The sequence below is a fragment of the Pleurodeles waltl genome, chromosome 6 (genome assembly GCF_031143425.1).
Source record: "Pleurodeles waltl isolate 20211129_DDA chromosome 6, aPleWal1.hap1.20221129, whole genome shotgun sequence".
NCBI classification, from domain to species: domain Eukaryota; kingdom Metazoa; phylum Chordata; class Amphibia; order Caudata; family Salamandridae; genus Pleurodeles; species Pleurodeles waltl.
This window is the reverse complement of record NC_090445.1, coordinates 138,293,149-138,437,327: the sequence shown is the minus strand read 5'-3', so window position 1 is coordinate 138,437,327 and position 144,179 is coordinate 138,293,149. Positions and strand designations below refer to the sequence as shown.

At 46.8% G+C, this 144,179-nt stretch overlaps 1 long non-coding RNA gene across 1 annotated transcript; it reads right to left on the bottom strand.

The window, feature by feature from the left end:
- Positions 1 to 68,238: 68,238 nt before the first annotated feature.
- LOC138301879 (uncharacterized) lies at positions 68,239 to 132,686 on the bottom strand. Its single transcript, XR_011205136.1, has 4 exons — positions 132,474 to 132,686; positions 75,160 to 75,291; positions 74,404 to 74,498; positions 68,239 to 68,495 (listed from the first exon to the last, which is right to left on the bottom strand). It is a non-coding gene; the product is annotated as an uncharacterized lncRNA (long non-coding RNA).
- Positions 132,687 to 144,179: the final 11,493 nt, after the last annotated feature.

Here is a 144,179-nt window from a genome sequence, read left to right as displayed (position 1 = left end):
AGTTCAATCCTGCCTGCCAGGGTCCCAGTAGGGGGTGTGACAGTCCTTTGTGTGAGAGCAGGCCCTCCACCCTCCCAGCCCAGGAAGACCCATTCAAAATGCAGATGTATGCAAGTGAGGCTGAGTATCCTCTGTTTGGGGTGTGATGAGTGAATGCACAAGGACCTGTCAACTAAACCCAGCCAGACATGGATTGTAAGGCACAGAAATATTTAAGTGCAGAGAAATGCTCACTTTCTAAAAGTGGCATTTCTAAAATAGTAACATTAAATCAAACTTCCCCAGTCAGCACGATTAAATGTCACCATTCTGGCCATACTAAATATGACCTTCCTACTCCTTTCAGATCAGCACCTACCACTCAAACAATGTATGAGGGCAGCCCCAATGTTAGCCTATGAAGAGAACAGGCCTCACAGCAGTGTAAAACAAATTTAGGGGTTTTACACTACCAGGACATGTAAACTACATAGGTACATGTCCTGCCTTTTGCCTACACAGCACCCTGCCCTGTGGGTTACCTAAGGCATACCTTAGGGGTGTCTTAAATGTAGAAAAAGGGGAGTTTTAGGCTTGGCAAGTACTTTTAAATGCCAAATCGAATTGGCAGTGAAACTGTACACACAGGCCTTGCAATGGCAAGCCTGAGACAAGGTTAAGGGGCTACTTAAGTGGGTGGCACAGCCAGTGCTGCAGGCCTACTAGTAGCATTTAATCTACAGGCCCTGGGCACACATAGTGCACTCTACTAGGGACTTATAAGTAAATTAAATAGTCCAACTGGGTATGATCCAAAGTTACCATGTTTAAATGAAGAGAGCATATGCACTTTAGCACTGGTTATCAGTGGTAAAGTGTGCAGAGTCTAAAAACCAGCAAAAACAGTATCTAGAAAGTGGAGGGAGGCAGGCACAAAGTTAGGGGTGACCACCCTAAGGCTGTCAGGTCTAACACCAGGTTATACTCTGGGGGAGGTAACACTCTTGCCCTGCGTCTAGTTGGTGCAATAATGAAGGACTCACTGGTTTTTGAGCTGAACTGTGGTTGTGTTTCGCTATCCCAAATATTTCCACCTTCTGCTGCGGCAGGGCCCGGGACATCTACACCGACAATGTGCAGCATGTCATTTTTTAATATTTCACAAAATGTTGCATAATAGTAAAAAGTGTACACTAACATTGTATCACTATGAGTCATTTGTGTTGTTTCTCTATGTAGCTGAACACTAACTTGTTATATATGTGATAGTTGCACTTTGGGGGTGTGGACTACCACTCCCATAAGGCATTGTTGCGTTGTATGTAAGATGTGGCATGGACTACTTATCACACTGCATCGAGCTAATAGCTACTTTCTAGGGGGCATTTCTACATGCACATATGGTGATACACATCATTACTGCCCTTACCTTTGCTGGTGCTGGGTGTCCCTGAGGTGTCAATGTCAGTGACACCACTGACAGCTTCAGGAAGCAGGGTGGACTTCACCATGTCTTCCATCAGTGTGGATGGTGTCTGGGTGGGTGGTCCTCCTCCGGTGCTCCTTGCCTCCTTTAGCCTGCTGGCTACCCTCTCTTTGCCATGGGAACGCAGGTCATACCATTGCTTGCATATCTCCTCAACAGAGTGCTGCGCAACACCCAGTGCACATTGGTCTGGATGTCTGACCACAGTTTTCTCTTCTCACTTGCAGGTACCTGGAGTGAGTTCTTCCCGAAAAGTTTGTCATGGTTCCTGACCACCCCCTCAGTGAGCACCTCCAATTCCTTCTCACTGAATTTGAGCTTGCACTTCCTGTCTCCTTTCTCCTTCGCATTCCCATCATTGGCCATGTTGCTATTTGGTCCTGGCTAGGTCACAAGGCTGCCTCTCTGGTGCTGGACTGTGTCTCTCTGCCTGCTCCTGTGGGTGTGGCTCCTGGAAACAGCATGGGATGACTCACTTCCTGGTTGTGATGTCATCAGGCTGTTCCAGTTTACCGTTTTTGCAATTTGCGATTTTCAAATACCGAATCGCATTTTTTTTGCGATTTGGTATTGCAACTCACTAATTGCGTTGGCGAATTTTAAGAAATCGCTATTACCGACTCGCTATTTTGATACATCCCATTTTGCATTTCTTAAATAGCGATTTCTTAAAATTTGCTATTTAAGAAATGCAAACCGGGAGCTTGATACATCTGGCCCAAAGTGTGAAGAACAATTCCATTTTCTACTGTGAGACAGGTACAAACTAACAGGTTTTACACCAGGCAGTCTCGGGTGACAAACACATAAAAGGAACAGAGCCCTGACAGCAATAGAAACCTTATTCTTACCGGCCTGGACATAAAGATGCCTCTCCCATTTATACACACCATTGAGTGGGTCTCTCTCCGTCATTAGACAGAACTATCTGAAAAGTGGAAAGAGAAGCTAGGTCAGTCGCTCTCCAAAGACGATTACTGCACAATTTGTCTAAGGGTAGGAAAAATATCTAAATCCACACAACTAAAGGAGAATGTCTACAATCACCTTGCCCACTGTTACTTGACCTCAGTTCAATCAAGCAATCAATCAGTCATTTGTAAAGCGCAACACTATCACCCCTAGAGTATCTAGGCACTGAGGGTGCTGCATCTGTGTTGAAAAGCCACGTCTTCAGTTGCTTTCTAAAAAATGGCAGATAGGGTGCCATTCAGATGTGGAGGGGGAGGTCATTCCAGGCTTTGGCAGAGATGAAGGAGAAAGCACGGCCCCGTTGTGGGTGCGATGGATGCGGGGGACTTGTAAGAGGGCCAGTGAAGAAGAGCACAAATGTCTCGAGAGAAGATGGAAGTTCAGCCGGTGGTTGACGTAGGATGGTCCCAGTTTATGGAGGGCTTTGTAGGCATGTGTGAGTGTCTTAAACTGGCATATTTTCTAGACAGGAAGCTAGTGGAGTTTCCTGAGGTGAGGAGTGATGTGCGTATGCTTGGGGAGGTCCAGGATGAATCTGGCTGCTGCTTTTTGTTTTGTCTGGAGTCTTCTGAGGAGCTGGGAGGTGATACCGGTGTAAAGTGCATTGCCGTAGTCCAGGCAGCTGGTGACGAGGACTTATGCGATGCTCTTTCTGGTGTTTACCTGGATCCATCGATTGATCTTGCAGAGCATGTAGAGGGTGTGGAAACAGGAGGAGGCAACTGCATTGACTTGTTGTTTCATGGTCAGTTAACTGTCCAAGATTATGCTGAGGTTGCGGTGTGGGAGTGGGTCCAGGTTCTTCCGCCCACCAGCTTGGTCTGAAGTGGCGGTGTTCTTTCTAAAGATCAGTATCTCGGTTTTGTCAGAGTTCAATTTGAGTCTCTTATCCTGTCGACAGGTGAAGGGTCCTTCAGTGGAGCACAGGGAGGCAGTGCAGCAGCGGGAGTCTTGGCGTCCGGTGTTGAGGACCAGGAGCTCATCTGCGGCATAGCGTTGGGTGGTGGGAGGACCAGGGATCCTGGCACTGGGTGTGGTCCAGGAGCATACGGGCACAGACAGGCTTGCCTTTTGTGCGCCTTCGGCACGCTAGCAGCACAGTAGCAAAGATACCACCATTTAGTAAGTCCTGGACTGGGAGGGTCATAGGAGGGGAGCAGAGTGGGAAAAGAATGGCAGGACGCGGGCGAAAGTGGAGGAAAAAGTGGGAAGAGGGAAGGGGAGGCAGCGGGGGCTGGAACCAAGGAAAGGCAGGAGGCAGCAAGGCAGCAGCAGGCAGGAGGCAACAGAAGGCAGGGGCAGCAGGCACTATGCTGTAAGTGCTATATAGCGCTTAGAAGAATAGTGCAGGGGGAGCTAGGGTGGCCTGCTCAATGGGGGTCACCCAGCAACCACCATTAAGTATGACCTAGTGGGGGAGAGGTGTGGGGGCAGGAGAGGAAGCCGAGTGGAAAAAATGGCATGGCGTGAGGGGCCTGAAGTGGGGGAAAAAAGCGGGAAGAGCAAAGGGGAGGTGGCGCGGGCCTGAACCAGGGAAAGGCAGGAAGCAGCAAGGCAGCAGCAGGCAGCAAAAGACAGGGGCCGCAGGTGCTATGCTGCAAGCACTATGTAGCGCTTAGCAGTATAGTGCGAGGGGAGATGGAGGGTCCTGCTAGGCTTTGGGGCATGACATTATGACTCATGTTGGAGACAGTGCCAAATGCAAGGCAAAATGTTCCATTTTTGGTGGTTGTTGGACTTTTGCTTATGCAGGGTCATCCCCAGTCTTTTTGCCTCCTGCCTCCTATTTTTTTCTGACCTGTCGCTGTTGGCTTTTGAACTCTGAGCACTTTCCCACTGCTAACCAGTGCTAAAGTGCATATGCTCTCTGTGTGAAATTGTATGTGATTGGTTTATCCATGATTGGCATATTTGATTTACTAGTAAGTCCCTAGTAAGGTGCACTAGAGGTGCCAGGGCCTGTAAATCAAATGCTACTAGTGGGCCTGCAGCACTGGTTGTGCCACCCACATAAGTAGCTCTGTAATCATGTCTCAGACCTGCCACTGCAGTGTCTGTGTGTGTATTTTTACACTGTAAATTCGACTTGGCAAGTGTACCCACTTGCCAGGCCTAAACCTTCCCTTTTCTTACATGTAAGGCACCCCTAAGGTAGGCCCTAGGTAGCCCCAAGGGCAGGGTGCAGTGTATGGATAAGGTAGGACATATAGTAATGTGGTTTATATGTCCTGACAGTGAAATACTGCCAATTTCGTTTTCACTGTTGCAAGGTCTGTCTCTCTCTCATAGGATAATATGGGGGCTACCTTTAAATATGATTAAAGTGTAGATTCCCCTAGAGAGTAGATGGACATGTGGAGTTTGGGATCCCTGAACTCACAATTTAAAAATACATCTTTTAGTAAAGTTGATTTTAAGATTGTGCGTTTGGAAATGCCACTTTTAGAAAGTGAGCATTTTCTTGCTTAAACCATTCTGTGACTCTGCCTGGTTTGTGGATTCCCTGTCTGGGTCAGTTTGACAGTTGGGTTGTTTTTCACCTCACACCAGACAGTGACACAAAGGGAGCTGGGGTGTGATCTGCATTTCCTGATTAGCCATCTCTGCTAGGAGGGAGGGGTGGAGTGGTCACTCTCATCTGAAAGGACTGTGCCTGCCTCTGACAATGCTGTCTCCAGCCCCCTGGTGTGTGTCTGAGGCCTTGCCTGGGCAAGGCAGGATTTCACAAGAAGGTGTGAGTCCCCTTTGAAGAAAGGTGACTTCAAAGACTAAAATGGGTATAAGAAGGGCACCCAAACTTACAAACTTTAGAAACACTTCTGGAATCAAGAGGAACCTCTGCCTGGAGAAGAGCTGATCGCTGAGGAACAAGTGCTGCCCTGCCTGTGACTGTGCTTTGTGGAGCTTTCCTGCAGTGCTGCTTCTGCCTGAGTAAGAGGGCAAAGACTGGACTTTGTGTGCCTTCCATCTTGAAGAAGAAATCTCCAAGGGCTTGATGTAGAGCTTGCCTCCTGTTGTTGAAGTCTCAGGGATAGCAAAGACTTCTTCCTGCCAGCACCTGGAGTCTCTGGAGAGACCCCTACTCTGCTCTGTGGTGCCCTTCCAGTTCCTGGGACCCTGAAAGGAGAGGCTGGCAGCCTAAGGACAAAAATACACGCACCGAGCGCCGTGCGGAGAAAAGATCGACGCGAATCCGATCGCGGCTGAGAAAACGACGCGACGCCGGCTCCGCAGCTGAGAAACGACGCCGCAGGAAACGCGACCGGAGAATCGACGCCCGGAGCAGGAGAAACGACGCGCAGCATCGCTGACGAAGGCTGAGAGATCGCAACCAGCGCCGCGGGACTTTCGGACCGTCGCGTGGCTGGCTTTTTCGACGCGCCTCGCCGTGCCGAGCTGTTTTCGACGCATATACCCGTGCAGGGTTATTTTCGACGCACACCGCCCGTGCGGGGTTATTTTTGCCGCAAACCAGGTACATTTTCACGCTAGCAGCGCTAGTGTGGTGTTACAACTACCTAAAGACTCTTTTTATTTTAAACCTTTAAAAAATCATAACTTGACTTGTGTATGTTGGATTTTTGTCTTTTTGGTCTTGTTTTGTCTAGATAAATATTTCCTATTTTTCTAAACTGGTGTTGTGTCATTTTGTAGTGTTTTCATTAAGTTACTGTGTGTGTTGGTACAAATACTTTACGCCCAGCACTCTGAGGTTAAGCCTACTGCTCTGCCAAGCTACCAAGGGGGTAAGCAGGGGTTAGCTGAGGGTGATTCTCTTTTATCCTAACTGGAGTGAGGGTCCTTGCTTGAACAGGGGGTAACCTGACTGTCAACCAAAAACCCCATTTCTAACAGTGGTCATGCCCAAAATTCAGGCAGTATCGAGCCTCATGAAAGACATTACAGGAGTGACACTTCGAATGGATCCCACAGTAATGCTCCTGGGCTTTCCAGAAGAAGAGAGCATATACCCTCATCATAGTCCCTTAGGCAAATTTACTATCACATTTTCTTCGAAGCGGAAGACTAACCTTGTCTATGTTTTGGAACCGGAGCCAACCCTCCCTCACTAGGAATTTGGCGGTCCCAAATCTGGCATGACTATGATGTGGAAAAGTTATCAGCTATCATTTTAGATAAAATGCTATTCTAAAAAATAGTCGGAAGCCATTCAAAATATTCATAAGAAGGAAAATGGGAAGAAGACTGTCCCAAGATTTTCCGGATTTAATACAAAGGAACAGATGCATGGAATGTTAAACTCCTCAAGGGATGATAAGAGAGAAACAGGTATCAAGGGAACATGACTAACCAATGATGTCCAACGGTAGCTATAAGCAGGCGTGGCACTGCGAAAGACTCTTTTTTGTTCCACATCAAAATCTACATTCTTGGGACTGAAGAGGACTGTGCAAAGCAAATGAGAAATGTCTGGATGTCAAATGGAGGAAACAAACCAGTTGTTTGCTAAACTTCAGCATTGTAATATGAACGCAGCAATGCATGAACTCATAAAAAACATCCTATGAACCTTATAAATCCCAGGCCCACCATCTCAGATCAGCCATACTGAGTATAATTGATTTTTTTTTTTTCATTTTGCCTGCTCATCATGTTCCCCTTTTTCTCTCTCCCTTTCCCTTCTTTCCATGTACCTAATTGTTCTTCCTTTTCCTACTGTTCCTCCAAGCCATAATGTTTTTGTACCACACATTCATTCTTTCTTGTTTATTATCTGAATATTTCTGGAGTTCTCTGACTGTGACGATTTTCCAGAAGTACTCATGTAAGCCTGGGGAATTGTGGAAAACTGCATCAATGCGAGGAAATAACCGATGGGTATTAATTTTAGCAACCAGGTTCTTGGTTAATAAAATTGCTGTTTTCAGCAATTCAGCTAAAATCCTTTTGTGAATAGGGCTCTTTTTCTCAATATGTGTCAAATTTTAATATATGTAGAACATGTGTACGTACAAACGGCTGCCTGGCGCTGTCTCTAACACAAGGTCGCGACCAACCTACTCCTCATTTAATCTTAGTTTGTGTAACTGATCCTATTAATTTCTGTTTACAGAACCGCATGTTGCTAGAATCAAAATGGTCTCTTTAAAGCACTTTGTACTGTTTGAGAAACATAAATAAAGTAAATACGAATTACCTTTCTGTAAGTGAGTATAATTTTAACTCTGGTGTTCTTGACTAGAACACATTTTTTTCTAGGTTGGGCCAGGCTGGAGCTTAAAAAACAACAGAGCCCCGGCACTTTACAACTGCTGCTCCCTGAGAGGATTGCAGACCCCATGAACCGCCTGGGGCAGGACACGGCACAAGGGGTGCCTCCAGCATTTCAAGCTGTTCGCGTTCCTCAGTCCCCTCTGTGTAAAAAACCATCCTTGGATTCTTAGAATCCAATTTCTGGTTTATAGCCAAAGGCTGCAGAAAATTGCACTTGAAAAAATAGATATAAATTGCTGTCGTGTTTGGGCACTGTTCAAAAACAACGAGGAAAAAAATGTCAAAAACAGCCTTCAAGAAGAATGTGCAAGCAATGTTCCCGTTTTAGAGGATGTCTAGGCGGGTAATGACTACTAGTACGGGGGGAACTGGCCCGGTCTTAAATGGCCTTCTTCTGCTTCCAATTGAGACATTTTTTAACAGATGCACGCAAATTAGCGCCCTGCGCATCTGTCAGGTGCTATCAATATTAATGCTTGCGTCGCTATACACGAACAGGAGCCATTTGTTAAACTTCGCAGGGCTCGTGCTTCTATAGAGACCTGTTTGCATCAGTGGGGTTGGCCTACGCAATCAAAATCTTTTGCCAGATATTTAGCAGATGCCCATAGTCATAGAGGGCCAGATTTACTAACAATTCACGCAAGGCAGTGCAGCAAGGCAATTTGTTGCTCTGCGTTGCGAGAAAGAAAGACATAAAAAATGTGCCATATTTACAAAGATATGGCACATTTCTGTTGCCTTCTTGCGCTGGTGCACTGATTGCAGCCTAGAGCCAATGCAGGCACCATTCCACCCACGGAACGCCTCCCTGCAGTAAAGTAACACATGGCAAGAAAATGCGCTGCCTTGCGTTACCTTGGATTTACTAAACCACTCAGAACCATGCAAGGTGGCTTTGTGTGGCATAGTAAATCCCACTAAACAGCCTGCGTCGCCTTGTGTGATGGACTGGCAATGCAATCCATTAGTTATGCCCAAGGGACATTCCTTGGTGCAGTTTTAAAGAGGGTGAGGGAAATTTAAGTAGATCCACAAGTGGCTTAATGGCCTTTGTTGGCTAAAAGTCTACATTAAGGTTAGGTAGACCTGCAATACTGGTGGTGTGGGGTACAAATCACCTTCACACCAGCTGTGGTCAGACTGCCTAATTTCAAGATGTCAATTTTTTATTGCAGATACTTTACGCAATACTTTTCTCCAGGACTGTTAGGATGGAACATTGCATGGTAAATCAGTGTGTAATCCCACCCTTAGTTATCCAACTGCATGTGCAATTGGATTACTGATTTTTCGATCAGGCTAATCTCATGTGGGTGCTAAGGGCTAAGCCTGGCAGTGATGACTCTGAGGTCCAGAACTTATTCTGTTACTTGGAGGGGCATACCAAGTGTGTACTCTGTCTTGATTTAGGACTACTCTTCAGTCAATGTCCCGGTGAAGCGTTGAGGGCAGCATACCATTATTTTTAAATTATAGTACTGAAACAAACTTTTTTGCAGTTCAGATGGAATGTGGTACCTACTGTCCTCACTCATGTGATCTTTTGCCTATATGTGACACCTAGACTCTTGCACGGACATCCCAACTGTGTGTTGAATGCATGTGTGTAAGGTTTGGATGGTAGCAATGCTCAGGGGGTTATTACGAGTCTGGCGGTCTAAGGACCGCCATGATGGCGGCGGCGGTCGTACCGCCAATGGTGAGGCAGTGAAGACCGCCATATTATGACCCTGGTGGTCTTCCAACAGAACACAGTCAAACAACCGCCAGTGTGGACATGCCGCGATGGCGGCGGTAGCCACCTTCAGGCCGGCGGGGACCATGTTCCCGCCGGACATATTATGAGGCTGCACACCGCTAAGGTTTCCACTGCGGCCGCACCACCACGAAAACCCTGGCAGAAACCAGCTCTATAAAAGGAGACACTCACCTTCAGGAACACATACCTGACTGGAGCCGCTATGTAACCTGAACTGGAAGTCCTCCCACTGCTCCTGCTTGCACAACGACTCCAAAACCAGCAACAGCGATGAAGACAAGAGCCGTGAGTATACACACCTACCTCACACTTAAGGAAAAAACCCACACTACACACACAACATACACATCCGGGACGGCTGGCGACAGCGGAACACACGCGTAACCACACACCCATACGCACATAAACACACCGACATACACACATGCACATCCATACAACGCACTCACCCATACTACACACACCACGGTCAACACACACGTGCCATACATACACCAGTCCGCAGGCTAGGCATCGCCACTGTCTCACACAACCATCCACAATAGCACAGACACACACAAAGACAACACAAACGCAACTACACAGATGCTACACCAAGCAATGTTACTGCACACCACCACATGACAACACATACTGACATCAACATGTAACAACACCAGACAACCAATAAACACATTCATACTGCCATACAGTGAGGCAGACGTCACAATACGCTAACACCACACACAACATATATGACATAGCCATAACCACACACCTGTACGCACACACTACAACCACACATGGGCACACACCACCCACACAATACCACCATTACACATCTCTACACAAACAATACACACATTTGCTATATACATGCAAGTAACAACACAATCATATCTTACACTCATTACACAGCAATGACAGCAGGACAAATGACAGGGCCACACTCACACTTGCAGCCCAGGCACAACAGCTGGCACAACCAACACACACGTCACACACACACAAACCAAAGTTTACAAACACCAAAATGCCATGTAGAAAGAAAGGCAGGACAAGTATGTAAACATCAAATCCAAGAACATGTTGGTCCTGATGTATTAATAAATAATAATATAATAAAAAACAACTATGTACAAATAAAAGGCCAATGGCCAGTCCGAAGTGCCAAAGGCACAAATGGCACCTTGTACAGCCCCAACTCGACTCCTGAGTGCAAAATGACCTCCACATGGTAGAGGCATCAAGGGGGCAGGTAGGCACCTCAGGGATTAGGAGGGAGGAGTTTGGAGGAGGGGTTGGGCTGGGTTTGGAAGTGGGGTCCTTGGGCTTGGGTTTGGGGGGCGGTCCTTGGGCTTGGGTTTGGGAGGGGGTCCTTGGGCATGGGCACTACTCCTATGTCAGTACCTAAGTAGGACAGCACAAACAGGAGTCATCCACATGATGACTAACCAAGCCATTTCTGCTAGCACAGCATGCTCTGGATGCAATATATTATGTATGCCTAAATACACATCATACCTCACCATGCCCCTATCAGCTATTTGATGCCCAGCTGAATGAACAAAACACTACTGGCCACTACTGCAACAACACATGATCAGACCATGCCCTCTGAAACAGATCCATAACACTGAAGACAACTCCACACACAGTCCACAATCAGTACAGTGATGCCAATGTGGAAATCAACACTGATGTGGCCATTACAAGTCACACATCCAAATTGTTGACATCTGATGTGTAAAATGGGAGTCTGTGGTATAGCCGTTAGAATAGTCTGACACAATCATAGAACTAGATTAGCAGACTCAAAACACATATATATTACAACTGACCATACTGCTGAGTGCATCTAAAAATCCCATATAGCACCCAAGAAACATCCATACACAATCAATGCAGTGTCACACCAGATGTACTACAGGAACAAACATATTACATCATGGTCCACTTACAATGCAATCCCACATGCAGTCACACCTGTCAGACTGCGCAACAGGACAACTCCACCCTCAAACACCAATCCACTAATGACAATACCTGTCACATAGGTCAGACAACACACATTTCAGACGGTAAATGTCAGGATGTATTAGGCACAAATGGACCCACACCACTGCTTGTACATCATTTACATATCCCACCACTACATGAGCCAGCCAGGGGGACTAAAAACAATATTAGAATCACATCAACGTGCCATATGACATGCAATGGGCCAGTCTGTCCTAATCTGCCACTTCAGCTTGGCCAAGGCAAGCAGAAAAGTCCCAGCCCATCAGATGTGCCCCCAACTTATCATTAGGAGATGATGTTGCCGTTAACTCCGCAATGTAGCACATCAATTGCTAGGCCATTGTCATACACCCCATATACGTACCATGCTGACATATACAAGACCTTTCAAGTCACCTACCACCTCTAGTAACATTCCATAGGTTTAAGGGTAAAATCTCTGCAAGTATTGCACATAAGAATGCATAATATCTGCTACCAGACCACATCTATTGTACATGTAACAGTTTCCCAGTTAGTCTACCTTCACATACCCCACAGTCAGCAGATCACCTATACCTGACAATACAGCTATCAAATCAATGATACAATCCCATGTAGGCCATATCTGTCGTGTAACTTTGATGGCAACGACACATTCAGTAAAAAACATTACCAGTACATGATGTATTCAGTCCCAATGATTAAACTAGAGTTGCACAGTAGCATATACAGGTATGCTACACAAATGAGAGTGGACTGACACCTCAGAGCCCATCATGCAGATGGATGGTGCTAGTCATGCTCAATGCTTAAGGTGATACTAATACAGACATCCTTTGTATAGGCAGGATGGTCTCACACATGTGGCAATGTCATATAAGCATCTCCACATTCCAGACATGAAGAGGTATTTCAATGGGAGATGTACGTCCACTTACAGTAAAGCATGCCAACACATCTACTATCTATACTCAGCCAGGGTACATAATACCCCTTCCCAATAGACGATACACAGGTTGTCAATACAAATAATGTCAATTAGCCTGCATTGAGGCACAATATCCCTTGTGGTTGCTGTGCTGCCCTCAAACGCCCATCCACCTCAGGGTAGGCCACCGCCAAAATGTGGGCCATTAGGGGGGGTCAGGGTTAGACAGGCACACCTGCCCCATTGGGAGGACATCCCCAGCTGGGCCTCCCCGGTCTTCCGGGCCCAGCGTCTCAGGTCCTCTCACCACTTTCTGCAGTGGGTGCTCCGCCGGCTGTGGACCCCCAGGGTCTGCACATGTTCGGCAATGGAATGCCAGATCCCTTTCTTCTGATGGGCGTTCACCTGCGTGGATGACACAGACAGAAGGAGAAAGTCAGGTACACATGCCCCATACCAACAGCCGTGGACAATACTCATCTGACTCTCCAAGTGCAAACACATACTCTTCCTCTCAGTCCACATGCCTCTACAGCATGCCCCCTGCATGCATGTACTCCCTCCCAGTAAACTTACCCTTTCCACTATCACACACACCCCTCTCACGCATGACTATGTTCCGCTGGTGCCCCATACAGCTGTTCATACAGGAGTAGGACACCGTCTACGAGCTTGAACAGCTCTTCTGGGGTGAAGGCTGGGGCCCTATCACCTGAAAGATGTGGCATAATGGCTTCCAGAGACAGGGCACAGCAGCTGACCTCATGGACATCTTGCTTGCAGGAGTTTCAGGAGTCAAGTGAGCAAGGCTACAGAAAAAGGCAGTCACGGCCACCATGTACAGGACCGTCACTGTCGGCAGTGATCGCCATTGGCCCCAATACCCCATAGGCAGTAATGTTATTCAATGAGAAGCTGCACGGAGGTTGCAACAGCCTACCGCATTGATGACATACGCCGGCTTACTTAGGTCACTTCCAACTGTCCTGTGCAACAGGTCAGGTGGATGCCATTTTGTGCACGTCATGCCTTGCAGTCCCTAAATAAGTGTGTCATACACATTTATGTGCAAAGTGCGGAGTAGGCTTGTGTTGTGCCATCATAGTTTAATCAATACATGTGACATGTATGTCACTGTGAGGCTTCAGCTTGCCCATAAAAGTATGTGTCAGCAGTGCAACGCATGTCTACTGTGTTCTGTGTGTGCGATGATGAAATGTACTGCTTACATTTGTGAAGTATTCATCACTCCGTACATTTTCTACTCTCTATCCTAGATATCCTGCATGAGGATATTAAGACATGGACCAGTGTAAGGACCTCTGGTTGACCTTGCTACCATGGAGGACAGGCATATCATCCTGACCTTTCGTCTGAATCGTCAGACCATCATGGATCTATGTGGACAGTTGGAGCCTGATCTCTTACCTGCCATACGAAATCCGTATGCCATTACTCCCACAGTAAGGTCCTGTCAGTGGTACACTTTCTTGCCACTGGATCCTTTCAGAATACAGTGGATTTGGCAGTAGGTATGTCACAACCCATGCTCAGTCTTCTGTTGAAGGATGTACTGTGTGCTTTATTGAAACACCTGGCCAGCTACATCAGGTTCCCCCAAAGTGCAGATTTGGCCTATGTGAAAGCAGACTTCTATGATGTGGGATGTGTCATGTGATTTGGGCCATAGATGGCACCCATATAGACTTGGTCCCTCGCAGTGCCAATGAACAGGTGTACAGGAACAGGAAGAGCTACCACTTGATCAATGTCCAGGTGGTGTGTCTGGCAGAACAGTACATCGCACAGGTGACAGCCAAGTTTCCAGGATCTGTGCATGACTCCTACATTCTGAGGAACAGCAATGTCCCACACATGATGGCATTTCTGCATAGAGAGATGGCTTGGCTCATTGGTATGTATGCATTTGGATGTGTGTCTCTGTTATGGCACCTATCATCACATTATTCCCTTTGGCTGTACCTCCATTGTAACGGGTCCTACCTTTATGCACACAGGTGACTCTGGCTATCTTAACCTTCACTGGCTGTTGCCACCAGTGAGGTACCCTGCCATGGAAGGAGAACTCCGTTTCAATGAGGCCCACGGGAGGATGAGACGTAATTGAAAGGACATTTGGACTTTCAAAAGCCAGGTTCAGGTTCCTGGACGTGTCTGTAGGTGCTCTCCTCTACACTCCCAAAAGGTGTGCCAGATCATAGTTGCCTGCTGCATGCTCCGCAATCTTGCCCTGAGACGTCAGAAACCATTGCTAGCTGATGATGAGAAGGCACATAGCTGGTGATGCAGAGGCAAATGAGGATGGTGTAGCTGACTCTAGGGCTGAGCTCATCAATCAGTACTTCTAGTGACATACAGGTATGCTGACTGTGTATTTGCAAGTGATGTGTATCCACATTGTTTGGTGACAAACGTCATCCTGATTAGTTTCATCAGTGGTGTTGTCAAATGTGCCTTTCCCTATGTGTGTGTTGGTGGAGGAGAGTGCTTGAATATAAGGTGCTGAATTAACATGTATTTCTTATCTAACGTGTACTCAATGCAGTTTGCTAGATTCACATCTCCTATGGTCAGACCCGTGTTGAGCTATGTGTCCTGCATTCTCCTGTCCTCATGTTATTCCACCCACTGACTTTGTTCTGCAAATCAATGCCTCTGCTACCTATGGCTTGAGGCATACATGCTCATTAGCCGTTGGTAACTGTATACGGATGAAGTTTTGCACATAACAGATGGCAGTTACAGGGTATTGTCATGTATTTCCAGTGACTGGGGATGTAGAAGTAATATCTGTTGTGCCATGAGTCGGTGGCAATCAACACTGGGCTAGACAACTGTGTATACTGCATACTGCATACTATCCTGATGTAACTCTGTGTCATGGTTTCTTCTGCAGGTTGGATGAGTGAATTCATTGCAGTGTCTGACTGGACTGGTAACATCCTTACATCTGCCCTAGGACATATCTGTTGTACTGTGTCTCCCGCAGAGGATGCCTCCTTCTGCTGTCCATTACACTGTCTATTGGGTTAAGGGGGGCATACCCACATCACATTTTGCTGACAAAATATTTGTACATGTTCAAATAAAGATGTGCAGCTGTTGTGATCAATAGTGTTTATTGGGCATACAAGGGGTGTGTGAACAAACAATCTATGGTGCATATAGTACTAACAGGTGATGAGTGGGGTCATGGTAGATGTAATCATCAGAGTAGGTGGCACATCTGTAAGTAGTGCAGGTCCAGTGTACAAGGGCCCTGGGAAAATGGAGTAATGTCACTGAAAAGTCAACAGGGTCTCTCAGTGGTACACAAGGAAGAGAAATCAGGAGAGTTCACTTCCTGGCAGTGGGTTTTGTCATGGCATCTGCTCCAGCCAGATGTCTAGGGTTGCGGGGGTTCATCAGCTACAGAGAGAGGGGGTGCCAGAGGCCTGTGGTTCCCCTGGCAGGGCCTCCATTCCACTAGCTGCAGCAGATGTGGATGGCTCAGTGTAATGTGGCTACTGGAAGGGGCCTGCTGGTTAGTGGAGGAAGCCCACAGGATGGTGGTGAGGTCTCTGGGCACCACTGCAATGGAGGTCATGGTGGTACTGTGGGCCTGCCACTGCTGCATGACCTCCTGGTGGTATTCCCTCTGCAGCCTTTAGTTTTCCCCCAAAATGGTAAAGATCTGGCCCATCCTATCCTGGGATTGTTGGCACCATCCCAGTACTTGGTAGATGGTTTCCTGAGTCCCTTGGATGGCCCATCCTCTGGCCCACAGGTTCCCTTCCATGCACCCTGCCCCCCTGTACCTGTGCCCCTGGCACAGTGTGCCCACTCCCAGTGTCACCAGGACCTTCATTGTCTTGGGTGTGAGGGGTCGACTCACATACCTGTACTGTGGGGCACACTATTGATTGAACTGTCCTCAGGACACAGGTTTGGGGACAAAGGGTTGGCTGTGCTGTTGATGCCACAGGGTGATGAGAGGTGGTTTGATGTGGGCAGGGTGAGGCGGGGAGTTGTGCACTGGCCTGGTGTCCCAGGTGGGCCATGTAAGTCGTCAATGTCCAGACATCCAGAGGCATTGTCCTCACTGGAGCCTTCATCCTGAGGAGGGCTGGCTGTCTCTGGCATCCTCTCCATGTTGGCTGTGGCAGGGGTGCCTGTGTATGGAGCGAGAGAGTTACATGGTGGCGGGGTGATTGGTTGTCTCTTTGTCTGATGCATACAGGGGCTTGACCTGATTCCCAGCAATGGCAATGACAGATGCAGCGCTGCCAACATTGTTTGTGGATGGTGGATTGTGACATGTGTACAATGCTCCATTGTGGATTAGTGTTAATCTGGGTAGGCAACTTTTGCTGGGTGGGTGGGATCAGGTGTTCTGTGATGGTTCACATGGCAGCTGTGCCATGTTTGCTCATTGTAAATCAGGCTTGCTATATGTGAGTGGGGATGGCTTTACATTGCAGCATGGTGTCCAAGTGGGAGGAGGGTATGTGCGTATGCATGGTAACTTGTCCTCTGTGTGACTTTAGTGCATGGGGTTTACCATCTTAGTTTCTAGCCCATGATAAGTCCATTTCAGGTTTGTAGATCTGGATAGGTGGCCATTTGTATGGTACAGTGCTGTGGCTGTGTTTGGTCTTGTTTGGCATTGCATGGTGCCACTGCACTGCTGTCATTGCCATGTATTGGCTCTCACCCGAAGCATCCAGTTGGTGTAGCTAGTGCAATAGTCATACATGCAAGAGTTGTGCTGTGAAGTCGACATAGCAGCTTTTGATGTAGCTGGGCTGTTGCATTGTGGGAGTTGTAGTGATTGTTATTGGTACTGCTATCCGTGCACTTGACAGGGACTATGTGGACATTGGGACTGGATGGTGATGTGGCATGCAGGAGAGGGGCATTAGGTGATTATGTGGGAGGTGTAATGGGAGATAGAGTGAACTGGGCAGTGTGTGGGTGGTGATAAAGCATGCTGGACAGGATTAAATTGTGCCAGGGTATTTGTAGTTACTTACCAGAGTCCAGTACTCCCGGCATTCCAGTCAGGCATTCTGGATGCAGGATGTCCAAGACCTGCTCCTCCCATGATGTGAACTCTGGGGGAGAAGGTGGGGGACCACCGCCAGTCTTCTGCACAGCAATATGGTGTCTTGATGTCATGGACCCCACCTTCTCCTGTAGGTCATTCCACCTCTTCCTCCCTCCCTTGTGAGTGGATGGTTGCCTACTGACTTGAACCTGTCATCAAATTCCCTGCGATAACTCCATTTTTCTGGCAATGGATGTTTGCTGGATCTGTGCTCCAAACAGTTGTGGCTCTACTCTGATGATTTCATTGACCATGACCCTCAACTCATCGTCTGTGAAGCGTGGGAGCTTTTGATGGGACACGGTGGTGGTTGTGGGTTGGGGTGGGTGTTGTGTGTGTAAGCGTGCCGTGTAGGGTGCTTGGTGGGGTGAGGTGTTTGGTTGTGTGTGATGGTTGGTTGTGGTGTTTGTGTGTAGTCGTGATGTGTGTGTTGTGTTGTTCGTGCAGTTGTGTGGTGTGTGCTGAGTGTGAAGTGTATAGGTGCCTATGGTGCACAAGTGAAAAATCATTATATTTTGGCTCCTCAGTGTCAGGGAAAGTCGTTTTAGTAGCAAAGGATTGTGAGTTGTGTGGGGGGGTGTTATATAGTGCAGTGAGTAGCTGTGTCTGGTGTGGATGCGTGTCAGGTATGGGGTATTCAAACTGTCCAATGTGGTGTTATGTCTGAAGTGAGTTTTTGGATGCGGGGGTTCGCTCCGCCAATGGTTTTCCACCATGGAAGGACCGCTTTAGTGATTTGTGGCTCGTAATGTGGTGGGTGGGAAGTTGTCGGGCTGGTGGTGATGGTGGTGCAACCACCTCTTTCCGGCCCTCCTGTGTCCTGGCGGTCTTGGAATTTTAGCTGTATTTTAACGGTCTTCCCTGTGTGACTCTTAATATGGCAGTCGGATAACCGACAACATGGCGGTCTTTTGGCGGCCGCCAACATGGCAGTCTTACAATAAGACCGCCAAACTCGTAACGAGGCCCTCAGTGTTGTGATGAGGGCATGCTTGCCTAGACTGGCGGGATTCATTTTGGTTTGCTCTAGGTTTGATATGGCATAATATGGGGAGTGTACAGCTTTCCTAGCAATGGAAGTGTATTGCCTGCATTCCTGCAGCTAAAGACAGTGGCGGTTGGTGAACTTTGAAAGTGGTGAGACATAAATGCAGACTCTTACGAGCGCATCTGCTCCAAAGCAGATGCAATTTATTACTCACAAAAACAGATTAAATGTAAATGGTTTATTTTCCAGGATACTTTCATAAATTAACTCAAAAGTCTATGTGGATACTGAAGGTTTATGCACACACTAAGGGGCCTGGCAGTCTCACAAGTGGAGCAATAATCTATCACAAGACTCCATTTCACAGTTCCTGTGGGTAACCTGCCAAATCACATATTACCAATAACCTTGCATACCACCCTTCTCCCTGGCCTAGTGGCATGCAGAAAAATACTCCACATTCAGTGTCAAGACACAGGGCTGTCACCATAACATAACATCTGACAACCCTTCATGCACTCTGCCATGCACTGCAATCAGCAGTCTAGATTCTTCTGCTACCGCCTTAAACTTCAGATCTCCTTAATATAAAGAGTAACAGTGATCAGTGGTACTAGGGTCATGGCACAGTGGAATAACCAGATTCTTAGTGGCAACTAATTCTTCAAACTACATGGGTTACTTGCCAAGTTCTGTCTCCCTGCTGTTCTGTGTGATGGACAGGGATGTAGTGTATGCACAGCACACGTTGTACTGAAGCACAGCCAGAATATAAAAACCTTGGAACTACTAAACCTTTATATTCCAGCTTTCTCTTTCTTCTAAATTCTTCTCCAATCCACAATGTACTAGTGCTGAAGCATCTTGTGACTGTTTTGGGTAAGGTAATTTCTATCACAAGCATCCTTTATCATTCCATCTCACCATCTCCATCACCAACCCCCCCCCTTCCACCTAATGCAATTCCAGCGCTTTGAGGCACCCTCTGAGCTGAATGAGGCAACTTACAATCGACCAACACCGGCTTTCATTAATTTCTAAGATGCTGCGCTTTTTTTTAACTTCATGGAAAAGGACTTTGAAGTAGACGACATTTTTTTATTTGCATTCTTTTTGTAGTGCCAACAATAAATACATTGGGAAATGCCAGTTTTGAGGACAGGCTTTAATGTTTAGGCACTTAAAGGCCCATCAGTGCATGTTATAAAAAAGGCACAGAACGTCCGATCTTTTAATAGCATTAATGTGTGTGCATGGTTTAAATCCTAAACTGGGATTTGAAACCCGGACACAAATAGAGAAAGTAAGCAATAAAAACACAAACAGACAAGACAAACTTGCCCAACTTGTAAGTCTTGTCCTCTGCTCCTTCTATTTGGTGTGTCAGATGAAGGTACTGCACACCAGCAGTCACTTTCACAAGCAGTTGAAATGCTCTAAGAGATATACAAGGCACAGAAACATGTGCAGTGTATCTGTTTAAAACATGCAGCACATGACCCGGCCTCACACAGCCATGAGTTGAGGCCTTCTTGCAAAGGCTGCAACCCCTCCCTTTTCCAACTCGTCACCCTGTGATGACTTGGGAAAGGGAGGGGAGGTAAGAGGCAGATGTAGATAACTGACAAGCAGCCCTGGATGTACAAGACTGATACTGTATGTGCTCTGGTTGCTTCAGAATGTGACGCTTATTGCGCCACTAGTGGGTTGTCCCAGAGGACCGCAAGTATTGCAGACTCGGGCTGACAGCATGTCAGCCCATAGGCTGCTTAACATTTATGGTTGCACCTTTCTCCCTTTAACTGGCACATGGCACTAGCACATGGGCAGAAGAAAAACTGCCTGATGTCCAGTTCTGCGAGCGTCACTCTAAGCAGGCAAAGGCACTGCATATTAATTGGAATGTGGATTGTAAGTGATTTTTGCAATTACCATCCATAAGGGTTGTAAAGTTGGAGGGGTGTAGCCCCCCAGCCCAGCATCAGAAACTGCCCCTGGCCAAAGAGAGAAGCCGCAAACACTGAAGTGTAGAAGGATGAAGAAAGACAGAGCTAACCTTTACAATTAAATGAGATCCTTTCAGGGAAGGGTGGCTAATTAGTCTTTCCTGAGCAGTATCTTTTGTTTGATGGTTAAAAAATTGGGATGAGTTAACAAGTTCTGTTTTTAGGGATAGGAACGTTTCTAGGCCAGGCGAGCCCTTCTGTCTTTCCTTGTGTCCTATTTCGGGAAGGCTCACACTCATGTTTGGATACTCCTGCTTGGAGCCAGCATTATCACCACATGCTGAGAAAGCCATCACTTTGCACACAGACTGTCTTTATTGCAGCCAAAAAATGAATTTTGAGAAGGAACTGGCTCCTGGATTTAAGACAGTGGATCAACATCCCCTCTCCTGAAAATCAGTATAAAGGTAAGACCCCAACCATTGCACTTGCTTCCAGTTCCGAGTTCTTCTTCTGAATCAGCTATGCACAGACTACTGGAAGTGCTGCTGTGATCCAAGGATGGTGTCTGCCTGACAGCCATTCACCCTGCGGTGAGGGGGCATTATCGGAAGTCTGTACAACTTGCTGGAGAGCTGTAAGCCTGCTTAGCATCTACAAGCCTGTCTGTCTGCCTGCTTAAGGATTGAAGGAGTTTGCCTGGCTCTGCAGGAAAAGAGACTGCACAGGAGGAGAAGCCAAGCCATGTTCACAGTGTGAGAAACACTCAGAGAGATGACGTACACCACGGCTGTACATGGAGAAGCCTCAAGTTGTGATGGTTCACCTGGCTTCCATGTGTGGTTCATGTGGTGAACCATGTGGAGAATTGACAATCCCCAAGGGACAGTGTGCCACTCAGCTTCACCAAGATCCGGTGATGCCCAACAGACAGTGTTGGAGTGTGTCTTTAAAAAGCAATATTAACATGAAAAGCTTGCAAAATATTGTATGGTAAAGCTGCATAGAAAATGTTTTAACGTAGAAAATAATGCAAGCGTTTGAAATGTGCCCACGGGTAGTGGCTACCATATATACGAAGACTAATGAAAGTTGCGAAATTGATTAACTATGTACTAATGTTTTGAATTTGTATTAGCGTAACATAACTAGAGTTATATATATTAAGAGTTTGCTTATAAATTAATAGGCCTTAGCTTAGTGAGGGTCTGGGTCTAGTTGCCTGGTCTCATATTAAACTGTATTTTCTAACGTGTAAAGTGCTGTTTTCCTGAAGGACACCAAGCTGTACTTTTCCAGAAGTTATGTGTGTGTGTAGCTGTAGTGTGTAAATTCTTTCTCATGAGAACCGACTTGTTCAAGGAGACTTTCTTGCTGAATGCAACAGTGTAATTCGTAACAGCCTCATTGTTACTAGAGTAGGGGAAAGCAATGGAGACACTGACTGGAGCGCAAAGTGTAACTTTTCTTACCTGACATTCCAACCAATGAAGATGTCAATAACATGGACCAATCCTCGACATGAGAACTGTGATTTGTGGAAAATTCTGGCGAAATGCCTGAAGGATTATTGGACAGAGATAACGATGCACCAATTATTATCCAATGAGGAGTTAAGGGCAAGGAGAAAGGGGGCCATTCTTTTGAGACTTTGCCGTTTATTCTTCCTGTTGCCTTAAACCATCTTATACCTATCCTTACCTGATACTTACTTCTCCTCCATACAAGGTAAGATCTTATTCCTTAGCTATGCCCCGTCCTATCTCTACTGAGAAAGAATCGACTGATGTCCTGAGGACGAAGACTGAAGCTGTTTGCTGATCTGTTGGATTGGTAACTATCTGATGCAAAATTGTAATTGTCTGTTTGTCTTTTCTTTCTAGGTACCAACTGCTCTTTTGACAGAAGCCATAGTTTAGATGTTTTCCAAATTCATGTTTGCTAAATGTTTTGCATGAAGCCCAACATGCTAATGCTAATTAGAGGTTAGTTAAGGTGTTCACAAATATCCTACGCAAATAGACAAATGACTGAGTTCTTGCTTTGTTGAATCATGTACTACTGAGACTTTGCTAAGTTGCTTCTTATTAATGACATGTTAATACTGAATGAATATTTTCTATGCATTGATTAATTGCGTTCTAATTACAAATCTGAAGAGTTACTAATGAGATGAATTGCTAATGAGATGAACAGAAATGACATTAGATTGTAACTAATAGGGAAATAAATATCCTAACACCTAACTAAATTGGTGTGGCTATTCATGACTGAAAGGTCATGGTGTGTTTAACTCATTGATTCTTACTAAGTGTTATTGATTGGGTTGCTTATTAGTTATTGAAATTACTGATTAGTTTATTGATCTATTGGTTTGTGATGCCAAAGAGACATCTCGTACTGGGAAGTCCCCGAACGTGGTCCAAAGGTCCGTCGACCTAAACGCGTCTCCTTGTAAGTTTACTTATCAAGGCTCCGACGCGCTAACAACAGCACCGTAGCGAAGACTCCCCACTGGCCCGGAGGCCAAAACTGCTGAAGATGAGTGACTCTTGTCACAACCTATTCTGCTGTTTGTTCTCATCAGTGAGATCTAAGAAGTAAAGCTGCTGCCCTTGATCCTTCAGCTTCTGGCTGAGGCACTGACTCTCCGTAAAGGGTGCACCATCAACCCCAGTGATAGGCCACGTGCCTTGGATGGGTAATACCAGGCCTGTAATGAAAACTGAGAGACCGTGTCTTGCACTGAAAAGATAAATCTGCATTCTAGAAGTATTAACATCCCAGGGTGAACTGTTTTGCAAGATACGGACAGAACTGACCTACAGGTCAATGAACAATTGCTCGCACAGGGCAATTAGTGACTGCGTATGTGTGCTGATGTCCAGTTACTTCAACCTCTCTATGAAGCCCTAATATACTGCTGGATAGCGCATTTAGGATGCTGCCTGGTTCACTATTTACGCAGCGCATTAAAGCCATTAAATGTAAGTACCATTTTACGAGTTGCTCGTTATTTGGTTCATGGATAAGGAGAGGCCAGAATGGTAGGGAATTAAAGATACATCAAGAAAGAGCTGTTATGAATAGCAAATCTTACTTTGCTTATATAAATATCATCAAAATGTATTTACATAGGTGTGTGTATGTGGCATTTGTAGAATACGAACGTAGCCAAAGGCAGCAGAGTGTTGAATTTGAATAAAAGCAAAGACAAATGAAACCAGCGATTGGGACAGAAATTGGATGCTGAGATTGGAGTTAGACTGCTAGTTACTTTGTTGTGTTCTTTAACATGGTGTTCATTTCAAACTTACACTAGGGTTTAGATAGTCCTGATGGATGCACGGATGTTGTTCCATATCCTGGGTACATGAATGGAAATAACCTGGGGCCACATGTACGAACAATCCCTTTTGCAGCTTCCTAATTGCGAATCTTTGTGATTCACAGTTAGGAAGTTGCAAACCCTGATGTACTAACCTGTCTCAGACACATTTAGAGATTCCCAGTGTGTCACAAACGGACCTGCTTCATCAATATTCATGAGGCAGGTTGATATTCATGAGGCAGGTTGCAATTTGTGACCTATTGGGAATGGCCAGACGTCCCAGGGATGGTGGCCCTCTGGTGTCAGCAGACCACCATGTCTGTGATTGCTTTTTCAAAAAGGCAATTTTAAAACAAAATGCATCCCGTTTTCGCATTTCAAAAACAAAAATGAAAAGTTTTTTGAATTTTTAAAGAGTGGCCAGTGTTCGATGAGACTACTGCCTGCTCTTCAAAATGTTTGTGCCCACATTCACCTCCCTCAGGAACCCCTTCCCTTTTGCAAATGGGTTACCAGCAACTCGAAGTTGGTCATAAACTGCTAATGTTTTGTGACTGCATTTCAGTCGCAAAACATTCGCACATGCCAGTGCAAGTCGCTCTTAGGAAGGGACACTCTTAGCACACCCCTGCCTAATACCAAATCTCAAACCCTATTTTGAAATTCTGTAATATGTTATTGACTCACAAAATAGGGTTAGTACATTAAAAAAGCCTTTTTAGCAGTTGCAAGTGGCTTGATTCTGCGAATTGGACCCATTGCGACCGCTAAATAGCTCTGTACATTGCTCCCGTATAATGGTCTCGTGGCTGCTGGGATGCTCAGAACAACTGGAGGTGGTGAGCTTGTACGTCAATTAGGTGGCTGGTCATGATGGATATATAGATGATGCTCCTGGTTTTGACGATGGCGTGAGGTAGCAATTGTAGCATCTGGAACTTCTATCAGGTGGCTTTAATGTGTTCATATTTGTTTACTTGATGAGACATGCTGTGGCAGCTTGAATTCTCTTAAGAGGGGCCAGTGTAGAGTCTAAGAGGTCACTGAACAAACTTTTGCCACCATCGGACATGTGGATTTACGAATTAATAACAGTAAATGTAGGGGTACCTATATTTCCTTACCTTGAGAATATGATGCTACGCAATATTATGGAGCTAGTATTGTTGCAAGTTGATATTAAAAACGTATAGCCTGATTATGAGTTTGGCGGTAAGGTCCAGCCGTCACTTTTTCACCAGTCTTCCCACCTGCTGCCTTGGCGGTCTACCTGCCTGATTATGATCCTGCTGGGAACTCGCCTACAACCGTCTCTGAACTGCCGCCATCAGCGAAAGTCCTGCTACCACGTCAATGCTGGGTAAGCCCGAATAGGAGGCAGTCCTGCCAAGGTTCCCGCCGTCTGGATTGTGATCTGCCTTTCCATAGAGCTTTTCCTGGCGGGGACACCACCATGCGAAAATCGGCAGAAAGGCAGAGAAAGAGGTGCAAACTCACCTTTTTTCGAGGTCCCACTTCATAGGCTGTGTCTGATGCCACTGTCCAGGTCCCTCCTGTGCTGTTGCCACCTGACTACCATGCTCTGAAACCCCGTTGTCACCGGAATTGAAGGTAAGCTTCACCATCACTTCTCCTATGTAATGCTTGGTAATAATTTATCATATTTTATAAGCAGAAAAAAAATACAGTACATATGACTACATATACAGTATAACACATACACAACACATATATATATGTATATATGTATATATATATATATATTTTTTCTGATATACACAGATTGTACTTACCTATCTTTCCAGCAGCGAAATGTCACTCCTTTGGTACTCTGCCACCAACAGACCACCAGCTCAACAGGAACATCGTAATATGGTGTGTGGGAGACCGCCGACTCGGTGGTCTTCTTGGGACCACTGAACTCATAATCAGGCCCTTAATATTGTGATAGAACATCCATCAAGAAATCTCATCTCCTGAACATGTACTGTTTTTAGAAATTCTATGATCTGGCTGCTTGCCTCCCACATCTTCTGGGTAATCCTCAAAGGAAACTATTTTAGTTCTGTCCTATGTACAAATAATTTTTCTCCCAACTGTCTTACATATACTTCTGTTTGCTGCTAAACCTTTGCTGTGCTTAAATGAGCGTAGCTTTTTGTTGCATTTTGAAGATGCACACTGGTAGTAAGACCCAGGAGGCAGATAGGTAAGGGAACAGGTATCTTATGTTCTAGCCTGTTGTGGAATGCTGTGAGTCATGTGGAATGTGTGAAGTCATCAGTGTAAGTGTTCAATTCCTGTCATTTGGAATTTCTATCTACAGCTGGGGGCAGTCTACTCTGAAAATTTTCCCTGAGCCACTGTTGTGTTTTACTCTTCTCCGTGGTTGCTGAGGTACTTATACTTTTACTGTACATTCTTACTCCTGTCTAGTTTGACAAATCTCTGCTTAATTGTTCTCACTCTCACAAATTCCTGCATCTCATTTTCTGGTGGGCATTTTGCACTGCATAGAAATGACCAAAGATTTTACCTCCACATAGAAAACCTGGCATTAGCAAAATGGGCAAAAACGTATAACTTTGTCTAACTTTATGGACGTGACGTTTCCCCACCCATCGGTTTGCACAACTGGGCAGTTTCCTAGCTGCGGGATGTTTGACTATTGTACAGCAGAAAATCCTGTGGCAGGGAAAGACTACAAGTGCATTCCCCATGTGGTGGGGAGTCAGTGGGGCCTAAGACATAGGGAGGGCTTGAACCGTGAGAAAATACATGGTAAATACCTGAAAACAGGCATTGTGGTGAGTTATCTCTGCTAGGACCAAGACTCCATGACAAATGTAGTTTATTGATCAACTCCTCAGTGCAGCCGTCAGTGGTAGAATCCTCACAGCAACAGTCCAAACACCCTCAATATTCTATGTTGATGTAATCACATTCTGAGTGATACTAGAACATTACATGTCTTCCTTACTTACACAAATGAAAGAAAATACAATGTTTACAAATAAAAATTGATTATGTACAATAAACTAATATGACAGCAACTCAAATATGCATTGATAATATAAAGTTAGAAACTGATTGAACTGCTACACCTCCCCCCGTATTACAGAAACAGGTGGGGATTCAATACTAAAGGAACATTCTCTTATTCACAAACAAAATCCTTCAGTTTAGAAGGCAGTCTAATTTCTCTTCTGACCTTACACTCTTCCTTTCTTACACATTTGTTTCCTATAAGATCCTTCAAAGGTTCCTTTTCTATACTCAACTAACCTACTTTTATTCCATCTTGATCCATCATCCAATTCTACATAATGTCATCCTACCTTCTTCAAAGTCTTTGCCTCAAAAAATACATTCTCCCTTTGTGAACACACCATGGCAATTTCACCTTAACTTTTAGTCCCACCAATACCATGAAGTCCTTTGAGCTGAATTTTTTATCGAAATTCCTTTTATACTGATTCTGTTTAGCCATAACTCTTTCTTTCCATTTGGTTTCATCAATTTCAACCACTTCATCACTCCTACTCGTGAAAACAACCGACCTGAATGTTCTTCTTTTCAGCAATTCAAAAGGTGATTGCCCAGTGGTACAATGTGTACTAGTCCTATATGACCACATCATCTGGTTAATGTGACCAATAACTGTTCTTTCGTTAGCCACCGCCATCTGAATAATCTCTTTAATTACCCTGTTTACTCCTTCTACCAGACCACTGGCTCTGAGATTATATACTGTTGTCCTGGAGCCCAATATGTTCCTTTGTGACAAATACTTACTAACCTTTGCTGCACAAATTTGTGGACCTTTATCAACATAACAAATGTAGTTTATTGATCAATTATTCAGCGCAGCTGTTCATGACAAAATCTCCACAAAAACTGCCAATGATCCAAATCCAAACTCCCTCAATGTTCTATGCTGATGTATTGACATTCTGAGTGATGCAAGAACATTACATGGTGGGAGTGGAGGGGGGGGGCAGATGAGGCAGGCAACGTGCCAGGGCTTTGACAGGGGACACTTGCCAAGCAGTGGCAGTTCATCTTTGGGCCCTTTTGCAGTAAACATTTCCAGCTGTTTGTACTTTTTAAACTTTGCGAGTATTGGGTGTTGCAAGTCTCATGAAGTTACAAAATAAATATGAGAAGTCCTTAACTTTCTACACCTGTGGTGCTATAGCACTCTTTATCTCCACACATATTAAACATGGTTCTGCTCTACCTTCAGAACGATCTGGGTTGTATGACAAGTTCCTATAGGATTTACACATTTGCTACATGTCCGCAGTGGTTTGATACAAAATTATGTTAGATTTCTGGTGTTGCTTACTGCATGGCTCCTCTCCCTTGATGTTCTGCACCTAATAACTGGAACATGATTTTTAATTTGCACAAATGTCACACATTATATGAAATGTGTGTTTTTCAAATACAGTGCAAATACAGGGTCAGTCCATGTTTTAATAAAGTGGATTGTGAAACCATTGTTAAGTAAATTTCACAAATGTTTTGCCTGTCAAATCAAATTCTATTTGCTTTCTTCTGGGCAAAGTCCCATAAAGCAAAGTGTGAACAACTTCATCCTGCACACTTTAAAGTAGCTAATACTACATTTAAGCTTTTTAGTAGACAGATAAGTGAAGCCAGTCTGACTCGAACTCGGACCTCGGTCAGAAGTTCGAGGCCCTCCTCCACCCGCAGGCTTCTGTCTGCGTCTCATCCCTGGTGTCTAGTGGGAGAGCTCTGCTCCTCTGCTGGGCTGCCCTCTGCCTCTTTTTTTCCTCGTTTTTCCTTTGTGTCCTGTCTTTGTGCCATTTTTCCTTTGTGTACTGTTTTTTGTGCCTTTTGCTTTCTGCTTTCCTCTATCTTTTCCTCGTTTCTCTTGTCACTCGCTTCTCTCTCTCCCACTTTCCCCACCACTGCTGCCCCGCGGCCCAGCCCCCCTTTTTCACGCTGTTTCCCACTCCCGCCTCCCAGCTGTCCTCTTCTCCCCCCTCCCTATTTAATGGTGGCCGCTGTGCAGACAAGCCAAAGGCGCACCTAATAGAAGCCCGTCTGCGCCCGTCCGCGACCCGACCATGCCAGGACCCCTAGTCCTGCCACCCGCCGCCACACGTCAGCGGCACTCATCGCACTCAACCCAGGACGCAACAACAACTGCAAGCAACCATCACCAGCCAACACCCACGGACCCTTCAGCTGCCTCCGCTGCCTCCAAACCTATAACACCACCAAGACCTTGGACCCAGCACAACGCACTCGCAACAACACACTGAGCCCAAAATTTCTGAAGTGCATTCTCCTCAACATCCGCTTCCTCCATAAACACGCTACCGAAATCTGGGACCTCCTTGACAGCACCACCCCGGACATCGCATTCCTCACCAAGACCTGGACCAACACCACCTCAGGCCTGGACATCGCCATCGCCATCCCCCAGATACAAAATCATCCAGAAAGATAGCCCCAGCCGCCCTGGGGGGGATCTGCCATCGTCCACAGGTCCAACCTCCGCCTGAACACACACTCCAAAGACTCCAAAGAATCCACAAGCCTGATAGAACACCTCCACAAACCAGCCAGACATCCACCATCAAGAGAACCCTTATCTACTACCCTCCGGGACCACGAGCTCCCTTCGCTGACTCCATCACGGACTACTTCTCCGCACAAGCCATCACAGCCACCAACTACACCCTTCTGGGAGACCTCAACTTCCACCTCGACAACCTACAAGACCTCAACACTGCATCCCTCCTAGACAACCTCCACAACATAGGGCTCTGCCAGATTGTGACGGAGCCAACACACTCAGCAGGACACACCCTCAATCCTATCTTCACTACAGGAACCTCCACCACCTTCAGTCACACCTCAGAACTCCCTTTGACAGGACCACCGATGCATCCATTTCACCTTCAACACAAACAATGGCACACAACGCATGTCATAATAATGCAAGGATGACAGTAAAGCAGTACTGAGAATGTATTGAATGGGAACAGCCACCAAATGAACCAATTGGATAACAAAGAGATATGTACAATTGTCCAGAAACGGCCAATGCCCAGGCCAAAGTACAAAGGACCCACATGGCCACAGGGCACAGTCCAAGGCCCAACTTGTTTCCTGACAACATCCACACGGAAATGTGCAGGGGCATCATTTTGGAAGTGGGCAGGCACCTCAGGGAGGAGAGGGGCAACTCAGCTGAAGTCGGGAACTTGCCCACTGGTTCTGAAGGGGGCTCCATGCCCATTACCCTTTGTGGGGAGTGCAAGGTCACAGTCTTTCAGGAGGGGGACTTGCCCACTGTTTCTAGACGGGGCCCCATGTCCATTACTTATTGTCGGGGTGTACAAGGCCACAGTCTTTCAGGTCGGGTACTTGCCCACTGGTTCTGGAGGGGGCTCCATGCCCATTACTCATTGCTGGGGTGTGCAAGGTCACAGTCTCTCAGGTGGGGCACATGCCCACTGGTTCTGGAGAGGGCTCCTTGTACAGCAGTCCCTGGAGGGTGGTCTACGTGCCCTCTGCTGGAGGTGAGGGCTGCATTGTCTCAGCTGGAGGTGAGGGCTCCATGACCACTGGTCGCGGTGGTGTTACCCTGCCAGCCTCTGCTGGAGGTGAGGGCTGAGTATCTCATTTCGGGAAGGTACCTCCTAGGCAGCCTTTGTTGGAGGTGAGGGCTGCTGTGTCTCAGTAGGGGAAGGTGCCTCCTGGGAAGCCCCTGTTGAAGATGAGGGTTGCTGTGTCTCAGTAGGGGATGAGGGCCCGTGCCCATGGTGGTGCTGATGCTGGTACCCTGCCAGCCTCGGCAGGAGGTGAGGGCTGTTGTGTCTCAGCTGGGGAAGGTGCCTCCTGGGCAGCCTCTGTTGGAGGTGAGGGCTGCTGTGTTTCAGTAGGGGATGAGGGCCCGTGCCCACTGGTGGTGGTGATGTTGGTACCCTGCCAGCCTCTGCAGGAGGTGAGGACTGCTGTGTCTCAGTTGGGGAAGGGGCCTCCTGGGCAGCCTCTGTTGGAGGTGAGGGCTGCTGTCTCTCAAGAGGGGATGAGGGCCCCGTGCCCATTGGTGGCGGTAGTGGTGGTGTTGGTACCCTGCCAGCCTCTGCAGGAGTTGAGGGCTGCGTGTCTCAGCTGGAAGTGAGGGCTCCTTCCCTTTCATGGCAGGAGGTGAGGGCTTCTTCCCTTTCATGACAGCAGGTGAGGGCTTCTTCCGTTTCATGGCAGGAAGCGAGGGCTTCTTCCCTTTCCTGGCAAGAGGCGAGGGCTTCTTCCCTTTCCTGGCCGGAGGTGAGGGCTTCTTCACCTTCCTGGCTGGTGGATCGGGATCCTTCCCCTTCCTGTCTGGTGGAGTGGGATCCTTTCCCTTCTTGGCTGGTGGAGTGGGATCCTTCCCCTTCCTGTCTAGTGGAGTGGGATCCTTCCCCTTCCTGTCTGGTGGAGTGGGTTCCTTCCCCTTCCTAGCTTGTGGAGTGGGATCCTTCACTGTCTTGACTCCATGACTAGGAGGTGCCTCCCCTGTTCCGCTGGACTGTTTGGCTGAGGTGCTGAGCTGAGTTGTTGGGACCCTGCTCTTATGCACAGGATGGGGAGGAGGGAGAGGGAAGAGGTCAAGTTGGGCAAGGAAAAGCTTCTTAGGGACAGTGGGGCGGGATGAGGGAGGAGGGATGGGAGTGGAGGTTGAGGGAGTGGTTTTTGGAGGAGTACGTCTGCTGGACTTGGGTGCAGGTGCATGGGCAGTGTGCTGATGTGAGGTGGATGGCTGTTGGGTGTCTGAGTGCCTGAGTTTGTGTCCAGGGGGACAGACAGGGTGGGAGAGGACACAGGGACACGTGGATGGATGTAGTGGAGGCATCTGCTAGTGAGGTGTGTGTGCTGCTTGCTGTGGTGATGCTGGTGGTGGATGCTGAAGCAGTGCATGCAGGTGTGAGCGTGGATGTGACTGTGCAGGAGGTGGAGGAGGAGGAGGAGGGTGACACAGTGTAAGCAGTGGATGTGGTTGTGTGTGCAACTGTCCGGTGTTTGCGTGAGTGCTTGTGGACTGAAGTGTGGTGCCTGTGTTTGACTGTGCCATTCTTGTGTGATGTCTTGTGTGCATGCTCATCTGTATGTGTGCATGGGATGGGTTGGGGTTGAGGAGACTGGGACTGGAAAGTGGTAGTTGGAGGAGGGACGGTAGGAACAGGGACAATGACTGCCATCAGAGAGGAGGCCAGAGCCTGAATCGATCTCTGTTGGGCCGCCAATCCACTGTGGATGCCCTCCAGGAATGCACTGCATTGCTGCATCTAGGATGCCAGTCCCTGGATGGCATTCACAATGGTTGACTGCCCTACAGAGATACATCTCAGGAGGTCAATAGCCTCCTCACTCAGGGCAGCAGGGTTCATTGGGGCAGGGCCTGAGGTGCCTGGGGTGAAGGAGATGCACCCTCCAGGGTGAGCGGGCAACTCGCTGAGGGGCTGCTGGGAGGGAGGTGCTGGTACAGGTGGTGGCGGCTGTACTTGCAGCTAGGGTAGCACCAGAGGTGTCCGCCACAACCAGGGAGGAGGTATCTGAGTCAGTGTTGTCACCTCCTGTCTCTGCCGTGGTGCTCCCCTCGCCCTCCGTCCCACTGGTTCCCTCGGCGTCAGTGGACTCTGCCTCCTGGGTCCTGTGGGATGCAGCTCCCTCTGTCGCCGGTGCCCCTGCTCCTCTGCCACATGATGCTAATGCACACATGGACAGGATGACAGAAGGAGGGGGGAAGGGAGAGAAAGGGAACGCTGGATCAAATTACAGCACCAACACCACAGTTGGCATACACAGTACCGTCACACACAGGGATAAGGATTGAGCACTATGCATTGCACTGGCATTCAATTGGCTAGATGCCACAGCAAGATGAGGGTCAACCACTGCCAACTGCACCCCTCCTGGGACCCACTAAGCCCTGTCTGACATGGAATGCAACCTTAGCTAGGTTACATGGATTTGCTATACAACCATTACCCTTGAGCTGGATCACGCTGCAATGCCTGACCTGGCATTAAGAGGCACCCACTAACTCGCACCCACCACCCAGGTCCCATGCCACCTACCAATTATTGTTGAAACGCCCACTGTACTCACTACATTGTGGCTGCTGTGATGCCCTCAAGCGCCCATCCAGATCTGGGTAGGCCACCGCCAGTATGCGAGCCATCAGTGGGGTCAGGTTCCGACAGGCACCCCTTCCTCGTTGGGAGGCTATCCCCAGCTGGGCCTCCGCAGTCTTCCGTGCCTAGCATCTCAGGTCCTCCCACCTTTTCCAACAGTGGGTGCTCCACCTGCTGTAGACCCCCAGGGTCCGCACGTCCTTTGCGATGGCATGCCACAATCCCTTCTTTTGATGGGCGCTGACCTGTAGAGGTGATACAGATGGGAGGACACCATTACACATACAATCCAGCCTGTCACACATATGGCCCACAAATCCCGTTTCCATCACCACTGGCACACGCAACGCCTGGCGCCCACCATGTACACTACCACCAGACATTCCCCCCTGATGACACAATGCTTGCACACATATCTCCATGCATCCTTCCCTCATGCATCGTGCCCAAGGTGTACTCACCTGTTGGTCTCCAGGCCCATACAGCAGTCCATATTGGGGTAGGACTCCATCCACCAGTCGCTCCAACTCCTCCGAAGTGAAAACAAGGGCCCTTTCCCTGGTCACACGGGCCATGGTAGGTTCCAGACACAGGTCACAGCAGCACACGCAGTGTAGGTGTTGTCCTGTGGAAAGTCAAGAAACGAGTGAGGCTGTAGATAGAAAATGGCAGTCATGTCCGTGGCTGTGTACACTGTCACCGCCGGCGCTGATCCCCATTGGCCACTGTACTCCAAAGAGCCCCATATTAGCCAATGAGGAATTGCACAGTGGTGCAAGACCCCCTTCCGCCACGATGCCCAAAATCGGCTGAGTTACCTCACTTCCACCTGTCCCAAGATACAGGACAGGCGGTCACCATTTCATGGTTATGGACAACGATCAGATTATCCATAACTGCGTAATTGCCTAGAATTGCACATACATTGCCATTCCCACTGTCCCATCACATTGATGCTGTATGTACACTGAGGTGGTGGTTCCATTGTTCAAACTGTGACAGTCTACTCGATCTTGTGTCCCTTAAATACGTACCGCTGCGGATGAATAAAAGGAGGAGACAACCCCCTGTGTACAGGCCCCTTGTGGACTTGGCTACACTGGAGGACAGGCACATTATATTCACCTATAGACTGGACAGGGTCACAATCACAGAGCTGTGTGCCAAATTGGAGCCTGACCTGATATCAGCTATCCGTCATCTCACTGGGATCCCCACTCTTGTGCAAGTGCTATCATTGCTCCATTCCTGACACCTGGTTCTTTCCAAGTAACAGTGGGCTTGGCAGTAGGAATGTCACAGCCAATGTTCTCAATCGTGCTGGAAGGGTACTGTCTGCCTTGGTGAAACATATGTGCAGCTACATTGTTTTCCCCCAGGTGGAAGATTTGGCCACTGTGAAGGCAGGATTCTATGCAATGGGGCATATTCCCAATATTATTGTGGCGATTGACTGTACACATATTGCATTCGTCCGTCCCCCCACCGCCAGAATGAACAGGTGTTCAGGAATCGGAAGAGTTTCCACTCAATGAATGTGCAAATTGTGTGCCTGGCAGACCAATAAATCTCTCACGTCACTGCCAAGTATCCTGGGTCGGTGCATGACGCCTTTGTCCTGAGGAATAGCAGCATCCCAAATGTGATGGCCCAACTACAGAGACACAGGTTGTGGCTAATAGGTGAGCCAGAGTCCCCATCCACTGTATGTCAGTATATGCCTTCAGGTGTTATCCCCATAGCATTGTGTTAGGCTAATGTTTTCCCTCAATACTTGCAGGTGACTCTGGCTACCCAAACCTATCGTGGCTCCTGACCCCTGTGAGGATTGCCAGGACAGGGGCTGAGAACCGTTATAATGAGGCACATGGGCGAACCAGAAGAATAATCGAAAGGACCTTTGGCCTCCTGAAGGCCAGGTTCAGGTACCTCCATCTGACAGGTGGATCCCTGTGCTACTCACCCGGGAACGTCTGCCAAATAGTAGTGGCATGCTGCATGTTGCACAACCTGGCCCTCAAACGACATGTGCCTTTTCTGCAGGAGGAGGAGACTGGAGATGCCCCTGTGGCAGCAGTGCACCCTGAGGACAGTGAGGATGAGGAGGCAGAGGATGAGGATGTGGACAACAGAACATCAGTTATACGTTAATACTTCCAATGATACACAGGTGAGACAGTGGAACTGATCGTTTCTCTGACTATTGATTTCATCTGTGTGACTGTTGCATGATGGCATTCACTACCTTTGCATCTCAACTTACTGTCACCTATGGCTTGTCATTTTACAGATGATGGTGATATGACAACAGTGTCCTGATGTGATTAAAACCCCGTGGGCTCGTAAATACATCTGTTTATTAACAGAGATTAGCTCCAAAGATAACCGAGAGGAAGACACGGAGACTCCGCAACCGCCGCTCTCCTCCGCGCTTCCTCCTCCTTTTCTTGATTCTATTCCTCGCGCCGACACGTCCGAATTATCCTCGCACGGCGCGAGGAACAGAATCCATAGAATACTACACACCCCCTTTTCTTCAAAATAAAATAACATCAACATATTTTACAACATGAAAACTTTAACCTAACATGAACAGTTATATGACAACAACTATAACTCACCGAGACGAAATGATTAATTATGAAAATAAACAAAATATTGGCATTTCAATAAAGTACAACTTCACAGAATCACATTGTCAAATTCACTGTTCGACATAATCATCTAATCTCTTCGGCCTTCTCAACATTGACCTATCTCTCACCTTCACGCCTTCACGCCCACTTTTACACAATGAGGATTCACTAGTGCTGGTCTTATCACCCCCACTGTTACCCGATTTTCTTCCCAAATCAGGCAACTTCTCCCGATTACCTCCTCCAGGCACTTTTATAACCTTCCCATAGTTCCACACATTACCATCGCTCAGCAACATAGCGTACCTATAAACTTTCCTCACCTCCAAAGGCTCTGAAAACTTAGACTCCCCTTTAGCTGTCCACGCACCCTTCACTACTCGCACCCAATCACCAACCTTGTAATCACCAGGTACATCACTCACATTTAACTTCTTGTTCATCACCCCCTTTGACAACAATGCCCTCGGTCTTCTACCTCTCATGACCTCAAAAGGTGACTTTCCCGTCACACTGTGGGGAGTTGTCCGGTACGACCAAACTAGGTCCTTCACAGCCTTCCGCCAATTTATACCATTGCAAATTGCTAATTGCAGCCCCTCTTTCGGCGTTCTGTTCCACCTCTACACCAAACCGTTACTTTGTGGATAATAAACTGATGCCCTAATGTGCTCTATATCAAATTTGCACAAAAACTCTTTCATAACATTTGATACAAATTGCACACCATTGTCAGACACTATTATCTCCGGAACACCTTCCATGTCAAATAAATCTGACAAGAACTCCACAACACACATAGTATTTATGTTTTCTACAAATTTCACGACTGGCCACCTGGAAAAATAGTCCACAACCACCAAAGCATATTTTGGCACACTTCCCAAAATATTAAACGGACCCATAATATCAATAGCTATTTTTTTCCACGGCCCGTCCGATTTGTCAGACACCACAAGATCCTTTTTAACAACCTTTTGTGACTTATCACTCCATGCACACAACACACACTCCCTTACATGATGTTCCACCTCTCTATCAAGCCCTGGCCACCAGTACTCCGATCTGATTCGTCTTTTAGTTGCGCTCATTCCGAGATGGCCCTCATGAGCCAATTCCAATACTCGTTTCCGCAAGCCTGTAGGAACCACCAACAGCTCGCCCCTGAACATAACTCCATCCACCATACACAACTCCACACCAACATGGCGGAAATACTCTGCATCACAAGAAGCACTACCTCTATTTGGCCACCCATGACGGCAATAACCCATCACTTCTTGCAGCACAACATCTTTTTGAACTATTGACACCCATTCCTCATGTGAAATTCTACCTTCTGTCACACATCCAATATTCCCACCAACATATGCTATGAGTTCATCAACTTCAGGTTCACCCTTTCCCCCAGCACTGAACGCACAGGAAGCCTAGACAGACAATCCCCCAACACATTCTTTTTTCCAGGAAAATACACCAAATCGTAATTGTACTCCAACATTCTGGCCACCCAACGAGCAATTCTAGGAGTGGCCCTACCTGCTCCTTTAGTCGAAAATACTTCTATTAATGGACGATGGTCAGTGCGAATCACAAATTTTAAACCCCATACATACTTGCGGAAATGGTCAACACCCCACCAACATGCCAATGCCTCCTTTTCAATGGTGGAATAATTCATTTCAGACGAGCTCAACGGTCTGGAAGCATACGCAATTGTAACTTCTTCACCCCCTCTTCTTTGTATTAACACCGCACCCAGCCCAACGGAACTGGCGTCCGTATTAATAATGATCTCATCCCTGGTGTCAAATGGCTTAAGAGCTGGAGCTGAGGCAATTTGTTTTTTCAACAAAGAAAACTCCTTCTCACAATCCTCACTCCATACAAATTTCTCCCTCACGCATAATAACCTTCTCATGTGCACAGTTTTGTCAGCAAACCTGGAAATAAACTTTGAGTAATATTCCGCTAGACCTAAAAATGACCTTAATTGATGTTTGCTAGCTGGAGAAGGCGCGCTTTCTATCGCCTCTACTAAATTAAGTTTAGGCAAAATTCCATCCTTATTAATGCAATGCCCCAAATACTCCACTTCTGGCACACTCAATCTGCATTTCTCCAACTTGATCGTCAATCCGCTCTCCTTTAAAACACTCAACACCTTTCTCATAACTTCGTCATGCTCTTCCTGGTCACTCCCAAACACCAAGATATCATCTTGAAAGTAAGTTACACCCGAGATATCCTTCAGTAAATGGTGCATTGCCCGTTGAAATACAGACGACGCTGATGCCAAACCGAAAGGCATGCGCCTAAATCTGTATGCCCCCTCAGGAGTAATGAAAGAGGTTAAGGCTCGTGACTCAGGGTGTAACTCAATTTGATGATACGCAGATGATAAATCCAAAGTAGAAAATACACTTGCCCCCCTCACTGTAGATAACATCTCACTAATGTTGGGCAAAGGATGCCTATCCACCCATATAGCAGCATTAAGATCGCGCAAATCCACACACAAACGCATGTCACCATTGGCCTTCTTAGCGATCACCACTGGGGCCAACCACTCAGACGCTTCAATTTCTTCAATCACACCTTGCTCGGATAACTTGGATAATTCACATCGTAATTGTTCCCTCATCACAATGGGAACTGGACGTGGTTTATGCACTTTAGGTACAGCATCCCGCTTTAAAACAATTTTATGCATAGAACCCTTCAACTTTCCTAGCTTATTATTAAATACTTGAGGGAATTCCCTTACAAAGTTAGACACCTGCACCATATGTACATTAGATTTCGAACCCAATACTTGATCAGGGTGATTCGGATCAAGAATTATTCCGAGATCTTTTTGTTGCGGCCAGCCCAATAAATTTGTACCCTCCTCCACAAAATATACTTTAGAGTTGACAACTGTCCCTTGGAACTCCAGCTTAGCATCCATATACCCCACAAGCTCAATGGGCTTGTTACCATAAGCTAGTAATCGTACATCCGGTGGTTTGATCTCATGAGATGGAAAACTAGGAAAGTTTTCTTTTCCAATCAAAGTATACCTTGCCCCTGAGTCAGCCATCACAAGTACATCTATACCATCAATTCTAACTACGCAATGCGGACCACAAGAACTCACACTCCCAACATCCACCACTTGCAGAATAAATTGTTGGCTGTCAATGTCCTCACTATCACTTCCCACTGAATTGATCGCACCTCTACTCCTTCTTGCGCTCAACTGCCTCCCTTTGCACACCCTTGCAAAATGTCCCTTGGACTTGCACTTCCTGCACACTTGTCCAGTCGCAGGACAACAAACATCAGTCGCAATGTGCCCTTTAAGGCCACATTTGTAACAAATAACGTCCTTTCTTCCATCCATCTTCCCAGAAGTTCCAAATGTATCCTTTTTCTTGAATTTAGAATCTTCCTCACTGACCACGTTCACAACTCCAGACGTGGTAGATAGTTCCTTCAAGCCATCATTCGTTATTTCAACCCCTTTGATAAAGTCTATGGCTTTTTGCAATGTCAAATCTTCTGTATTCAATAGTTTCTCCTGAATTTTCCTATCATTAACTTTCAAAACCAGCTGGTCTCTCAGCATTTCATCCTGAAAATGCCCATAATTACAAGTGGCTGCCAAAATCCTCAAGCTTGCCACATAACTTTCCACAGACTCTCCTGGCAATTGGCTCCTCTTTAAAAATTTAAAACGCTCCACCACAACATTTTTCTTCTTCCCAAAATTGGAGTTTAACTGTTCCATGGCAACCTCATATTCATCCTCATCTTGGTCTCCATCCTCATAAGGGTATGGTAAATGTTTCAAAATGCGTCTTCCTTCCGCACCCAAACAATGCTTCAACATGGCCAATTTCCTGGATGCAGTAAATATATCTCCACCCACAGCCAGGACATACGCTTCAAAACCTTCTTTCCAGTCCTCCCAGGCTACAATAGGTTCTCCAGGAGTGTTAAAAAAAAAACTTGGTGCAGTAAAACCTTCCATTTTCCCAATAAATTTGTCTTCGCACCACAGATGCCACTTCCAGCTGGTGTAGGCTGGTGTATAAATGCCCCTTCAACGATAATGTACTTGGTGGGGCTTGCTTGCGTTCATCTGCAGCACCAACCTCCTCAAAAGTTAAATTGTTACCAAAATATTCAATTTCTGGGCTTGAAAACAGTCAAAATCCTTATGACCTCGGTTGCCTAGCAATATTGTGGGCCCAGAGCCTTCCTGAGAAAGCTTCTCATGGTTGCCAGGCAACTACAGTTTTCTTGCCGTTGAAAACCTTCAGAAAATGCTTTGCCATGTAGTTTAGCAACACTACGATCCTTCCTGCTGCTTCCCTTGGACACGGTTAATTTTCAATGAAGCTGCTGCCTCACGAAGACCAAATAGCAGGATTTACAAAGACAAGTAAACACAGCTCCACAGGAAAGCTGTCATAAAAATAATCAACCTCTCAAGTCTCTTGTCTTTCCCCCCGGTCAGCTGTACATCCTCGTCGCCAGTGAAATAATTGTCCCTGAGGCCGTGGGCTCGTAAATACATCTGTTTATTAACAGAGATTAGCTCCAAAGATAACTGAGAGGAAGACACGGAGACTCCGCAACCGCCGCTCTCCTCCGCGCTTCCTCCTCCTTTTCTTGATTCTATTCCTCGCGCCGACACGTCCGAATTATCCTCGCACGGCTCGAGGAACAGAATCCATAGAATACTACACAACAGTGTCCTGATGTGATTAAAACCAACAGTTACCAGTCATTAATTGTATGCTATCACAGTGTTCAGATCATTTGCACTAGATGTGACTATTCCCCAAAAGGTACATTATCAACACATAAAATACTACCAGTCAAGTTGTATTCAAGGGTGTTTATTGTAGTCCTATAAAATTGAGGGAAAAGTGCAATGGAATGGGGTGATGGTAGAGGAAAGTCGAGGGTATTGTTCCAGTTTGTTTGTGGCACAGGTCCAGTGTCCAAGTGGCCATAGAAAGGGGAGCAAAGGCAGTTCAAAGTGGATAAGGTGACAGGGTGGGACACAAGGGGGACAATCAGGAGAGTCTAATTTCCAGGCGGTGGTCTTGATCTTGGCAAGTGTCTCTGGCTTCTGCCTGGGTCAAAGGGAACATTTACGGGGTGGTTCACCTTCTGCAGGGGGAGGGGTGCTGGTGGCATGTGGGTCCTGTGGCGGGGCCTCCTGCCCACTAGCTGCAGTGGAAGTGGAGGGCTGGTCAATAGACTGGCTACTGGTAGGGGCCCACTACCATGCTGTCGATTCCCTCATGATGTTGGCCATGTCTGCCAGCACTCCTGCTATTGAGATCATGGTTGTGTTGAGGGCCTGCAAGTCCTCCCTGATCTCCCGATGGTGTGCCTCCTGCAGCTGCTTGTTCTCCTGCATGTTGTCAAGGATCTGGCCTATTGGGATTGTTGGTAGGTCCCCAGGATCTTGGTGAGTGCCTCCTGGAGAGTCGGTTCCCTGGGCCTGTCCTCCCCTTGGTGCACAGCAGTCCTCCCATTGTCCCTGTTCCCCTGTGCCCCTGTCCCCTGAACGGTGTGCCCACTGCCACTGACCCCTGGTCCCTGATTGTCTTGGGGGTGAGGTGTGGACTGGAGTCCCTGTACAGGTGGGCACACTGTTGATTGACATGTCCTGGGGACAGAGGTGTGGGGACGCTGGGTGGGTGCTGTGGTGTTGGATACTGATGGGGGAGGTTCTGTGGTGGACCGTGAGCGGGCTGGGGTGACCGACTGTCCAGTGGTCCCTGATGGGCCAGGTTGTTGATCCAGATATTGAAGTCCAGAGTTACTGTCATCACTAGGGGCATCTTCTGTTGGGAGCCTGGTTAGTCGTGGCGCCTCCTCTCCGCTGATATTGGCTGGGGCACCTGTAGGGATGTGAGTGCTGTATTATGCTTCATGCCTGTGATATACTGTACATCCCTAGCTTCCCCTCTATCGTTGCTGTTGCCCTGCCACCTTTCTTTGTGTATGTTGATATATTGTGGGATTGTTAGTTCTCCTATGCTGTGCATGCTTTGGTGATGGATGTCAATGCAGGGCTGGGAGGGCTGTCCATGCATTGGTATAGCATGCAGGGCTTGGCATTGGGGTTAGTCCTCTCCCTACTCCCCTTTCCTGTGAAAGTCATCGAAAAAGCGGTCAACAGCCAACTCGCCACCTTTTTAGAAGACCACAACATCCTCAACATCTATCCAAACAGCCCTCTTGGCCACAACAGACGACATCCACTGCCTGCAGGACAAGGGAGAGATGGTAGCACTCATCCTGCTAAACCTCTCGGCGGCCTTCGACACAGTCTCCCATCACACCCTGATATAAAGACTCCACGAAGCCGGCATCAGAGATAAGGCCCTCAACTGGATCCAATCCTTCCTCTCTGGCAGAACTCAAAGAGTGAGACTCGCCCCCTTCCTCGCAGACCCCACAACCACCACCTGCGGAGTTCCCCAGGGATCCTCCCTCAGCCCCACGCTGTTTAACGTCAACATGGCCCCGCTAGCCACCATCGTCAGAAGCTACAGAATCAACATCATCTCCTACGCCGACGACACCCAACTCATCCTCTCCCTCTCCAACGAACCCAACAAAGCCAGACACAACTTCAACAAAGGGATGGAAGCAGTCGCCAACTGGATGAGAAACAGCTGCTTTCAAATCAACACAAACAAGACAGAAGTACTCATCATGGGCCCTCAACCCAACGTGTGGAACAACTCCTGGTGGCAACCCACCCTCAGAAACCCGCCCACCCCCACCAGCCAAGCCCGCAACCTCAGGACCATCCTGGACTCCAATCTCAGCATAAACCATCAAATCAACTCAGTCACCTCCACCTGCTTCCTCACCCTCGGCCTCCTACGCAAGTCCTTCAAATGGATCCCAATCGAACATAGAAAGACCGTCACACGGGCCCTCATCACCAGCAGACTGGACTATAGCACTGCACACTACGCCGGAATCAACAAGAAACTCATCCGCAAACTACAAAACATCCAGAACGCCGCCGCCAGACTGGTCCTCGACACTGCCACATCTTGCAACACCTGCGTACAATGTACTGGCTTCCCATTGAGAGAAGAATTACCTTCAAGATCCTCACCCATGCATACAAAGCCCTCCACAACACCCGACCAGACTACCTGAACCATTGACTCAACCTCCACGTACCCTACTGGACCCTACACTCAGCCCAGCTCTATCTCACAGAAGTACCCCGCATCAAGAAGACCAGAACAGGAGGACGCTCCTTTTCCTACCTCGCAGCCACCACCTGCAATGCCCTTCCTTTCCACATCAGACAAACCACCTCCCTCCTCAGCTTCATGAAGGAACTGAAAACATAGCTATTTTAGGAACCACCGGTGAAGGCTACACTTTCCTCCCCCAGCGCCTTGAGACCCTAACGGGTGAGTAGTCACGCTTTACAAGCATTGATTGATTGACTGATACACAAGAGTTTTAAAAAAATACAGTACCAATCAGATAAAGACAAAGGAGTAATTATAAAATGCAATACATTATACTCCAAACTGATATTATTAGGAAGGACCATCTTCCTTGAATATTGTGACCATGAATATTTCAAAGCAAAACAAACTAATAACATATGATTCAAATCTTCTGGTTCTAAATCATATAATAGGTGTTGACGCGCTTTGTAACACCGACTGTCTCCCTCTTAAAGACTCAAGAGGTAAACTCCCACTTCTCAACATTATAAAGAGTTTTTGCTGGGCATGATTTTGTAGTAAACCCATACACACTTGTTTCTGGTTTATCATAGTTATTTCAGTAATAAATCAATACAGTTTAGAATATGCACAATAATCATCATCAGAGGTGAAGTTAGCATTCATCACAGCTATTTTAAATGCCCACTTCATTTGCATTAAGTTAGTCATTTAAACCCTATTTTTTTTTAATATTTTAAGTTGACCCAGAGCTAGACTAAAACAGCTTTTAAACAACTAATCAGGCATTGATATGTTAGTTCCATGCGAATGTAGTGCTGTGATCTTCTGCCTGATAAATTTGGTTACCTTGCCACACAGGTCTTTTCAATAAGCCTAAGCTATACCAGCCTCTGAGTGCAATGCTTTTAGAGAGAAGCTCAGACTCACTAATACCAGAGTCGTCTTAATAGTATTTTTTAAAGTAATTTACCTTTTTTATCAAATGATAAAAACTCTGCATAAAAAGAGTGAGAATCACTTTTACCTCATACACCTTCAAAAGGTGGCCAATCCCCTATAGAATGAATGCCTTGCTGACGAATATGCAGGGCAGTAGAACTATTTGATGACAGCATCTTTCATAGATACATAAAAGATTTGCCGTTGTCAATGCAACTATTATTTTTTCTAAATTAGAAGCTGATTTTTCTTTGATCCAAACAATAATAGAACTTCACATTTTCCCGGATTTACTTTCAGAAACTGCTCTTTTACGTATTTCTCGATCTTACTAAGACCTCTCTGCAAACCATTAGTAAGCTAGGAAATCATAGTATTATCCACAGTGTGAAATACATTTTTATTTTATCTAGCAGACGATTATTTCAGACTCACTGGACACTTGAGGGAAGTTATATGAGTATAAAAAGAATAACAAAGGGGCAGGTAGACATTTATGTTTTAGACTGTTTCTATTAGCAATATGTGTCATGAAGCCTTTATTCACGCCCACCAAGTCTCTGGATCATGTATCAGTATGTAAAGCATTCACGAGTTTAAACAGGCCAGATAGAACACCCACATTTCCAAATGTTCACCAGAGTGTAGTCTTATCATCTGATTTAAATGCTGGGGTTAAATCATTAAATGTAGGGTAGTTAGGCTGATTTTTTCATTGGTAGGGCCTAATTACGAGTGTGGTGGTCCTCAGACTGCCACACTCGCTGTGGCTGTCGGACTGTCATGGTTGTGGCAGTCTGACTGCCATATTATGAGGTTGACAGGCAGCCCCGCCAACCTACCACCATCTTCGCCGGGATCAGAGATCCCGACAGGCTGATGGCGGTGCAGGTTGGAATCAGCCAGGGTGGCGCTGAACTCAGCGCCGCCCAGCTGATTACAACCTGGATCTCCTGAAGCCTTTTTATGGTGGTGAAACCGCCATGGCCTGGGCAGTGCAGGGTTCTCCATGCGCAGCACCCTCGAAATGCGCACTGTCTGCTGCGCATTATGAGAATGCTGGTGCCCCCTGCGGGCAGCTGGTGCCCCCTGCGGCCATTGCAGCTGGATCGATTACGAGCCGGAGACAATGCTGCTGCCACTTTCCCGCTGGGCAGTCCGGCAGAAACCTTGGTTTCCGCAGGTCAGCCTAGTGGGAAAGTCTTAATGGGGCAGGTAGGGAGGTAGCCAGCACGGTGGTAACCACCCCATCAGGAGTTTGGCTGACGGGTGTTCCCATCTGCCAAACTCATAATCGTAGTTGACCACCACAATGTTATTCAGTTATGAACAGTTGCCCCAAAATCTTTATTGCTTAATATGTATAATTTGATTTCCTCAAAACCTTCTTGCAGATGCTGTAAAGTAGATTAGTAGAATTCATAATTTACCACTAATGTTAAGGAGGGAGATTTAGAACTATTTTTTGAACTGGCAATAGAATGCTATCCTGCCAAGAGTCAGAAATCTCTTCTAACCTATAGCATGCATTATGTAATAAAGCTAACAAACGTCCCGAGGTATCTGGGGAATGTTTAATTACAGATAGTGGTATTGCATCAGTGCCTTCAACTGCAGAAAAATCAGCCTTTTAAATAAAAGAAACAACCTGGGACAAACTGGGTGTTAACAAAGAAGAAGAAAAGCAATGGTTAAAATAATATAGGGTCCCATTAAAATTAGGCTCAAGGTTTCCAGCATAGAGATCATAGATGTATTTAATACAGTCCTATACATTAATGGAAATTGTGAGCCTCCTGGTTTTAGTACCAGTCTGGAGTGCAATCAGTCACAAACATCTCTGTCAGTCTTTTTCTCTCAGCTTCATGCAGCAGACACCCATGCTTCATCTCTTTTGTGATTCGGTTGTTTACCTAATTATGGTTGTTTCTTTTTCCCCGTAACTAACTTTGCACAAGTTTCCATATAAGTCAAAAACTCCAGGCGCCAACATTTATTCTACTCATAACAGAGTTGATGATTAACTTTATCCTTCTCTGCCTTCATGATAGCCCTTTTACCCTTGCAGTCTCCCTCTCAAGATTTCAAACTGTCAATTGTTCTTGCATAAATGAAATGTAAACCACAAAATTGATTACCAACATTGACAAAAGTCTATGCTTCACCAAACTTTTCAGTAACCTATTGGGCATCCGCTTGAATATGGGATGTCCGGTACAATTGATTATTAGGCAAATCACAGCTTCCTCATTCCAAATACCAACTATTATCATATCAAAGAAGTAATTTTACTTCAAACATAATTAATGTGAGATCACTTAAATTAGAAAGGTATATTATTAATCTGCAAAATAATCGATAAACAACTGATGTTTTGGACCCACCTGAGTAGCACTATTAGGAATAATCCCTTTGATATGACTAATGACAAGTAGATAGACAATTTCAGTGAAATGATTCATAAGCAGGATCCCTCTTTTATTTGTTCTATAAAAAAGTTGAAAAGCAGTTTAGAGATTTTCAAAACTATCTTGAGTACTTGAACTGTAGTGTACCATACAATTGCATCAGTTATTTTTGCATTTAAATCTCACATTATGATTAGATTCTCACTTGATGCTTTTCGTAGTAGTCAGAATAGAAAATGAAATTAAATATCTCACCAGTAGGGTTATAGACAGGGGCTCAGCTAAACCACAACTTAATGCTCCGCATCACTCCCCACTGATGCGATAAATGCATTGCACCTACACAAATCCAGAGGCTTCTATAAGAAAAACAGAAAAATAAAGTCTAAACCAACATAGACAGTTTATTCACTGATACACATTATTCCACCAATCCCATTTTTTCGCCTTTACATTTACATAAGAACCTGTCATTGTATCAATCTTCAAAAAGTTATTTCAGACAACTACAAATCACTGTTTGTTACACAGCAAACACGTGTTTTGCAGATTACCCAAGTAATCAACTGGTGCAACAGCACCAGTCGCGCTTTTTACTGCCTGTAATTCAGGCAGTGAAAAGCACAACGGGGCCGCCCATGGGGGCCCCTGCACTACCCATGCCAAGTGCAGGAGCAGTGCAGGGGCTCCATTGGAGTCCCCAGCACCCCATCTCCACCAGCTTTTGCATGGCAGTGGAACCAGCATGCAAAAGCTGGCAGACGCGGGAGTCGTAATCCCCAGGGCCGCGGTGGCCGGTGAAAAAGTGGCAGTGCCAGTGGTCAGACTGTTGTGCTTTTGCCACAGTTGTAATGCGGCTGTCAGACCGCTGCTTTGGCTGCAGTCCGACTGCCACAGCAAGTCTGGTGGTCCTAGGACCGCCAAACTTGTAATGAGGGCCTCAGTAATTAACCCTCTGAGTGTGCCTTAATTTAGGACCACTCCTCACATTAAAAATAGAAATGTTATTTTCTCTATTTCTTATTATTATATAAACACAGAAAAAACTCAATTTGCCCTGTTTCAAACACTGTTTGCTTTATGATAATTAAACTGAAAAACAGAACATTTATGTTTGCATATCCGATTGTGAGTGAAGTATGAACAATATGGCACTGTAGTGGTTAAGTTGGTCGCAGTTATACATATAAAACTGATGAAGGCAGGATATGTAGCTCAGTACCTTTTGTAAAGACTTTAAGGCTCACCTATTCAGGATTTACCTTGAAGAGTAAGAGCCTTGTTTACTGTTTTCCATAGCCACTTTCTTTCCAATGGAGTACTTATTGCCACACCTACAGATCCCTGTCTGCCTAGAAGTGATCTCTGTGCCATTTTTCAACAACCTACCCTGTCTTCTCTTCAGTTGCAGCAATAAACATCCAAAATGTAATTGCTAGAAGGCAAAGAGAAATGTCCATGATGTATAGGAAATACTTTGCCCGTGCATGAGCTACACTGAGACATTATTTAAATTTTCCTCCCCAGGACTGCCATACCTTGTATATTGGAAAAGTCAGTGGAAGTAGCCCCTCCCTAAATAATGCGGACCTACTACCAGTGTGACCTGGCAGCCCTGTGGTAGACCAGCCTCTAAGCCATAGATTCCCTGTATTGGAACCAAATAAAGATCTGCCTTTCAAAATCCAGTATTTTCCCTGCCTTTAAATGAGAAAGGAGAACCAGAGGTTTGGTGGAGCAGGAGCACTAACAATATATGGTGGTGCCCCTCCCAGCCAGCCTCTAAACGAGGGCCTAACTCTTCATTTATACCCAATTCCTCACTATGTTATATAGCCAGTGGCAGCCAGCAGCTTTAGGAGGGAGGGGGGCGGGAGGGACACACACACGCACACACACACACACACACATACACTAATTCTTTCACACACAGACACGCACGCACATCCGTTAACAACACTCATACCATTCAAACATGCACGCACGCACCAAACATTCATTTTAAAAGATCGCACACACTCATTCTTTCACACACATACGCACGCACGCACGCACATCCATTAACAACACTCATAACACTCAAACATGCACGCGCGCACCAAACATTCAATTTAAAACATCACACACACACACACACACACACACTTACCTTCAGCCTCCAGGTCCCAGGACGGTTGGGACTGCTGAGGAAAGGCAGCAGTCCCAGCCTCGTCACAGAGTGGGATGAGGTCAGTGAGACTGCTGACCCCACCCCACTCTATGACGAAGTGTCACTGATTGACACTCGCCCTGGGCACTTCAGGGCTTGAACTGAAGCGCCCAGGTAGAGTGTCAATTGGTGACGCTTTCCTCGTCACCCAAGGGAGGGCCTCGAGGCACCTTTGCTGATCCGAAGAGGTAACGCCCATAGGAGCTGTGACCTCCTCAGCCCAGCAAAGTTCGGCTCAGGCAGCCAGGAGTGTGCGCAAATCGCGCATGTCTGCTCCTGGCTGCCTGAGCTGAACATGGAGAGTGTCTGTCAGGCTGACCTTTGTTCAGCCTGACAGACACTCTTCATGAGGGGCAAAAGGTGGGGGGCGTGGCCCCTCCGCCCTAAAGGATGGGCCGCCACTGTATATAGCAATGTCTGACTTCAAGTAAAATGCTTCATTTTGCCTGCAGCTATGTCTGCATTATACAAATACATTTATTAAATACATACGAGAAGCTGCGAAATATAATCAAGGTTTACCCATTTGACCAAATTGCATGAGCACTGGACAAGACACTTTTGGGTCTATTCAAAAGGTAACTTACACTTGTGAGCAGTTTACACATGTAGGTTTACGCTTAAACTTTTGAGTAACTTTACTACTATTGGATATTCACGAAATTCAAGTGTAAAGTTATTAAAAAGTGTATACTTACACATCTCCAACCCCTGAAAAAAGAGTTGGAGGCACATGTATAGGTGTAGGTTACTACAGTCAAAAAGAAACAGTAGTATAATAGACTTATTTTGTTTTCTCTATACTTTACCATACCCAGATCTCTGCCCCCACTGTTGAATCTCCGTATGGTTAAAGTATAGGAAAAACAAAAACAGTTTATTTAACACAAATATAGCAAACACATTTTTATGTGCAATAATATTGTACATTAATTTTAGATATGTATTTTAAATGTTAAAGACCGAATTCCTATTAAATATATTAAATATTTAAATAAATATTAAAAATGGAATTAAGTTAAACATATCAAATTACATTAAAATATTTTTGGGGAAGTTTAAATTAAGAAATAAATTCCTACCTAAATTAACAAAAATATTATACAGTAGTGTATAGAATGAAAAGTAATGTAATTATAGTTTAATAACATTTAATGTGCATTAACTTTTACATTAAAAAGGTTGTAAAATCTGTTATAATTAAACAACGGATATGTTTAATGTTTTAATTATCTGCATATTTTAACAACACATATATTTATTTTGTTCTATATTTAATTATTTTAAATAATTTGATTTAATTAAACTTTATATTGTTTCCAAGAGTGTACTATTTCAAGTCCCTACCTCCATTATTTTCTATGGTAGGCTGTTGCAATAGTAGTGGTTGGCCCTGTGTGGAGCTGGATTTACTTCAGCTCTGAGCTGGAGTCATTTACTACTGTTTTGGGTCCCTTTTTGGCAGTAGTAACTTTAGAAGTGCAGTTTGTGAATAGCAATGATTGTACTCTTTTGTGGGGAAGGGTGCCTGTAGACCCAGGTGAATTTTTTTTTTTTGTCTTGCAGAGTTCTGGCCAAATTCCACCAATCCCTGCATGTAAGAATTTTGACCCTGTATGAACACCGCCACAATGATGAGTACAACAGAAGCCTCTAACAAGTAAGCTGGGAAGCATGAGGAAGTTTTGGTGTCATCTAGTGAGATTTATGGTCGCTAGGATGCCTTCCAGCACCATTTTCTAATGTGTGCGGTCACCAGCGGTTGCGTTCAGAGGGCTGCTTCTTGAGTAGACTTTCTACTCTAGAAACAGCATAATCAACTCGAAAATAGGTGTTGAGTAACTACTCTACCACAGCAGACAGTTCTGGTACATTTTTAGCACAAAGCAAATTTTTTGTAATTTTACTTTTCTTTCAACAGGAAGTGTCACAGAGATTCCAACTTACTTTTCTTGTTCAGAAGGCTCCTCCGAGTGTTTTGTCCATCCCAAGTGAAAAACAAAAACTTTTGGACATGTTTATTGTTTGATGGAGGGCATGCACCAGTAATTTTCTGTACCTTTTTAATTTTTAATAACAATTTCACATTTGATTGTTGATGGCCTGGAATTGCTGTAGGGGACTATTTTCCATTAGCTTATTTAGTTTTTTCTAAAACAATTTTAAAGGGCTGGAGGACCTGGTTTTAAAACCTTTAAAGTACTTTGTCTCCATTATCTTGTGTGTTTTTATGAATTTTGCAATATTTTTCTCATTTTACTGCGGGGCCTACTCTGCCCAGGGGCTATTGCCAGCCAGCCATTACTAGGCATTGGGTATATATTAAACAACAGTTTCTGTGGTATATGTTTTTTCAAAACATCTATTGATTTAGGGATGGCCTTACATTAAATACAAAATATGTTTTTATTGTATTTTACGTTTTTCTGTAAAGTGTTAAAGTGTATTTTGTTTTTCTGTAAAGTGTTAAAGTGTATTTTGGTGGGGTAATTTTTGATGCCTTAGGATGTTTGTGTTTGGTGAATTTTTATGGTTAACAGAATTTTCGTTTTTACCATTCCTGAAATAATGGTAGTGGTTTCTTCTTTGCCTCCTTTCTTTGCTGGCCACATGGCCATTTTTTGTGTGGCCTCCTTGTCGCCCATAGGATTTCTCATAGTCTCTAGGGAGACACCAGCAATACATTTTTTTCAAGTATATGATTTTTCCCTGCCTGCCATAGGTGTCTCAAGGCCATCGGCACACCAGCAATAATTTTAAGGATTATTTCATTTTTCCCTGCACTCCCTGCCTGCCATCAGTGTCTCATAGGTGCACAGCATCAATATTTTTTAAGGATTATTCAATTTTCCCCTGCACCCCCTGCATGCCATAGGCACACACCAGCAATATATTTTGAAGGATTATTCCATTTTGCCCCCTGCAACCGTTGCCTGCCATTGGTCTCATAGGCGCACACTAGCAATCATTTGTGTAATGATTTTTCCATTGTTCCCTTGCACGGCCTGCCATAGGTCTCACAGGTGCACACCAACAGCAATGCTTTTAAGGATTATTCAATTTACCCTGCACCCAACTCCTGCCATAGAGCCACACAAGAAATAATGTTTTTAGGATTATTCCATTTTACCCTGCACAGCCTCCCTGCCATAGTCCATAAGTATACAGCAGCAATTATTTTAAGGATTATTTCATTTTCCCCTGCAGCCCCTGCCTACCATAGGCATCTCATTGGTCTTAGAGGCACATAAAGTAAACTTTTCAACCTGTATTTTATTGAAATATTATGTTATGCTTTAGAATGGATACACTACTTTTAATTATTTGTGATGACCTCACTAAATTATATTGTCTGTAGATTCAAACTGCAAATGCCATGTTTCACTGATTTTTTTCTTGTTTGTTTTTAGGTGCACAAGAAATATCACACACAGTACTGCTAGACAGAAGGCCGGTAGTGACAGACACACACTGTAGGAGGCTGGACTGGCTTGTAGTGAGTACCAAGGGGTACTTGCACCTTGCACCAGGCCCAGTTATCCCTTATTAGTGTATAGGGTGTCTAGCAGCTTAGGCTGATAGATAATGGTAGCTTAGCAGAGCAGCTTAGGCTGAACTAGGAGACGTGTGAAGCTACTACAGTACCACTTAGTGTCATATGCACAATATCATAAGAAAACACAATACACAGTTATACTAAAAATAAAGGTACTTTATTTTTATGACAATATGCCAAAGTATCTTAGAGTGTACCCTCAGTGAGAGGATAGGAAATATACACAAGATATATATACACAATAGCAAAAATATGCAGTATAGTCTTAGAAAACAGTGCAAACAATGTATAGTTACAATAGGATGCAATGGGGAAACATAGGGATAGGGGCAACACAAACCATATACTCCAAAAGTGGAATGCGAACCACGAATGGACCCCAGACCTATGTGACCTTGTAGAGGGTCGCTGGGACTATTAGAAAATAGTGAGAGTTAGAAAAATAACCCTCCCCAAGACCCTGAAAAGTGAGTGCAAAGTGCACTAAAGTTCCCCTAAGGACAAAATAGTCGTGTTAGAGGGAAAATGCAAGGAAAACACAAATCAGCAATGCAACAACGATGGATTCCTGACTGAGGGTACCTGTGGAACAAGGGGACCAAGTCCAAAAGTCACAAGCAACTCGGAGATGGGCAGATGCCCAAGAAATGCCAGCGGTTGGTGCAAAGAAGCTCTTACTAGGCTGAAGAACTGTGAATACTGCAGGAACGACAAGGGCTAGAGACTTCCCCTTTGGAGGATGGGTCCCCCACGCCTTGGAGAGTCGTGCAGAAGTGTTTTCCCGCCAGATGGACGCCAACAAGCCTTGCTACACGCAAATCGTGCGTTTGGCGTTTTTGGACGCTGCTGGGGCCCAGGAGGGACCAGGAGGTCGCAAATTGGACCTGCAGAGAGAGGGGACGTCGAGCAAGACAAAGAGCCCTCATTGAAGCAGGTAGCACCCGGAGAAGTGCCAGAAACAGGCACTACGAGGATGCGTGAAACAGTGCTCGCCGAAGTTGCACAAAGGAGTCCCACATCGCCGGAGACCAACTTAGAAAGTCGTGCAATGCAGGTTAGAGTGCCGTGGACCCAGGCTTGGCTGTGCACGAAGGATTTCCGCCGGAAGTGCACAGGGGCCGGAGTAGCTTGCAAAGTCGCGGTTCCCAGCAATGCAGCCCAGCGAGGTGAGGCAAGGACTTACCTCCACCAAACTTGGGCTGAAGAGTCACTGGACTGTGGAGGTCACTTGGACGGTGTCGCTGGATTCGAGGGACCTCGCTCGTCGTGCTGAGAGGAGACCCAAGGGACCGGTAATGCAGCTTTTTGGTGCCTGCGGTTGCAGGGGGAAGATTCCGTCGACCCACGGGAGATTTCTTCGGAGCTTCTGGTGCAGAGAGGAGGCAGACTACCCCCACAGCATGCACAAGCAGGAAAACAGTCGAGAAGGCGGCAGGATCAGCGTTACAGAGTTGCAGTAGTCGTCTTTGCTACTATGTTGCAGGTTTGCAGGCTTCCAGCGCGGTCAGCGGTCGATTCCTTATCAGAAGGTGAAGAGGGAGATGCAGAGGAACTCGGCTGAGCTCTTGCATTCGTTATCTAAAGTTTCCCCAGAGACAGAGACCCTAAATAGCCAGAAAAGAGGGTTTGGCTACCTAGGAGAGAGGAAAGGCTACTAACACCTGAAGGAGCCTATCAGCAGGAGTCTCTGACGTCACCTGGTGGCACTGGCCACTCAGAGCAGTCCAGTGTGCCAGCAGCACCTCTGTTTCCAAGATGGCAGAGGTCTGGAGCACACTGGAGGAGCTCTGGACACCTCCCAGGGGAGGTGCAGGTCAGGGGAGTGGTCACTCCCCTTTCCTTTGTCCAGTTTCGCGCCAGAGCAGGGGCTAAGGGGTCCCTGAACCGGTGTAGACTGGCTTATGCAGAATTGGGCACCTCTGTGCCCAACAAAGCATTTCCAGAGGCTGGGGGAGGCTACTCCTCCCCTGCCTTCACACCATTTTCCAAAGGGAGAGGGTGTCACACCCTCTCTCAGAGGAAGTTCTTTGTTCTGCCATCCTGGGCCAGGCCTGGCTGGACCCCAGGAGGGCAGATGCCTGTCTGAGGGGTTGGCAGCAGCAGCAGCTGCAGTGAAACCCCAGGAAGGGCAGTTTGGCAGTACCAGGGTCTGTGCTACAGACCACTGGGATCATGGGATTGTGCCAACTATGCTAGGATGGCATAGAGGGGGCAATTCCATGATCATAGACATGTTACATGGCCATATTCGGAGTTACCATTGTGAAGCTACATATAGGTAGTGACCTATATGTAGTGCACGCGTGTAATGGTGTCCCCGCACTCACAAAGTTCAGTGAATTGGCTCTGAACAATGTGGGGGCACCTTGGCTAGTGCCAGGGTGCCCTCACACTAAGTAACTTTGCACCTAACCTTTACCAGGTAAAGGTTAGACATATAGGTGACTTATAAGTTACTTAAGTGCAGTGTAAAATGGCTGTGAAATAACGTGGACGTTATTTCACTCAGGCTGCAGTGGCAGGCCTGTGTAAGAATTGTCAGAGCTCCCTATGGGTGGCAAAAGAAATGCTGCAGCCCATAGGGATCTCCTGGAACCCCAATACCCTGGGTACCTCAGTACCATATACTAGGGAATTATAAGGGTGTTCCAGTAAGCCAATGTAAATTGGTAAAAATGGTCACTAGCCTGTCAGTGACAATTTGGAAGTAATGAGAGAGCATAACCACTGAGGTTCTGGTTAGCAGAGCCTCAGTGAGACAGTTAGGCACCACACAGGGAACATATACATGCACACCTATGAGCACTGGGGCCCTGTGTGACAGGGTCCCAGTGACACATACATATAGGCCACAAACCTATGAGCACTGGGGTCCTGACCAGCAGGATCCCAGTGACACATAACAACCATACTGAAAACATAGTGTTTTCACTATGAGCACTGAGGCCTGGCTATCAGGATCCCAGTGAGACAGTGAAAACAGTGACAAACATTCTGACATACACTCACAAACAGGCCAAAAGTGGGGGTAACAAGGCTAGAAAGAGGCTACCTTCTCACACAACCCCCCCCCCAAACGAAGGACAATAAGGCTAACCTTGGCCAGTTGAGACTTTATTGTCTAAGTGGTGATAAGTAGAGAGTAGCTCTGCAATAGACTGGTTACTCCCTTTATCATCCACTATATGGTTACTTCCCTGTGGGGATGTAAACCACCCTGTTTGAAGTTTTTTAGCTAACCAACAATGTGAAGATGTATTTTCAGAGTTTCTATCAGTAAGTTTTAGTTTAGAGCAGTGGGAATTATCCACTGAACCTATTTGTAATGATGGAAATGCCAGACAGGGATGCTGTCTCAGTAAAGCCATAGCTGGACAAAAACTTTGTCCATTTGGCTGGAAGAGAGAACAGGGATGCTGTTTCTCTTGAGTTGGAGCAGGGCAGGGATGCTGTCCTATGAGCTCCACACTAGGGCAGGGATGCTGTCCTAAGTGTTGTGAGGCAGTACAGGGTTTCTGCACTAAAGTTTCTCTGGGAGGGTTGGAGGGATGCTCCATGTTAACTAAAATGGTGCTCTTTTTGTCACCAATGTTAGTTATCCCACAGAGAGGTACTTCTACCTCAGGGAGTCCAGCTATGCCAGCTGATGATTCCCTTGGAACAGGTGCCACCCCAGGAGAGGTTTCTCCCACCACAGGAATAGTATCCTGAATGGTAGGGTGGTTAGGGGATACTGTGATACCCTTTTTACCTGTTGATGGAGAGGGATCCTGAGTTTTCAGGCCTTCTCTCCTTTGCTTTTTCATTTCACTTGAAATGAGAGGGAACAATTCCTCAGGGATGCCCAGCATGGCTGCATGGGCATAAAACTCTACATCAGCCCAACCTGAGGCCTCTAGGTCATTACCTAAGAGACAGTCTACAGGTAAGCTAGGTGATACCACCACCTGCTTAGGGCCAGTAACTCCACCCCAACTAAACTGAATTATAGCTAAGGGAAGAAACTTAGTGGAGTTATGGACATCAATAATCTTATACTGTTGTCCAATGATGGGTTGATCAGGGTGCACTAGGTTGTCAGTCACCAAAGTGAAACTGGCACCTGTGTCCCTGTAGGCCAAGGCCTCAACACCATTTATTGAAACTGTCTGCCTGTACTTATCCATTGTAAGGGGACAAGCAGCCAGTGTGGCAAGGCCAGTGCCACTAGGTGTGACAGAAACTGTCTTGGGACTGATTACATCAGTTTCCACTATGGACCCATAAGTGAACCCAACTACACCCTTTGCTTGACTGTTGCCAGCAGTCCCACCACTAGTACCACTACTGCTAGGGGCACTAGAGCTTGATGTATTAGTGGTGGTAGGCTCAGGGGGTTTACCTGGACAGGACTTATCCCCTGGCCTATGGCCTCTGTTTTTACACACAAAGCACCAAGGCTTTTTAATGTGTGCAGGTTGGGAAGAAGAGGAAGAATTTGTTTTATCCCCACCCTCTGAAGAGTGTTTAAGATTTGAAGTGGGATCTTTGGTTTTACCCTTATCCCCATGCTTATCTTGAGATTTTTCACCATCTTTCTTCTTATTGCCATCTTTGTCACCCCCTGTATGAACTTTTCTGTTCACCCTTGTTCTGACCCATTTGTCTGCCTTCTTTCCCAATTCTTGGGGAGAGGTCAGATCAGAGTCTACCGGTACTGGTGCAACAAATCAGACACACAATTATTAAGTATATGCTCTCTCAGGATTGTGTTATACAGGCTTTCATAATCAGTAACTTTACTGCCATGTAACCACCCCTCCAAGGCCTTCACTGAATGGTCAATGAAATCAACACAGTCTTGTGAAGACTCCTTTTTGGTCTCTCTGAACTTTATCCTGTACTGTTCAGTGGTTAAGCCATAACCATCCAGGAGTGCATTCTTAAGAACCTGGAAATTATTGGCATCATTTTCTTTCACTGTAAGGAGCCTATCCCTACCTTTTCCACTAAATGATAGCCATAGGATAGCAGCCCACTGCTTTTGAGGGACATCCTGTACAGCACAGGCCCTCTCAAGTGCAGCAAACCACTTGTTAATGTCATCCCCCTCCTTATAAGGGGGAACTATCTTGTGCAGATTCCTGGAATCATGCTCTTTTGCAGGATGACTATGGGGAATACTGCTGCTGCCACCATGGGTATCTAAACCCATCTTCTGTCTTTCCCTCTCTATTTCTAAAGACTGTCTATCCAAATCCAGCTGTTGCTTCTTGAGCTTCAGTCTGGTTTGCTCCACTCTCAATCTATTGAGCTCCCTTTCTAACAATCTGTCATCAGGGTGGGTGGGAGGGACATTTCTAGATACAGAGGTATGATGGGAATGAACAGAAGGAGACCTGTCCCTTACAGAGGGCACCCTAACAGCTTGGCTACCAGTATAATGTGAGAGCACACCATTAGTATGGTGTGATTCAACCTCTGTACCAACTATGCTAGACTGTCTAGTAATGGGCAGGCTGAGAAGTTTCTTTCCTGAACCTTTTCCTGGGGGAGTCCCTGAATCAGATTGGGAACTATTAGGTACTTTTTCAACAGCTGGGGCACCTATGGCCTTATCCTGTTCTCTAAGCATATTAAGTAACAGTTCCAAGGAAGGATTCTTCCCTACACTCAAACCTCTCTCTATACAGAGACTCCTTGCTCTTTTCCAGCTAAGGTTGTCATATGCAAGTTTGGACAGATCAACACTTTGGCCTGTGCCAGACATTTTTTAGAGAGAGTTAAAGTGATAGAAAAAGAGAAAAAAGTTTTCAGAACTTTTTGGAAAGACAGAAAAAAACTTTTTAAACTTTTAAGAACTTTTTGAAAGTTTAGGGGTACTTTTCAGCACTTAGAAAAGAGTGAAAAGAGGAAATGCAAAACTTTTTGGCTATGTGTATATACACTGACCTTGTTTTGTATATTTTTCTCTTATGAAAAGTACAATGACAAGAGTGGTAAGTAGTCTCAAGCACTTATCCCACCACTGCACAACCAATGTAGGAGGCTGGACTGGCTTGTAGTGAGTACCAAGGGGTACTTGCACCTTGCACCAGGCCCAGTTATCCCTTATTAGTGTATAGGGTGTCTAGCAGCTTAGGCTGATAGATAATGGTAGCTTAGCAGAGCAGCTTAGGCTGAACTAGGAGACGTGTGAAGCTACTACAGTACCACTTAGTGTCATATGCACAATATCATAAGAAAACACAATACACAGTTATACTAAAAATAAAGGTACTTTATTTTTATGACAATATGCCAAAGTATCTTAGAGTGTGCCCTCAGTGAGAGGATAGGAAATATACACAAGATATATATACACAATAGCAAAAATATGCAGTATAGTCTTAGAAAACAGTGCAAACAATGTATAGTTACAATAGGATGCAATGGGGAAACATAGGGATAGGGGCAACACAAACCATATACTCCAAAAGTGGAATGCGAACCACGAATGGACCCCAGACCTATGTGACCTTGTAGAGGGTCGCTGGGACTATTAGAAAATAGTGAGAGTTAGAAAAATAACCCTCCCCAAGACCCTGAAAAGTGAGTGCAAAGTGCACTAAAGTTCCCCTAAGGACAAAATAGTCGTGTTAGAGGGAAAATGCAAGGAAAACACAAATCAGCAATGCAACAACGATGGATTCCTGACTGAGGGTACCTGTGGAACAAGGGGACCAAGTCCAAAAGTCACAAGCAACTCGGAGATGGGCAGATGCCCAAGAAATGCCAGCGGTTGGTGCAAAGAAGCTCTTACTAGGCTGAAGAACTGTGAATACTGCAGGAACGACAAGGGCTAGAGACTTCCCCTTTGGAGGATGGGTCCACCACGCCTTGGAGAGTCGTGCAGAAGTGTTTTCCCGCCGGATGGACGCCAACAAGCCTTGCTACACGCAAATCGTGCGTTTGGCATTTTTGGACGCTGCTGGGGCCCAGGAGGGACCAGGAGGTCGCAAATTGGACCTGCAGAGAGAGGGACGTCGAGCAAGACAAAGAGCCCTCACTGAAGCAGGTAGCACCCGGAGAAGTGCCAGAAACAGGCACTACGAGGATGCATGAAACGGTGCTCGCCGAAGTTGCACAAAGGAGTCCCACGTCGCCGGAGACCAACTTAGAAAGTCGTGCAATGCAGGTTGGAGTGCCGTGGACCCAGGCTTGGCTGTGCACGAAGGATTTCCGCCGGAAGTGCACAGGGGCCGGAGTAGCTTGCAAAGTCGCGGTTCCCAGCAATGCAGCCCAGCGAGGTGAGGCAAGGACTTACCTCCACCAAACTTGGGCTGAAGAGTCACTGGACTGTGGGGGTCACTTGGACGGTGTCGCTGGATTCGAGGGACCTCGCTCGTCGTGCTGAGAGGAGACCCAAGGGACCGGTAATGCAGCTTTTTGGTGCCTGCGGTTGCAGGGGGAAGATTCCGTCGACCCACGGGAGATTTTTCGGAGCTTCTGGTGCAGAGAGGAGGCAGACTACCCCCACAGCATGCACAAGCAGGAAAACAGTCGAGAAGGCGGCAGGATCAGCGTTACAGAGTTGCAGTAGTCGTCTTTGCTACTATGTTGCAGGTTTGCAGGCTTCCAGCGCGGTCAGCGGTCGATTCCTTATCAGAAGGTGAAGAGGGAGATGCAGAGGAACTCGGCTGAGCTCTTGCATTCGTTATCTAAAGTTTCCCCAGAGACAGAGACCCTAAATAGCCAGAAAAGAGGGTTTGGCTACCTAGGAGAGAGGAAAGGCTACTAACACCTGAAGGAGCCTATCAGCAGGAGTCTCTGACGTCACCTGGTGGCACTGGCCACTCAGAGCAGTCCAGTGTGCCAGCAGCACCTCTGTTTCCAAGATGGCAGAGGTCTGGAGCACACTGGAGGAGCTCTGGACACCTCCCAGGGGAGGTGCAGGTCAGGGGAGTGGTCACTCCCCTTTCCTTTGTCCAGTTTCGCGCCAGAGCAGGGGCTAAGGGGTCCCTGAACCGGTGTAGACTGGCTTATGCAGAATTGGGCACCTCTGTGCCCAACAAAGCATTTCCAGAGGCTGGGGGAGGCTACTCCTCCCCTGCCTTCACACCATTTTCCAAAGGGAGAGGGTGTCACACCCTCTCTCAGAGGAAGTTCTTTGTTCTGCCATCCTGGGCCAGGCCTGGCTGGACCCCAGGAGGGCAGATGCCTGTCTGAGGGGTTGGCAGCAGCAGCAGCTGCAGTGAAACCCCAGGAAGGGCAGTTTGGCAGTACCAGGGTCTGTGCTACAGACCACTGGGATCATGGGATTGTGCCAACTATGCTAGGATGGCATAGAGGGGGCAATTCCATGATCATAGACATGTTACATGGCCATATTCGGAGTTACCATTGTGAAGCTACATATAGGTAGTGACCTATATGTAGTGCACGCGTGTAATGGTGTCCCCGCACTCACAAAGTTCAGTGAATTGGCTCTGAACAATGTGGGGGCACCTTGGCTAGTGCCAGGGTGCCCTCACACTAAGTAACTTTGCACCTAACCTTTACCAGGTAAAGGTTAGACATATAGGTGACTTATAAGTTACTTAAGTGCAGTGTAAAATGGCTGTGAAATAACGTGGACGTTATTTCACTCAGGCTGCAGTGGCAGGCCTGTGTAAGAATTGTCAGAGCTCCCTATGGGTGGCAAAAGAAATGCTGCAGCCCATAGGGATCTCCTGGAACCCCAATACCCTGGGTACCTCAGTACCATATACTAGGGAATTATAAGGGTGTTCCAGTAAGCCAATGTAAATTGGTAAAAATGGTCACTAGCCTGTCAGTGACAATTTGGAAGTAATGAGAGAGCATAACCACTGAGGTTCTGGTTAGCAGAGCCTCAGTGAGACAGTTAGGCACCACACAGGGAACATATACATGCACACCTATGAGCACTGGGGCCCTGTGTGACAGGGTCCCAGTGACACATACATATAGGCCACAAACCTATGAGCACTGGGGTCCTGACCAGCAGGATCCCAGTGACACATAACAACCATACTGAAAACATAGTGTTTTCACTATGAGCACTGAGGCCTGGCTATCAGGATCCCAGTGAGACAGTGAAAACAGTGACAAACATCCTGACATACACTCACAAACAGGCCAAAAGTGGGGGTAACAAGGCTAGAAAGAGGCTACCTTCTCACACACACCACCTGACTCCTCTACTTCCGCTTGTGCAGCTAAGTGCAAACTGCCAGAGCTAAGAAAGAACTTGAAGATGGCCCCATAGAAGAAGGGTGTTCCTGCAAAGTAAGTGGCCAGTGAGGAGAAGAAGGATATTGTCACCACTGGACTGCTGCCATCTGCCTTTTTCAGGAAATGTGGTGTGCCTGTGCATTTTCCTCTGTGCAGCAAAAAGCTGGGAGACGCACTCTTGCATCAACAACACTACTCGAACCTAAGGCTAAGCCTAAATCCATGTGTCTGAGCCATGCAGCCACTGCAGTCATGGCAATGAGCTGTGAGTCTGAACTGGATTTGTGTCAGCCACAAAGTACCCAATTGTTGCCGCAAAATGGACCACAGGATCTTCAGCCATCAAAAGTTCTTCCTTAGGTAGGAGCAGAACCGAAGATTGAGATTCCTACTGAGCAAGATGTTGCTCTTCAATTATTTACTTCATGATCTCTAGCAAGAAAAGGAAAGGGTACTCTACCATCTTCTCCAAGTTCCTTTCTGATGACTCTGGACATGGATTGGACCCCAGCCGAGTCTGAGACCCGCCAGAGAGACAAGGGAAAATAAAAGTTCCTGGAAGCTTTAGAATTATGGAAAATTACAGTGCTGATGATGAGGCAGTGATTGTCATTATGGGGGTGACTTAGAGGACACTGAGATGCCCGCTCCCACTCAAACTACTCAGAGCGATGGGGTTCAACCACCACCAAACCAACGCCTGCTTCCGTATTTGTAAAACCCAGGTCGAGACCTGCATCTACCACTACTGCATTCAAAGTACGCTGAACAGAAAAGCAAAAGACACAGCCACTTACCTCCAGTTTTTCTGGCATTGGCAGTGGCACACTATGGAAATGTACCTCACTCCCATTTTGGGACTTCTTTATGATTAACATGCTGGAGGGTAACATTGCAATATACTCCATTTGCCACATGAGTATTGGTTGAGGTAAGCCAGGTTTACACTACCGTACTGGAAGCCAAGCATCCCATTTGAAAAAATAACACACAATCTGGTGGGATGAGCACCTTAAAAAGATGGCTGGTGGTGGTGATGAGAGAGGGAAAGCAGCTCAGTTCACAGTACTAGAAGAAGAATGTGGTAATGAGAAAAGGAGAGGATGACTGCATTACACAAAGCAGCCCTGTCCCCTGTAATGTGGCAGCATTACCAGCATCACCAACCTCCAAATGGCACAGCACTCAAATGAAGGCACGTCCGCATACAGTGATTTCCCCAAGACACATATTGAGTCTACTACCTCCTGGTTCTGCCCGGAAGTCGCCTGTATCACTGGCACCACAAAAAAAAAAAAACATGCAAGCTACTGTTACGGGCATGATTAGGCAGGTGGGGCCTTACTAATGCAGCCACCCAATGGAAGTTGGATAAAATATTAGTGCTGGACCCCCTCCCTTTTTCTTTAGTGAAAGGAGTGGGATTGGGAGTGGGATTTTTTGAATTGTGGTGGCTCGAAATGGAAGGTTCTCAGTTGGACCTATTTTGCCAGAGTTTCAGTTTTATTGCTTCATCATGATGTGCTGCAAATGGTTGACCAAGCTATGCAGGAGAGTGCTGTTCACACTATCCACCTGACAATAGACATGTAGACCAGTTGTCAAGCAACTGATTACATGTGCATCACTGTATCCTGGATCTCTTTTATGGGGGTTAGGCAACATCTATCTGCAGGCCTCAGCACTGAAGAATGTTTTAAGGGCATTCGGCACCATGCAACAGTAGTGATGCCCACCACAAAGAAATCCAATACCACTGTAAACATCTTGGAAGAGTTCAACAACAGGTTGTTTGAATGGGTTCGCCCCAGAGGCCTTAGAATTGGATTTGTTGCCATTGGCAACAACAGTAATATAGTCAAGGCCATAGCAGATTGTGGTAATTTCAAGGTGCTGTGTTTGGTGCACTGCATCAACCTGATTATGCAGGACTTTCTAGAAAAAGAAGACATAGGCGGTCATTCTGACCGCGGCGGTCGGCGGTCTCGCCCGCCAAGCGGTTCCCGCCGAAAGACCGTTCCGCGGTCAAAAGACCGCGGCGGCCATTCCGGCTTTCCCGCTGGGCCGGCGGGCGACCGCCAGAAGACAGCCGGCCGGCCCAGCGGGACAGCCCCTTCAACAATGAAGCCGGCTCGGAATGGAGCCGGCGGAGTTGAAGGGGTGCGACGGGTGCAGTGGCACCCGTCGCGATTTTCACTGTCTGCACAGCAGACAGTAAAAATCTTTGTGGGGCCCTGTTAGGGGGCCCCTGCACTGCCCATGCCAGTGGCAGGGGCCCCCAGGGGCCCCACGGCAGCCGTTCCCGCCATCCTGGTTCCGGCGGTGGACACCGCCACAAACAGGCTGGCGGGAAGGCGCTCGGAATCCCCATGGCGGTGCTGCAAGCAGCGCCGCCATGGCGGATTCCCTGGGCCAGCGGGAAACTGGCGGGACACCGCCGGCTCCCCTTTTCTGACCGCAATCGCCCAGGAAGCACCGCCAGCCTGTTGGCGGTGCTTCCGCCGCCCTCCGCCATGGCGGTCATGGACCGCCAAGGTCAGAATGACCCCCATAGTGAGCAAGATACTGGTCGAAGAATCTGCACTTATTTTTGTCATTTCTTTAAAGCCCGGAAGCAGTTGAGGATCATTCAGTGTGGTAATAGAGTGCTGATTAAAGCCCTCATACTGTGGGCGGCAAGACATTGTAAATTGACCTACTACATGCTGCAGTTTCTGTTTGAGCAGTACAGACCAATTACTGACTATGTTCTTCAAAAAGGAGGGGATGCAACTGGGAAAACCATGACATTGGAGGTGGACAAATGGGGGCTATTCAAGTGCCTGACACAAATGCTTCTTCTTTTTGAGGTTTTCACACAGGAAGTCAGCATTGACGACAGTACAATGAGCCAAGCAATCCTGTTGTTGCATATGTTACAGGACCAGATGAACAAGGTGGTGCAAAGGTTTGCTGATGTGAACGAAGAAGCATGTGAGTTGGTTCAGAGCTAAATCCTTCTCTTGACTGTAAATGCAAGGTTGCAAAAAGAGACTGTATCCTCTAAAGAGTAAATATGTGCCACAATACTTGATCTACAGTATACAAAATACTGGTCTCTGTCCTTCCTTTTTCAGAAGGCGGATGTTTCACTTTATAAGACTTGGATTGTTGATCAAGAGAGAGACCTGGAAGAAAAACCGGTAGAAGTTAGAGGCTCGGGCAGAAGTTCTAGCATGCAGACTTCAATCTCCAGAGAGGGGAGTGCTATTGTCTCACAACAGCTAATGCTGTCATCCCCAGCAACACAAGCAACACAAGAATCTGACCCAACCTCTGCAATTGATTGGTGCAAAGTAACAGGGATTGAGTCAAGTGCAGAGGCAAAGGCAACAAAGGTGGAGCAAGTGGCAGCACCAATGACCATTCAGAGGATGGTCCAAGACTATCAGGATGACCCAAAGGAGGTCTTCCTGGATAAAAACCCATTTGTCTATTGGTATGGGAAAATGCAACAAAGGCCTAAGCTATGCAGGCTGGCAATAAAGTATCTGGCTTGTCCAGTAGCCATTGTGTCTTCTGAGGGTGTATTCAGTGCAACTGGCACAGTTGTCAAAGTCAGAAGGACCAGTCTTGTGCCTCAAAATTTCGAGAGATTGACCATGATTTAAATAAACCAACACTTCATACCACAAGATTACTCTGTTCAAGAAACACCAGATGAGGAGGATGAGGGCAATTGGTCAGACTCAAGTAAATCAAGTGAAACTTCTGGGCAAACCCCCTGAGTTTGAGGATGAACTTTACTTACCTGACTAAGTATTACCATACAAATGGACTTGCATATATTACAGTCGAACTGCTTTAAAAAGAAAAAGAAAAGGTAGATAGAAGAACATTTATGTATTTGGTGTCTGACTGAGTCACACAGCCCCATTTATTTAGTCAAATTTATGGAGTGGATCAGTGTGCATACAAGAAGCCTCCCCATTCAATCTAAGGGCATAGGACAATGCCTCCTATCTCCACTCCATCTTCTCTTTTCTTATTCCCTAGCTTGGCTGCCAGTAAAGATCATTAATTATACAAGACTGCTATTGAGTGTCGCTTCCATGGGGAAAGAGATACAATAGAAAAAATGTGCACCATACTTAGAACAGGTAACTATTGCACCAATGAGTGATATATTGAGTGATTGATAATTCATATTGTGGCTGGGACGGTGTGGTAATTAATTTGTAAACTTGATGTGTAATGTTTGGGGCAGGAACATGATTCTGCATGAATGAGTGCATTGCTTGCTATCACATTTCTAAGAACTTACATGGTCAACTCCTTTCATATTATTTGTTTTTTCAACCTCTTCCGAGACCATTCAGTTTAATTTCAAAACTCCACAAACTGCTCAAATTGTTTTGCTTTTCTTGTTCAGGTCAGGTGTGGGGACAGGACTTTCACAACAGCCAGAAGAATGAAGTTAGGAACAATGCCTATCTGTTTCAATGAGAAACAATCAACATGACTCAAAGAGGCCTACTCCCTGGACTGGAGAGAGGTGCATTAATTAGGAAAACGTGGAGTAGAAGGCTGGCTCCCATCTCATACTCTAATTAAGTGGTTGTGGTCTGGAGGGGGGGTTGTCACTTGACTCATATCACATGATGGACACACACAGCTAAATGCTCTTGACATTTGTAATATTGATCAGCCACGTACATGCAGCTATATACTTGTCTGGAATTGGTGGTAAAAGATTGTTCTCACTTCTCAGCACATGACTGCACCAGCCTTTGCTCTGCCCTTTTGATCCTCATTTACCCTGACTCTGCAATTATAACATTTACTTTTTTGCATTCCACACGTCTGCTGCACGAAAGCTCCATACCACTACTGCTTTCTGGACCATTTCAGCCCTGCACCAAAGATGGACATTCAGAAAAAAAGAATTAGAATCCACCATCCATTTTGGCATTTATGCAGTATATTTGTTACTTTTCTTAACAATAACAATTAGATAACTTGGGACTCTCTAGCTGAAGGACTGCTTGCATTAAATAACTAAACTTACTATTCCTCCCACAACAGCTGTGATGATAATATGCTGCTAATCAACTTAATGAATGTTATGTTTATCTTTGTTTTACCTCTCGCCAACTCCCCCTTCCCGTCCATTCATGAAACCCCTACCCCTCGTTCCCCAGGTAGTGAAATTTATTGAGGTGTGACTTAGTAATTTATACCATAAACGGAAAGCACACTTGGTTGGGTAGAGATATGGTTAAAGCAACTCCAAATGTTGTAGGATCTTTTTAACTGCAAAATGGCCCATGCCAGCCCCACTACCCACCCAAGCATAAAAGGGACATCATCATAGTGCAGATTCTTAATACAAACTATGCCAAGGCTAGGTAGTACTAGTGTGTGCTTCGGCCTGATTCACAAAGGTAAAGTTACACTTTTGGTGTAAGTTTACTCTTGCAGTATAGCTGTAGTACCAGTAACTTTATGAGTAGTAACTTTATGAGTAGCAACTAACTAGTAGTAACTCCTTTTCAAATTATAGGAGTTACTCACTACTCACAAAGTTACTACTTGTGAAGTAAAGCTACTGGTGGAAAACTTGCAAGTTGCAAACTTACACTGCAAGAGTAAATTAACACCAAAAGTGTAACATACTTTACCTTTGCGAATCAGACCATGTGTTGCTTACAAAACTGATGCAACATGGAGTAACCTTCTCTTGAGTCCTGACTCCTGACTCAAGGTTTTTGTACGCTTAGTTTTAATTTTAATAAATTAAATACTAGCTCCCCAGATTGCTTACAAGTTACTACTGCTAGCTGTTGTTTTGGTATGACTTTTTTTTATCATGGCAGACTTGGATTACCTACTTAACTCAGAGTATTCTTTCATTCTAATTGCTTGTGGTTGATAATCCTTCTGAATAATCCTAGAGTTGAAGTTCACCTTGCAACATCATTCAGAATAGGTGTGAATGGGACCCAGTCATTTTGTGATATCTTCCCTGTTAGCACTAGCCCACTAATACCATCAGCATTAAGAAGGCCCTTTGGGAAACTCTGCAATAAGATTTTAGAAGATTGATAGAAGTAACAGACAGTACTTAATCTATTCAGGTAAGAACTCGTTAAGAACTTTGGGCCCGATTTAGATTTCGGCAGAGGCAGTGGCGTAGCGTGGGGGGTGCAGGGGGGGCCGGCCGCACCGGGCGCAACATCTGGGGGGGGCGCGCTCGCACTCTCGAGTGCTAAAATCCACGGGTTAGGGGGCGCAAATAACTTGCCTTGCCCCGGGTGCTGACAACCCACGCTACGCCACTGGGCAGAGGGGTTACTCGTCACAATGGTAATGGATATCCCGTCTGCCAAAATATAAATCGAATAGGAAATAATGGGATTTATATTTAGGCAGACAGGATTTCCGTCACCATTGTGATGGGGCAACCCATCCGCCAACCTCTAAATCAGGCCCTCAGTACTGAAGTTGTTCTTTGGAAGGAGAGATAAGATTCAGTTGTTCATGTATGCTAGCAGACCTTATTAGCGGTCAATAGTTAAAGAGGGTAGGAGTTGGAGAAGGGCAGTAACTTACTACTATACAGTATCACTCGCAGGTGGCTGGGTGCTGCAAAACCTAATCAAGTAATAGAATCAAACATAATTAGTCAGCTTTCCGTTCCCACTCTGGAAGAGGGTATACTAGGCTTCAGGAAGAGGTAGGTAACCTACTGAAGGAGAAATAATACATGACAAGGCACTTCAGATAGGGAATGACTAGGGATAAAATAGATGCACATTATAAAGCGTGACAATTTCAGAGAACAGCTTCTTGTCTCGCTCTTGTCTCTAAATCACAATGCTATTCTAACTAGCAATTCAAAGACTTACAGTAAAGATGAGGAAAAAAGCCCATTTATTTTTTTAACAAAGCCCACCTTCTCCACTCACAACAAGCCCGCCCTCTGTCCCTAAGCAAAAACCCAAATGTCCCTTTGACCCTTTCCCCAACTCCCGTTCCCACCCAAAACAGGCCCTCTCACCAAATAAAATATTTAAAAAGGGTTTTGTGGACACCCTATTCATTTTTAATGCCTGCCACCTCCTGGGCCAGGTTCTGCTACCCATGTCTGAGCAGCACCAGCTCACTCACATAGGACACAGTGGAGAAGGCGGCCGGTTGATGATGATGAGGAGATGGGCTGGTGGTGCAGGCGGAAGTGGACCCTGGCTGGAGGGGGTGGTGTGGCTGGGTTGGAGGTGGGCCTGACTGGTAGGCCCAGAAACTGGAGGCCCATGCCTCCTCCTCCTTCTTAAAGGCCACCAGCTGGTGGTATTCCGCTGCCACAACCTACAACATTTGGCACCACGCCCGGGTGACTATCTCCCACTGGGATGGTTGCTGGTCGGCTCCAGCAGCAGAAATAGCTATATCAAGAATGAAAAAAAAAACAAATTTAGATGCTCATAGCAAACACTTGTATTTACTGTCAATAGTGCACAGTAGCAGAACATTGCTGGTCCCCCGGGGCTGTTGGTATTTCATTTTGATATAATTAATCACAGGGCCAAGTTATTCACACAAATAAACATAATGCAATGACACTCACTGCACAGAATGAAGCCTGACCACCAACATAATCAAAAAGTGATTTTAGTTTAAATGATTTCATGTTGAAACTGAACAGACACTTTAAGTGTGTTAATAAATGAATTAGTTGCCATTAATAAGTAAGGCGTATATATGCTGCAGACTTAATTGACTATATGTACAACATTATTGGGGCCATGCTGGCAGGTCTGCTGCTCTGCAGCATGTTTTTGGGGCAGCTGTAATGGCATGTTAGTAACTTACTATCATTAATTACAATGGCCCTGCTCTTCTCCTACTCCCTCTTCAAAGGTATCCTGAGTTCAAAATTAGGGGCAGATAGTTGGAGTCTAGCAAATGGGATACTCTGTCACACAAATGTTGGATAATGGATACCTCATCCACCTACAAACACAATATTTTTTTTTATTCATCATGTTTGTAACAGAGTATCCTACAGCCAAACTTTAAATCAGGCCTTTAGTCCCATATTACACCCTGGCCTCCACCACAAATTATTTTCAACAAATACCTTTACTTGGCCGTGGGGAAAGTTAGTCTACAAAGAGGTAAGTTATATGGATTGTGCTAGGTAGAGGTTTAGCTATGGGACGGTTGGATGTCGCTGATCTTCTACTACGCTTTTGCTTAGTCACATTGGTTGACAGAAGGAGAAAATTGGAACCGTAAATGCGTAATGGAAGCCATGAAAGTTAAGCTACTTAGGCAGAAAAATGTGACGAATGCAGAGATGGAATTTACATTTTGGGTAGGATGGGACAGAAAGAAAGAATGATGAAGTGAAATACTAGTAGGTGACTGAGTGGGCACTGGGAAACACACCTTGCCATTGGTTTGTACGCACTGTAGATTTCATGCTATGCTGTTACCTCAATCAGACGTAAATTTATCTGCCTACGCTGCAGCACCAAATTAAACTGTGCTGCAGTTCTAGGTGGCAAAATACTATGGACAAGAAGGCTATGGGGCAGGATATCTGCTTCGCTTAAGTGGTAGGAGGCTTGGTGCTTTTCTTTGGACAACTGGGATCTGTTGTCCAATGGCGTTTTATTTTACATAAATAGCACCATGGTTTCTTTTCTTTGTTTTGATTTGAAGAGGATTTGGACCCACCACCCCCATAAGAGTGTTTTTGTGGGCCTGATGAAGACTCATTTTTAGATTTGTCCCCACCCTTGTCAGAAGACTTACCATCCTTCTTCTTGCCATCTTTGTCACCCCCTGTATGAACTTTTCTGTTCACCCTTGTTCTGACCCATTTGTCTGCCTTCTTTCCCAATTCTTGGGGAGAGGTCAGATCAGAGTCCACCAGGTACTGGTGCAACAAATCAGACACACAGTTATTAAGTATATGCTCTCTCATGATTAAGTTATACAGGCTTTCATAATCAGTAACTTTACTGCCATGTAACCACCCCTCCGAGGCCTTCACTGAATGGTCAACAAAGTCTACCCAGTCTTGTGAAGACTCCTTTTTGGTTTCTCTGAACTTCATCCTGTACTGTTCAGTGGTTAAGCCATAACCTTCTAGGAGTGCATTCTTAAGAACTGCAAAATTATTGGCATCACTTTCTTTCACAGTAAGGAGCCTATCCCTACCCTTTCCACTAAATGATAGCCATAGGATAGCAGCCCACTGCCTTTGAGGGACATCCTGTACAACACAGGCCCTCTCAAGTGCAGCAAACCACTTGTTAATGTCATCCCCCTCCTTATAAGGGGGAACTATCTTGTGCAGATTCCTAGAATCATGCTCTTTTGCAGGATGACTATGGGGAATACTGATGCTGCCACCATGGGTTTCTAAACCCAATTTCTGTCTTTCTCTTTCCACTTCTAAGGACTGTCTATCCAAATCCAGCTGTTGCTTCTTGAGCTTCAGTCTGGTTTGTTCCACTCTCAATCTATTGAGCTCCCCTTCTAACACTCTGTCATCAGGGTCGGTGGGTGGGACATGCCTTGAAACAGAAGTATGGTGAGAATGAACAGAAGGAGACCTGTCCCTAACAGATGGCACCCTAACAGCTTGGCTAACAGAAACATCACTTCTACTATGATGAGAAGGAATACTCTCACTGTGATGTGAGACAACACTATCAGTATGGTGTGACTCTACATCAGTACCAGCTATGCTAGGTTGTCTGATAATGGGCAGGCTAGGAAGTTTCTTCTCTAAATCTTTTGCTAGGGGTGCCCCAGGGTCAGATTGGGAACCATCAGCTAATTTCTCAACAGAAGTGGCACCTCTGGCCTTATCCTGTTCAACAAGCATATTAACCAACAGTTCTCTAGAGGGATTCTTCCTTACACTTAAACCTCTTTCTATGCAGAGACTCCTTGCTCCTTTCCAGCTAAGGTGATCATAAGCAAGTTTGGACAGATCAACAGTTTGGCCTGTGCCAGACATTTTAGAAAGTGTTTAAGGGATAGAAAAAGTGAGAAAAAAGTTTTTCAGAACTTTTGGAAAGACAGAAAAAAACTTTTTTAACTTTTAAAGAACTTTTTAGAAAGTTTAGAGGTACTTTTCAGCACTTTAGAAAAGAAGTGAGAAAAGAAAAGCAAAACTTTTTGGTTAGGTGTACATACACTGAACTTGTTTTGTATATTTTTCTCTTATGAAAAGTACAATGACAAAAGTGGTAAGTAGTTACAAAGTACTTATCCCACCGCTGCACAACCAATGTAGGAGGCTGGACTGGCTTGTAGTGAGTACCAAGGGGTACTTACACCTTGCACCAGGCCCAGGTATCCCTTATTAGTGTATAGGGTGTCTAGCAGCTTAGGCTGATAGATAATGGTAGCTTAGCAGAGCAGCTTAGGCTGAACTAGGAGACGAGTGAAGCTCCTACAGTACCACTAGTGTCATATGCACAATATCATAAGAAAACACAATACACAGATATACTAAAAATAAAGGTACTTTATTTTTATGACAATATGCCAAAGTATCTCAGTGAGTACCCTCAGTATGAGGATAGCAAATATACACAAGATATATGTACACAATACCAAAAATATGCAGCATACTCTTAGAAAACAGTGCAAACAATGTATAGTTACAATAGGATGCAATGGAGACACATAGGGATAGGGGCAACACAAACCATATACTCCAAAAGTGGAATGCGAACCACAAATGGACCCCACACCTATGTGATCTTGTAGAGGGTCGCTGGGACTGTAAGAAAACAGTTAGGGTTAGAAAAATAGCCCACCCCAAGACCCTGAAAAGTGAGTGCAAAGTGCACTGAAGTTCCCCCAAGAGCACAGAAGTCGTGATAGGGGAATTCTGCAGCAAAGACCAACACCAGCAATGCAACAACGATGGATTTCCAGACTAGAATACCTGTGGAACAAGGGGACCAAGTCCAAAAGTCACGATCAAGTCGAGAGTGGACGGATGCCCAGGAAATGCCAGCTGTGGGTGCAAAGAAGCTGCCACTAGACAGTAGAAGCTGAGGATTCTGCAGGAACGACAAGGGCTAGAAACTTCCCCTTTGGAGGATGGATGTACCACGCCGTGGAGAGTCGTTCAGAAGTGTTTTCCTGAAGAAAGACCGCAAACAAGCCTTGCTAGCTGCAAGTCGTGCGGTTAGGGTTTTTGGATGCTGCTGTGGCCCAGGAGGGACCAGGATGTCGCCAATTGCGTCAGGGGAAAGAGGGAGCGCCCAGCAAGACAAGAATCCCTCTCAGAAGCAGGCAGCACCCGCAGAAGTGCCGGAACAGGCACTACAAAGTGGAGTGAAACAGTGCTCACCCGAAGTTGCACACAGGAGTCCCACGCCGCCGGAGGACAACTCAGGAGGTCGTGCAATGCAGGTTAGAGTGCCGTGGAACCAGGCTTGGCTGTGCACAAAGGATTCTCTCGGAAAGTGCACAGGAGCCGGAGTAGCTGCAAAAGACGCGGTTCCCAGCAATGCAGTCTGGCGTGGGGAGGCAAGGACTTACCTCCACCAAACTTGGGCTGAAGAGTCACTGGACTGTGGGAGTCACTTGGACAGAGTTGCTGGATTCAAGGGACCTCGCTCATCGTGCTGAGAGGAGACCCAGGGGACCGGTGATGCAGTTCTTTGGTGCCTGCGGTTGCAGGGGGACGATTCCGTCGACCCACTGGAGATTTCTTCGGAGATTCTAGTGCAGAGAGGAGGCAGACTACCCCCACAGCATGCACCACCAGGAAAACAGTCGAGAAGGCGGCAGGATCAGCGTTACAGAGTTGCAGTAGTCGTCTTCGCTACTTTGTTGCAGTTTTGCAGGCTTCCAGTGCGGTCAGCAGCCGATTACTTGGCAGAAGGTGAAGAGAGAGATGCAGAGGAACTCGGATGAGCTCTTGCATTCGTTATCTAAGGAATTCCCCAAAGCAGAGACCCTAAATAGCCAGAAAAGAGGGTTTGGTTACTGAGGAGAGAGGATAGGCTAGCAACACCTGAAGGAGCCTATCAGAAGGAGTCTCTGACGTCACCTGCTGGCCCTGGCCACTCAGAGCAGTCCAGTGTGCCAGCAGCACCTCTGTTTCCAAGATGGCAGAGGTCTGGAGCACACTGGAGGAGCTCTGGGCACCTCCCAGGGGAGGTGCAGGTCAGGGGAGTGGTCACTCCCCTTTCCTTTGTCCAGTTTCGCGCCAGAGCAGGGCTGAGGGGTCCCTGAACCGGTGTAGACTGGCTTATGCAGAAATGGGCACCATCTGTGCCCATGAAAGCATTTCCAGAGGCTGGGGGAGGCTACTCCTCCCCTGCCTTAACACCTTATTCCAAAGGGAGAGGGTGTAACACTCAATGTGTAACACTCAATCTGAGGAAGTCCTTTGTTCTGCCTTCCTGGGCCAAGCCTGGCTGGACCCCAGGAGGGCAGAAACCTGTCTGAGGGGTTGGCAGCAGCAGCAGCTGCAGTGAAACCCCTGAAAAGGCAGTTTGGCAGTACCCTGGTCTGTGCTAGAGACCAGTGGGATCATGGGATTGTGCCAACAATGCCAGGATGGCATAGAGGGGGCAATTCCATGATCTTAGACATGTTACATGGCCATATTCGGCGTTACCATTGTGAAGCTACACATAGGTAGTGACCTATATGTAGTGCACGCTTGTAATGGTGTCCCCGCACACACAAAGTCCGGGGAATTGGCCCTGAACAATGTGGGGGCACCTTGGCTAGTGCCAGGGTGCCCACACACTAAGTAACTTAGCACCCAACCTTTACCAGGTAAAGGTTAGACATATAGGTGACTTATAAGTTACTTAAGTGCAGTGTAAAATGGCTGTGAAATAACGTGGACGTTATTTCACTCAGGCTGCAGTGGCAGGCCTGTGTAAGAATTGTAAGAGCTCCCTATGGGTGGCAAAAGAAATGCTGCAGCCCATAGGGATCTCCTGGAACCCCAATACCCTGGGTACCTTAGTACCATATACTAGGGAATTATAAGGGTGTTCCAGTATGCCAATGTAAATTGGTAAAATTGGTCACTAGCCTGTTAGTGACAATTTGAAAGAAATGAGAGAGCATAACCACTGAGGTTCTGATTAGGAGAGCCTCAGTGAGACAGTTAGTCATAACACAGGTAACACATACAGGGCACACTTATGAGCACTGGGGCCCTGGCTGGCAGGGTCCCAGTGACACATACAACTAAAACAACATATATACAGTGAAATATGGGGGTAACATGCAAGGCAAGATGGTACTTTCCTACAAATACAATATTGTCAGTAAGAAAGCAAAGTGACTTACCACTTGTCCCTGCTGCCACTGGGACCGTTACCTCTCTCTCAAATGACCTGCTCCACCGTCCTTTGCTGGTTGGTGCTTCTGGCAGAACTGGTGGCCTGTCCCCCATGACAAAGACATAATGCACCCATTTTAATACTGATTAGTCACCTAAGTAATTATGTTGCACAAGGTACATCAGCAATACCTCACTAAAGTTAGGTAAGCTATCAGTATCAAAAGTATCACTTTGGGAGGTTTGTAGGTTGACAACATATTAAAACCCATGTAGTCAAGTCAACCAACATTATTATAGGAACGAAATGCAATGAAGAGGTGGTATCTAATTCCTGACATGCTGTACTGTTGTGGAAACTGCTAGTATAAGACAACACTGGAGGTCCAGGGCCATGACAACTCTATCTCTGTGTCTGTACTTTCTGTTTGATGAAGAAAGCCTTATCAACCGACATGTTTGGTTAATAAAATACTTAGGCCTGTGGTCCTCTTTACAATACCAAAAAGCTGTTATTTTAACTGTATTACACCAGACATGTAAAAGAGGGGTGAGGAAAAGCTTAATAAAAAAGGGAGCAGAAGAAAACTACAGACAAGAGAAAATGAGGTGTGGAAACAGTAAAGATAGAAAACACAGGGAAATGCAGGGATAACAAACATTTGATAGCGGTGTTGAAACAAGTAAATAGCATGAATACACAAAGCCATAATTTTACTAGAGGGAATAGTTAAAAGTAAAAAGAAATAATAAACAATACTTACCAGGGTCAGCAAAACCATTCGCCATGGCCTTGGCGCTGGTGGTAGTAGTCATGGTAGTGGCTGTTATCCCAACCACCTCCGCACTTGTGGTGGTGGCAGCTGCTTGTCCGGATGCCCTCTTGCCCTTGAGTGCTTATAAAATGAATAAAGAACAACAATTGGTCATACTTGCTACAAAAGAAAACATTTTGACAGGAATAGTATTGTAATTTTTACATAAGATAGCCTATTTCTAGATCCCTAACCTAAACTATCCATTCATTCCAAAGAATGATCTCTGCTTCTCTGCCACCTTTTGATGGGTTAAGTCAGTCTCCTTTTTCGGTATTGCCCATAAGGGAGATTGGGACTGTATCAGCTAATAAGGCCACAGAGGAGAACATTAACAACCCGATATACTACAATTGTAACAGTGAGTGAACTTAAATTAGCTAATATTACATTAAGAATAAAAACTCAAAGCATTACAAAAGGTATTTTAAACAGTCTAAAGTTTGTAGCAAGGAGATCGAAGAGTCCCAACACTTCCAGTAAGTCCAGATATAACATGCTGCTATTTAGAGAACGTTTGGAGTTCCAAGACAGTGCAACTGGCACCTTTAGGTGGTTTTGACAACCCTCTTAGCTGAGTGGTTTGAAATCCATCACACTTGCCCTGATGATAGTGCCATCAGATATCTGTAGTGACTTTTATGGCACAGGTAGTTGAAAACACACACAATTCAGACAGACCACTTTGCAAACATCCAAAACAAAATAGGAGGTATTCATGAATGTAAAGCGTTGTCAAACATAAGTAGAAATAGAAAATGTTGAAATGTGTTGCAAATCAACTAAACCTCAATGAGGACCAATGCCCTAAATGCCTAATTACAATCTTGAATGTTTAAACTTAGTCTTCACAATCTCAAGTGAAGCCCACAAATGGACTACCACGGTTTCAAATGTCTTAGCAAATCCCGTGCATAACTGAAAATGGCCAGACAGTTCCAAAATGCTCAAGCACAACACTGAAATGTCTGGGATCAGCCTCAGATTCACAGGTACACTAAAAACATTTAAACATATAATTATGCATCATTATGCAAATATTTAACCTCAAATGCTTAGAGAAGGCTCACATTATACAGACTTTACCCGCAAATGAGTTGTTCAACTGCCTCTATGCAGAGGCTTAGCTTCAATTGCTTACTGCGGTCTCAGCAACCAAAGGTATGACCTGAAGTTCACATTGCAGCCTGCTCGTGCAAGGCTAGTGCCTTAAATGTCCATTGCAGCCTCCTCATGCATATCCATGGCCTTGATTCAATTTTTTGTGTTGTAATTTCTCATTGAAATTTCAACTGAAGCAATGCCATGTACATCCTGCATGGGTAGAGTAATTCAAAAAGACTGAAGTGCAACCATCAATAGGAGTACACAGGTGCTGAATGAAGGGACATAACCAGTCCAACGGGAAGATGGCAACTCTGGTGGGTGAGTGCAGAGAAAAAGAGAAACCCACGAGGAGGGTGAAATAAATCCAGGAGGGTGGTAAGGTAGCCGTGATGTACTTCACACAGGAAGAGCAAGGTAGGGAAGATGGGGGGGGGTAGAAGAAAGAGGGTGATTGGGGAAGTGGGGAAAGCACTGGGGGTTGAGGGTAGGGCAGAGGAGAGAAGAGGGGAGAAGGGAAGAGGGGAGGACAGAGGGTTGGTGGGGGAGAGGAGGAGCAAGTAAAAGAGGGAGGGGCCATAGGGGAAGGGAGTGAGGGACCGCAGGGGTGACAGTTCTACAGGACGAGCCTCCAGTGTAGGCAAGTTGCGTGTGGCGTGGTATAACCTCAGCCCACCCACAAGAAAGCAGACCAAATAAGAAGAAACACGTCCGCTTTTTCCAACAGGTTGTAGATTATCCTCTCATAAGAGGCAGTGTTAACATAGCCGTGAGCCTTACCTTGTGCATCGGCAGCTGTGGGGACAGCCAATGATGCAAAATACAGAGCCTAGTCGCTGTGAAGGTGGTGGATGAAAACCTACGGCATGATGAGCCAGTTGGGGGAAGTCCACCAAGTCATGGAGGACCAGTGGGGCCAACTGCAAGGTGAGGATGACTACGGCCACCCTCACCATGGACCCCACCTTGGTCCAGAAGGAGTGGAGACCTCGATTCCTAATGAACTCACCTTTACAGGTATTGCCTCCAGTAAAATGGCAGTGCAGGCTCCCCGTGCACAGATGAAAACATCAAGGCCCATATTTATACTTTTTTAGCACCGCATTTGCGTCATTTTCTGACACAAAAGCGGCGCAAACTTACAAAATACAATGATATTTTGTAAGTCTGCGCTGTATTTGCGTCAAAAAAAGATGCAAATGCGGCGCTAAAAAAGTATAAATATGGGCCCAAATGTCTTACTGAAAATGACTAGTTTAACCTACCCATGAGCAGCTTTAGCCCCATTTGGCCATTATATGCATGCATAGGTTTAGCCTTAAATGCCTAAGGTATCCTCCTCTTATACAAGTATAGCCTCACCATACGTAGGTGCAGCTTTCAAAGCCCAAAGCAGTCTCCAAATTCGCAGGATTAGCCCCATATGTTTCTGCTGGTGCAGCCTCTGCTACTCTCTGCAGTCTCTGTGTGGGTGGATCGAGTCTTAACCTCATTGTGGCCTCCCCATGCACAAGTTTAACCTCAAACTCCCAGTACAGTCTCCACAGGTTCAGGATTAGCCCCATAAGTTTCTGCTGGTGCAGCCTCCAATGTTCCCTCTAACCTCCTTACGGGAGGATCGAGCCTTAACCTCACTGCAACCTGCTCATGCACAAGTTTAACCTCAACACCCAATGAAGACTATAGATGTGCAGGATTAGCGTCACATACCCAACTGTACTCCAATGCACAGCTTTTGCATCAAATATATTTATTATTAATGTAGCAGCTTTATGTAGGGGGACAGCTCTCCTTTTGTTTTGTTTTCAGAGTGATGTGGTTTATTACAAAAAAGACAGCGTTATTTATGGAATAGAGGACCTTAGAGTCCAAATGGATGAAGCAGGAGCCAGTTCCAGTATCCTTCATTTGTAAACCCTGTTTAATTTTAGGGAAGTCTAAATAGTTCACTTTTCAGGGTTTCCTCAGCCGTTTGTGGTTGGGATCTGCACTCTGACTGGGAACATGTACTGCAAATAATCTACCTCCATGTTATAGCCTCCAGTATTTTTGTTGTTGTTCAAGTTGGCAGTCAACGAACTGAGGTTTACGGTTGAGATATAGGGCCTCATTACGACTTTGGCAGTCCCATCAAGGAACCACTGAAACCATGGGGAGGAAGCCACCGTCATACCAGTGGTGTCTCCCCCAAACGTATTACAATGTTCCCACTGGGCTGACCAGTGGGAACAGTGCTACGATATGGGCCTTGGCTACTTTAAGGGAGATGAGGCCAATATCGTAGTACACCAGTACCATCGGACTGTCTACAAAGCAGACAGTGTGCATTCTGAGGATGCTGGGCAGGGGGGGCCCTGCACTGCCCATGCCATGAGAATGGGCAGTGCAGGGGTCCCCCTGTCAGCCCGTCGGGAACCATGTTCGTAGTGGGGACATTGGTCCCCTGGTGGGTCCCCCCAACAGGGTTGTAATGTGGCGGTCGGACCACATGGAGTGCGGCGGTCCGACTATCACTGTGAGTGTGGTGGTCCTGGGACCGCCACTCTCATAATGAGGCCCATAGTGAGGTGACAGTCATCAGATAGCTCCATGTTACACTTGGCGTACCCTCAATATCACATGCTCATTGCCCTATGCATGACAACCCTGAAGCACAGTGTGATAAAGGGTGGTATGGCATTAAAGTTGATTGACCAGCAGTAAACTGTACATCTCAGGTTAAACTCCCTCCTTGTGGAGACCACTCCTTCTTTCACCATTCCAAAGGACAGCTTTAGCGTGTCTCAATTCCATGCATGAGTAGCATATCAGTGCCATATCATATTTTGTCTCCAGGTACTTGTGTTCCTGAACTTATAAAAGGATAAATAGGTTTAAAAGTACCAAAATGCAAATAAAGAACGAAAACCTATGCTTACCTACTCAGCGAATGGATTTGGGGAACTGGGGAGCTCTGAGTTTAGCATACAAATAGCATAGCTAGGAGAAAATAAAGATTGTGATGCATACTGCACCCATTATCACTAGTACTGTCGAGGTTGGTTGAGTGAGAAAGAGAACACACATTAGATTAGTGTAATTCTCGAGGTAAAAATAAAAAACCAGACACTATCATATGATCACTGCTTGGCACAGGGGAACACGTCGAAAATATAATATCAAGAACAAGTGGTAGATTTCAAGAATAAGGAAAAGCAAATTATTTGGAAACTGAAACAAAATTGAACTGAAAAAGGAGTGGGGGAAATACTACTATGTTATAGGTATGAGTAGAGGCTCAAGAATACAGATATGGGTTAAGATAGAGGGTATAGCCAGGTAGAGAAGTAATAGTGTATAGATGCGGCAGACTTGCCTGGGTATTGTCAGTGGTAGATGTGCCAGGCTATAGTCGAGGTGGAGCAATTAAGCTAGGGTTTAGGAGGGGATAGATATGTCAGGGTAGAGTTGGGAAAATGTATGGTATTGGTGGGGTAGAAGTACTAGTCTATATCTAGGGGTAGAGATTCCAAAGCATAGGTAGTGCTATATGCATAATTGAAGAAGCAGGGGCAGAAACACAATTCCACAGGCAAAGGCTTAAAAGTCTAGAGTGTAAGCAGGGGTAGATGCTCCAGGGCATAGGCATGAGAAACGTATCATAGCATAGGGAGGGGAAGGTGTGTTTTCAGATGCTAGGTTCAGGCAGGTGTGGATAAGAAGGGTAAATACAAACTATTTTGGGGAGAATGGGAAAGGAACTCCCTTGGCTATATTAAGAGAGATGAAGAAGATGGAGAAAAAAGAGGAAAGTGTTATGCCCTGCTTCCTAAGGGAGGGCGAACAGGGTAGAGGAGGAATACAGCGTGGGGCTTTTCCTCGCTAACTGGAACTTTGTGATTCTTGAAAATAAGGACTTCGGGGTGTTTCTTCCACGCGAAGGGCGTACTCCAGGGTGGATTCCACATCTTGGGAATGCAACTCATTTTTTTAAAACCGTGGAAATAGATTCACGAAGTAATGAAAGCTGTTTCGGAGCCCTACCAGAGTACCTGACCCAGACCAGGAACTAAAGGCCTTGTAGGTGCAGTTTATAAATTCACCACAAGAGGACAGCCCAATACCTCGCAGCAGCCCCACCATATGAAATTAAACTTCAAAGTCACAGTCCTTCCAGCCTGCAGTATACGGAATTTGCCTGTGGGCATATTTCAGAAACACTTCCCTGTACAATTTTTTTTTTTTTAAACAGGACAGTTCAATTTGCACCGTTTATGTTGCTTATTTAATAGAGAGTGAATCAAATGGTGTTTGAACCTAGACAATAACTACCTAAACTAATTTCGTCATATTTGTGTGTTTACATAACAAGAAGTCGAGAAAATAGATGTTCTGCATTTTTAAATGTTGAAAACAGGAGGGTTAGGTTTGTGGCAAAATCAGTTTGTTCCATTTTTAACTATGTGTATTTCAACTATGCCTAAAGTCGAATTTTTTAGTTTTTGAATCCAAAATGTCTTGCAAATCAGGTCTGCGACCTACACTGTTACAAAGTCAGTTAGTTTTTAACTTGACTATTGTTGCTGAAGTAATATCCATGCGGAATTTATTTATTCCAGTCCGTAACGTTTGTCATATTTTTTTACTCCACAAACTTTAGTGCTAACTCTAGTAATGAAATTTGTAATTTGGCAAATCTCATGAAATTTACAAAGTTTTTAACTTGGGAATTCACAAAATGCAAGGAAGTGAAGTTCCCCAAACTCACACATTCATCAGGGCTTAATTTTTAACCCTGCTGTTTTTATAAAGTTAATATCCAAGCAACAGGTATTCCCGTCAATAACATTTGTAATATTCGTTTATTAACAAGTTGTAATGCTTACTCCCTGTTTCGAAAATTGTAATTTTGCAGATCAAATGAGATTTACCAATTTTTTATCCGGACTCACAAGGTAGGGGGAGATGATGTCCCTCAAGTGCACACATTTATCATGTAAATAATATCTCTTCTAAAAGAGATCAGCCTGTCAATTAACATGTACGCTTATGTATCTAACTAATAGCAATCGTCACATAGCATTTTAATAAACAGGGATAACTTCTATTAGATATGATTCTAGACTCCAATAGAAAGGATTAAGTTAGCCAAAGTAAACGGAGTAGAGGGGGCAGTAAATCATTACAGTTTGTTTACAGCTCATCTAAAAAAGGTGTCAATATTTTTAACGCACCAGAAAAATTATTGTTTTCATGTGGGAGCAATCCCAAGACATTAAGAAAAAGCTAAATATTTTTTTCTGGAGATTTCTTGTAAATTGGTGTCACTGAGTGGTTGCAAGCAAGCTAAGGCTGCCTTCCTTTGACTAACCGATGCACCAGTCCTAAGAGCTTCCAATAGTAGATAATGAGATGCCATGTGTTGCAAAATAAATGCCAAAGATTTTTATATTTATGAAAACTGTTTTCCATTTTAAGGCATCTCTTTCACAGTTGGCCGAATATTTATGACCGTCCATCAATGCATCAAATAATGGTTCCTGAATGCTATTGCAGAAATAATCACTGCTTAGTACCCTGTGATAAACTACAGTTTATCCATTCTAAGGACGCCATAGGCCATGGTTAGTCGCACTCTCTTCCTGATGATGTAAAGCAGAAGTGTTTTATTTGATGTCAGATTTCAGCAGCTGGGGATTCAGCGATACACTGCAAAATTTAAAGCAGGTATAGGCAAATCATTTAATTTGGGCGAATCGTGGATTCACGATCAAAGAGAATCAAATGTATTGATTTAAAGAAAGAAGAGTATGGGAGCTAAAACACACTCCTGTTTGACATCTCTTTATGCAGGGATGAGTTTGGGTACCTTCCCCGGGATACCTCAATGCACCTGGGTGTAATTATTTTCATGTAGTCTAACTATGATGGACAATAGAGGAGCGCGCACACCTAGGCTCTTAGATTCTAGTAAAGAATGTCTAGGAACAAGATCACAGACTGGTCGTAGGTCAACAAACGCAATGTGGATGTTCTTTCACAATGCTAATCTATTTTCATTAACTAAGGGAGAAGCTGAAAATTTGAACATTAGTGCCCACTTTTCCTCAAAATCCAACCTAGAATGGTGATAAGACATCATTGTCCTCATGTTAAGAATTTGCCTTGTGGGTGGCGGGCCCAAGCTGGTGAACATGATGGCTGCACAGCTTTGAAGCTCCAGGATGACGTACTGGTAATACAGCGGACCTCCTTCAATCCAGTGCTAGACTTTGCCATCAGGCTACTGTGATGTGAAGGGCAGCCCCCTTCATACTCCTGACACGCCATGTTCCCTGGTGGGACCTTGTTAGCACCACAAGTCTCCTGGCATACAGATGCATCCTGACGTGGCTCTCGGAAGCCCCATGTGACAGGGGCCTCGGGTGAGCCTGGGAGCGGGGGCACAGCAGCGCACTGGCTACTGGACTGCTGGCAGCATACCTGGGCAAGAGAGACTGGTGCGATTTGCCCTTGGTGCGGGCGCCCTTCGGCTGGTGTGCAGTGACTGTTGTGGGCCGGATGACAGCGGAGGTATTTGCGCTGGACCTGGCTGGTCGGCGCTGCAGGTGATGAAGCAGAAAATGAAGGTTTTGATTTATTAACGCATAAACGTAGTGTGAAACAATCATGTGTGATATTAACCGAACTAATAAAGATTGTACGGGGACAAAATGTGCCCTCAGAATAGTTTGCCATCATTTATACGCGTGCTTTATATAACGTGGTGTGGTAGAATTGCACTAATCCGACATAATCATAAACGTGTGCTACGATTTGCTTATTTGAAATGTTTTAGCTTAGCATTACTTTAGCTGAGGCTTTGGCCTAGTTGCCTGGTCTCACGGTTTAGATGTTTGTATTTTTCCACTGTGCTATTAAACGTGTATTTCTGCTTGAAGCTGTATTTTTCCACAGAAACTGTTCACATGCTTATCTTAAAGTTAGTGCCGGCATGGCATATTTTCTCTTTAATTCAAGGTCGACTTGCAGGTGCGGACAATGGAGGCTCTGAGAGTAAGCTAATCGAGAGACAATGTTGCAAATTACGTACCCATCTCCAAGGATAATGTATGCTTAAGTAAAAGCTTGAGAACTGTCGTTTTTGATTGGTCAATTTGAAGCTAACCTATGAACCCACCAATGGAGACCCTACTGGACTTGAACTGTTGTCTATAAAACCCAGGTGCACGAGAGGAAAGCTCTCTCTCTATCTTCGGACATCCCGCCATTTTGACTTCGTAGCTACTATGACCCATTTTGCTGCGACGCCATTTTGAGAGACTTTGATGCTTTCTCTAGTCGAGAGAAAGAGACTTTAATGATTCTTGCCCTAGAGCCTTTAACCTTGACTTGCCCCTTTGCATGAAGTAGTAGCCTTACCTTGCCGCCGTGAGGCAATTGCCCCATCCACCCCTGCCCCTTTGTCCCGTCCTATGCTGATCGAGAAACGATACCTGTGAGACGAAGAGTTCATTGATTGCTGATCGGAATTGGTAATTATGACAGGAAATTGTAAAATTGCATTGTGTTTCTTTTAGGTAACCAACTGCTGATTTTGATAAGGACCCTAGCTAGGAGTTTTCTAAATTGATGTTGCCAAATTGTTTTTTTGCATGAAGTCCCACATGCTGATGCTAATTTGAGGTTAGATGAGGATTCCATATGTCGCACGATGCAATTGGAGATCTTGTTATGCTGACTAAATGTACGCAATTAGCCCATTACAGATTATCGTATTAGTGATTTGCATTGCTATTATCGAATGCCGCGTGATTCAAATGCTACATAGATTACACTTGTTTCGACGTTATGGACAGCTATTAATGTTCGTATATGTTTATCATTTGGTGTTGAGACACATTTATATTGTGCTAGCTTTGTTAATATAGGGAAATAAATTCACTAACTTTGCAATAAACTGGTGTGGTTATTCCTGGCTGAAAGGTCAGGGTTCGCCGAAATGTATTCTGGATTAATTGTTAAGTGTTATGTTGTTCAAGGTGTTGCTTATGTTCGTTATTGATTATCGATAAGAGGTGATTGATCGATTAAGAGTACAGAGAGTTCCCACTTAGTCAAAAGATTCATCGACCTACAGAGCGTCCGAACGCAGGTAAATTGTTACCACGTTCCGCTCTAACAGTAGATGGTAGCAGAGGACGGTTACGTCTTTTGGGACCCTGTACCATTAGAGTACATGGTGTCGAACTAACGGTTACGCATTTTGAGGCCTCATTCGAGAAGTTGAATTAGATTTTTCTTGGGTAAAACTGATTGACAAGATGATGATGGGCTAGGTCCACCGCGACTTTCCCGGGATCTCGGAACTTGCGAATGGAGAGAAAGGAGATGTGGAAACAGCGTTGGCGGTACTAGTGATGGTATGAGTGAAGTTAGGGTTTTGCGCTTGCACAGCTTATTGCCGCAGGGTGTGTGAAAAGGTTGCGAGGGTTTTCTTTTAAGGATAGCGGAGGTGCGACTCCGAGTGTAGAAGTAGAGAAGTCGTCGAACTTCATAGAAATAGCGGAGGTGCGGCTCCGAGTACGAGAGTAGGGAAGTCGTCGAACTTCATGTGCGTCTGGCGCTTTGTGCATAAAAAGGTCCACGTGGTTGTTGTTGTTGAGACGGGCCCTGCGAGGTCAAGAGACTCCGGAGTATGTTGATCCATGTTGTGGTCTGGGCGGTTTAGTAGGTTGATCGGGCGTGGTCAACGGGTCGGTATGTGTGTTAGGGAGTGATAGGAACTTCGACTTCGGGCTTTGACAAGATTCTAAGTGCACTAGAACAGATCATTGACAAGTTGAGAGTAGGTCTGCGGGTCAGGTTTGCTTGCGAATGTGGGGACTGAGAAAGACGGAATAGCGGCCGAGGCTGGTGAAAGAGATCGAATAGTGGTCGAGGCTGGTGAAAAGTCCCTAAGGTCCTGAAGCAATTGTGTTACCCTTCCTGTAGTAAACCGACAGATCTGTTTTAGTTTTGGTAACTCGCGATACATGCAAAAAGTTGTTACGGGAGGAACTGAGTGAAGGAGGACTAGCCGCGAGGCTTTGTCAGCCGCAGTGTGTGTGAGTGTGACGTCACTAAGAGCCGCGCTGGGATAGGTTGGTTGGAGAGAAGGGTCGCGCACGGATTGGACGCAGTCCGTGGGACTCGATTGGAAGGGGAAAGGCAGGTGAAGAGTATTCCGGGAATTAAAGTCACCTATTGATTATAAATTTTGTGGAATAAAAGTGACCTATTGATTATAAACTTTGTGAAATAAAAGACGAGAAAATGAAATTCCTTAAAGCATTTAGGAGCGCGATGAAAGGGGAGTCTTACATCAAAGCGAGCGTAGGAGAGGAGACGCCGCCCGAGGGCACACCAGCTTACATTGTAATGGAGGAAAAAGGGGTAGCTCCGTGTCTTTGGCTAAAGCAATGGCACAAGTGGACAGAGAAACATGGGAGCGTAGCATTCCCGATACATGGGACATTCAATATAAGGGTCCTAGAGAATTTGAGATTTACGATGTATGACATGAAGGTGCCTCCAAGGCCAGCACAGTTTGAGGCCCTAGCAATCTGGGAACTCATGGCTAGACAGCAACAGAAAAACAAGTTTGAAACAAGGATGAGGAAGGTAGAAAAGACACTAGGGGATGCTAGGTGGGATAATGCGCAGAAGGTGTGGAGGTCAGATGTATTGCAGGGAATAAAATTGTTCCCCGCAATTACTAAAGATGAAGAGGAGACAGGTAAGAAAGCTACCTGTAAGACGGACAGGAAATGTTCCAAGGATAGAGAGAACGAGGAAAAGTTGAGAAGAGAAGAGGAGTTAGAGGATGAGGAGTTGATAATGCAATTGCTGAACGACCGTCCACCACCTTATGCGGAAAATGGACAAGGTCCAAGTACCAGTTCTGCCCCTCCGGCATCGGTACAGAACAGTGAAAGGCAGAATCCAGGAGCACCATCGGGATCTAAGGATCCCAGTTTACTGCTCACCCCACAGATACCGCAGGTTAGGAGAATGTATCCAGATGTGCCCGTGTTGAAACCAGCAGAACATTATCAGCCGCAGATGCCAGGGTACTACAGCAGTGACAACAATGGAGGGATGATTCTAGATCCAACCGTAAGGGGCGTACAGAATGGTTACAACCCAACAATGGCACAAGCTGAATAAACTCAGTTTATGATGCCTCAAAAGCAGATGCAGGGAGGAAATGTTCATGCTCAAATGACGGGGAGTCAGATGGGCATGCCGGCAATGATGGCCCATAATATGGGGATGAACATGCCTCAGAATATGGGAAATGGACAAAATCCAGATGCGATATCACTGCCCATTACCGTAGGTCCAGTGGTACCTTTGTATAGTCAGCCTAACTTAGGTATGAGCAGTCAGGGACAAATGCTGCAGAATGGGACAGAAAGAAGGTGCATAGAAAACACTCCAGGGATAACCCCGATAGTGGCTCAGCCAACTGGGTCTGGGTCCTTGATGGAGTTTAGTCCCGTATGCGCTCAGTCAACACTGGTGAGGTCGAGCCCCCACTGATAATACCATTAACATCGAACACTGAAAAATTGCCGCAACCATCGATGGCAGTCGATGTGAATGCTACACTGATGGGGGTAAATGCGCAACAGCTGACACAGTGGTTCAACAGTCTAAATTCCACACAAAGTTCAGACAGTGGGAAAGGAGACGATTACTTGAGCAGGATGAGGCTGAACATGGAAGCACAAGAATTGGTGGAAGGAAATATGGGTGTGAACAGGTTGGAGTCCTACACGGAAGAGGAGTTGAGGTATCTATGTCCAAAGATAACGAAAGAAGTAAACAAGGTACATAAGAGTTTGCAGGAAGTAGCAGACAGGAACGGGATTGACATAGGCAAGACGAAACACTTGAGCAGGAGTTATAGGTTGGATTTTGGGACTACAGATTTTGAACACATGAGATCAGCAGGCATGAAGGCACACCTTAGAGAATTGTTGCAGAGTGCACAAGTGTGGAGGTGCTTAGACAAGTGGGAAAGCAGATGGGTAAAGAGGAAGGATAAGAGGAGGGACAGTGCCACAGAGCACAATGAGAAAAGACCGCAGAGCAGCGAAACAGTAACCATGTTACCAATGAGGGAGACAGCAGGGGGAAAATTAGTACATGTACCATGGCACAGGAGCGATATTCAGTCCTTTACGAATGATTTTCCCAAACTGAGAGAGAAGCCGATCGAATGGTATCAACAGACTGATAGGTTTGTGAAGCTTGCAAAATGTCTCTGGGAAGACCTGAACACTTTATTCGAGATTGTGGTTCCGGCAGATTTGTGGGAGGATTGCAAAAGAGCTGTAGGTTGGCCGACAAGCGAACAAGAGAGAGACAGAGAGACGGGTGCACCATCACCTATGGTGATGTGTCTGTACTATAAGGTGATTGAGCATTTGAAGACAAAGGTTGCCGCGAAAAATGTGGATTGGCAGAAAATTGATCGAACTGCCCAAGAGGCTAAAGAATCGATTCATAGTTACTATGAGAGGTTGTTGAAGGCGTTCAAGAATTACAGTGGCACGGAAGCAATGGAGGCGAAAAATATGCTTCATTTTGTGTTCAGATTTGTGGAAGGGCTGAGACCAGAGATAAGTCAGATGATAAAATCGCATTTGATCTGCTGGCAGTCGAAACCGATTGATGAAGTCTTGACTTATGCGAAGTACTGTAGCGACGAAATTGAGGTGAAACAGAAAAAGCTGAAAGAGAAGGTGATGATGATGCAGCTTAAGGCAGCTCAAACAGGCTTGCAAGGTCTGCAAGGACTGCAAGGGTTGCCAGGGATGCAAGGGTTCCAACAGCAGATGCCGCAACAGCAGCCGCAGTTGCAGGGAAACATGGTGTTTCAGCAACCGCAGCCGCAGTTGCAAGGAAACATGGCGTTTCAGCCACAGGACAGAGGCAGAGGCAGAGGAGGTTTTGTGAATAATGGTCCGGATTTGAACACTGTTGTGACGGGTGTGCAGGCAATGAAAAAGGTGATGCCGTGTCACGCGTGCGGAAACGTAGGTCATTGGAAACGCGAGTGCCCGATGGTGGTGCAGGAAGGTGTAGGTGCAGGTGTAGGTGTTGGTCAGCAAAACAATGATGTCAATGCATTTCAGACAATGAGAGGACCAAAAATGAGAGGTCCAAACCCAAATTTTCAGACTATAAATCAATTGCAGGGATTACAACCTATGCAGCCGCAGCAGATGCAGATGCCCCGTGTGCAGATGACGCAGATGCAGCCGATGCAACAGCAGTTACCTATGGTACCTAATCAGCAGATGCAAATACCTTTGGCACCAATGAGTCAGCAGCAAATGATGGTTCCTCCACAGGTAACGGGTCAGGTAATGAGTACAAACGGCACAGTACAACAGTTCCCATTACACAGTGAGAGTGGAATAAACAATGTATGGGAGAGTGAAAGCTCGGAAGAGGAAGGAGATTGTGTGCTTGCGGCATCCCTAGAAGTTGATCAAAGGGGTCCGTACGTAGAGGGAAGAGTAATGTGTCATCGTGTCTCATTCTTGGTTGACACGGGAGCCACACGTTCAACTGTTAAGAGCAGTGAAGTACCAAATTTGCCACTCTCAGGGAGGACAGTTCAAGTGGTGGGGGTAGCAAACAGACATCTGACGAACCCCATAACAGATCCGATACCAGTCAACATCGGTAACTATCAAGGGGTACATCAGTTTGTAGTATGTGACTCAAGCCCGATTGCACTGTTAGGAAGAGACCTATTGTGCAAATTGGGTTGTTCGATAATGTGTTCGAACGAGGGAATAACAATAGAGACGAGCAATGATGGGGAAGACGAGGACAGTGTAGAGGGGGATGAGATAGAAACAGTTGACGAAGAGTATCCTCTGATTTGTCTTTTACCAATGATAACTGAAGAAGATATCCCAGCAGAATTACGGGAAACAGTCGGAAAGGAAGTGTGGGACATGACAGGGAAAGAGGTGGGATTGATGAAAGGAGTAGAACCAGTAAAAGTGATGGTAAAGCCCAATGCGATCTTTCCCCAGACCCCACAATACCACATGCCACAAGATACCCTCATGAAAGTTGCCCAACTTATTGACGAATTCGTGAAGCAGGGCGTACTGAAAGAAGTATTAAGCAGCCCATGTAATTCACCGATAATGGGACTAATGAAGCCAAGTGGGAAAGTCCGACTTGTACAGGATTTGAGAAAAATAAATGACATCATAATAAAGTGCTGCCCTGTCGTACCGAATACAGCTGTGATAATGTTTCAGATCCCTTGCGAAGCTGAGTGGTTCTCAGTCATCGATTTGTCACAAGCATTCTTTTCTGTGCCTCTTCATGAGGACAGCCAATTCCTCTTTTGTTTCAAATTCCTAGACAGAGTGTACAGTTGGTGCCGAATTCCTCAGGGGTTTTCTGAGTCACCGTCAATATTCAATCAAGTTCTAAAGAAAGATTTGGAAGAGTTAGAGTTGCCATTCGAGTCAACCCTAGTACAGTACATTGATGACTTACTGGTTGCATCAAAGACAGAAAGTGGCTGCACAGCCGATACCATTGCTCTGTTGAACCATTTGGGAGGGAATGGACACAAGGTGTCTCCTTCCAAACTGCAGTTCTGTCAGAAGAAAGTGAAATACTTGGGTCACCAGATAGAGAAAGGGTCACGGAAAATAATGAAGGAAAGAATTACCAGTGTACTTCAAATGAGTCCGCCAAAGACAAGGAAGGAGGTGAGGAAGTTTTTGGGAATGGTGGGATACTGTCGCCAGTGGATTCCCAACTTCTCGTCTCTAGCGAAACCTTTGCTGAAATTGACCCAGAAGGATGCCTTGGATCAGATCGAACTGAAAGGGGATGAGATGGATGCTTTTGTTGAATTAAAGGAGTGCATGTGCAGGGCTCCAGCTTTAGGTATGCCTGATTACACGAAGCCTTTCACATTGTTTTGCCATGAACGTGATGCATGCTCTTTATCTGTCTTGACTCAAGCCCATGGTGGCGTAAACAGACCAGTAGCATATTTTTCAGCTACTTTGGACCCGGTTGCAGCAGCACTCCCAGGGTGTTTGCGCGCCGTAGCAGCAGTTGGTATCAGCCTCACTCAGAGTGAAGGAATAGTGATGGGACAGCCAGTAACAGTCATGGTCCCTCACTCAGTTGAGATACTTTTGACCCGCTCCCGAACGCAGCACATGACTGGAGCAAGACTCACAAGGTATGAAACGACTATTCTGGGCTCACCGAATGTGCAGCTGAAAAGGTGCACCACGTTGAATCCAGCTACCTTGCTTCCTGGAGAACATGCTGAAATTGAGAACGCTGAAGACGTCGAGCATGACTGCCTTCAGGTGACTGAATTTTGCACAAAACCCGGACCGGATATCAAAGATACAAAACTTGATGAAAATGACCAAATTCTTTTTGTTGATGGTTCATGTCTAAGAGATGGGGTGGGAATTTTGAAAGCAGGATATGCTGTATGTACTGTGACAGGGGTCTTGGAAGCGGGATGGCTCCAAGGAGTCTATTCTGCACAAGTAGCAGAACTTGTAGCCCTTACTAGAGCATGTCAATTGTCTGCATTGATGAAAGTCACCATTTACACTGATAGCCAATACGGGTTTGGGATTGTGCATGACTTTGGACAACTATGGTCACAGAGAGGTTTCCTGACTTCTTCAGGATCCCCAGTGAAAAATGGGGAGAGAATAAGGGAGTTGTTACATGCCATTCAAGTGCCAGCTGAAGTTGCAGTGGTAAAGTGCAGTGCTCACACGTAAGGACAGGACTATGGCCCTCATTCTGACCCTGGCGGTTCCCTACCGCCAGGGCCAACGGGGGCGGGAGCACCGCCGACAGGCCGGCGGTGCTCCCTTGGTCATTCTGATCGCGGCGCTTTGGCCGCGGTCAGAACGGGAAAACCGGCGGTCTCCCGCCGGTTTTCCACTGACCCTTAGAATCCTCCAAGGCGGCGCAGCGAGCTGCGCCGCCGAGGGGATTCTGACCCCCCCTACCGCCATCCTGTTCATGGCGGGAAAGCCGCCATGAACAGGATGGCGGTAGGGGGGGTCGCGGGGCCCCTGGGGGCCCCTGCCGTGCCCATGCCCATGGCATGGGCACGGCAGGGGCCCCCTAACAGGGCCCAACTAGGCTTTTCAGTGTCTGCGATGCAGACACTGAAAAGCGCGACGGGTGCTACTGCACCCGTCGCACGCCTTCCACTCCGCCGACTCGATTCCGAGCCGGCTTCCTTGTGGAAGGCGCTTTCCCGCTGGGCCGGCGGGCGATCTGAATCAGATCGCCCGCCGGCCCAGCGGGAAAGTCAGAATACCCCTCGCGGTCAATTGACCGCGGGGTGGTATTCAGGCGGATTCCGACGGGCGGGCGGCAACCGCCGCCCGCCTAGGTCGGAATGACCACCTATGTGTCTCTGGGAAACGCCTATGCAGATCAAGTCGCAAGATTTTGTGCCTTGAACTGTATATTGTTAAGGGATGATTGGAATACAATAAGTGAACCAGAACTCGAACCAGCTGAAGCATTTGCCTTGAAGGTCGTAGATACAATAGAAGAACTAAAAGCACTACAGAATAATGTCAGGGAGGATGAAAGAGACTCCTGGATTAAATCACAATGTATAAAGAGACAAGACGAGCTATGGGTTTCACATGAGGGAAAATTTTTTTGCCAAACAGTCTCTTATCACAGCTTGCGCGGTTCTATCATGGGCAAGCTCACCTAGGGAGAGATGCCATGATAAGATTGTTCAAAACAGATTGGTTTAACCCCCGATTTCGTCAAGCTGCAGAAGCAGTTTGCCATCGATGTGTCACTTGCCAGCAGATGAACCCAGGAAAGGGGACAGTTGTGAACGCGAGTCACATTGGTAGGGCAAGCGGTCCTTTTAGTCGTATGCAGATGGACTTCATTGAGATGCCTGTACATGGAGGTTTAAGATATGTGTTGGTGGTTGTGTGTATTTTTAGTCATTGGATTGAGGCATACCCCACACGTAGAAACGACAGCCTTACAGTTGCCAAGCTATTGTTGAGGGAGTTGATACCACGTTTCGGATTCCCGATCTCTTTAGAATCAGATAGGGGAAGTCACTTCAATAACGAGGTGATGAAGTTACTTTGCGAAGCACTGAACATTGAGCAAAAGCTGCACTGTAGCTATCGCCCTGAGGCATCAGGACTGGTGGAGCAGATGAATGGTACGCTGAAATCAAGAATGGCGAAAATATGTGCATCAACAAATTTGAAATGGCCTGACGCATTGCCCTTAGTGCTAATGTCAATGAGAAACACTCCTGATAGAAAAACTGGACTGTCTCCGCACGAAATTCTCATGGGCAGGGCTATGAGACTTCCTGCAGTTCCCGCAAACATGCTTTTGAATATTACAGATGATATGGTGTTAGACTACTGCAAAGGTCTGGCTGACGTGGTTCGCTCTTTCTCTCACCAGGTGGAAGCGACCACCTTGCCACCGATCCAAGGTCCAGGACACGCACTGAAAGCAGGTGACTGGGTCGTGATAAAGAAGCACGTGAGGAAGTCGTGTCTGGAACCCCGTTGGAAAGGCCCTTTCCAAGTGATCCTGACGACAACTACCGCTGTGAAGTGCGCGGGGGTTCCCAACTGGATTCACGCCAGTCATACAAAGAAGGTGTTGTGTCCCACAGATGAGGAAGTTGAAGCGCTGAAACTACCAGTGCCTGATAAAAAGGTGCCGAGTGTTGAGACAGAACAAAAGCGAACTGAAAGCGAACAAGCAACAGCAGGAGAAAAAGAGATATTATTGGAGAACGAAGAGTCCGACTCACTTGGGGAAGACCAAGGAGAAAGTTCAGACAGCGACGAAGAAGCTGCAGGTGACAAAGAGCCTGAAGCAGCTGAGGGTAGCAAAAAGCCTGAAGCAGCTGAAGGTGACAAGGAACCTGAAGCAGCTGAAAGTGATACAGAGCCTGAAGAAAGTAACGGTGACGAAGGGCTCGAAGAAAGTGAGAAAGCAGGAGAGCCTGAGCAGAAGGGGGCTTTCCCAGAAACAGACGATACTGAAAAAGAAAAGGAAGACGTGATTGATTCCCCTGAAGGTGGGGACAAAGAAGAGCAGAACGAAAAAGCTCAAACATCTACAGAAAAGATCGCAGGTCCATCAAATGGACACGGTGCAAAAAGAAGATTAAGTATCTCACCGATAAAAGAAAAGGGTAAAGAAGGTTTGAACGAAGGAGGAAGGCCGAAAGTGAAAGAGAAAAGAAAGGAAGTGACTGTCGTGGAACAATAGTCAAGTGAAGAAAAAGACTTGGCGAAGGAGGAGAGTGCCAGCGAAGCAGAATCGAAAAGAGAAGCAAAATTGAAAAGGAAAAGGATACCAAACAGGAGGTATTCCGGTCCTGAATGGGCATATGCAGTAAACGATGATTGGACTGATGAGTTTGTATCTCTAAGCATCGAGAACGAAGAAGAAGAAGAGATACCAATAGAAAAGAAAAGTTTCATAGACTCTGTTGATTGAAACGGTAGTAAATGGTATTGCTTGCTGCAATCTAACGTGAGACAAACAACGAGTTGAGACATTGCTGAACAGAACTGAGACAAATGCTGCTAACCGATAAGTGACTGGCCTCTTGAAGAAGACGGTGTGAACATTGTGCTCGCTCAGCTTTGTAACTGAATTGCCAAGTAGTTTCATTTATAAGTGCTTCTAGCTCTCTGCTTCTATATAGATCATGACGCAAAACAATAGAAAGAAATATTGTAAATACGTGTGTATAGGCTTGGTACTAACATGTGTACTAATAATAATGGCAATTGTATTTGGAATGCATGGGAAGGGTGAGAAGGAAATTATTGCTGCTTCTACTATTGTTCCTGTTACTGTCACTGAACTAACACCATTGAAAAGACTAGCAATGGATGAGAGGCTCTTGCATGATAAGAAAGAGCTTTCGTATAACGTTTTCTATCGCTTACTAACAGAGTATGTTGAGACTATGGATGCGAAAGATTGTTATGTGTGTACCCAGATACCGACATCAGTAAAGGAAGGGGTGACTTATCACCACATGCCTCTTACATATGGGATTACATGTAGTATAGTAATGTCTAGGTTTTATGGTCAAGCTAACATACAGTATTTTTTCTCAAATTATGATGTTACCTTTGCTTATGTTCCTATAATAGCACAGCTAAGCGAGACTGCAAAATATTGGGATTACAAAATTATGAGGGACTTTTTCGAGCCAATGCAACCTTTTGAAACGGCTCATGCTCATAGGGAGAACCTTACTTGCTCCGTCTCTGCTGTAGAAATAAGCTTTTTAGATCGCACAGATGATAGAAGGGCTCAAATGAAGGCGAAATTAGAAAAAGAACTACATAAGAGGACTTCAGTAGATAATTATGACTTTGCTGCTATAAAGACACAAGGGAAAATTGCTTTAGATGCTTGGCATGTAGGGAAATTTTGTATATACCGAGGTGAATATTATTATGACAATATTTTTGTAGGAGCGAGTGAATGCAAACATACGTTTATCTTTAAGGCCAAATGGACATTCATGATGGACGGACTTGACCCTGTCATTCCAGGGGTGTATTACATTTGTGGGCATAATGCCTATTATCGTCTTCCAAAGGGATGGTGGGGAAGATGTTATTTGGGTATAGTGTTTCCAAAGGTTTATCAGCTGGATGACATATCGATGATTGAAAAGACACCTGGATCCCATCGTATCCAGAAAAGAGAGACCGCAGCTGCTGTGGTAGGTGATATATTTGGAGCCATGATTCCTTCATTGGGAGTTGTGCTGAATTCCATCAAAATAAGAAAGTTGTCTACTATAGTGGATAACATGCTGACAAAGTTTTCAAGTGCTATAATCCTGATGGATGCTGAACTTGCAGCGGAAAGAGCTATGACTCTTCAAAATAGGCTTGCTTTAGACATTCTTTTAGCAAAGGATGGAGGCGTTTGCAAAATGATTGGTGCACGTCACTGCTGCACCTATATACCTGATAATAGTATGAAGATTAAAACTATGCTTGCTAATCTAACCAAAGAAAGTGCAGATTTGAAAGAACTGAAAGAACCCGGAGTGTGGGAGAAGGTTGGAAAGGGACTTGCTTCAGTGGGACATTGGATTGGGGGAATTTGGAATGGAATATTATTGAAAATAATAGAAGGAATATTAATAGTGATAATATGTGTATTTGGAATTTGGGGAATAAAAAGGGGAATAATAATGATTATGGAGAGAATTAAAAGAAGAAAGGAGGAGAAAATAATGAAAAGAATGGCAGAAGAATACAAAGCGCAAACTAGGGGAACTAAAAGGAAAAGGGAGCTGACAGAATTTTAATGGGATAAAATTTGTGGGCTAAATTTGTGTGATGACAAGTAGTCATCAGAGGAGGGATTGATGAAGCAGAAAATGAAGGTTTTGATTTATTAACACATAAACGTAGTGTGAAACAATCATGTGTGATATTAACCGAACTAATAAAGATTGTACGGGGACAAAATGTGCCCTCAGAATAGTTTGCCATCATTTATACGCGTGCTTTATATAACGTGGTGTGGTAGAATTGCACTAATCCGACATAATCATAAACGTGTGCTACGATTTGCTTATTTGAAATGTTTTAGCTTAGCATTACTTTAGCGGAGGCTTTGGCCTAGTTGCCTGGTCTCACGGTTTAGATGTTTGTATTTTTCCACTGTGCTATTAAACGTGTATTTCTGCTTGAAGCTGTATTTTTCCACAGAAACTGTTCACATGCTTATCTTAAAGTTAGTGCCGGCATGGCATATTTTCTCTTTAATTCAAGGTCGACTTGCAGGTGCGGACAATGGAGGCTCTGAGAGTAAGCTAATCGAGAGACAATGTTGCAAATTACGTACCCATCTCCAAGGATAATGTATGCTTAAGTAAAAGCTTGAGAACTGTCGTTTTTGATTGGTCAATTTGAAGCTAACCTATGAACCCACCAATGGAGACCCTACTGGACTTGAACTGTTGTCTATAAAACCCAGGTGCACGAGAGGAAAGCTCTCTCTCTATCTTCGGACATCCCGCCATTTTGACTTCGTAGCTACTATGACCCATTTTGCTGCGACGCCATTTTGAGAGACTTTGATGCTTTCTCTAGTCGAGAGAAAGAGACTTTAATGATTCTTGCCCTAGAGACTTTAACCTTGACTTGCCCCTTTGCATGAAGTAGTAGCCTTACCTTGCCGCCGTGAGGCAATTGCCCCATCCACCCCTGCCCCTTTGTCCCGTCCTATGCTGATCGAGAAACGATACCTGTGAGACGAAGAGTTCATTGATTGCTGATCGGAATTGGTAATTATGACAGGAAATTGTAAAATTGCATTGTGTTTCTTTTAGGTAACCAACTGCTGATTTTGATAAGGACCCTAGCTAGGAGTTTTCTAAATTGATGTTGCCAAATTGTTTTTTTGCATGAAGTCCCACATGCTGATGCTAATTTGAGGTTAGATGAGGATTCCATATGTCGCACGATGCAATTGGAGATCTTGTTATGCTGACTAAATGTACGCAATTAGCCCATTACAGATTATCGTATTAGTGATTTGCATTGCTATTATCGAATGCCTTGTGATTCAAATGCTACATAGATTACACTTGTTTCGACGTTATGGACAGCTATTAATGTTCATATATGTTTATCATTTGGTGTTGAGACACATTTATATTGTGCTAGCTTTGTTAATATAGGGAAATAAATTCACTAACTTCGCAATAAACTGGTGTGGTTATTCCTGGCTGAAAGGTCAGGGTTCGCCGAAATGTATTCTGGATTAATTGTTAAGTGTTATGTTGTTCAAGGTGTTGCTTATGTTCGTTATTGATTATCGATAAGAGGTGATTGATCGATTAAGAGTACAGAGAGTTCCCACTTAGTCAAAAGATTCATCGACCTACAGAGCGTCCGAACGCAGGTAAATTGTTACCACGTTCCGCTCTAACACAGGCAACTCGCCGTTCTTTGCCCTCGAATTGGGGACTGGGCCTTGACTGGTACCCGGCCCTTTCCACTCCATATTCGCTACATCCTCCTCACCACCTGGGGTCTCGGGGTGGGGGATGCCACAGTTTAACGGTGCACTGTTCGCAGAGGCAACATCCTCCGATTGTCCTGGAGAGCCTGGAGTAGCTATCCTCCCCACACCTGCATGACGGCTGGTGGATGCAGGAATACACCCCCACACGTGCGTGCCCACAAAGTTTCATTGGGCGGTGAGTCTACTGGACTTTGCCACCGTGGCTTGCTGCGGAGCCCTAGAAATTACTGCTGTTTCTATTCCAGGGCCAGATCCTACTTTGGCATCGAGCACTTCGTCTCCACGATGTGCCTTCCCACTCCTGGGTCACAAAGGAGCTCTCCTTCATCACTCATGAATGCTAATTAATAGTGGCACTGCACAGCGACTTACATCTCCTCATTGACCTTTGTACTCCTTTAGGCTCCTAATGTTGCATGGAGAGCTCGCAACACTGACCCTAGCAATTCACTAACTTAAGACACTGCCTAACACCCTTATGGCCCAGTGGGCAAGTCTGCAGCACTGGCCATTGCAGATATTTTAGCCACATCCTTTTGCGGCCCCACTTTTGCCTATAGTCACTCCGACCTCCCCTGGGTGAGCACTATGGGGTGAAGAGACCCCAAGCAGTGGAAGCAGGCATTCAACTCTGCTCTGCCCGAGACAACAACACTCGCACTCTGATACCGAGGAACCATCCTCTAAAGCCTAGAACCCTCTATCCAATGATGGCACTGCCGCCATTATGGCAGAACTTTGGGTTGGCTTTCAGGCAATTGACACTCACTTTGATTCCCTTGGTTCCCAGCTGGACCGGATGGGTGAGCGGATGGACCACCATGCAACACGTCTGGATGGCACGGAGCGCTGGTTGTCAGAAATGGAAGATGACTTGGTCAACATCATGAAGTGCCTAGAGAAGGAGGAATGCATGCAAAGGCAGCTGTGAGCGAGGATGAAGACCTCATAGCCAGATCGCGAAGAAACAATGTTTGTATCACAGGCATTGCTGAGACTACCAACATAGGACGATCCGACACATTACTTAAGAAAGTACTCACTGACCTCTTTGGCTGTCCAGCTTCCATGGACACCTTTGTGGTGCAATGCGCACATAGATCTCTGGGTTCCTGATCACCCATGGAAAGCCCTCCATGCCTGATTGTTGTGCGCATTCAGAATTTCCGCAACAAAGAGAGTACAACGCTTGGCCAGGGAGCAAGCCGCCTTACAGTATCAGGGCTCTAGGATTTCCATATTCCCTGACTTAACAATTGTTATACAAGATGCCAGACACAAATTTGCAAATGCCAATGATGTCCTCCGTAAACATGGCCTCAAATATGGTATATTATATCCCGCCTGACTTCAAGGGGAAGTGGATTGCTTCCACCAAGATCTTCACCAATCCTGCCGACATGATCCAGTTTTGCAAACGTCGTGATGGATCACCCTTGGACTCCGCAAACTTTCTGACACGTCGCCCCACCTGATTGTCGTTTCCCTTACAGATGTGGTTCCTGGATGGGCTAGTGACCGCAGTCCACTCCCTTTTATGCCTCATTGGCTGTCATAGCCTCTTTTGATTTTGTCCATCGCCTACATGCTTGCACACTTGTGGGCTACAGATAAGATCACCACTATACACCCTTTGTAGGGTGCCTCGCTTCCCATATCATTGCCACCACCCTGAGATGAAAGCCTATCATCTAAATTATGTTTCTTTTTTTGTTTTTTAGGGAATTCACCAGTTATGGTCAACTGGTGTGGCAGGGGGGGTTGGGACATGTTGTTCCTCTGTTGTTTGTTTTTTTGTATTGTTAATTGCTGCACTAAACATGTCGCAGTACATTGTTATTTTGTGTCGCTTTCACATTCACATGCCGAACTATCGCAACATAGTATAGCCCCTTGCACCCAATGCCTCCTAGGGCTTTAGAAATACATGACTTGGAGCATACGTGGGCTAAATAACCCCAGGAAAGGGAAACTGGTGTTGGCATATCTCACCAGACCCACCTATCCCCTCTGAACAACTGTAAGATCGCACGCATATGGGGAGCAAACTGGTATTTCCCCTTCTACAGTTCATACTGCTGTAGTGTTTGCATACTAGTTCATAAATTCCTCCCCTTTATTTACCATGCTTATATCGCTGACAATGAAGGCACATACCTCCTTGTCTCTGGCACCTTGGTGGGTAGGTCAATCCTATTGATAAATGTTTATGCCCCCAATTCAGACACTCCTGGGTTCTACGATAATCTCACTGTCCTAATACCTCACATGCAAACAGACCTCATTATACTAGGCAGTGACCTTAATATTACTTATCACCCATCAATGGACTTCACCGGAATGACCATTAGCACTAAACCACACTCGCTGCAAGCACTCCAAGAACTTACTGGCACATATCACCTATCTGACATGTGGTGTATTCGCTATCCACACACCAAGACCTATACCTTTTATTCTGCTCCCCAAGAGACTTGGACGCGGCTTGACTATTGGTTTATCTCTCCAAACCTTATACTTTGGCTGCAGAAAGTGACGCACATGCCTTGGACACTCTCCAACCATGCCCTTGCCAAAAGTATGATTGCAATACCACACTCCACCTTTGCCCCCAGACAGTGGAGCTTCCCAGAGATTGCACTCCATGATGCAGCCTTTTGCTCAGATCTTCTTGCAGCCATCAATAAATACTTTTCCTTAAATGCATGCTCCATTTCCAAACATGCTACCATGTGGGAAGCCTTTGAAGCTTACATTAGAGGTGTCTGCATAGCCACCCACTCTGGTGTCCATAAGCAATGACTTAACTTGAATAGAGAGGGAACTACAGGCTATGGACTCTGCCACTAGTTCTTGCATTGGTGATCGCTTTTGTTGCAAGAATTTCGCAACTTAGCAAACCGTGAAATGGCATATCTCAGCAAGAATTAACATGCCTGTTGTTACAGAGAAGGTGACTGCCCAGGCCGCACCCTGACTCAACTTTTGCGCCCGAACTACCAAACAACCTACATTACAAGGCTACACGTGTACAACGGTGCGATGATCACAGGTGATGTTAACATCACCCGCACGTTCCTAAACTAATATCAGACACTATATACCCATCAACACGCAAGTAATGCCAGTAAGATTGGCAGATGCCTCTTGGAGATCGCTATGGTCTGGCATATTGATGGGCAGCAATAGTTTTTGGTGGCCCCCATCACACGGGAGGATACCTCAGAAGCCATTGATGCCTAAGGAGGCTCCAATGCCCCTGGGCTTGATGGCTTTACAGGACACTTTTACAAGGCCTTTAAGCATATTGTGGTTCCACACCTCTCCGAGGTTTATGTGGAGGCCCTTGAGGATGGCATTCTCCCCCCTACTCTACGAGAAGCTGTTATCACTCTTCGACTTAAGCCTGGAAAACCTCCTCATCTTTGTACCTAATACAGACCACTATCTCTGCCTAACTACGATAACAAAATCCTCTCAAAAGTCACAGCAACACATAAGGAACGCCTCATGGATCAAATAATCTCCCCACTCCAGACGGACTTTTGTGCCACACCGGTTCACCACCATTAACCTATGCACCATCTTTGCAGTATTAAACCAGATCACTCTGACCCTCCCTGCAGCTGTCACCCTCCTCGATGCAGAAAAAGGATTTGATTCCTTGGAATGGACATTCTATAGAGTAACTCTTGATAAGCTGGGCATTCCCCATGGGTTCTGTGACCTTATTATGCTTTTACACACCCATCCATTGGCTCAACTATGGGTTAACGGTCACCTCATAGGTACATTTCCTATCTCCTGAGGAACTTGACAGGGATGCCCCCTCTTCCCTCTATTTTTTATCATCGCCCTTGAGCCACTAATTCGATTCTTTCAGGAATGCCATATGCATAGGGGGCTGCACTTTTTAAAGGGTCCACTCCTGACCACCATACATGCGGACGATATACCTATGTTTATGAGGAACCTGCTACACACCTTCCCCCATAATTAGGGAAATATATGGTTCGGAGCCCTCTCGGACCTCTCGATAGACTGGCGAAAATCCAAATTATTCCTGCCAACTGAGGCCACTACTCCCTGTTCCTTGGAGTACCCTATTTAGTGGTAAGACAAGTCTCCTACATACCTAGACATTGTTCTTCATTGACAGAGAGATGAGGAGGTCCATCGCAATTATGAGCCTGCAACTGACACCCTCTCCACCCAACCCAACAGATGGATCCAGCATCTGTAATCCATCACGGGATGTAGCACTATTATAAAAAATGGTGGTACTTCCCCGCTTTCTCTTTGTTCATTAATATCCCGATCCCGTTGAACTCATTCTTCTCCATGCTGCCCTGCCGCCCACCATTCTGACACTTCTTATATGGGCAGAACCAAGAATTAAATGGGAAACGCTTAATCTCCCTTACTCCAAGGGGAGTGGTTTGGAGTGCCAGATTTCCACCTATACTACGTGGTGACACAATGCCACTTTTCATACTACTGGTATCACCCTGGTGCCCAACTCTCTTACCTAAAACCAGAATGACACCAAGAGGATCACCTTCCCTTATCCCAAATGATTGCCACATGAACCCTGGACATACACACCCTCTACATGAGATGTTGGGCATGGTCTAAACTTCACAGAGACTTAGGTGTCAACCTTTTATATTCACCAAATATCCCTCTTAGTGATAACCTATGGCTTCGTATGACCGTGAGATACTGCCCATGTTTCCTTAAGAACCGCCGTACTTTCCTCCTTTTACCATGGTGATCTCGACTGTGGAGAGCAGTAGACTTGTTTCCGATCCATACCATGCCTGCCTGAAACTGAGATCAGTGTGCTATGTTGCATCGCGGGCAGCATGGGAACAAGATATGGGTTACCCCATTTTAGAGAAGGTATGGCAATTTTGTTGCATGCAAACTAAGCTACTTTCCATCAGTAGCCAACACAAACTGCTGCACTACAAGTTTCTGCACTGAGTGTATACCACCCCTCATGCTCTTGCCAAATTTGACCCCTCACACTAATACAAATGTCCCCAATGCACAGCTGACCATGCCAATTTCATCCCTCTACCTTGAAACTTTACCATTATACAGGCATACTGGCAAGCTGTATTCACACTAATCTGTGCCATGCTAGAACACACCATTGACCCAGTCCCCCTTCTGGCACTCTTAGGCTATGGTAAGCCACCCAACCCTGGACACAGAAGGTTTGTGGCCATGGTGTTACTACTAGCTGAACAGCTTATCACCATACTATGGGGCAACAGTAGGACACCCATCATAGATGATTTGTTAAAAGACCTGATTTATTGTGATAGTACTAGTGTACTTTATGCATCCCTCCAGCCTCCCTCATCTAGACCAAAAGACATTTGGGCTCCCCTTCACAACTACTTATTTGCCCAAGACGTGACCACACCGGATGATAATTCGGTCTGACTCATAAGTTCTGGTTTGTTATTGTAATATTACGTCTACAGATGTTTGTGATTGTACATGCTATTTGGTTACAACGTGCTCTTTCACAGTCCCATTGTATTCTTCAGAATGCAGCTATTTATGTGTTCTTTGAAAAACCAATACAAATATTTTTAAAAGAATTTGCCTTGAGGATATCTTTTTGAAACTGTCTACTAAACTATTCGGTATTTACTTGCCCAGTACTGCTCTATCCCCTTTTCTGTAAATGAAAAAACTTTCTGCTCCTCACTATTTAGCAGGGATTTCAACGCCATTACATACAGGCTAGAAAGCAAGTTCACGTAACGGGTCCACAATTTGACGTGATGACAAAAGAGATGCCCTGGGATCATATCCAGTCCTGGGGCATTGCCTACTTTCACAGTGTCAATGGAAGCCTGCATGTCTGCCATACGGAAGAACGGAGGCGCATTGAGATCAAGTGAAATTCAACCGGGAGGAGGATTAAGAAAGTCAACAGGGGTAATATCAGATGTGATAATTTAGGAGTAAAGGTTCCAAATATGGGTAATCCACAAAGATGGCTGGCTAAAATAATCAGTGGGGAGACTTCCTACTCTGCTGTCATTGGCTATTATACCAAAAGGAGGTCTAGCCTCATCGCAGTCCCTTTTACATGTATTGCAAGTATGCCTATGTTCTAATCTAGCTTTTCTAATAAGAATATATTTTGCTTACGACAGCTGGTGGAGTACCAAGGACTGCTCCAAGGACAGCAAACAGCCTGTTAGAAACTTTTCCTCAATTGATTAACAATCTTAGATGAATTTCAATTATAGGACTTTGACAGTGAGGTAAGTCAGCCAAAGGAGCAAGCGCTGAATAAAAAGAATCATATATTTTGGTTTGTACTTCCTGATTGGCTACCACCCTCAGCCACTTTATTGACCTACTGTTGTTACTTATTAAGGGCTCAACTTGATTAGGGCCGCTATTCCCTGGATTTTCCACAATAAGGGTGGAGCTTACCTTAAACTGTATTGCACGGTGATCACTGTCAGGTCTTGGAATCACTGTAAAATTAAGCAGCCTATCCCATAAAGCAATATCCAAGAGAAAGTAGTCTATCCTACTTCTATACTTCCCTCTACTGATGGTATGTAATCTAGCTTGGTCAGGGTTTGGCCAGCTATTACAGCTACATAAACTATGAGGCAATGTCAAATGAGCTAGCTGGAAGGCTGCTACAGTGTGGGGTATAAATGAAGATGAATCGAGGGATGAAATACCCTTTGCTTCATCTTCTTCTTTGTTATCAAATGCATTGCCTCAAGGGGCTCAAAGGAGAAATTATAATAAACAGCAATCGGAAGTAGCTGCTTTTGTAGGAGGTTAGATAAGTGGGAGTCGAAGATAGCAAGCCTAGGAAACACTTTGTTGCATGGAAATGGACAATTATACACTCAATATAAGTTTACCCTCAGTCAAGTTGAGCCTGATAAGCACAGGCCAAGGATGTCTCTTGAATTCATTTTCAATGATTTAACGGTTCAGTTCATTGAAACCTTTACCCATATAATTAATCCTCATGAGGGTCAACTAGCTGTGATTGGACAAGCACTAATAAAGCTAGTAGTAAAACAGATTTTGTGTGCTGGTTCTGTTAACCATGTTTCCTGGAAAATTAAAATGTGGTAACTATTCACAAACTCGAGCCACTCTGTGTCACCTAACTTAGAGCACAAATCTGCAACGTTCCAAGATAGGAACTTAAGGGAATGTGTGTAATTTAATACTGTTAGAAATGGGGTTTTTGGTTGGCAGTCAGGTTACCCTCTATCCAAGCAAAAACCCTCACTCTAGTCAGGGTAAGTCACACACAATCCAAATTATCCTGTGCCCACCCTCTGGTAGCTTGGCACGAGCAGTCAGGCTTAACTTAGAAGGCAATGTGTAAAGTATTTGTGCAATAAATCATACAATAACACAATATAGCACCACAAAAATACATCACACAGTGTTTAGAAAAATATATAATATTTATCTGGATAATTGCAGGTCAAAACGAATAAAGATGCAATGAGAAATTGTAGAGATATCACCGAATGGAGCTGGCGGATTTGCAGGGGTGCGACGGGTGCAGTAGCACCTGTCGCGATTTTCAGTGTCTGCAAAGCAGACACTGAAAATCCTTGTGGGGCCCTGTTAGGGGGCCCCTGCACTGCTCATGCCAGTGACATGCCCCCAGGGGCCCCACGACACCCGTTCCCGCCAGCCTCTTCCTGGCGGTGTAAACCGCCAGGAACAGGCTGGCGGAAAGGGGGTCGGAATCCCCATGGCGGCGCTGCAAGCAGCGCCGCCATGGAGGATTCCCTGGGCCAGGGGAAAACCGGCGGGAAACCGCCGGTTCCCCTTTTCTGACCGCGGCTTTACCGCCGCGGTCAGAATGGCCCGGAAAGCACCGCCAGCCTGTTGGCGGTGCTTCCTCTGCCCTCCACCCTGGCGGTTTTAAACCGCCAGGGTCGGAATGAGGGCCAAAGTGTCTTAAGTCTTTAAAAAGCAAACAAAGTCTCTTTCAAGCACAAAGTACCTGGTTTAAAGTGGAGAATCTCCGCAAAGGGCCGCAGAAGAAGAGATACGTGGAAAAATGGTGTGTGCGTCGATTTCTCCCCTGCACACACGGACTTGCGTCGTTATTTTTCATGCGGGGAAGTCGTGCGTCGTTTTCCGGCGCGCGGACAGTCTCCTTCTGTGGTTCACTGGAGTCCAAATGAAAAAAGAAGTCTTTTTGGTCCTGAGACTTCAGGGAACAGGAGGCAAGCTCTATCCAAGCCCTTGGAGAGCACTTCAGCAGCAAGGCAAGAGTTCAGCAAGGCAGCAGGGCAACAGCAAGGCAGCAGTCCTTTGTAGAAAGCAGTCAGGTGAGTCCTTTAGGCAGCCAGGCGGTTCTTCTTGGCAGGATGCAGGTTCTGGTTCAGGTTTCTTCTCCAGCAAGTGTCTGATGAGGTAGGGCAGAGGCCCTGTTTTATATCCAAATGTGCCTTTGAAGTGGGGGAGACTTCAAAGAGTGACTAAGAAGTGCACCAGATCCCCTTTCAGTTCAATCCTGTCTGCCAGGGTCCCAGTAGGGGGTGTGGCAGTCCTTTGTGTGAGGGCAGGCCCTCCACCCTCCCAGCCCAGGAAGACCCATTCAAAATGCAGATGTATGCAAGTGAGGCTGAGTACCCTGTGTTTGGGGTGTGTCTGAGTGAATGCACAAGTAGCTGTCAACTAAGCCCAGCCAGACGTGGATTGTAAGGCACAGAAAGATTTAAGTGGAAAGAAATGCTCACTTTCTAAAAGTGGCATTTCTAGAATAGTAATATTAAATCCAACTTCACCAGTCAGCAGGATTTGGTATTACCATTCTGGCCATACTAAATATGACCTTCCTACTCCTTTCAGATGAGCAGCTACCACTTCAATACTGTATGAGGGCAGCCCCAATGTTAGCCTATGAAGGGAGCAGGCCTCATAGTAGTGCAAAAACAAATTTAGGAGTTTTACACTACCAGGACATGTAAACTACACAGGTACATGTCCTGCCTTTCACCCACACATCACCCTGCTCTAGGGGTTACCTAGGGCACACATTAGAGTCAAATCAAATGAAATCATTAACATTTGTGCGGGTCTCAAGGCGCTAGGGGGAAGGGTTACTGCTGCTCGAAGAGCCAGGTCTTGAGGAGTCTCCGGAAAATGGAGTGGTCCTGGGTGGTCCTGAGGATGGTGGGGAGGGTGTTCCAAATCTTGGCCGCCAGGTAGGAGAAGGACCACCCACCCGCTGTGGAGCAGCGGCGAGAGCGAGGCTGGTGGAGCGGAGGAGACGGGTGGGGGCGTAGAAGCTGAGGCGGTGGCTGAGGTATTCTGGTCCCTTGTTGTGGAGGGCTTTGTGTGCGGAAGGTGATCCTTTTGCTGACGGGAAGCCAGTGCAGGTGTCTCAGGTGGGCGGAGATGTGGCTGTTGCGGGGTATGTCGAGGATGAGGCGGGCGGAGGCGTTTTGAATTCGTTGCAGACGTTTCTGGTGGTCCCAGCATAAAGGGTGTTGCCGTAGTCCAGGCGGCTAGTGACGAGGGCGTGGGTCACGGTCTTTCTGGTGTCGCCGGGGATCCAGCGGAAGATCTTACGGAGCATGCGGAGGGTGAGGAAGCAGGAGGAGGACACGGCATTGACTTGTTTGGTCATGGTGAGGAGAGGGTCCAAGATGAAGCCGAGGTTGCAAGCGTGGTCTGAGGGGGTAGGTGCGGTGCCAAGGGCCGTGGGCCACCAGGAGTCGTCCCAGGCGGTCGGGGTGTTGCCGAGGATGAGGACTTCCGTTCAGTTTCAGACGGCTGAGTCTCATCCAATCTGCGACGTCCTTCATACCATCTTGCAGGTTGGTCTTTGCGCTGGTGGGGTCCTTGGTGAGGGAGAGTATAAGTTGAGTGTCGTCGGCGTAAGAGGTGATGATGATGCTGTGCTTGCGTACGATGTCGGCGAGGGGGCTCATGTAGGCATTGAAGAGTGTCGGGCTGAGCGAGGAGCCTTGAGGGACGCCGCAGATGATCTCGGTGGGGTCTGAGCGAAAAGGTTGGAGAGAAAGGAGGCGATCCAGTCCAGGGCCTGGCCTTGGATCCCGGTGGAGCGGAGGCGGGTTATTAGGGTGCGGTGACAGACGGTGTCGAAGGCAGCCGAGAGGTCGAGGAGGATGAGGGCGACTGTTTCACCTTTGTCCATCAGGGTTCTGATGTCGTCTTTGAATGAGATGAGGGCGGTTTCAGTGCTGTGGTTGGCTCGGAATCCGGATTGTGAGGGGTCGAGAAGGTTGTTGTCTTCAAGGAAGTTGGTAAGCTGCTTGTTGACGGTCTTCTCTATGACTTTGGCAGGGAAGGGGAGGAGCGAGATGGGGCGGAAGTTCTTCAGGTCGCTTGGGTCAGCCGTAGGTTTCTTCAGTAGGGCGTTGACTTCAGCGTGTTTCCAGCTTTCGGGGAAGGTAGCAGACGAAAACGAGGAGTTGATGATGGTCTGGAGGTGCGGGGCGATGATGTCGTCGGCTTTATTGAAGATGAAGTGTGGGCAAGGCCAAGGGGGCACCGGAGTGGATTGAGTTCATGGTGGTTTTGGTTTCTTCTGTGTTGATGTGGGTCCAGGCGTTGAGGGTGATGGCTGGGGGTGTGGGTTCAGTGTTGGTCGGCTGGGTCTGGTGTCCGAAGCTGTCGTGTAGGTCGGTAATCTTACGATGGAAGAAGGCGGCGAGGGAGTTGCACAGGTCTTGTGAGGGCGTGATGGCGTTGGCGTTGGGGTTGGAGAACTCTTTTACGATGCTGAAGAGTTCTCTGCTGTTGTGGCTGTTTTTGTCCAGTCTGTCTGTGAAGAAATTCCTTTTGGCTGCTCGGATCAGGTGGTGGTGTTCGCGGGTAGCGTTCTTGAGGGCGGTCATGTTGTCAGCGGTGTGGTCCTTACGCCAGGCTTTCTTGAGGGCGCAACAGGTTTTCTTTGATTTCTTAAGGGTGTCAGAGAACCAGAGAGGTTTTTTGGTGTTGGCCTGTCTTGGAAGGCGTCTGAGGGGAGCGAGATTGTCTGTGCAGTTGGTGATCCAGTTCTTGAGGCTGAGGGCTGCGTCGTTGGGGTCGGCGGTGAAGGTAGGTTGGTTGTCGATGAGCGTGGAGAAAAGCTGTTCTTCGGGGATTTTGTTCCACTGTCGACGAGGGATGGGTTGAGTGCGGAGGTGGCGGGTCTCGCGTCGGAAGGTGAAGTGGACACAACTGTGGTCGGTCCAGTGTAGAGCGGAGGCGTGGCTGAAGGAGACGTGTTTGATGGCGGAGAAGATGGGGTCAAGCGTGTGTCCGGCGATGTGGGTGGGGGTGTTCACCAGTTGCTTGAGGCCGAGGTTGGCGAGGTTGTCGAGCAGGGCGGTGGTGTTGGGGTCGTTGTTCTGTTCTAGATGGAAGTTGAGGTCGCCGAGGAGGATGTAGTCTGGCGAGGCGAGGGCGTGCGGGGAGATGAAGTCGGTGATGGAGTCGCTGAAGAGGGCGCGCGGTCCGGGGGGGCGGTAGATGAGGGATCCTCTGAGGGTGGTCCCGGGGTCAGTGCGGATCTGGAAGTGCAGGTGCTCGGCGGCGAGGGGGGTGTCATCGGTGGAGGTGGTGACGCTGATGGAGTCTTTGAAGACGATGGCGATTCCTCCTCCTACTTGGTTGGTGCGGTCTTTCCTGGAAATCTTGTAGCCTTCGAGGATGGTTATGGCGATGTCGGGGGCCGAAGCGGCGTTCATCCAGGTCTCCGTGATGAAGGCGACGTCTGGTGCTGTGGAGTCCAGGAGGTTCCAGAGTTCAACGGCGTGCTTGTGGACGGATCGAGCGTTGACCAGGATGCATTTGAGGTGGTTGATGGCGCGTGGGCTGGTGGTCGTGGTAGTTTTGTGGTGGAAGGTAAGTTTGCAGGTGTGACATGCCAAAGGTCCATGGGTACGTTTCGGGTTAGCTTGGAAGCAGGTGCTGGAGCGCCCTGGGTTGAGGGCGTGGAGGGTGATGGGGTCGTAGCGGTGTAGCGGGGTTTGGGAGTGCTGAGGACCAGGGGTCGTGGCGCTGGGCGCGGGCCAGGCGTGGACGAGCACAGACGGGCTTGCCTTTGGCGCGCGCCCTGCGCAGTCGCGCAGCGGCCGCCATAAGAGGGAGGAGGGGGGGAGGGGTCAGCTGGGGGCGGGGGACGGGAGTGGGGCGACGAATGGGAGCTGGGGGCGGGGGCGTGCAGGAGGTGGCGGCGGGAAAGCGGAGGGAGGGGGGACAGGTAGAGGGGAGAAGAGATGGGGGAGGGGGGTTAAGGATGGTGGGGGGTGAGTTTAGGAAGAGTTTAGGAAGAGAGTTAGGAGGAAGGTTAGGAAGATAGGGGAGGGGGGGGTTGTAGAGGTGGAGGTGGGTGAGGTGGAGAGGTAGAGTGAAAGGATAGGAAGATGGGGGGGTTACAGAGGAGGAGGCGAGTGAGGGGGAAGATAGAGAGATAGGTAGATAGGTAGATAGGGGTGTTAGAGAGGGGGAGGCGAGTGAGGGAGTGAGATGAGACAGGAGCAGGAGGACAGGCGTGGGAAGAACCCAGAAGCAGGTAAAAGAAGAAAAGGAGCAGAAGAGGAGCCGAAGACTGAAGACAGAGGAACACAGAAGAAGGTAAAGAAGAAGAGGAGCCGAAGAACAGAAGACAGAAGAAGGTAAAGAAGAAGAGGAGCGCAGAAGACAGAAGAATACAGAAGAAGGTGAAGAAGAAGAGGAGCGACGAGCAGCAGAGGGAAGAGCCAAGCAGAGGGACAGAGAAGAAGAGGCACACGCAGGTTGCGGTGCAAAGGAGAGAGAGAGAAGCACACAGATGAAGACAGAAGACGGGGAGCAGGAGAGAAAGAAGAGTACAGATGAAGACTACAGAAGAAGAGCACAGAAGAAGAAAAGAAGCAGGAGAGGAGGTGAGTAGCGCGGGGCAGGGCGAGGGGCTGGGCGGTGGGGGGGTACTTACTGTGAGGTAGCTGGGCTTGCTAGGAGGTCTCAGGAACATGGGCTGGTGGAGCTGCAGCGGCAGGGGGAGCGACCTACCCTTGGGTCAAGGGTCGCTAGCTCTGTCGCGCTTCGGCCGCCATAAGAGGGAGGAGGGGGGGAGGGGTCAGCTGGGGGCGGGGGACGGGAGTGGGGCGACGAATGGGAGCTGGGGGGGCGGGGCGTGCAGGAGGTGGCGGCGGGAAAGCGGAGGGAGGGGGGACAGGTAGAGGGGAGAAGAGATGGGGGAGTGGGGGTTAGGGGTGGTGGGGGGTGAGTTTAGGAAGAATTTAGGACGAGAGTTAGGAGGAAGGTTAGGAAGATAGGGGAGGGGGGTTGTAGAGGTGGAGGTGGGTGAGGGGGAGAGGTAGAGTGAAAGGATAGGAAGATGAGGGGGTTACAGAGGAGGAGGCGAGTGAGGGGGAAAGATAGAGAGATAGGAAGATAGGGGTGTTAGAGAGGGGGAGGCGAGTGAGGGAGAGAGATGAGACAGGAGCAGGAGGACAGGCGCGGGAAGAACCCAGAAGCAGGTAAAAGAAGAAGAGGAGCAGAAGAGGAGCCGAAGACTGAAGACAGAGGAACACAGAAGAAGGTAAAGAAGAAGAGGAGCCGAAGAACAGAAGACAGAAGAACACAGAAGAAGGTAAAGAAGAAGAGGAGCGCATAAGACAGAAGAATACAGAAGAAGGTGAAGAAGAAGAGGAGCGACGAGCAGCAGAGGGAAGAGCCAAGCAGAGGGACAGAGAAGAAGAGGCACACGCAGGTTGCGGTGCAAAGGAGAGAGAGAGAAGCACACAGATGAAGACAGAAGACGGGGAGCAGGAGAGAAAGAAGAGTACAGATGAAGACTACAGAAGAAGAGCACAGAAGAAGAAAAGAAGCAGGAGAGGAGGTGAGTAGCGCGGGGCAGGGCGAGCGGCTGGGCGGTGGGGGGGGGTACTTACTGTGAGGTAGCTGGGCTTGCTAGGAGGTCTCAGGAACCTGGGCTGGTGGAGCTGCAGCGGCAGGGGGAGCGACCTACCCTTGGGTCAAGGGTCGCTAGCTCTGTCGCGCTTCGGCCGCCATAAGAGGGAGGAGGGGGGGAGGGGTCAGCTGGGGGCGGGGGACGGGAGTGGGGCGACGAATGGGAGCTGGGGGGGGCGGGGGCGTGCAGGAGGTGGCGGCTGGAAAGCGGAGGGAGGGGGGACAGGTAGAGGGGAGAAGAGATGGGGGAGTGGGGGTTAGGGGTGGTGGGGGGTGAGTTTAGGAAGAATTTAGGAAGAGAGTTAGGAGGAAGGTTAGGAAGATAGGGGAGGGGGGGGTTGTAGAGGTGGAGGTGGGTGAGGTGGAGAGGTAGAGTGAAAGGATAGGAAGATGGGGGGGTTACAGAGGAGGAGGCGAGTGAGGGGGAAGATAGAGAGATAGGTAGATAGGTAGATAGGGGTGTTAGAGAGGGGGAGGCGAGTGAGGGAGTGAGATGAGACAGGAGCAGGAGGACAGGCGTGGGAAGAACCCAGAAGCAGGTAAAAGAAGAAAAGGAGCAGAAGAGGAGCCGAAGACTGAAGACAGAGGAACACAGAAGAAGGTAAAGAAGAAGAGGAGCCGAAGAACAGAAGACAGAAGAAGGTAAAGAAGAAGAGGAGCGCAGAAGACAGAAGAATACAGAAGAAGGTGAAGAAGAAGAGGAGCGACGAGCAGCAGAGGGAAGAGCCAAGCAGAGGGACAGAGAAGAAGAGGCACACGCAGGTTGCGGTGCAAAGGAGAGAGAGAGAAGCACACAGATGAAGACAGAAGACGGGGAGCAGGAGAGAAAGAAGAGTACAGATGAAGACTACAGAAGAAGAGCACAGAAGAAGAAAAGAAGCAGGAGAGGAGGTGAGTAGCGCGGGGCAGGGCGAGCGGCTGGGCGGTGGGGGGGGGTACTTACTGTGAGGTAGCTGGGCTTGCTAGGAGGTCTCAGGAACCTGGGCTGGTGGAGCTGCAGCGGCAGGGGGAGCGACCTACCCTTGGGTCAAGGGTCGCTAGCTCTGTCGCGCTTTGGCCGCCATAAGAGGGAGGAGGGGGGGAGGGGTCAGCTGGGGGCGGGGGACGGGAGTGGGGCGACGAATGGGAGCTGGGGGGGCGGGGGCATGCAGGAGGTGGCGGCGGGAAAGCGGAGGGAGGGGGGACAGGTAGAGGGGAGAAGAGATGGGGGAGTGGGGGTTAGGGGTGGTGGGGGGTGAGTTTAGGAAGAATTTAGGACGAGAGTTAGGAGGAAGGTTAGGAAGATAGGGGAGGGGGGTTGTAGAGGTGGAGGTGGGTGAGGGGGAGAGGTAGAGTGAAAGGATAGGAAGATGAGGGGGTTACAGAGGAGGAGGCGAGTGAGGGGGAAAGATAGAGAGATAGGAAGATAGGGGTGTTAGAGAGGGGGAGGCGAGTGAGGGAGAGAGATGAGACAGGAGCAGGAGGACAGGCGCGGGAAGAACCCAGAAGCAGGTAAAAGAAGAAGAGGAGCAGAAGAGGAGCCGAAGACTGAAGACAGAGGAACACAGAAGAAGGTAAAGAAGAAGAGGAGCCGAAGAACAGAAGACAGAAGAACACAGAAGAAGGTAAAGAAGAAGAGGAGCGCATAAGACAGAAGAATACAGAAGAAGGTGAAGAAGAAGAGGAGCGACGAGCAGCAGAGGGAAGAGCCAAGCAGAGGGACAGAGAAGAAGAGGCACACGCAGTTCGCGGTGCAAAGGAGAGAGAGAGAAGCACACAGATGAAGACAGAAGACGGGGAGCAGGAGAGAAAGAAGAGTACAGATGAAGGCTACAGAAGAAGAGCACAGAGGAAGAACAGAGAAGAAGAAAAGAAGCAGGAGAGGAGGTGAGTAGCGCGGGGCAGGGCGAGGGGCTGGGCGGTGGGGGGGGGTACTTACTGTGAGGTAGCTGGGCTTGCTAGGAGGTCTCAGGAACCTGGGCTGGTGGAGCTGCAGCGGCAGGGGGAGCGACCTACCCTTGGGTCAAGGGTCGCTAGCTCTGTCGCGCTGCGGCCGCCATAAGAGGGAGGAGGGGGGGGAGGGGTCAGCTGGGGGCGGGGGACGGGAGTGGGGCGACAAATGGGAACTGGGGGGCGGGGCGTGCAGGAGGTGGCGGCGGGAAAGCGGAGGGAGGGGGGACAGGTAGAGGGGAGAAGAGATGGGGGAGGGGGTGTTAAGGGCAGTGGGGGATGAGTTTAGGAAGAGTTTAGGAAGAGAGTTAGGAGGAAGGTTAGGAAGATAGGGGAGGGGGGGTTGTAGAGGTGGAGGTGGGTGAGGGGGAGAGGTAGAGTGAAAGGATAGGAAGATGTGGGGGTTACAGAGGAGGAGGCGAGTGAGGGGGAAAGATAGAGAGATAGGTAGATAGGTAGACAGGTAGATAGGGGTGTTAGAGAGGGGGAGGCGAGTGAGGGAGAGAGATGAGACAGGAGCAGGAGGACAGGCACAGGAAGAACCCAGAAGCAGGTAAAAGAAGAAGAGGAGCAGAAGAGGAGCCGAAGACTGAAGACGGAGGAACACAGAAGAAGGTAAAGAAGAAGAGGAGCCGAAGAACAGAAGACAGAAGAACACAGAAGAAGGTAAAGAAGAAGAGGAGCGCAGAAGACAGAAGAATACAGAAGAAGGTGAAGAAGAAAAGGAGCGACGAGCAGCTGAGGGAAGAGCCAAGCAGAGGGACAGAGAAGAAGAGGCACACGCAGGTCGCGGTGCAAAGGAGAGAGAGAGAAGCACACAGATGAAGACAGAAGACGGGGAGCAGGAGAGAAAGAAGAGTACAGATGAAGACTACAGAAGAAGAGCACAGAGGAAGAACAGAGAAGAAGAAAAGAAGCAGGAGAGGAGGTGAGTAGCGCGGGGCAGGGCGAGGGGCTGGGCGGTGGGGGGGTACTTACTGTGAGGTAGCTGGGCTTGCTAGGAGGTCTCAGGAACATGGGCTGGTGGAGCTGCAGCGGCAGGGGGAGCGACCTACCCTTGGGTCAAGGGTCGCTAGCTCTGTCGCGCAGCGGCCGCCATAAGAGGGAGGAGGGGGGGGAGGGGTCAGCTGGGGGCGGGGGACGGGAGTGGGGCGATGAATGGGAGCTGGGGGGGCGGGGGCGTGCAGGAGGTGGCGGCGGGAAAGCGGAGGGAGAGGGGACAGGTAGAGGGGAGAAGAGATGGGGGAGGGGGGTTAAGGGTGGTGGGGCTGAGTTTAGGAAGAGTTTAGGAAGAGAGTTAGGAGGAAGGTTAGGAAGATAGGGGAGGGGGGTTGTAGAGGTGGAGGTGGGTGAGGGGGAGAGGTAGAGTGAAAGGATAGGAAGATGAGGGGGTTACAGAGGAGGAGGCGAGTGAGGGGGAAAGATAGAGAGATAGGTAGATAGGTAGATAGGTAGATAGGGGTGTTAGAGAGGGGGAGGCGAGTGAGGGAGAGAGATGAAACAGGAGCAGGAGGACAGGTGCGGGAAGAACCCAGAAGCAGGTAAAAGAAGAAGAGGAGCAGAAGAGGAGCCGAAGACTGAAGACAGAGGAACACAGAAGAAGGTAAAGAAGAAAAGGAGCCGAAGAACAGAAGACAGAAGAACACAGAAGAAGTTAAAGAAGAAGAGGAGCGCAGAAGACAGAAGAATACAGAAGAAGGTGAAGAAGAAGAGGAGCGACAAGCAGCAGAGGGAAGAGCCAAGCAGAGGGACAGAGAAGAAGAGGCACACGCAGGTCGCGGTGCAAAGGACAGAGAGAGAAGCACACAGATGAAGACAGAAGACGGGGAGCAGGAGAGAAAGAAGAGTACAGATGAAGACTACAGAAGAAGAGCACAGAGGAAGAACAGAGAAGAAGAAAAGAAGCAGGAGAGGAGGTGAGTAGCGCGGGGCAGGGCGAGGGGCTGGGCGGTGGGGGGGTACTTACTGTGAGGTAGCTGGGCTTGCTAGGAGGTCTCAGGAAAATGGGCTGGGGGAGCTGCAGCGGCAGGGGGAGCGACCTACCCTTGGGTCAAGGGTCGCTAGCTCTGTCGCGCAGCGGCCGCCATAAGAGGGAGGAGGGGGGGAGGGGTCAGCTGGGGGCGGGGGCGGGAGTGGGGCGACGAATGGGAGCTGGGGGGGCGGGGGCGTGCAGGAGGTGGCGGCGGGAAAGCGGAGGGAGGGGGGACAGGTAGAGGGGAGAAGAGATGGGGGAGGGGGGTTAGGGGTGGTGGGGGGGGTGAGTTTAGGAAGAGAGTTAGGAGGAAGGTTAGGAAGATAGGGGAGGGGGGTTGTAGAGGGGGCGGTGGGTGAGGGGGAGAGGTAGAGTGAAAGGATAGGAAGATGGGGGGGTTACAGAGGAGGAGACGAGTGAGGGGGAAAGATAGAGAGATAGGTAGATAGGGGTGTTAGAGAGGGGGAGGCGAGTGAGGGAGAGAGATGAGACAGGAGCAGGAGGACAGGCGCGGGAAGAACCCAGAAGCAGGTAAAAGAAGAAGAGGAGCAGAAGAGGAGCCGAAGACTGAAGACAGAGGAACACAGAAGAAGGTAAAAAAGAAGAGGAGCCGAAGAACAGAAGACAGAAGAACACAGAAGAAGGTAAAGAAGAAGGGGAGTGCAGAAGACAGAAGAATACAGAAGAAGGTGAAGAAGAAGAGGAGCGACGAGCAGCAGAGGGAAGAGCCAAGCAGAGGGACAGAGAAGAAGAGGCACACGCAGGTCGCGGTGCAAAGGAGAGAGAGAGAAGCACACAGATAAAGACAGAAGATGGGGAGCAGGAGAGAAAGAAGAGTACAGATGAAGACTACAGAAGAAGAGCACAGAGGAAGAACAGAGAAGAAGAAAAGAAGCAGGAGAGGAGGTGAGTAGCGCGGGGCAGGGCGAGGGGCTGGGCGTGGGGGGGGGTACTTACTGTGAGGTAGCTGGGCTTGCTAGGAGGTCTCAGGAACCTGGGCTGGTGGAGCAGCAGCGGCAGGGGGAGCGACCTACCCTTAGAGGTGACTTATATGTGGAGAAAGTGGAGGTTTAGGTTTAGCAAGTACTTTTAAATGGCAAGTCGAGGTGACAGTGAAAACTGCACACACAGACCTTGCAATGGCAAGCGTGAGACAAGGTAAAGGGGCTACTTAAGTGGGTGGCACAACCAGTGCTGCAGGCCCACTGATAGCATTTAATCTACAGGCCCTAGGCACATATAGTGCACATTACTAGGGACTTATAAGTAAATTAAATAGTCCAATCAGGTATCATCCAAGGTTACCATGTTTAAAGGGAGAGAGCATATGCACTTTAGCACTCGTTAGCAGTGATAAAGTGGGCAGAGTCTAAAAGCCAGCAAAAACAGTGTCCAAAAAGTGGAGGGAGGCAGGCAAAAAGTTAGGGGTGACCACCCTAAGGCTGTCAGGTCTAACAAATACCAACTGGGGACCATGAATATGACAATCCACCTCTTTGGTAATAATCCTTTGGGTCCCTACTTTTCCCTGAAGACGACTTGGGGAGCACACAATCAATTATTTTGTGTCTTGGAACCGATCGGAGGATACTCAGCATCAGCCCTGGTGAAGATGTTGATGAAGACTGCCGCATTGCTCAGATGCATGCTTAACCCTGAGCCTGGTGAAACCATTAATCAGGTGCTGCTTGGCGTTGCGTATTGGGAAGCCATCAATCAGGTGCTGCTCGGTGTCAAATCTGGTGAAGCCCCATGACAAAGGTTTTCGGTCTCGATGCTTGGCATCAGGACTGGTGAAACCTTCAGTTAGACAGTACTGAGTACAGTCTGATTACAGCCAGGGGGCTAAGATCTTGAGGCAGTACTTGGGGGTCAGGACTCACTCCCACAGAGGCCAGCAAAGGGGACCAGGTCAGGTCCAGCTGGGACTGGTCAGTTGGAAAGCAGGAAAAGATTTCTGGAAGGAGTTGTAGCCCTGTAGCTCAAACAGGAAGTCAGTCAACAGACCCTTGGAGTCACTTCTGGGCTCCTGGGTTCACGGCAACCAGATCCAGTCTTTCTTCAGGTTGTTCAGACAGCGAGGCAGTCTTTTTTCTGATTCCTGTCATGTCCAGGAATGTTCTGAGTAGTGTATTTGGGATGACACATTTATGCACTGTGCAAGCATGTGGGTGGGGACAATCACTGGCCACACCCTAGGCAACAAGTTAAGAATTTATACAGCACTTCTTTTGTGTTTTACTGTACACTATGCCACAGTCACTGTAGTCACATAAATCCAAGATGGCAAGATCTTTCTTCCTTTAAAGCTTCCTGGTCGCACCCAGATGTTTGGCTCTGATAATGGGCAAACCCTCCCTTGTGGTCACTCCACACCAGTTCTTGGGCAGATGCCTCCCCCACTGGGTTTGGAGCCAAGCTGACTAGAGGGAAAAGGGGCACACCTGGTGGAAGAGTCATCCAGTTCTGACAGGGTAGGCCTCTTTGAAGTGTAACCTGCCCTTGGGCACAAATCCCAGTTCATCATGTCAAGGGAATGCCAACATCTCTCCACACCCAAACCCTTTGTTCTCTGTCTGTGAGGAATCCACCTCTCACCACAGGGAGCCATCAGCAGTCAGGTGACGGCTGAATAATGGCCAAAAGGCCTCCAAAGGTTTAGGCATGAAGAGGTAACTTTTCTAAAAGTACCTTTTCCAAAATAGTTATGAAAATGTGATTTCACACTTAAGTTGGATTTTGAATAACTATTAAAATGAGTCCTTGACATATTTTTGACTGCTTCAAAGCTGCATGAGCATTATAAAGTGCTCTAAAGTAATCCAGTGTTTTCCTGTGTGGAAGCTAACCTTTTCACTGTCAGAACACATGTAGCATTATTTTCTGCACGTCATACGTTTAAATACCATGCACACTGCCTTATTGGACAATTATTCCTACTTTGTCGGTGACTTATAATCATTCAAAAAATAAAAGGTAGACTCATCAAAAGGGTGATTTTGACAGGTCACACTGGCAGTGTAACCCCTCACAACCCGGTTGCAAAATGCTTTACAGTGGTACTGTAGTGGGTGGCAAAGTGAGTCCTGCAGCAAACTAGTACATTTTGATTTACATTCCCTGTGTACATATAGTACCATATACTAGGGACGTATAAGTACAGTAGATATGACAATCAGGTCCATACTGATTTCAGTGTGCTTTAAGGGAGAGCACAGCACTTTCCTACTGATTAGTAGGAGTTATGTGTAGAGTCCTAAAGCCAACAAAAACAGTTCAGGAAAAAATATGGGGAATGCCACACAAAAGATGGCCATTTCCAACATATATGTACAAAGAATTGTAGACAGGGATTTGTGTCAAACCTCTGTGGCTCCCTGAAGCAGGAGTAATAAGGAGAAATGTTTTCATTTCTCATCATTCTTCAGTTCTTACAGCACACATGCAAAGAGTAAAATGACTTAAAGCAATGACTTTTAACCTGTGGTCAGTGGACCCCGGGGGGTCTGCAACACCTACTCAGAGGATCCAGGCCAGTTTATAAGATAACATTTTATTAGAAGATTAATAAAACACATATGCATAGAAATGCAAAACTGAAAATGTTTAAGTGCTCTGTCAATGTGAAAATCTTTATAATTGGAGGCTAAACATGAAGTTGGTCGCCCTATTTTATGTCCTTGGAGCAGCACAAGTAGAGCAAAAGGAATCTGGCATGGATGATTGGTAGGCTCAATTGAAGCACAGGTATACACTGACAAAAAAGAGAGCATGCTTTTGGAGAGAAATACAAAATGATATGAAAGCACCCAGCATACTGCTTTGTCTTTGAGAAATAGCATTAACTTTTGAAACACTCCTACCCTTTGAGTAAGAGTAACATTTTGTTTCATGAATTAAACAGAATATTTCAAACAGTGAATATTTGTTTGATGTACCACTTGTTTCTGTATCCGTGTGCACTCTTTTGAGGTTCAAATCATCGAAATGGCTTAGTTGGGAGTCCCCGACTTCCAGTAGTAATTCAGTGGGAGTGCACAGAGAATAAAAGGTTAAGAGCCACTGTCTTAAAGCATTGTTTTGGTGCAAGAAGGTATCCCTTATTGCACAAAAAAGCTATGTTGAGTTCAACACAGTCACCTGTGCACTATGGCGTAAGGGTGCCTCTGTTGGTGCATGGAAGCCATAAGTGAGCCAGTGCAGTGAGAGAGCAGAACTGCACCACTTCTTGACAGGTTTACATCCCTTCGGTCAAGAGATCATGGGGAGGTAATTCGTTCTCCATCAGGGCTGCTCGGCTCTGGAATGCCCTGCCCTTTGAATGCCGTCAGGAATCCTCTGAACTTCTCTTTAGGAAGAAGTTGAAAACCATTCTCTTTCCCAGTTAATCTGCTTCCCCTGGCTCTTCCGACATTCATGGTGTACTTTAGCGCTGGGATGCCCCCGGGTAGCCAAGCGCTCTACAAATCTATAAACTAAACTAAACTAAACTTCTAAGGAGATATGCCATAGGACTGCTCTCTCCCATTCATGCAACACAACTCAGCAACTTTACTTCCTGCACTGCATTGCATGAACTCATAAAATATGCCCCAAGTGTGTAAATTTGACAGTATTTTCTCTGACTGAACATCAGTGAGACTACAAAGTTAGCTGTCTGAATTACAACTTACCTTTTCATCCTTCTGAGGCCAAAATATTGAGTACCTTCACACTATGTGATACCAACACCTGTTACTTACAATACTTAGAAATGAAAATAGTGCTATTAAACAATATCTAAAAGAGGTTTTGTATTTATAAACAAATTAAAAGTTATTAGGATCACTCAACATGAAATGCAATGCAGCTCTTAACATATTGCAGAAGATAGGTACTCACAGTGCAGAAGGTATGTGTTCACAGCGCAGAAGGTAAGTGCTCACAGTGCAGAAGGCAGGCGCTCACAGTGTAGTAGGTAAGGGCTCATAGTGTAGAAGGTGTGAGAAAAGGCCTCTTATGTCATGGTTAGCCCACACTTCTTGCCTGGAATTTGATGTGGTCTCAAAGTTGTCAGTGCCCAGGGCCCCTGTTAACCAGGTTCCCTGGGCCAGATCTCTTTCCCAAAACTGATGTGATGCATTGGCACAATTGGCAACAACCTTAGCTGCCACTATAAGCCCCTTGTAAATGGTACTTAGGTACCCAGAACATGGGGTACCAAGGGTAGGCCCCTGAGGGCAGCCGCACAGATTGTGCCACCCTCTAGGGCCACTCATCCAGATGCACCCAGCACTGCCATTGCAGGCTAATTGTCCTGGTGCAATTCTAAAATGCAAACTCAACATAGACAACAGCCTGTGTGCCCTTTCCACTACACAAGGCATGCAATATAGGTAAGTCACCCTTCTGGCAGGCCTTCCAGCCCTAAGGTAGGGTGCACTATACTGTGTGTGGGCACAGATGCATGAGCAATATGCCCCTACTGTGTCCTTGCCAAACCTAGGACATAGTAAGTGAACAGAGCAGACATTTTAAATGCATGTGCTGGACACTGGTCAGTACGATTTTCACAGCTACATGATGGCCTACTGAACCCTCTGCTGTTTGGTATCAAACAACTCAGAATGATAAATCGAAACTGATACCAGTATAGGATTTATTGCAAAATGAACCCAGTGGCCAGCATAGAGTTGACCCCTGCAAAGCTAACTAACAGTGGCATGGTTGCTGGCTGGTCACAACCAGCCTGCCACCACCAGAGAAGATTCTGGAACCCTGGGGTGAGAGCTCCTGCTATCTGGGTCCCAGAACCCACCTCCTTCCTTAGGAATGTGCACTGCCCTGCTAGCAAGCTTCAAAGGGTTTTAAGCCTTCGAAACTCAACCCCCAAGCCTGCTGCTAGCAGCTGATGACCTCACCCATTGCAAACCCCCCTTCTTTTGGTGGGAGCAATGGCAGGAAAAAACACAAAGGACAGGAGGAGTGGTCAGCCCCAACTTGCACCACCCCTAACGGGTTGCATGTGAGGTGCGCCCTCCATTTCATTTCCTCCATCTAGCATTGTAGGAAGATAGTCAATCAGGGATAGGGAAGTGACCTCACAGGAAATGGTCAATTAGTGGGTGTAGCCCCCTAAGGTAGATGACCCATTGGTCACTACTAGGAACTCCCCTAACCGCCCACTAAATACTGTATTTAGTGGGCACCCCTAGTCCAGAGATTCATATTTCAAGGACACAAGAAGACCAGCTACAAAGAACACCCAAGGCTCGAGAACTGAAGTCCTGCAGCACCAAGAAAAAGATGCCAAACCCTGCCTGCTGCACCCAGAGCTCGACAATCATTGCTGAGGGGTTGCTCGGATATTGGACAGACTCTACAAACCCCCAGAGGACCTCTACACTTCTGAAAATCACCTAAGATCTCCCTTCTGAGTGAAGGCATCACCTCCTGCAACCAAGACCAAAAGACCAGTGAAGTCCAGTTCACTGACCGGCTGCTGACCAAGGAACCAGACACTGCAGCTGGACCAAATGTCACCCAATGGACTGTGACGACAAATCCTGTAAGTGTGGTGGCACTGTGACCTCCAGTGGCCGAACATTGCAGTATCCCCAGATACTGGTCACTGAACATCAGACACCCAGAAGGACAGTCCACTCCGGACTGAAAAAGGACTAGGAGGAAGCCCCAGTCAAGGGACATTAGAAAACACCAGGAACTCCCATCAGAGTGCCCCTGCTGACCTGCAAGCGACCCTCAAAGCGACCTACCTCCTGCTTCCAAGAGCACCTTTGTGCACAGCTCCTGGCTCACCGATTTGCTCTGTGTCAGGCCGCCGTCTGCCCTGCACCAAAGTTCCAGCTGTGTTCTAAGGGTCCCCCACCCCTTGTAATCTCGACACTCCAAGGGGACCCACTGGACTCACCTTGAAGTCCACCTGGGCAATGCTTTTCCAAGTGGTCCACCGCAGTAGCCTTGCACCAGCTCCAACGACGTTCTTCAGCTGCTCCCACCGAAACCTGGATCCGCCCTGTCTTTCTTCATCTGTCCACATGGCCCACCAACGACCTTGACCTATCTGCAAAAGGAGACATTGGTGAACGCATTGGCTGATTTTATATGCATTTTAAAGTATTTCACCATTGATTCTTATGGTGCGTAATTACGCACAGAACTGAGACATTTTCTAAACTTTAAAAATAAATGACTTAAATACTACTTTAACCGATTTTGATGATCTTGGTCTTAAAATTTTTATAAAAATCTGAAATATTTGTGTAACTTGGTCTCAAGCTATTCTTTTGAGTGTGTATCTTGTTTTATTGATACTGGGAGTACAACAAATGTTTTGCACTTTTCCAAGATTAGCCTAACTGCTCGACCAAGCTACCATATAAATTAGAGCATAAGGTGGTCTAGTTTTTGCCTCTGTAAACCACCAAAGTGTGGTTGCCCAGACCCTCTACACAGTGTGCCTGGTTTTGCACACTGCATAGAGGACCAGTCTCCTACAGAAATTAAATGCTCACAGCGTAGAATGTGAGTGCTCACAGTGCAGAAGGTGAGTGCTCACAGTGCAGAACGTAAGATCTCACAGTTAATGAGGTAAGTGCTCACAGTGTAGAAGGTAAGTGCTCACAGTGCAGAAGGTATGTACACACAGTGCAGAGGGGAAGTGCTCACAGTGCAGAAGTTAGGTTCTTACAGTGCAGAAGATAAGTGCTCACAGTGCAAAAGATTCATGCTCACAGTGCAGAAGGTAAGTACTCACAGTGCAGAAGGTAAGTGCTCACAGCGCAGACAATAAGTACTCACAGTGCAGAGGGTAAGTGCTCACAGTGCAGAAGATACGTGCTCACAGTGCCGAAGGTAAGTACTCAGAGCGCAGAAGGTAAGTACTCACAGCACAGAAGATAAGTGCACACAGCACAAAGGGTAAGTGCTCACACTGCAGAAGGTAAGTGCTCACAGTGCAGAGGGTATGTGCTCATAGTGCAGAAGATATGTACTAACTTTTAAGTGCTGAGGATAGCATGTGAGCACCAAAAAGGTAAGAATCCCTTCCTATTGATGATAACATCCCTCATCTACTCTTATTCATAATGGATGAGAGTTAGTATTTTTGTATCTGTCCTTTAGCGTAGTACAAGAAGTAAAAAGATTTAAGTATATCTCATGTGCTGTTATGAAAATGCTTTGGCCATTTAATTTAGCATGGTTGCATCGTTGAAATTGAACCCACAAAATCTAAGTAAAAATATATTAGCTATATTGGACATTTGCTTCTCAGGTGAATACTAGGAATTGAGGGCCTGATCCACAAAGGTAAACATACACTTTTGTGTAAGTTTATGATTGTTAACTATTCACAAAGGGATTTATGAGTAGCATCTTTAGGAGTGCAGAGTCTCCGCACATAAAAGTTTTATGTGCGGAGACACCTCACTCGTATGGATACTATATGTAAACAGAGTGAGACTGGGAAGTGAAAACATCCCTGGCAAAAATGATAAATTCAGCCTCCATATACAGACGTGCTAATGCGTGCTAGAACCAGAGGAACACTTTCAAGTTGCCGCCATTGTGTAAGGTGCACCACCACTCCTGGTCGCCAAGTGTCAAAACCGGCCTCCTGGGGCTCCAGCCTCCTGCCTTGGGGGGAGAGGGATGGGGGGGGGGCTGGTGGGGATTACCAATTTGCCCGGCTGTATTGTCAGGCCATGCTCTCCTGAATCCCTTTGTGAATAGTAAACCATTGTATACTGACACAAAAGTGTATGTTTACATGTATGAATCAGGCCCTGTGTTTTTATTTTTGTGTCACTAGTGACACAAGCTCACGTTTAGGTCACCATGTTCTAAAAACAATAGATGTCATTTTTGAGGGTAGCTAGAATGTAGAACAATCCAACTATCTTTATGGCTTTAAAAGTCTGATGTCTTAATTCTTAGTGTCCACTAGTGAGATACTTTAATTGAAGAACAAAAGTATATTCCAGAAAGGGGTGAACATAAACACAGGGACTCCATTTCCCTGGTTATTGTGTAACTAAAACAGATGTCACTTCGCAAAGTATCAACAGATTGCTCAGATCACTTTCCTGAAAAGTTGGCAATCCTACGAAGGAGGACAGGAGTCGAGCAGTGTGTTTTTAGGGTCATTTTTCTGTGTTAGATGTTTTGATTACTCCGGAGATTTGGGACGCCTCCAGGCATTTAGCTTCGAAGAAATCGTCTCAAATGAACACGAAAGTAAACACATTATAACTGTTTTCCTTCTGAAAATACCAGTGTGTTCCTTGGGAATTGCTTTTCGAGCAGTGCTGCCACCAGAGTTTGTAAACACAATGATTGATACCAGACCAGCCGAAAAGCATATAGCTTAAGATAGGGGGTCAGCGCTCAAATTAGGGAAAGATTCGAACTCTGAAAATGTAAATCTGAAGGAGATGAACAGTGAACTTTTGATCATTTATTGAGACCCAATATTCTGATTGTTGTTCAAAATTTCATCTAGTAGAGCCTATGGGCTGGATGAGATTGTCATACCTGCGTGCTAAAGATCTTAGTTCACACTAACAGAAAAAAAAATACCATATTTTTGCTTAGTAGCAAAAAGGCGCCAAACTTTGGGGCAGATTTGCAAACCCCGAGTGCCGCCTTAAGGCTACCTTAGCATCATTAGGGTCAAGCCTGCGTAGCATGCGCATGCATATCACTTGCGACATGCTGTAGTAGTTAGAAAAGGGCTCAGGGCTCCGTCCATGTCACACCAATGTCTTTCATTGGTTCATGGGCTTGCCTTTTAAAATCTGCTTGCTTTCATTAGTGGAAGGCATGCATATGTCATGCCTTTTCCGGTGGTTAGCCATCCTCGAGCGCAGCAACCAAGTACTGAAAACATACGAGGCTAGCTGTTTTTCGTCCGGTTTGTGGACTACTTTTCTCTTTTTTTGCAGCGCTATCTCGCTTGTTTAGCAGCGCAATCGCGCTAGGTTTTTTTTTCTTCAATTTCATGAGGCAAGAAAAGTCTGGTTGGGAGTTTACAACTGCTACTAGCTCTAACTCGGAGAAACGCGAGACCCGTTGCATTGCAAATGCTTGTTTGTATGTTGCTAAGGCGGCGTTAAGGTAGCCATTCCCTCAGTCCATATTTACAAAGTGGTGCAATGCATGCATTGCACCACTTTGCAACCCCTTGCGCCACATTATGCCTGCAACAGGCATAATGTATGCAAGGGGGTGCATTCTTTCCCAGGGAGGCCTGAAAAAATGGTGCACTGAAATTTACAAGATTTCACTGCCCCATTTTTTCAGTCATTTTTAAAGCCTGCTCAGGGTAGGCGTTAAAGTGAAACACCCATAATAATCTATAGGCCTCCCTATGCTTTGCTGCACTAGTGTCAACATTTTTTATGCTAGTGCAGCGAAATGCCACAACAGCCTCAAAAAGTTTAGACGCTGTTGTGGTAACGACCGCCATGGTGCGTCGTATTGTAAAAACGGCGCAACCATGGTGTTGTTAGGGGGAGGCACAGGAGATATAAAAAAGTGGTGCATCAGGACCGATGTGCCACTTTCTTGTAAATCTGCCCCTTTGTTTACCTCACCATAATCTGCAAGTAAAGCATTGTAGTAGTATAGAAGTGTTTACTGGTCCAGTGTATGAATGTTCACTAGGAGGCTGAAGGAGGAGAGAGGGAAATGGAGAGGGAGAAGGAGAGAGAATGTGTGTGTGTGTGTGCTTTATGTATGTGCATGTTTAGTGTTGCACGTATTTGTGTGTTGTGGACGTTTTGTGATGGCAATAGCTCTCACTAGACAGCTAAAGAAAAACATTAAAAAAGCAGAGTTGACAAGTGGTGGGACAGGTATGTCCCCATCATGGTAAACAGACCATGCTAACTCACAGCATATCCACTAAGCCCAGACCTGTCAATGATGATTCTGCGGTCCAGAACATGATCTGTGACCTACCGGGGCACGGCAAGCTTACTCTAAAGCTCAATTGTGGGCTACTGTTCATGTTCTGAGTTGTTGGCACAAAGGTGGTTGCAGGGGTCGCCCGGGGCCACAGGGGTCGCTTGCCCCTTGCGACCCCTGCCACAGCCTTTGCGATCTCTGGTATCACAAGTGGAATCACAAGTGGCAAAAACAGTGCAAAGCACCCAGGGGCAGCTCCTCATTCCTTATTTTCAGCCCGTGTTTAATTCTACTTATAGTGAATCATATTCTATTATTCACTTTTAGAGTAACAATAAATGGAGAACATTTAGAAAGAATGGGTCCTTTTTTGACAGTTGTAGTAAGAAAAAATGTTTTTAAATGTATGCTTTGTACGGGTTTGTGGGTGAGTCAGCGTGTGTTTACATGAGAGAAAAAGTGTATGTGTGAGCCTATGTCTGTATGTATAAGCAAGTGTGTGAGTGAAAGTTTGTCAGAGTCAGTGACCGGTAGCGACTGAGACTGTTTGAGATTGAAGCCCAGATCTACTGTTCTTTGATGCAAGGCAACGCTGCACCAAAGTTGCTGCACTGCATTGTGTCAAACAGTGCTTAATTTGTAAATAACAACGTGCCGGTGTCCAAAGCCCTTCTCTTAAACACGCGGCTGTCGCAATTAAATGCGCAAGCACGGAATACTGAGGCAGCGCAATACTGAAGCCATCTCAGGCCTCTTCAATCCATTTAAAGCCACTCCTTGCCCCTTCAGCTCACTCTTGCAGCTTTCTGCTTTCTCCCATCGTAACGCTTTTTCATTTTTCTCTTCCTCTGTCTTTCCCATATGTGTCATTTACTCGCAGCAAATGCTTGAGGCAGAAGAATAAGCGCCAGCCCTCAAAAATAAGTGCTGGTGCTCAGCACCGGAATCAACAAGCACAAAGTAAGCACTGGTGTCAAAGGGAGTGAGGGAAAAAATGCAGCACATCTAAAAATATATGGTGCATTTTTTTCCCTCTATGTGCACTGGTGCACTTTTGTCAGTCACGTGCCAACACACACACCAGTGCTCCATAGTGCAAGGGTGCGCACATGCTCTGAAACATAGGTTTTCTACTGGAAAAGGTCTAGTCCTGTACAAATACAATACTTTAAGTTTTCCCACTTTGTATCTGTGATGTTTAATGTATCACACATGCAACAGTGGAAAAACAAGGACAAATGAAAACATTTATCATCGTTACACCTGCCTCGAGAGTCGTAAGATTTTGGCAGAAAAACCCTGTCTACCAATGTTTGTAGAGAGAGATTTGTGTCAGATCCCAAGGGTGGTTGCATGGATATGCCCATGCACCACCCATGAAATGCCCCATGCGCACAATTATGCAAAGCAGCACATACTGCAATTTTGAGTTACTTTGGAAAAATGCACTGCAATACAGGATATATGTTGAATTGTAAATCCAGCCCTAACACTTTGCTCAGGGTTTGTGTCACAAAAGTGATGCAATCATGGTGCAAAGCATTGGTAAACCTGGGCCTGAATGTTAGTAAGCATGACTACGAGTGAGATTAAGTGTGAATGTAAGTGAGTGGGAGTGAATAAGAATAAATAAGGGGGTGTAAGAGAGTGTAGGTGGTCGTGTGACATGCCTTCCTGAAAATATCAAGATCAAGTGTCATATGATGGCACTTCTTGTGATGTTATTAAGGTCAAAGTGTATGTGATGTCACTTCCACTACCTGAGGCATTTTGGTGAATTGACTCCCATTGTGGGAGCATGCCATTCTCAGATTATGGTGTCGAACAGACCATTTTCTCTGGTTCAGATGAGGTGCAGTTCCTGCAGGCCCCATTTGTGTAAAGTTCAACTTACATGAGGCATTCACACACTTGTGCTGACATCTCATGTCTATATGTCTCTGAAGTGTAGATGACAGCAGGACTTGCTGGTTGTTGTATGGTAGGTGCAACCAGTGGGATCCATTCTCAATTGCCCTTGGTTTTACATGACACAAGAAGTAGGCTGAAGTACACCAATCCCAAACAGTGAACATGCTCTGCCTGAAGGAAGGAGTCATAGACATCGAAGTGAGGGAGGATGGAGAGAGGTCTGTCTTTAGAAATCCTATGAGGACCTTTTATCAAGGGGCTGCTGTTGATTAATCTGTCCCAATCACTGACATTTAGTTAATAACATGTATAAGCGGGAGAGTTAGCAGGATCTATTGTTAGAGAGAAAGTAGTTTCTAAGATGTGTCTGCTGTTTAGTCTGTTTCTGAGCGCTACTTCAGGAAGGCTGATGACAGCCAGGTGCAGATAGTTCATACTTTGCTGTGTCCTTACTGTGGATATTCCTGCTTGGAGCCACCATAGTCAATGTAAACACTGCTTACTGTGGGAGCCATTACTTTTTACAAAATCCATGCCTGCACTGCAGTCAGAAAATTTAATTTGAGAAGTGCTAGCCCAGAACTGGTTCCTAGACATCTGACAATGGTTTGACATCCCCTGTCTGGAAAATCGTTATAAAAGTGGGCCTCAAACCATCCTGCCTTATTTCCAGTTCCAATTCTTCTTGATCAAAGAAGACAGTGCTCCACAGAGTACACATGGAGCTATTGTGATTCACAGTTGGAGTCTGTCTGACAGCCCATCTCCCAGAAGTGAGGTGACATCACCTGAAATATGGACAACTTGCTGGAGATCAGTTGGTCTGATTAGCATCTAGAAGGCTGCCTGCCTACTCAGAGAGGAAAAGAATGTGTGGAATGTGTGGCAACCAGAAGAGCAGAATTGCTTACCCAAGCTGCAAGTGGTCTCCAGACTGCCCTGGCTGGTTAACATGGTAATCTATATGAAGCATTATCAATATCAAGTGACAGAATACCATCTGGCTTCATCGTGATGTGACCACAGGACCAGTGATGCTGCTGCCCTCAAAGTGCTGCAAGACCTGCAAGGCCCAACATCAGCAACTTAGTTGAGGACCCTCATCTGCATGAAGGCAGCAACTGTTCGAGATGAGCGACCACTATAGAGGCCTGCTATGTCATTATTAAAATTCATCAAGATATGAGAGGTGGGCTCACAGACAGCAATCCTGCACCCACTGACCAAGGTACTTACTGTGCAACAGAGAAGGGCCCACATCCAAACCCAGTGCCAGACCACAACCACCTGAATGCGTATAGCATTTTGTTTTGCTGTGAGATTAAACAACTACTCATTATAATAACACAAGCACTGGGTTGAACAGCGAATTATTGTGTCTTTTGATCGGCAGCTTGAATTCTGAGTCTTTATTCCCACACAACATCCCTGGGAAGGCTTTGATAGCTCATCTGTGCTAGTCTGACAGACAAGTGCGGAAGGGGTGTACTTGACCCAGTTTTCAGAGTCATAGTAGGACGAGCCCCAGAACACCAGTTTCAAACAACCCCAACCACCATGGTTGTGGCCTAGTACCCTTTTTCTGCCCTGTACGACCGGGGGTCTGTCAACAGGTAAAACATTAATTTCACTAATGTATAAATTACATTGACTCAAAGCAGTGTTATTATTATCCATTACATCACACCATTTTTTTTAGATGACCATGACGGAGCGGTTTCACTGATCAAATGAAACTGCAAGAAATTGAAGTTTAATTCAGGATAAAGTGCAGGTAATCAATTTTAGCTTGTGTGCTGACCATACTCACTAGTGATGAAACTGGGAACAAGAGGTAGAAGCAATCGCTCCTGTATGATGCCAGTTGCGTTTACAGTAACCAAGCTTTAATATTTAAAGCAACCAAGCTCTAATATAGGGTTGACATGCCCTGACAAAGACCTCAGCTATAGCAGTGGAGAGGGGAGCTTCCCATGGGGATCTTTTGGGGGTAGGGAGCGGTAGTTACCGCTACCATAATTTTCTGGTTGCGTCCTCTATGGGCTGTTTTGTAAACCCTGAGATCCTATATACTTCTCTACTTATCTTTTAAAAGTGACATTTAGCCACTTTCTGTAAAGGCCGAGGCCTGTTATCAATCACCGTTTATTAACTTGCTGCAGCCATAGGTTTTTAAAAGGGATATCTTAAAAAACATGTAATGGACAGTTATTAGAGTTAAAGACTCTGAACTACACTCCCTATGATGCTATGCTGTGTCAATGATCATGTGATGTCACTTCCAGAAATGCCATGTTGGTGTCAATTATAATGTGATGTCACTAGCAAACCTTTGCAGTTTTGTTAAAATTACACCACTGGTGGTTCACTGCCAGGTGAAGTGGTCTCTATGATCCACGTGCTACATATGGGTTTTTGCAGATGGTGTAGTGTTTGAGGGCTGCATAATTCTTCAAGCCCTTTAAATCTGGCAGTAGCACCTTCTTCAATTGTAATCTTTTTTACTAAATCAGAATTGTTCTGAGAAATAAAGCTAATGTAGCCAGTGCTAAATGACTACTTTGGAGCATTTATAAGAGGTCCAAAACTAGTTTCACTGATCTGGATATACAGGCCCTCATTATGAGTTTGATGGGCGGCGGAGGCCGCCCGCCAAACTGATTCTCATGGAAGACCGCCACTCCAGTCTTCCGCCCGCCGGCCCTATTAAGAGTTCCTGCTGGCCGGCGGGGAGAAACAGCGTTTCCGCTCACAGGTTCAGCGGGGAACAGGGCCTTAACATTGACGCCGGCTCATAATTGAGCTGGCAGCAATGTGGCGGTGCGTTGGGTGCAACAGCCTCCATCGTGCTTTTCAATGCCTGTAATTCAGGCAGTGAAAATCGCGACAGGGCTATCCCTGGGGGGCCCTGCACTGCCCATGCCAAGTGCACTGCCCATTACAAGTGCATGGGCAGTGCAAGGGCCCCCATGGGGCACCTGGCACTCTCTTTCAGCCATGCAAAGGCTGGTGGAAAGGGGACTCGTAATCCCCAGGGCAGCGCTGCTTGCAGTGACCGCCAGGACTACCAGGATGTCGACTGGCGGTAACCTGGCTGTGCCGGTGGTCAAACCGTGGCGGCTCTGTCACGGTCATTATATGGAGGTCGGACTGCTGCTTGCATGGCAGTCTGACCTCCATCACGAGTCTGGCAGTCTCAGGACCGCCAGACTCGTAATGACCACCACAGTGTCTCAGAATACCACATTCAGAAAGAAAAGGAAATTGCGAGAGAGGGGCACGAGAAGGGTGGGTCATCTTACTCCAGGTCATTACAGACATTGTTTCTAGTCCTTCGCTTATATGTGAAAAGTACAGCAGGAGGAAGACCCTTCTCCTACCAGGCAGCTCGGACATGGAACACACTTCCCCTTAAGCTCAGGCAGACCGCTTCACTGAAGCAGTTCAGGAAGGACCTCAAGACCTGGCTCTTCAACTGGGCAGCACACCTTTCTCTCAGCGCCTTGAGACCCTATGGGTGATTAGCCGCTCTTTACAAATCCTTGATTGTGAAAAACTAAGCGGCATATTTACAAGTCCCTAGTGCCTCCTTTTGCAGCCCTAGCGTATTTTTTTTTTATGCTAAGGCATCATCAAGGTGGCCTTTTCCTTGCACCAGATTTACAAAGTGGCGCAATGCAAGCACTGCTCCACTTTGTAACCCCCTGCGTCAAATTATGCCTGCGCCAGGCATAATATATGCAAGGGGGCGTTGCCCCATTAGGAGGCTCAGAAAAATGGTGCGGTGAAATTTATGAGATTTCACTGCGACATTTTTCCCGTCATTTTTAACATCTGTCCAAGGCAGGAGTTAAAGTGACGCTCCCATTGTTTCCAATGGGCCTCATCACGCATTGCTGGACTAGCACCATAATTATTGGTGCTAGTTGACCAATGTGCTACAATAGCATCAACAATGTTGGCGCTATTGTGCTAAAGTGCACCATGGTGTGCCGTAGTGTAAATAGGTACTACTGTGGTGACGTTAGGGAGGTGCCAGAAAAGTGGCGCACTTTCTTATAAATATGCCCCTAAGTCACTCGAGTTGTAGTAGTGTTGAGTTTTCCTTTAACTAATGAAACAAACACACCTGAAAGGAACGATTTCTAGGTGAACAATTCAGGATTAGAGACAGTGTTCACAATGACTTGTAGTACATCGGTCAAGCTAGGCAATTATAACAACGTTTGTGACAAACACCACCATCCGGGACAAGCTAATGTCGCCTGTGGGGTCTGTGGAGAATAAACAGGACGTGTCCCCACCTTCCTCCTCCATCCTTCCATTGTTCCACAAGTGCATGCAGCGCCCCTGCTCCTACCTCACCCCCTGCGCATCCTCCTCGAGCCGCCATCTGCAGGAACTGCAGGACTCCAATATTATTTCAGCGCTCACAGCAGTCTCTCCAGCTGTACGATTCCTAGTCTGTGCTTCCTTCTGACTGATGCATTCATGGCACGTGGCTGTCAGCTCTCATGACTCCGGGTGCATTCGCTGACCTCACTTCCTGCCTCTGGCGCGAGGAGACCTCTCTTGCTGCCGTGCCAGCGGCTTGCTGACTGCTCGCCTCTCAGGGGAGTAGTTTATGGAAAGGATTCAAACGGAACTTTCAGTGGATGGAGACAAAGAGATTCTGTTTTTATTTATTTATGTCCAGTTTCTATTGGACCAGTAAACCTAGAAAGACCGACTGATCTGGTCAGGCCAAAATAAGCAAACCTTTCAAACAGAGAAAGTAACAGCGTGGAGAAAAAAGAGTCTTTAGCAGGCGCTAAAAATATGCAATAATGAATCGTTTCAGCTAGTAGTGAATCACAAACTAGCTCTCAAGGTCAAAGGGTATTGGAAAATATCTCAAGAGGTATTTTCTTTATCAAGTTACGTTATCGTTGTTTTGCAATTTATCTCGAGGTCAAGGCGAATTTTAAAACAAATGTCTAAATACTGGGATAAAATGCCTGGCTAGCGTGGAGGCAGTGTGATGAGAGGCCACGTCATTGTATCTTTAGCTCTTAAAGGCACAGAGATTTCCAGTCACAGAGACTAACACAATGCACCGGTTTCGCTTTTGTGGCATCAAAGAATTACCACAAAACAAACTCATTAGAACGTCACTAGAATCCACCCCACTCCAAGCAACGCTCCTACCTGCCAAAATAGCAGCAAACGTTTTACTATTTTTTTGCTGTTTCATTTAGTATACTCAGTGGAATGTGCAGGGTGTTTGAGGTATTACGTGTGGCCTTCCGTTTTGATAATGGTGTGCACTGTTTTCTCCTTGGTGGGTAATTTGTAGGCGTTGGCAAAAAAAGGTGAAATGTCTTATGAAGTGAATTTACATAAATTCCTTGCCATCGCAAGACTTCATTGCTTAGCAAATGTCTGCTCAAACAAACCACTGTACTGCTGGTATTGCGTGTGACTTTTTAGCCAAGCCAATCCTTTGCATTCAATTTTCATTCAAGAAACTAGCAGACCACATTTTAAGCAATTTCAGGTGACTTTAGGTCATTGCGCACAATTTTCCAGAAACTTTGTTAAACTAAGTTATAGGATATACAGTTTCTGTGGGTCTTCTGGGAGCTGGTGCACAAGTATGTAAAGTATGTAAATCCATGACTGACTTGATAGAGTTTGGATTTTGTTAGTGGGAGCAGCACTATGGCTGGCTATGGTTGTTGGGTAAGTGGAACAGTCATGGGCACTTACCATGCTTCGCTACTGGCTTGGACCTTATCTATCATTCATGCACCAGATGCAGTGGCACCATGCCTCTGGAAAGGGAGGGGGCTCATTTAATGGTATGACAGTACAATTGGTTTATGTACCTGCTGCGTAGATCCCCAAATACTTCAAATATTGCAAGAGACTAGCAACCCATAGGAATGTCAGATGCATTTAAACAATGTGCAAGAGCATTCAGCAATGCAAAGCAAAGTGACAGATCATAATATAGCCTAACCTAAAAAGTGTATTACAGACCCAGAGTGAAAAGTTTCATAAAACTCTATATCTGAGATTACTGACCTACAATACAATTATTTGTGAGTCTGTAATGTACCAATTTGAATTTAGAAATGTTATTTTAAAAAGAGTAATAATACACGTAATATTAGCCTTGTGCATCACACAAACCTTAAACAAGTAATTCTTGGTTTGTGTTTTTACTACTTAACCCCTTGGGTGCCCCGGACGAGCTGGTCTCGCCCTCGGCACTGGGCAACTTCCTGCTATGGGCCCACGGGGAGAGTGCTAGCGCTCCCCCAGATGGCCAAGCACCCCCCTCACCTGGGCAGAGATGGAAGGGGAATCACTACCCCTTCCACCCCTGCTCCCCCGACCCTTCCGTGGCATCTGATGATGCGTTGGAAGCTCAGCTCAGCTTCCGATCACAAATGGAGGGGGCAGAGAGGCATGAAAGGAGAGGAAAGGCCTTCCCTCTCCTTTCATGTCTCTCTGAGCATTTCTGCTGCCCAATCGCGCTGCGATCGGGCAGCAGAAAGGCCCACTAGACACCAGGGAATTTTTTTTTTGTTATATGAAATAAGGGGAGCGGCCCCTTGGGCAAGGGCCGCTCCTCGAGGGGCAAATTATTTCTAGGCCATTTCTGCCCCCCCTGGGGGCAGATCGGCCTTACGATCAGCCCCGGGGGGGGTGGGGGTCAGAAACCACTAGACCCCAGGGATTTTTTTTTTTTTATACTTGCGCATTAGGGGAGCGGCCCCTTGGGCAAGGGCCGCTCTACAGGGGGGGCAAATGATTTTTAGGTAATTTCTGCCCCCCCCTAGGGGCAGATCGGCATAAAAAATTAGTAGGCTGGGGGCAGAAAACCACTAGACACCAGGGATAAAAAAAAAATTGGTTTATTTTTATTTTGTATGTTTGGGGAGTGACCCCTTAGCCAAGGCTCGCTCCCGGGGGGGGGGGGGCAAAATATTATTAGGCCATTTCTGCCCCCCCGGGGCAGATTGCGATCTGCCCCCAGGGGTGCAGGAACCTCTAGACGCCAGGGCTTCTTTTTTTTTTGTACTTACGCATAAAGGGAGCGGCTCCCCAGGGGGGCAAATGATTTTTAGGCCATTTCTGCTCCCCATACATAAAAACATAAAGTAAATAAAAATATATATATCCCTGGTGTCTAGAGGGGTCACTCCACTTATGCGTTAGTATAAAAAAAAAAAAATTCCATGGTGTCCTGTGGTTTCTGCCCCCCCTGGGGGCAGATCAGCCTAATTATATTAGGCCAATCTGCTCCCGGGGGTGGGGGGGGCAGAAATGGCCTAAAAATAAGTTGGCCCCCCAGGAGCGACCCTTACCTAAAAGGTCGCTCCCCTGGTGTCTAGTGGTTTTCTGTCCCCCGGGGGCACAAATGGCCTAAAAATCAATTGCCCTTCTGGGGAGCGGCCCTTGCCCAAGGGGTCGCTACCCTTATGCGTACGTATGACAAAAATCAATAATCCCTGGTGTCTAGTGGTTTCTGCCCCCAACGCAAGGCCAATCTGCCCCCGGGGGGGCAGAAATGGCCTAATAATAATTCGCCCCCCCCGGGAGCGACCCTTGCCTAAGGGGTCGCTCCCCAAACATAAAAAAATTAAAATAAAGGGCCTGTCTCCTTTTTATGGTTTGGAGTGAGCACACAGAGTGCCAGCGCGTCTACCACTGCTGGGTGCCAACCGTGTGACTAGTGGTGGCACGTCTGCTCCACACAGTTTTTCAGGACCTCGCAGGAGGTGTGTGTAGGAAGGTAGCCTCTTTCTAGCCTTGTTACCCCCACTTTTGGCCTGTTTGTGAGTGTATGTCAGGGTGTTTTTACTGTCTCACTAGGATCCTGCTAGCCAGGACCCAGTGCTCAAAGTGGAAACCCTATGTTGTCAGTGTGTTTGATATGTGTCACTGGGATCCTGCTAGCCAGGACCTCAGTGCTCATAGGTTTGTGGCCTGTATGTGTTCCCTGTGTGGTGCCTAACTGTATCACTGAGGCTCTGCTAACCAGAACCTCAGTGTTTATGCTCTCTCTTTGCTTTAAAATTGTCTCTGCAGGCTAGTGATCAATTTTACCAATTCTCATTAGCACACTGGTACACCCATATAATTCCCTTGTATATGGTACTTAGGTACCCAGGGCATTGGGGTTCCAGGAGAACCCTATGGGCTGCAGCATTTCTTTTTGCCACCCATAGGGAGCTCAGCCAATTCTTACACAGGCCTGCCACTGCAGCCTGAGTGAAATAACGTCCACGTTATTTCACAGCCATTTTTCACTGCACATAAGTAACTTATAAGTCATCTATATGTCTAAACCGCACTTGGTGAAGGTTGGGTGCCAGGTTTCTTAGTGTGTGGGCACCCTGGCACTAGCCAAGGTGCCCCCACATCGTTCAGGGCAAATTCCCCAAACTTTGTGAGTGCGGGGACACCATTACACGCTTGCACTGCACATAGGTCACTACCTATGTGTAGCGTCAAAATGGTAACTCCGAACATGGCCATGTAACATGTCTAAGATCATGGAATTTTCTCCCCAATACCGTTCTGGTTTTGGGGGAACAATTCCATGATCCCCCGGGTCTCTAGAACAGAACCCGGGTACAGCCAAACTGCCTTTCTGGGGTTTCCACTGCAGCTGCTGCTGCTGCCAACCCCTCAGACAGGATTCTGCCCTCCTGGGGTCTGGGCAGCCCCGGCCCAGGAAGGCAGAACAAAGGATTTCCTCTGAGAGAGGGTGTTACACCCTCTCCCTTTGGAAATAGGTGTGAAGGGCTGGGGAGGAGTAGCCTCCCCCAGCCTCTGGAAATGCTTTGATGGGCACAGATGGTGCCCATCTCTGCATAAGCCAGTCTACACCGGTTCAGGGATCCCCCAGCCAGTGGCGGCCGGCAGCTTTGGGAGGGGCGCGGGCGGGGCACACACACACACACACACACACAAACACACACAGACTCATTCTTTCACGCACGTACGCACGCACGCTCATCCATTAACAGCACTCATTCCATTCAAACATGCATGCACGCACCAAACATTCATTTTACAAGATCACACACATTCATTCTTTCACACACACACGCACGCACGCACTCACATCCATTAACAACACTCATAACACTCAAACATGCACGCGCGCACCAAACATTCAATATAAAACATAACGCACATACATACACACACACACACACACACACTTACCTTTAGCCTCCAGGTCCCAGGAGGGTTGGGACTGCTGCCTTCCCTCATTGGCTGACCTTAGGTCAACCAATGAGGGAAGGCAGCAGTCCCAGCCTCGTCACAGAGTGGGATGGGGTCAGTGAGACTTCTGACCCCACCCCACTCTGTGACGAAGTGTCACTGATTGACACTCGGCCTGGGCACTTCAGGGCTTAAACTGAAGTGCCCAGGGAGAGTGTCAATGGGTGACGCTTTCCTCGTCACCCAGGGGAGGGCCTCGAGGCACCTTTGCTGGGCCGAGGAGGTCACGACCATAGGGGTTGTGATATCCTCAGCCCAGCAAAGTTCAGCTCAGGCAGCCAGGAGTCTGTGCAAATCGCGCATGGCTCACTCCTGGCTGCCTGACCTGAACATGAAGAGTGTCTGTCAGGCTGACCTTTGTTCAGCCTGACAGACACTCTTCATGGGGTGGGGGGGGGTGGCACCTCCGCCCTAAAGGACGGGCCGCCACTGCCCCCAACCCTGTTCTGGCACAAAACTGGACAAAGGAAAGGGGAGTGACCACTCCCCTGACAAGTACCTCCCAGGGGAGGTGCCCAGAGCTACTCCAGTGTGTCCCAGACGTCTGCCATCTTGTATTCAGAGGTGTTGGGGGTACACTGGACTGCTCTGAGTGGCCAGTACCAGCAGGTGACGTCAGAGACCCCTTCTGATAGGTTCTTACCTCTCTTGGTAGCCAAACCTCCTCTCTTGGTAGCCAAACCTCCTTTTCTGGCTATTTAGGGTCTTTCCTCTAGGGTATTCTTCAGATAACGAATGCAAGAGCTCAACAGAATTCCTCTGCACTTCCCTCTTCAACTTCTGCCAAGGATCAATCGCTGACTGCTCCAGGATGCCTGCAAAACCGCAACAAAGTAGCAAGACGACTGTAGGAAAGTACCATCTTGCCTGGCATGTTACCCCCATATTTCACTGTATATATGTTGTTTTAGTTGTATGTGTCACTGGGACCCTGCCAGCCAGGGCCCCAGTGCTCATAAGTGTGCCCTGTATGTGTTCCCTGTGTGATGACTAACTGTCTCACTGAGGCTCTGCTAACCAGAACCTCAGTGGTTATGCTCTCTCTTTGCTTTCCAAATTGTCACTAACAGGCTAGTGACCAATTTCATCAATTCACATTGGCATACTGGAATACCCTTATAATTCCCTAGTATATGGTACTGAGGTACCCAGGGTATTGGGGTTCCAGGAGATCCCTATGGGCTGCAGCATTTCTTTTGCCACCCATAGGGAGCTCTGACAATTCTTACACAGGCCTGCCATTGCAGCCTTAGTGAAATAACGTCCACGTTATTTCACAGCCATTTACCACTGCACTTAAGTAACTTATAAGTCACCTATATGTCTAACCTTCACCTGGTGAAGGTTGGGTGCAAAGTTACTTAGTGTGTGGGCACCCTGGCACTAGCCAAGGTGCCCCCACATCGTTCAGGGCAAATTCCCCGGACTTTGTGAGTGCGGGGACACCATTACACGCGTGCACTATACATAGGTCACTACCTATGTATGGCGGCATAATGGTAACTCCGAACATGGCCATGTAACATGTCTAAGATCATGGAATTGTCACCCCAATGCCATCCTGGCATTGGGGAGACAATTCCATGATCCCCTGAGTCTCTAGCACAGACCCGGGTACTGCCAAACTACCTTTCCCGGGGTTTCACTGCAGCTGCTGCTGCTGCCAACCCCTCAGACAGGTTTCTGCCCTCCTGGGGTCCAGGCAGCCCTGGCCCAGGAAGGCAGAACAAAGGACTTCCTCAGAGAGAGGGTGTTACACACTCTCCCTTTGGAAAAAGGTGTCAGGGCTGGGGAGGAGTAGCCTCCCCCAGCCTCTGGAAATGCTTTGATGGGCACAGATGGTGCCCATCTCTGCATAAGCCAGTCTACACCGGTTCAGGGATCCCCCAGCCCTGCTCTGGCGTGAAACTGGACAAAGGAAAGGGGAGTGACCACTCCCCTGACCTGCACCTCCCAGGGGAGGTTCCCAGAGTTCCTCCAGTGTGCTCCAGACCTATGCCATCTTGGAAACAGAGGTGCTGCTGGCACACTGGACTGCTCTGAGTGGCCAGTGCCAGCAGGTGACGTCAGAGACTCCTTCTGATAGGCTCTTACCTGTGTTGCTAGCCTATCCTCCTTCCTAGGTAGCCAAACCTCCTTTTCTGGCTATTTAGGGTCTCTGCTTTGGGGAATTCTTTAGATAACGAATGCAAGAGCTCATCAGAGTTCCTCTGCATCTCTCTCTTCACCTTCTACCACGGAATCGACCGCTGACTGCTCAGGACTCCTGCAAAACCGCAACAAAGTAGCAAAGACGACTACTGCAACCTTGTATCGCTGATCCTGCCGCCTTCTCGACTGTTTTCCTGGTGGCGCATGCTGTGGGGGTAGTCTGCCTCCTCTCTGCACTAGAAGCTCCGAAGAAATCTCCTGTGGGTTGACGGATTCTTCTCCCTGCAACCGCAGGCAACAAAAGACTGCATCACCGGTCCTCTGGGTCCCCTCTCAGCACGACGAGCATGGTCCCTGGAACTCAGCAACTCTGTCCAAGTGACTCCCCAGTCCAGTGACTCTTCAGTCCAAGTTTGGTGGAGGTAAGTCCTTGCCTCCCCACGCTAGACTGCATTGCTGGGTACCGCGTGATTTGCAGCTGCTCCGGCTCCTGTGCACTCTTCCAGGATTTCCTTTGTGCACAGCCAAGCCTGGGTCCCCGACACTCTAACCTGCAGTGCACAACCTCCTGAGTTGTCCTCCGGCGTTGTGGGATCTTCTTTTGTGACTTCGGGTGAGCTCCGGTTCACTCCTCTTTGTAGTGCCTGTTCTGGCACTTCTGCGGGTGCTGCCTGCTTCTGAGAGGGCTCCTTATCTTGCTGGGCACCCCCTCTGTCTCCTCACGCAATTGGCGACATCCTGGTCCCCCCTGGGCCACAGCAGCATCCAAAAACCCTAACCACGACCCTTGCAGCTAGCAAGGCTTGTTTGCGGTCTTTCTGCGTGGGAACACCTCTGCAAGCTTCTTTACAACGTGGGACATTCATCCTCCAAAGGGGAAGTTCCTAGTCCTCTTCGTTCTGGCAGAATCCACAGCTTCTACCATCCAGTGGCAGCTTCTTTGCACCCTCAGCTGGCATTTCCTTGGCATCTGCCCAATCTCGACTTTGTCGCGACTCTTGGACTTGGTCCCCTTGTTCCACAGGTACTCTCGTCCAGAAATCCACTTTGGTTGCATTGCTGGTGTTGTTCTTTCTTGCAGAATTCCCCTATCACTATTTCTGTGCTCTCTGGGGAATATAGGTGCACTTTACACCTACTTTTCAGGGTCTTGGGGTGGGCTATTTTTCTAACCCTCACTGTTTTCTTATAGTCCCAGCGACCCTCTACAAGCTCACATAGGTTTGGGGTCCATGCGTTATTCGAATTCCACTTTTGGAGTATATGGTTTGTGTTGCCCCTATACCTATGTGCTCCTATTGCAATCTATTGTGACTATACACTGCTTGCATTACTTCCTTTTGCTATTGCTGCATATTTTTGGTATTGTGTACATATATCTTGTGTATATTTGCTATCCTCATACTGAGGGTACTCACTGAGATACTTTTGGCATATTGTCATAAAAATAAAGTACCTTTATTTTTAGTATATCTGTTTATTGTGTTTTCTTATGATATTGTGCATGTGACACCAGTGGTATAGTAGGAGCTTTGCATGTCTCCTAGTTCAGCCTAAGCTGCTCTGCTAAGCTACCTTTTCTATCAGCCTAAGCTGCTAGACACCTCTTCTACACTAATAAGGGATAACTGGACCTGGTACAAAGTGTAAGTACCCCTTGGTACCCACTACAAGCCAGGCCAGCCTCCTACAACGACTACCAGCAACATTGCAGCGCCTCATCCTGCCAGCTTTCTCTACTGTTTCCTGGTGGTGCATGCTCTGAGTGCTGTCTGCCTTCACCCTGCAATGGAAGCCAAGAAGAAATCTCCTGTGGGTCGACGGAATCTTCCCCCTGCTAACGCAGGCACCAAAAGACTGCATCACCGGTCCTCTGGGTCCCCTCTCATCCTGATGAGCGTGGTCCCTGGAACACAGGAGCTAGATCCAAGTGACCTACACAGTCCAGTGATCCTTCAGTCCAAGTTTGGTGGAGGTAAGTCCTTGCCTCCCCACACCAGACAGCAAACCTGTGTACTGTGTGATTTGCAGCTGCTCCGGCTTCTGTGCACTTCTCCAAGGATTCCTTTGTGCACAGCCTAGCCTGGGTCCCCAGCACTCCGCCCTGCAGTGCTCAACCCTCTGAGTTAGACTCCGACATCGTGGGACCCTCCTTTTGTGACTCCGGTTCACAAATCTTCTAAGTGCCTGCTCTGGTACTACTGTGGGTGCTGCCTGCTTCTGCGGGGGCTCTCTGAGTTGCTGAGCGACCCCCTGTCTCCTTCTCCAAGGGGCGACATCCTGGTTCTTCCTGGTCCCCAGCAGCACCAAAAACCTCTACCGCGACCCTTGCAGCTAGCAAGGCTTGTTTGCGCTATTTCTGCGTGGGAACACTTCTGCAACATCCAGCACGCCGTGGGACATCTTCCATCTAAAGGAGAAGTTCCTAGCCCTTTTCGTTGTTGCAGAATCTTTGGCTTCTTCCACCCGGAGGCAGCCCTTTTGCTCCTTCATCTGGGGTTTCCTGGGCTCCTGCCCCCCCTGGACACTATTGTGACTCTTGGACTTGGTCTCCTTGCCTTGCAGGTCCTCACGTCCAGGAATCCGCCTTCAGTGTTTTGCTGGTGCTTGTGGTTCTTGCAGAATCCCCCTATCACGACTATTGTGTCTTTCTGGGGTAGTAGGGTAACTTTACTCCTACTTTTCAGGGTCTTGGGGTGGGGTATCTTGGACACCCTGACTGTTTTCTTACAGTCCCAGCGACCCTCTACAAGCTCCCATAGGTCTGGGGTCCATTCGTGATTCGCATTCCACTTTTGGAGTATATGGTTTGTATTGCCCTTAGACCTATGTTCACCTATTGCATCCTATTGTAATTCTACATTGTTTGCACTACTTTTCTTACTGTTTACTTACCTGTTTTGGGTTTGTGTACATATAACGTGTGTATATTACTTACCTTCTAACTGAGGGTACTCACTGAGATACTTGTGGCATATTGTCATAAAAATAAAGTACCTTTATTTTTAGTAACTCTGAGTATTGTGTTTTCTTATGATATTGTGCTATATGACATAAGTAGTATAGTAGGAGCTTTGCATGTCTCCTAGTTCAGCCTAAGCTGCTTTGCCATAGCTACCTTCTATCAGCCTAAGCTGCTAGAAACACCTCTATTCTACTAATAAGGGATAACTGAACCTGGCACAGGGTGTAAGTACTACAAGGTACCCATTATAAGCCAGGCCAGCCTCCTACATTGGTGGTGCAACCGTGGGATAACTACTTGCAACTGCTTTACCACTTTGTCATTTGGTGCTTTTCATAAGAAAATCTTATACCAAATAGTTCAGTATATGTACACTTAACCAAAAAAGTTTACTTTTCTATTCTAAAACTTTAAACAAAGTTTCTGAAACGTTTTGAAAACTTCTAAAAGTTTTTCCAAAGTTTAAAAAGGGTTTTTTCTGTGCTTTCTAAAGTTCTAAAACTTTTTCTCAAACTATCCTTAAACCTATACTATCATGTCTGTTGTAGAGCCCACTCCCAAAACTGTTAATGCAACATATGAGAGTTTGAACTATGAAGGTTTAAGGGGTCTCTGCCTGGATAGAGGTTTTAGTATAGGTAAGAATCCTACAAAAGAGTTTCTCTTTAACATGCTCATTGTAGATGACCAGAACCAGTCTGTCCCTTCTCAGGAGAGGTTAGAAAATGGTGAAGCTTCCCAGTCAGACTCAGAGGAGTTCCATGAGGAAGCTGGGGAGGGTTCTTACAAAGTCCTGCCCCCTAGCAGGGCACCTAGTGACACTGGTAGTGTTAGAGGGTCCCACACCAGTAGGGCATCTTTCCCCCCTAGAGGCCAGGTTACTAGGGTACAGACAGTTAGGGACAGGTCTCCCTCTGAAACTTCCCACATTTCCTATGTGTCTAAACATTCCCAACCCACCCACCCTGAGGATAACTTGTTAGAAAGGGAACTCAAAAAGATGAGGGTAGAAGAGGCCAGACTGAAGCTTAAACAGCAGCAGCTGGCATTGGATAGGGAATCCCTAGACATAGAGAAGGAAAGACAGAGGTTGGGGTTAGTTCCCCATGGTGGCAGCAGCAGTATTTCTGATAGCAATCCTATTAAAGAGCAAGATTCCAGGAATTTGCACAAGATAGTCCCCCCTTACAAGGAGGGAGATGACATTAATAAGTTGTTTGCTGCACTTGAGAGGGCCTGTATGGTACAGTTGGTCCCTCGAAGGCAGGGGGCTGCTATTTTGTGGCTATCTTTCACTGGAAAGGGTAGGGATAGGCTCTTTACTGTCAGAGAAAGTGATGCCAATAATTACAAAGTTTTGAAAGATGCACTCTTGGATGGATTTGGTTTAACCACTGAACAATACAGGATTAAGTTCAGAGACACCAGAAAAGAGTCTTCTCAAGACTGGACAGATTTTGTGGACTGTTCAGTGAAGGCCTTGGAAGGGTGGTTGCATGGCAGTAAATTTTCTGACTATGAAAGCCTGTATAATCTTATTCTGAGAGAGCATATTCTTAACAATTGTGTGCCTGATTTGTTGCACCAGTGTAGACTCAGATCTGACCTCTCCCCAAGAATTGGGAAAGAAGGCAGACAAATGGGTCAGAAAAAGAGTGAACAGAA